The 143,050-nt window shown below is 50.9% G+C and overlaps 4 protein-coding genes across 4 annotated transcripts in view; 2 read left to right on the top strand and 2 right to left on the bottom strand.

Annotated features, from left to right (window-relative positions):
• Window positions 1-10,538: 10,538 nt before the first annotated feature.
• TSHZ1 (teashirt zinc finger homeobox 1) lies at window positions 10,539-75,340 on the bottom strand. The gene is made up of 2 exons (XM_049781746.1): window positions 75,031-75,340; window positions 10,539-15,219 (listed from the first exon to the last, which is right to left on the bottom strand). The coding sequence occupies exons 1-2, from the start codon at window positions 75,068-75,070 to the stop codon at window positions 11,954-11,956; spliced, it is 3,306 nt and encodes a 1,101-aa protein (XP_049637703.1). The 5' UTR covers window positions 75,071-75,340; the 3' UTR covers window positions 10,539-11,953.
• LOC126020201 (uncharacterized) lies at window positions 75,069-76,927 on the top strand. The gene is made up of 3 exons (XM_049781661.1): window positions 75,069-75,480; window positions 75,563-75,898; window positions 76,666-76,927. Exons 1-3 carry the CDS (start codon window positions 75,069-75,071, stop codon window positions 76,809-76,811), a joined length of 894 nt encoding a protein of 297 aa, XP_049637618.1. The 3' UTR covers window positions 76,812-76,927.
• Window positions 76,928-78,066: 1,139 nt separating this feature from the next.
• PTGR3 (prostaglandin reductase 3) lies at window positions 78,067-84,494 on the top strand. The gene is made up of 2 exons (XM_049781770.1): window positions 78,067-78,355; window positions 83,327-84,494. Exons 1-2 carry the CDS (start codon window positions 78,147-78,149, stop codon window positions 84,249-84,251), a joined length of 1,134 nt encoding a protein of 377 aa, XP_049637727.1. The 5' UTR covers window positions 78,067-78,146; the 3' UTR covers window positions 84,252-84,494.
• Window positions 84,495-129,833: 45,339 nt separating this feature from the next.
• The window catches only part of ZNF407 (zinc finger protein 407), a 333,884-nt gene continuing 320,667 nt past the window's right edge, over window positions 129,834-143,050 (bottom strand). Inside the window, exon 8 of the mRNA XM_049781793.1 lies at window positions 129,834-131,722. Coding sequence (XP_049637750.1) covers window positions 130,554-131,722 — 1,169 coding nt within the window. The 3' untranslated portion in view covers window positions 129,834-130,553. The remainder of the gene's footprint in view (window positions 131,723-143,050) is intronic.

Consider the following 143,050-nt stretch of genomic DNA (forward strand, 5'->3'; position numbering starts at 1 on the left):
AGACGATGCCATGCCAGACACGAACAAGCTGCCTTCAAAACCACATCCCAATGGGATACATGGCTCTGGGACATCAAGGGAACATCTCTAAGATGCTAAAAAATAAAATTGTGCCAAGTGGGACTTTACTCATCTTCCAACTCGTGGAACCCACAAGTTCTGTTGGCACAAATAAAGCATGAGGTCTGTGTGAGATTACCTCCTGTCTCTGGCTATACCTTCAAAACTTGAGGGGAAACCAGAGGTCCTCACCCCTCTTCTTTTGGACCAAATAGACAGTTTGGGTCTGGGGACAGGGTCAGGCTTTATCCCACCTACCCAGGACATTGGTGGTGGCAGGTACAGGATGAGGATTGTTTTAAGGGCAGCATTGGCATCCACACCCCAGGCCTTCCTGGATATGAGAAGCTGACACTCCAGACCTCTTAACACCCATATTTCAAATGAGTTAAAATTTGGTGGTAATGAGGGGAGGGGACCTTTGGGGCTCTGATACCTGAGAAAATTTGTGACGTTTCTGCAGGAGCAACACTTTCTCTCCTCCCAATCAAACATGCCAGTCAGCTCACCTGCCTCCCAGAGCTCCTGCCCACTTCTTGCAACCTCAAACATGGCTCTTGGATGGGCTGTTGCCTGGGCTCCTCTGAGTGAGAGAGTGAGTAGCTGACCATGAGACAGGTTTGTTTCGAGGTAGCCAGAGGACGTGGTATCACAGCAAGGTTCACAAACCTATACAGGTTCTGAAAATGGGTCCAAGCTGTTGTACTGCTGGGAGGAAAGTGAAGGGCAGGAAGTCACATTGTCAGCAGCCTCTGTTTCCTAACTCTGGAAAGCACTGACCAAAGGGCCTTGTCAGTCAAGATGCCCAGACCCCAGACTCACTCTTCCCATCCCACGTTTTTGTGCAAGAGGAAGATGCAACAGCTGATGTCTTGCCAATGGCAGCAAGTGTTCTACACATGGACTCAGGACTAATACTTCCACATGAACCACTGTTGGGTGCTCAGTGATAGGCTAAGGATGCAGGGCCTGAGGCTCAGTAACAGCAGGATCCTGCAGCACAAACACACGGGACTCAAACGCTTAACAATTTTAGGCAGAGAGGGTCTAACACACCACACTCAGTTGGTGCTCGGGATTTACTCCTGGCTCTGTGCTCAGGGATCATTCCTGGTGGTGCTTAGGGGTACCTATGCAGTATCAGGGACCAAGCAAGGCTCAGCCACATTCCACGCAAGTACCTTAAGCCCCACACGATCTTCCCTGCTCAGGACTTAATTGCTGGGCTGGGTCCTACACACAGGAGGACTCTGTGTGGCTGCCAGCAGAGCCTCTGCACACAGGGCTGAGTCTCTCTTGTGTCCCCCGCCATGGTGAAAGAGTCAGAGATCCCCATACCTGAGCAGAGGCTGCTTCACCAAAAGAAGATATGGCCCCCGGAGCCCCAGGGAGCACGTTTCTCCCTAGGCAGAGCAGTCATCAGATTTCAAGCTGCAAACTGCCTCTCAGTGATGCATCTGGATAGACGGAGGATGACGCGGTGCAAAATGATCTGATAGCATGAAAAATTGTTGTTAGGAGGTGTTGGCACTTGAAAAACAACACTTCTTGTGTTCCTGCTGCTTTCCACAGGCAGGTTCTGCTGGGTCCTGCTGGGGACAGGAGGCAGAGATGACCCGACAGCATCCAGCCCTGTGATGCTTTCCTCACCCCATGCCGTACAGAGAAGGCTGTGAGGGGCCTAGGGGTGGCACACACAGTTTCTAGGGTGACCAACGCTACATTGTCTACTCCAGTGTCAAGAGAAAGTGTGGCATTTAGGTGAGCACATAGCATCAGTACACATATGCACACTGTACACGCACACACACACACACACACACGCATGCACACAAAAGAACTCTTGAGTGTCTGCTTAGCCAGTCTGAGGATTCTGATACTGACGCACAAACTCTGGGTCAAGTTTACCCAAACCAGACTGTCACCACACCCCTTTCAGTGCCATAGCGAGTGAGCCTCCCCCATTTCTCTCCTAGAGGTGTGTGCAGTTGGGGTGGAGGCTGAGATGGTTTGAAGGCACGAGGGCTGGAGGAGACACAGTCTCAGGGGGCGAAGCGAGATCTGGGACACGAGCTCGTCCCTGCATCCCTGTCAACATTAAGACTTTCCGGTTATGACTGGGAGATCTTGGCTGGATCCATTAGGTCTTCTTCCTTTCACCTCCCTTACAGCTCTCACTTCTCAGCTCTTGAGTTCCCCACCTCTGGCTCCAATCAAGTCAATCAAGGCTGCCTTGTGGCACAGCCTGTCTTCGCCATCTGCTCTGGAGCCCCGCGCTTTTGGGGGAAAGCGCTCCTCCCTCACCTCGCAACGAGCGATGGAATCTCCTAAGTTGGGGATTTTGAGCAGGCTCATGGGAGAGAGCCTGTGTGTGTGTGCATGTGCGTGTTCATGTGCGCACGTGCGTGTGCTCACAGGAGAGGGGTGCGGGAGGAAGAGTGCCGGGAATTATCTCTGCATAAAGAATGGGAAGAGCAGATTTTCCGGAGCAGTTGAAGCCCATCTCCCGAACAATGCCGACAGCTCCTCATTCTCGACAACAATAGAGGGCACGTAGGTGTCAGCTCATTAGAATATCTGGGGCTCTTTTCTCTTCGCTCTGCATTAAGCCCCCATAATGTCAGTTGTCACTTATTAATGACAATTAACTAGTAATCAGCGGTGAAACTCTTCGAGGTGGTCTTTGCCTGACAGGTGAAGAAAGAACATCGCGTAGTGCCATGCAGTGACATGGAACCTTCAAAGGGAGTGCGGCATTTCCATAAATTATTTCAAAAAGAAAGTTCTTTTATACGTTCTTGCAAAAGCTTCAGGATCTTTAACCCTAGCAAGGCCACACTTGGGCGCTCCTCGGGATTTCTTTCTCCCCATACAGAAGCCACAAAGCAGCCATGATAGTCACATCCGGGACCTCCAGTCCCCAATCAACACCCATCCAGGACTCCAACATCCCTGCATCTTTCCTGCTTCCAACTATTTAGCATCGATTTTCTCCATCCATGGTGTATGCTTTGCCCAGGCACATCCATGAGGCACGGGTGTAGCTAGATCCAACCATGACGCATGGACCTAGCTATGTCCATTCATAATACATGACCTGAATTATGTCCATCTGCAATGCATGAGTTATATCCATCTGTGTTGCATGAGTTTTTCTATGTCCATCCCTGATGCATGAGCCTACCTATGTCCATCCAAGACAGAGGTCCTGAGTCATGCCCATCTATAATGCTTGAGCTTGTCTCTGTCCACCATGATGGATGCCCTGAGATATCAACTCATGTGGCTTATGGTATTTGTTACAAATTCATGATGCATGTCTCATACATGTCATGCTCCCCCACTGCTCTGTCAGTCTGATTCCATCTCCACAGTGTCCCCATACTTGCTCCTCAGGGAAATTTAGCCACATCCCTCTCCTTTCGAATACAATTAAACAGAAGACCACCATCTTTCAGACTCACAAGATGAATTCTGAAGCAACTCCCATAAACAGTGCTCCAGTATGTATCCTCTGGGGTATCCACTTCCTTGCTATTCTTCTGGCTGGCTGGTCCCCTCATTTCTATCCCCATAGACACAGCTGTTCCAGGCACAACTTCCTCTGGTTTCTTTAAAACATGGGCACTTGGTTCCCAGAGCCATTCCAAGGCACGGGAAGTTTCAAGAAAGAAGTTCTAGGAAAAATGAAGAAAGAAACTAAAAGTGACCCTTTGCTGAAGATGTTCATTTGTTTTTGAGTTGTTGAGGTCTAAGAAAGGTCTGATCTACTGCTATGAAGAGGCACGAAGGACCTGGCAATAGGGAAATGATGCAGCCCTATGAACTTCCTTCCTCCTGCACATGCCTAAGTGCAAGGCAATGTCCTGTGCAGAGTCAAGTTCACCCATGCTATGCCAGGCAGCTCTCCTACACCATTGCCAAAGCCTGGCACATGGGTGGAGTTGTCTCTCCAAGAAGTATCAGAAAAATACTAGGCCTTATGCTTCCAGGAGCATGTGATGCCAGGAGCTGATAGACCATTTAGGCTCATGTCAAAAAACAATCACCATAGAGAATTGATGATATCTTCACCAACTAAAAAAAAATATCATCTGGGGCCAGAGCAATAGCACAGTGAGAAGGGTTTTTGTCTTGTATGCAACCAATTCAGGTTCGATCCCTGGCATCCCATTGGGTTCTCTGAGTTCTTCAAGAGTGATTTCTGAAAGCAGAGCCAGGAATCACCCCCAAGCACCACTGGGCTTGACTTGAACTGAGTCTTCACCATCATATTTCTGCTTGAAAATGATTCTGATTTTCCTGCTATTAGTGTCCATGAATTGGTCACAGGAATGATGGCAATAGAAGGAGTCATGATCAGCCAACTCTGAGATCTGGTCATTTCTAGAACCTTCCACCATTACCTGGGGATCTGTCAAATGGCACTAACATTTGAGCTTATGTTCCCTGAATGCCCAGTACCCTTGATGCCCAGTTCATTCCCGGTGGTCCCCTGACTCTCAATGAAAGAATGGGGGACTGTGAGAGTTAGTGCTAGATTTTTCTCCCTTGGAAAATAAGCATAGTAGGAAGAAAATAAATTTTATTTAGGGCAGCACTGTCTCTTAAAAGTTAAACAAAACATAACAAAAACACTTGCTTTTGGTAAATGTATTGACTTTGAAAGAGTCAACATCTGAAATTTGCAAGAAACCCTATTAATTGATCAATTATTAATCAATATAAATTGGGTAGAATGAGGTGAACTCTATCAGAAAGCTGAGGCTTGAAATATGATTCAATATATAATTTAAACCTTCACAGGTCATAAAGGATTCAAAAGCTCCCACTTTTCTTCACTTTATTATTCCATAGCTCTTATTATACACCCCCATATTTTGTTATTCTGCAAAGAGAAAAGGAAATTCTTAGTTTCAGTCAGTTGGATAAAATTGGAAAGATTACTCTGAAAGCATGCATAAATGCATAAAAATTTACTTAAAGGAGAAAAATGTTTTAATCTGGGTACCGATGCAGGATTTGTCTCAATTCCAAATAAATCCAGGGGTTTGAGCACCTGGCTAGTGCCCCCCTTCTACAGATAGGGTTGTCATGATCATTTACATGGTTTGGAACATGTTGATCCTCAAGAAATTTCTCAAACCCTTTCCAGAGACTAGATGGGAGGGTCACACAACCTTCCTTTCACTTTAGGGTGGTGCCGAGGACGCCCTATCTTCCCAGCCCCTTCTCATTTCAACTCCAAGCAGTGCTTTCTCTCCCGCCAGAAATTACTTTTTCTGTTTCTTTACATATGAAAAAACAAGCAAACCAGAGAAGAACAAATATCTTATGATCTCACTGGGAGCAGAGTAACACAAACATCGAACCCTTAGAGAAAACGCTGGTTTATCTAAGCCTGATGCCAGGGCTAGGATAAAGGATAAAGGGCAGAGACTCAACTCCTGCATGTCTCACTAAAGAAAAACAAACCCAAGCACGAGATGTTCCTGCATACCCCTCACATGAAGATGGGGGCCTTGGGCTTTGGGAGGCTGTGGAAAGGCCCCAAGCTCCTACCAAAGATGGGATTGGAAGTGGGGTGGCTACTATAGAACTTACAAAAGTAAATGTGGGATCCCACTAGCAACCCCACTAGCAACCCCAGGGGACCTGCCCAGATGTTTCTGCAAAGGCCCTAAGAGCTCAGAGCAGGGCAGGTACTCATCAGCACAGGACAGCAGATGTGTTTGCTGCCCCAGATGGAATCCACCCCAGTGCACACTGACTGGACAAAGAAGCCAGGCAAGTCTGAGATAGATTCCTGACTATGGAAAAGGGGAAATGGTGTCTTTGGGACATAAAAGGCAGAACTTCAAGACATGATGGAAATTAAGTGAGTTAAGAAGTTAAGTGTCTCTCATGGAATAACTGAAGCAAATAATAAATGTCTCCCCAATCCAAAGAAACTCTTGATTCAGTGCAAGCCGGTGGATCCAGGAGGTGAAGATGAGAGCTGGAGGATCAGTTGAGGGTCTTCCAGGGATTGAGGGATGAGTATGAGGAACAAAAGAAACAGAGAGGAACAGAAACAAAAATCCGGCATTTCTCCAAACATCATAAACTCACACAGAATCAATGCAAAAAAAAAAAAAACAGCATAAAAATAAAGGGTTATGATACACTGTCTCTCTCTCTGTCTCTGTCTCTGTCTGTCTCTGTCTCTTTCTCTCTCTCTCTGTCTCTCTCTTTCTCTCTCTCTCTGTCTCTGTCTCTCTCTCTCTCTCTCTCTCTCTCTCTCTCTCTCTCTCTCTCTCTCTCTCTCTCTCTTCCCCTCTCCCTCCCTTTCTCCCTCCCTCCCAAACATCCCTTCAGGATTTAGAGCCTCAACCCCACATCCATATCCATTTCCAGCTTTGGAAAAGCCCTCAGTCGCAGACACCCCCAAAAAAGAAGAAAAAAAAATAAAGGGTTATCAGACTACAAGCACGTTCACAAATATAAATACAAAGTCAAGCTGTCCTTAAGCCAGGGGTCTCAAATTCGCGGCCCGTGGGCCGTTTGCAGCCCTCCGTACAATATTTTGTGGCCCGAGGCTGGCCTTCAAATATCACAGTATTCGCGATTATTCGCTTACCGAATAATTGAAATAAAAACCGCATTAAACATTCGCATACCCCAGCAGTTCCGTTTGGGGTATGCAAATGTTTAATGCGATTTTTTGAGATTTTTTCTTATTAATGCGTTTTTTTATTGCGAATATTCAGTAAGTGAAATCCCTTATGCGGCCCTGCCTCACCCCAACTTTGCCTCCTGCGGCCCCCAGCTAAATTGAGTTTGAGACCCCTGCCTTAAGCCATATCCTGCCAGGCAAATACTGATCCTGACAGTGTCGTATGAGTGGAGTCACTTACTCATTTCAGGACACACTGGGACCCTCCTGGATGACCCGTGACAAGACTTCCTGACATTGTAAGAAGATACACACAATTATCCTCTCACTGTGCTGTGTTCCCAGAATGAAAACAGCCAAAGCCCTGCAAAAGCATGTGGGCTGCCCCAACTCTCCTAACGGGCTACTAACAGGAGGACCCCACAAGGCCAGCACTGCCCAACACAGCAGCTCAGGGTCATCCGTGAGTTGCTGGTGAGGGAACCTACCATGAGCTGGTCTCAGGATGCACTGTTCCTCCCAAAGCTCAGGGCACTGGTATGGGCCAGTTTGGCACCATCAGAAAGCTGGTGCAGCCATTGTGCCCAGGCCAATAGCCCTTTCCATGGCCAGCTCTGTTCCAGCTCACCTCAGGGAGGCAGGACGAGGGGCACAGAGGTGGCCCCACTTCTCCTGTCCCGTATTTCCAGCTTTTCTGAATACTCCGTACTCAAGACACTTTAGTAGTAGAGGCCACAGAAGTGGCTAGTCACTGGTGGAGTGTCCCCGGTCACTGAGTAGAGTTGCAGTGAACTTGGGGTCCCTGGGAGGCACCACTGTCAGCTCCCGTTCTTGTGCATCTGGAAAATGTGGATTGGCCACAGGATTGACGTAAAATCGTGATCCATGTGGAAGCGCTCCCCTAAAAAGACCTAACTCATCTCTAAGTGAGGGTCAGAGTTCCCCACAGAGTGAGTGAAGAGGCTAGAACATAAACAAGTTCTTGGGTTGTTCACTGAACAACTGGGGCCCCTAGGACTTGAACTGATTTGATGATGGAGCAAAAAGTCAATTCAAGACTTTTTCTCCAGGGAAGAATCAGAAACGCCATTAAAAAATAGATGGATGGGGGCTGGAGAGATAGCATGAAGGTAGGGCATTTGCTTTGCATGTGGAAGGCCAGTGGTTCAAATCCCAGCATCCCATATGTTCCCCCAAGCCTGCCAGGAGCGATTTCTGAATGTAGAGCCAGGAGTAGCCCCTGAGCACTTCCAGGTGTGACCCCAAAAAAAACTAAATAAATAAATAAATGGATGGGTAGATTAATAGACAGGTAGATAGATAGACAGACAGATGATAGATAGATAGATAGATAGATAGATAGATAGATAGATAGATAGATAGATATGGATGTTCTTCTTTATGGGGTGAAAAGCAAAAAGGAAAGAATTAAAGGGGCCAGAGAGATAGATGAGTTGTAGAGCACTTGCCCTGCCTGTGAAGCCCTGGGTTTGATCCCTGCCACTGTCAAATCCAAAGTTGTTGTTTGAAATCCCAGGAGAACTTATGAGATGAGAGCACTGGAGTATTTTAGACACTGGTTTGTGTCACAAGCTGAGGAAAGGCAGAATGGCAGCGTCGGGCAAGAAAGCCAGTTGCTGAAAATGCTCTGAGCCCTGCAGAAATGGGAAAATGGACTTTTGCACTCAGATAATCATGTTTCTAGATGAAAACAACAGTGAATTTTGATTTATTTCCCTTTTGTGATCAAGTTTTGGGCCAATACTGTGTATGATTTTTATTATAAGAATGAAGTTCTATAGGGGCCTGAGTGGTGGTACAAGCAGTAAGGCGTCTGCCTTGTCCGCACTAGCCTAGGATGGACGGCAGTTTGATCCCTCGGCATCTCCAAGCCAGGAACGATTTCTAAGCACATAGTCAGGAGTAATACCTGAGCATCACTGGGTGTGGCCCAAAAACAAAAATGAAACAAACAAAAAAAGAAAAATGTTCTATAAAATCCACAAATGCCCTCCAGTTTTACTCATTGGCATCTTTTATGTTTACAATTCAATAATCAGCCTCTAATGGGCTCCCTTATCTTCGGAGGAATAAGAGTAAGGTGAGGAGCAAGAAGCAGAGCAGAAATGCCTGGGTTCTGAAAACTGAGTTTACAAAATACAGGGGTCATTAGGAGGGCAGATGGGCAGGATCAGGACCCCTGCCCAGGGCTCTGCCTGCTCAAAATAACAGGGCACCCCATTCAGCACTGAAAAACACTGTAAGGAAAGGACTGACAGGCAAAATTCCCCCACTCCTCCAGTACTTCCCTGAATCCCTGGAGTTACCTACTGCCCAGTAAATAAGTGACCTGAACATCCATATGGTCTCAAGTACCAGCACTCCAGCTCTTACCAAGGAGACAACAGCACAGTGAATTTGCAGCTTCATAACCCCACCTGATGTCCTCACCCCTCCATAGGAGTCACTGGACAGCTGGGGGCAGAAATAGATTCAGCAGGAGCCTTAACTTTCAGGCTAGAATGAGAACACAAGCAGTGAGAGGGTCTGCCTTGCATGTGGCTGAGCCCGATTAGATCCCTGGCATCCCATGTGGTCCCCCGAGTCCATCAGGAGTGATTCCTGAGTGCAGCCAGCCAAGTGTGGCCCAAAACACAAAACAAAAACAAAAAACAAAAACAAACAAACAAAAAAATACCAACCCTTCAACCTTCTCAGGACAGAACCTGAAGAGAGCAGAAGCGAAAAGGAGAAAAGAAATTATTTCTGCTCCTATCATGAAGCATCTTGGGGTTCAAAGAAACTGGGCCTGTCTCTAGGTCCCAGTATAGTCTGAGAGACAGCAAGCTCCTGGCAGAGGGTTCTGGGGGTATCTTTCAGGATGTTCTGGGGACCAGGGCAAAACTCCCGAAGTGAATCTGGGAAAGAACTGACTTAAAATCATATGGCTGAGTGGCCTGAGCAATAGCACAGCAGGAGGGCAGCCAACCCAGGTTCGATCCCCAGCATCCAAAAGTGTTCCCTGAGCCTGCCAGAAGTAATTTCTGAGCACAGAGCCAGGAGTAACCCCTGAGCACCTCTGTGTATGGCTCTCAAACCTAAAAAACAAAAACAAACAAAAACAAAAACAAAAAGCATATAGCTGGGGCCAGAGAGACAGGACATCAGCCAACCTGGGTTCAATCCCAGAACCCATATGGTCCCAGAGAACCAAGAGTGATTGCTGCCTGTGCACAGAGCCAGGAGTAAGCCCTGTCGTATATAACAAATATAATTATTTATATTATAAATAAATAAATATAATATTTATATTTATTATATATAATAATATATAACAGATAATATATTATTTATATAATATATAATGTTATATATTATATGTAACATATAATATATAAATTCCAACATATATAAAATAAATATAAATCTATAAATACATTTACTTTCCTAAGTGAATGAGTGCAGAACTCAGACCCAACCAATTCCAAGGAGCCTGGAGTCTCCACTACCTCCAGAAGACAGACCCTCTACTTTCACTGCCAAGTCCCACAAGCATCGAGGCTCACGGCAAGTACTACAAATGGGACTAGGCAGCCCCCCTGAGCTGTGAGGACTGGACTTGGTCATGTGTGGCATCGTGGACCTTGACATCCTAATTATCTTTTTAAGAAAAGCCAATGCTCGTCCTTTGAAGACAACCAGTCCGCAGACATGGCACGGGGCAAAGCTTCCAAACAGGATTTGTGTTGGCGGTGGCAGGAACATTTCCTTGGTGCCGAAGGACTGTCTCAAAGGCCAAACAATGACGACAAGACAATCGACGTAAATCAAGAACCGCGTGTGGGTTTATTCGACATTGGAGAAAACAGTGGATTTAATCGTGTGAACCCAAATGAACTGTACAATATTAATGATAGAACAGCAAAATGTATAAATTGATAGTGCAGGGCTTGTTTTGCTTCCACGGATTTCTTTCTTTCTTTCTTTTTTGTCTGCTATCCATGCATCGGGGCCGATGCCATGACCAGTGAGTTCTCTCTATTGAAGTCAAGCTGCAGGGACAAGATTTTATTCCAAAATTGTGGTTTTACAGTATATACACAGACATTGAATATAAAATGACAATATAAAAAGTTGAAAGAGAAAGCATCCAGCCAGAAGGTACAAAGAAAGTGAACTCGATTAAAAATGGTACAATACGGAACAGAGAGTTTTTAAGCTGATGCTGGCAATTCACAGGGAAGAAATCCAACATGTTGACCCCCCTTTTAATTTTTCATTTTTCAATGCAGCACGCTATAGAAAGTTCAGCTTGTACCAAAGCTTACATTTGTAAATAACTATAAACCGCAGTATTTTACAGGAAAAAAAAAAGAAAGAGCATTTTTTACACATTTTTAAATAATAGCTTGCATACATTTTTTTTTCTTTTCTCTTTTTTGCCAAAAAATGGCATTATTCAGCATCCAGAGGGTTTGGGCATAGTGGCAAGTGGGGTGTCTGTGGTGGTGGCTTGCTCGGGTTTGGTTTGGTTTCAAACATGTCATGTTGTGGCTTCCTAACCCCGTGAGTCTGAAGCATCTCTCAACAGCTGCACCCTCCCTCACAGACCAGTTCTGCAGATGAAAGCTCGTGTGTTAATTATTAAGTAAGTGGCGCGTCTGACACTGCTTTTGATCTGAATGAAATGCCTTTACGCCTTTTTGTTTCTGTTTTATTTTGTGTGTGTGTGGATGTGTGTGTATGAGTGTGTGTGTGTTTGTGTGTGTGTGTTGCTGTTGTTGTTTTTTCCCAAGTGAAAGGCACGGATACACGATTACAGTCCTCAAAGGGGTTAAATCTGACAAGACCAGGTTCTATGACCTTTATTGTCATGGCAACTTCGTAATTTTAGGATGTCTTTTGATCATGGTTATTTGTGTCTTTCTTTCCTGCTAAATAAATGTCTCTCTGAGCACTGTGCCCCACTCTTTGCTAGAAAAAGAGAGCTTAACATCAAGAACAGATGTTGAAAAGAAAGGTCAGACTGACTCACGGCAACAAAAAAAAAAAAAGAAAGAAAAAGAAAAAGAAAAGAAAAGAAAAAGAACATGCACAGATGAGACAAAGAGCATATAAATATAACTACAAAATATGTGTAAGAAAAACCGGGTCCAGACAGGCAGTTCAGGGGAGTCAGGGGGGGCTGATTTTGGAGGCTCAGGCCAGGCCTCGTGCAGGGGAAGGTGTGGTCCAGGGCTATTGTTTCTCCAGCTCCATCACATAGATCAGGTGGTCCTCGGGGGACTTGCCGTGGGTCTTGCTGAGATGAAGCTTCACCGCGTGTTTGCTGGCGAAGGTCCGGTTACAGAGTTTGCACTGGAACGTGGAGCCCAGCTCGTCCTCAGCGGCTGCCAGTGGGCCCAAGGCCTTAGAGGCCAGGACCTTGCTGGCATTCTGCTGTTCCTGCAGCTGGCTGAGTGGCAGCTTGGAGAGGTCCTTCAGGCTGAAGCCCAGGTGTGTCTCTAGGTGGTGAATGTACGTGGAAGCAGTTCTGAACTGAGAGGCACAATCGTTGCAAAAGAAAACGGGATGCCCAGTGTCCAGGTTCTTGAGAAATTTGGTACCCCCTGTCCTCCTCAGCTGGTACTTGACATTGGCCAGCCAGTGGCTGATGGTGGTCATGGAGAGCCCTGTGAACTTAGAGATGTGCACACGCTCCTGTGGGCCCAAGTCTGACAGGATGTACTTGCCCTCCGGCGTCTCCCGCAGGCTGGAGGCGAATTGGGCCTGCAGAATGAGAAGGTGCTGTGGGTTCCAGTTGGACTGGCGACCTTTCCTCTTGTGCACGGGCGACAGCTCGTCCAGTGCCTCCTCAAAGCTGCTGCCGTCGGCGTCCGACTTCTCGGACACTGTGGAAGGCGTGGAGGACTTGGGCGTGAGGCGGCCCGTGAGGTTCTTCACCATGTCTGAGATGTCCATGAGCGCGCTCTCCCGCAGTGGGGATCCCACAGCCTCGGCAGTGGTGCCGCCCACACCCAGGGCCCGGCTCTTGGACTTGGTTAGGTCGATGGGCTGGTCGCTGTTCTCGTAGTAGTAACGGTCAATAGCATCGGCCGGCCTGCCAGGAGCTGCAGGGTACACCGGCTTGTCCAACATGCTGTTGCTGATCTTGTACAGCATGGCTAGGGGGTCCAGTGAGGGGCTCACGGGCTTGGACACTTTGCCCAGGTGGCTGTTCATGATGGACTGCAGGGCACTCAGCGGGTTGATGAAGGATGGCTCGGGAGAGTGGTCGGTGATGATGCTCAGGTTGTTGCAGCCATTGGTGACTTTGGTTTTCAGGGGGTCAGTGCTGTTGGGCGGATGGCCTTCGCCAGCCGTGGCCTCCTTCCTGGTCTTGCCTACTGTGTCCCCCTCAGGGCCCTTCTTCTGTACCTTGTTTCCGCCTGTGTCCTCGGCCCGTGGACCCTCCTTGTTCTCTTTGGCCGCAGGTGACACCGTCTTGGCCGGGGAGCTCTTGTCCTTGTCAGCCGGCCGCTCTTCCTTCTTCCCGCTGCCCCTGCCCGTCACTTTCTCCACAAGCTCTTCCATGGCCGACACGTTGCTCTTGTGGGGCGGTGGGGTGAGGCTTCCCGGGGAATGCAGAAGTGCACTGTGCTCGGCAGCCAGTGGCTTGGTGCCTGTGTAGCTGGGCTGAACCTGGACGCTTTGCACAGGCCCAGTGGCGGGCAGTGGTTTCACAGCACCAGGCAGCTGGTAGGCAGCGTGGATGCTAGGGTAGCCGCCCCACGAGGGTGCACCATTCTGCGCCTTGCTGATAGCCGTGGACACCGTGTTCTCCAGGGACTTGAGGATGTCTACCCCACCCTTGGGGCTCTCATCCAGGTCCTCCTCCCGCAAATACTGGTACAGGGCTGTGGGCTCCATGGGCTCCGTCACCTCCTCACTCTCCTCCTTGATCTTTTTCTCCACCTCTACGGCCACTGTTGTCACCGCCACAGTCACTGCTGCTGCTGCTGTTGCTGGCACCTTCTCCTTCTCAGTCTCCTTCTTCTCGTCGGGCACCGGGCAGCCAGCAGGGGACTCGGGCTGCTTTTTGGAGTGGGAGGCAGGCAGGCGGGTGTGTGTGGTGGGCGGCAGAGGGATGGACTGGATCTTTTCCTCCACTACAGGGTCCAGCACCAGTTGCTTGCCCTTCTTGGAGGCGGATGTGGTGACCTTGAGGAAATGGCCGGTGACCATCATGTGGGCCGTAAGCTGCTGCAGGGTGTCGTGAGAGCTGCCACACTCCATGCACTTGAGGATTTGTGCTTTGCGCGCCTCGAACTGCCATGTATAACTGGCGCCATTCTGGTAGCCATAGCGGTTGTTGGGGGTCACGTAGGGGTTGGCGGCTTTTTGGTCCTTGGCTGCCTCACTCAGGGACGGCTCAGTGGCGGTGGTGGTGGAAGCAGCGCCCCCCGCAGGTTCCGGTGGGGAGCTGGGGGACGCCAGGTCCTGAAGGGCACGCTTCTTGGTGGAGGGGACCAGCTTAGTGATGGCCGGCACGGGCTCCTTCAGAGGCACTTTCTGGTAATGCTTGGTCTTGATCATGTGCACGCTTAGGTCCTGCAGGGACTCAAATGAGTGGCCACAGTACATGCACTTGAGCACTTTCTGGGCGTCCTCCTTGCCCTCCATCTCCATCAGCGAGCGCTTGCGGGGCTTAGACCAGCGCTTGGCCTTCTCGGACTCCTTGTCTCGGTTGTCATCGCGGTAGTGGCCCGTCTCATTCATGTGCACCGTCAGCTCCACCAGCGTGTCATAAGCAGCACTACAGTCCTTGCAGCGGAACTTGCTGGCACCGGTGAACACAGACCCGTAGAGCTTGTTGTTCTGGCGGTACAGCTGCACCGTGCTGAAGAGGCTTGGCTCGGGCAGCAGTCCATAGCTCGATGTTTGCTGCAGCGTCTTGGCCAGTGCTGCCTGGTGCCAGTCATAGCCAGAGCCACTGGTGCTTGTGCACGTGTTGGTGCTCGCAGTGGCTGTGGTGCTGGCGGCAGCAGGGCCTGGGGGGCAGGCAGGTGGCGTGGGGACGGTGGCCGGGGTGCTGTCCTTGGGGCCCGCATCACCGTTGCTGGTAGCCGAGGTGGACTTCTTCAGGTCCAGAGCCAGGCTAGACCAGCAGGACTCAGAGAACAAATTAGCGTACACGGCTTTAATCTGGGCCAGGCTGTCCTGGGGGTAGGCAGTGCCACTCTCAGGGGCCGCTGGCTCCTCCTTCTCCTCCCGGGGTGCAGAGCCCTTGAAAGGTGCCAGCTGCTCACTGCCCTCGCTGAAGGGAGAGCCAAAGGCTGCGTCCGCATTGGTGGCGGTGCTGAGCGGGGAGTCCTGGTAGCTTGGTGCCTCCGGGCCGTCAGCATCCTCAGCTGTGGTGCACGGACGCTCACTTTCGGCCGTGTCCAGAGATGCACCATCCTCATCTGCGGCCGCTGTGCTGTTCCCCTCCTCCGCGGCCTTCAGCTCTTCCTCGGGGACGTAAGCTGCAAGAGAGGGAGGGCGATGAGGAGAAGGAGGAGAGGACATATGGCAGCCCCCAAACCTTACTGCACCCCAACTGCACCCAGGTCCCTGCCCAGTGAGCTCACAGGCCCTGCCCAATGCACCCAAGGCCCCTTCTTTGTTTCTTTTTTTTGGAGGGAGGGTGTTTGGGCCCAACCCAGCAGCACTCAAGGGTCACTCCTGGCTCTGAGCTCAGGAATCACTCCTGACAGGCTCAGGGGACTCTAAGGGATGCCAAGGGTCAAACCCAGGTCTGCTACATGCAAAGTGGCATCGCTGTGCTATCACTCTAGCCCCAGCACATCCTCTTCTTAAAAGCAGGAGGTTCTACTATGGTACAGATGAGAGGGGAGGGTTTTAACAACTCCTACAGCCCCCCAAGCCCAAATATTGTGGCCACAGCCCAGCCCACCCCACGTCGGGGATGGTCTGAGAACAGTAACATGGATCCTATTGGCTGGTCCTCTCCAAGAAGGATATAGCCTAGAAATCAACCCCTGTCCCTTCCACCCCTCAGCACAGACTTCAGAGCTCCACAGCGCTGATCAGAGCCCAAGGGTGACCAGAGGAGGGTGTTTGGGTAAAGGCACTGGGTCCCCAGGAGGAGGGATGCAGGGACGCAGGAACCCTGAGGGAGTCTGCTTGGTGTCCAGGCCCAGATCATGAGGGATGGTCTCAGCAGATCAGAACAGGAAGCCAAGAAGCTGTGTAAGTTTGGGGGATGCTGAATGTGGGAACAGCTTTACTTTGGGGAGAGGGGGTGCAGGGGTGGACAGGGGCTAGGAGACCCCAGGAAGGACATACAGGTCAGCACAACCCCTTGTCCCATAAGCAGCCCTGCAGTGTGTACTCGGTCTTGTCTCTGTGCTGTGGGGTGTGGGCCACACCTCCTGGGGGGCCCTCGGGGATTGGGTGATTCTGCTGCCCTGGGGGTGTGGGCCACCCCTCCCAAGGGCATGCACAGAACTGAGGTGAATCCTGCCAATCACAGCCCCGAGACTGGGTCCTCAATACTGCACACAGAAGTGCTGCTCCTTTGCCAACTGCCCTGTCCTCATTGCTCTGGTTTCCCCTCCCAGAACTGTGCTCCATCAACATGGGGAGTTTGGGGTTAAGATACTTGCCAGAATGGCCCATTAAAATGCACCACTGTGGCATTCCAGGGGTGTCTCATTAAATAGAATCACTCATTATCACATTATCAGAGCCAGGTCCAGAGGGAACGGGCAAGAGCACCATGTTTCCAGCGGCTGTCAGCAAGGGGGGACTGTGGCCACCCCGCGGCTGAGCTGGGCAGAGAGCTACGGGCAAGCAGCCTCACCTAAACAGGCCACTCTCGCCAACGCAGCCCACGTGATGTCACTGCCCACCAACACAGCCCATGTGATGTCATCACGTGCCAGCATGGCGCACGTGTCCCATACTAGCACGCATAAATGTGAGCTCCAAGAACATGACCACATGTGTCCCATATAACACACAATCATATTCTGGTTCCATGAATACCACATGTGTCCCACAGAACATACATGTTCCAGCTCCATGAACATGAGCACACATGTCCCATTCCAGCATGCACATATTCCATTTCCATGAACACAGCACATGTGTCCCACACAAGTACAGATATTCCTGAAACACATTTCTAGTTCCATGAACACAACACACATGTCCCACACCAGCACACACAGATGTCTCACACACCACACATATGCTTCAACTTTGTGAACATGAGCATACATGTCCCAAACCAGGATATACAAGTGTTCCAGCTCCATACATGAGCACATATATTCCATACCAGCATACATGCATTTTACAACTCCATAAACACAGCACACACGTAGCACACACGAATGTCCCAGGTATATGACCATTAGCACACATATTCCATACCACACACATGTTCCAGATCCATAAACACAGCACACATGTCCCACATGTGGATGTTCCAGCTCTATGAATATGAGCGTACATGTCCCACACCAATACAGACAAGCATCCTACCTCTATGAATATGATCGCTTGTGTGTGTGGCCTCCCACAAGCCATGAGCACACATATGCACGCACCAGCTCCCGTGAGCATGAGTACAAACATGCACAGGCAGGCGGAGGAGTGTCACCATAGGCCCTGGGGCTCCCCTCCATATACCTGACAGGCAGCTCTGGCACAGAGGTGACAGCGCCCCACAAAGAGACATCAGGCAGGACTGTCGGAAGCCACAGCTCAGACAGACCTACAGGACAGCACTAGGCCCACTGGGGACTGCTGGAACACGGGATCCCTACACTGTGGCACACTTGCGTGTCCCCAGGAAAGGGTGTATGGAGGCTCAGCTAGACTCACAGCAGCCCCTTCATGTCCTATCAGGACACAGCTGAGTACCATGAGTACCATGGTACTATGAGAGGGGAGTGAACCCAACCTGGACCCAGGCTTTGTCCATCCAGCCCTGTGTGTCTTCCAGTCTTCAGATAAAAAAGATAGTGCAGGGATGGCCACAATACTCACTCTAGTGTCTCACCCTGTGTTGTTCCCCCCAGCATCTGTCTTCACCTGGGCCTCCTCCCAACCAGCATGTCAGAGCTGGTCCCCTGCTGGCAAGCAGGACCCTCTCTCTGACCAGGCTGCCCCCATCCCTGGCTCATGCACAAGTCCCACCACACTCTCCTGCACCCAAGCCCAAAAATCAGAGCCTGACTGGCTCTATCCCAGGGTCTCTTCCAACTGCTGGCTCCAGAACCACAGCCTTGAGCACAGTGCCACACTCAGGGCTCTCTCAGCCAAGTTCCCAGGAAACCCACATGCCTGACCTCCACCTCAAGTGCTCTTGAGGATCAGAACAGCAACCATTGCATGGACTCTACCCCCACCCAGCCCCACCTGTCACCTACTCACAAATCTCCCCACCACCACCACACTCTTACAGCACATGCAGGGGTATAGGGGAGCTCAGGTCGTAGGCCCCAGATACCTTCTAAATCCCCATGCTCCCTGCATAGCCTCTAAGTCACACAGACACCTGCCTGCCCGCTTGGCCCCTCCTTTCTCACACAGCGCCCCTCACACCACCCTTGGTCCCTGCAGGTCTTGTCTTTGGATGTGAGGAGGGCCCACTGCCAAGGGCGGGTCCCTAGGGAGAAGGAAAACCAGGGTTTCAAACTTGGGCAAACCTGGGTCTGCTCACATGGCCCAGGGACCCCTGCTGCTGTCTGAGGCGCTCCGGAGGGCCAAAGGGTGAGTAGCTCCCAGACAACACGGGGTGCTGGTTCCCAGAGGTACAGACAGTGGAATCAGAAGGAGACCAGGATCCTCAGAGTATGTCCACACAGACCTCCTGTGGCTCAGTAGTCCTGGGCTAAGAAGGAAAGATTGGGTGGGGTGTGAGGTGTGCTCCATTGTACCCTACAACCTTTTCCCCTAGGACACCTCTGTGGCACAATGTCACCCTGTCAAAGACAAATTTACCAGCCACTAGGTGCTGAAACCAGACCACAAGTAGCTCCAAGTTCATGGCGACTCTATCAACCAACCGATATTCACAAAAATGAGGGCGTCTGGACACCAGAAAGTCTCCATTGGTGATGTGGCCCCAGCATGGCCATGTGTGTGTCCATGTGTGTCCTGGGGGCAGGATCCACACTCGCCACTGCAAATGCACCAGTAATACGAGACCATGCACAAATCTTCTGCAGCACAGCTTTGGCTCCCACATGCTCCCCGCCCCCTTCAGAGACCACCAAGGGAGAGCGCTGGGACCCCACAGTGGCCCAGGACCCCCAGCAGAAGAAGCTGAGCAGCTCCAGGTACTCAGGAGTTCTGGAGAAAGACACATGGTGGTGGCAAATCAGACGGTACAAATGAGGTGGAATCTAGTTGGATCCTGAAACCCAACACGGCCCCCTGTCCTGATCACTGGGGCTCAGCAACTCAGACATCATTGGGGTGATCCCCAGAACCTCTTGAGACCCACACTGGTGCCCACTGCCCCTCTTCTTCAAGGAGCTGTGGGTGTGCAGAAGGCAGGTGGGCACTGCCCAACCTTCCAAACCACAGGGCAGCCTTGCAGGTCCCAATCTCTATCTCCATGGGTCCTCCTTCCCTCAGAACCAACCCTGCTGGATTAAACAGCCTTCACCCTTAACAATGATGGCTTCCTCTTTTACATGTCAAAGACTCATCTGGGAGGAAAGAATTTCTAGATAGGTTCTTTACCTTTGTCCCCTACCCAACCATGGGGGTGGTCGAAAGGACCTCAGACCCGTATTTCACCTCTCTCCAATCTAGTTTTGATTATTTTTGCAGTGCTCTATACCTCCCCATGAGGTTATGCCATGTGGATTTATTCACACAACCCTCAGGAGTGCAGAGACATGCTGGGGTCCTGGGAGAAATGGGGTGGCTGAGAAGCTGGGAAAGGGAAAATGAGGCTGGACATGAGCCTGTCCATACCCAGAACCAGGCAGGAGAAGCAGAGCTCAGCACATCCATACAGGGACAGATACAAGACCTGGGGCCACAGCTGTTTCCACAGGTGCAGAGGTGACCTTCAGAACTAGGGGGCTTTGGCCACACCCCTGTGCTGATCCCTCAGGATCCAGGCCGTTTCCTTGAGACAAAGGCAGCACAGTGGCTGCTCGGCCACTGGCTTACGATAAACACCAAACTTGGCTATTGTATTGCCACCTGGTGAAGTGAAACGATCGTACCAAATTACATGTTTATCTACAGCAAACTGGGTTTTGGGAAGGCCGATGTGTTCTCCAAAACAGATGGTCCTTCGATCAAAATACAGTTCTGCCCAGAATATATTTGCACCCCCAGAGGGGCCTTGGGTGCGTCTCAGAGATGCTTGGAGGCCGACCTGGCAGAAACTCTCGTACATTTATAATCGATCACTTATAAAGTGACTTTGTCCCAGATACGGGAAGCCCAAGCAGCTTTGATGGAAGTCAGAACCTACTGGGAAATTTTTTTAAATGCAGAAAAGGCAGAGATGAGGGGCGAGCGCATCATGGGCATCTGAAAAGAACAGGGAAGCTGAAACAGCAGGGTGTGAGTGCTGAGACATGTTCTGATTTCTGTCTGGGAAGGCCACATGCTGGACTGAAAGCCACTGATCTTCCAGGACAAGAGCAGACCCTCTTCCACTGCTTTGGCAAATGTTCCTACTTGGCACCAACTGCAGACTGACTGGTTTGTTGGGTTTAGAGCAGAGTTGCTGCTTTCCTTAAAACCCAACAGAAGCTATTTCAGAGAACAGCAGAGGGTCTCTGGTTTCTGCCTGATTCTAATTTTAATTAGAAAGCCACAGGTCACTTCCATAAATAGAAGCACTTGGTTCCCTCTCCCTGCCCCAGAATTTTATTTCAAGTGAAGAGAGAAATAAAAACCTTCAGTCTCTCTCTCTCTCTCTCTCTCTCTCTCTCTCTCTCTCTCCCCGCCAACCCCCCCCCCTCTCTCTCTCTCTCTCTCTCTCTCTCCCCGCCAACCCCCCCCCTCTCTCTCTCTCTCTCTCTCTCTCTCTCTCTCTCTCCCCGCCAACCCCCACAGTGAGCAGGCCTAAAGGGACGAATCTCATGCCAGAGTCTGTGGTGAGCCACTGAAAGGGTCTTTAGCAAGGGCACAAGGGAGCAAAAAGGACAGAGAGACCAAGGCCCTGCTCTGATTTTCTGCCCCATCTAGAAGAAAAGAAAGAAGAATGTGGAAGAAACCTGGCTGGTCAGAAAGGGCCTTCAGAAGCTGTGGGGATGGAGAGCCCAGAGCCACCCCAGATAGAGCCTATTCTTGGTTCCAGGCACAGGTGTACAAAGACCAAACAGCAGGGTCAGGCCATGTGGATCTCCAAACCCAGGGAGGCCCAAACATGCCCCCCACAGTGGCCCAATCTCAACACCTATGGATCTTGAGCTGACAGGGAAGATGCACTCAACAGAAGACAGTTTCAAAGGCAGATGGATGAATAGTAGGACACACAGATGCAGAGCTCCAAGGATGCCCGACACTCTGGGACAGTCAACCCACCCTGCACACTGTCCCCAAGACACTCCTTCAAGAATGTCACCCCATCCGCTGACTGTGCCACTGCACAGGACCTTGTGACACTCCTACACCAAATTCTGATGTTGATGGTGGATGGCAGCTGTGTCTGAGGGAAGGAGAAGAGGAAGAGCCTCGGACCCCAGAATCTCCAGAGAACAGATAAAGCCTGCTCTGACCCTCTCCCCTGGGGAGCTGCATGGCTGTCATGTGGGCCCTGGGTGGGATGTGAATTCCAGAGACCTGGCCTTTCTGGCACCCCCTGAAGGATAGGCAACGGGGGTGTCAGAATCAAGCACCATCCACAAGCCAGCTGATGCCTCTTTCTCTGCTCTGGTGCAGTGCCAAGCCTATTCTCTGGAAGGAAATGAACTTGCCTTCCTGGACGTGTGTCTATGATGGTGAAGACACACAGAAACCAGAAGGAGCACTGACTGTCTGCAATATTCATTCCTGCTGGTATGGTGTGGGGAAACAGGGATGCTGACCTCAGGATGCATGGAAATAGTTGGTTCCAGGCATACAAGGACAGACACCATGCCATGTACAGGGTCAATGGGAAAAAATGCAGCATGACATCCTTAATGTCCCTGTGACTCTGGAGTCACAAAACTGTCCATTGACCCTGTGCCCAAGGGAAGGGAGAAGTGTGAATGGCAGAGCTAGGCAGCTCTACCAAATTCTATGATGATCACTTAAGCCAAGCAGTAATTCTCCCTATGCCAAAAACGGAAACTGAAGCTCACAGTTTCTGTCATTTCTTGGGTATCACCTTGATTTAGCCTTCCTACACCCACAATGAGGGGGTCAGTTCAGGACCTCACAGGCAGGCGGCGGTGGTGGTGTGGCCAGATACAAAAACAAACAAAAAACAATGGAATAAAACAACCATTCTCCAAGGGGAACAAGATGCCCTGATCTGATGAGGAGACTGAACCTTTCATTTTTTTAAAACATAGTGTTTTTGTTTTTAATTTATTTTTTATTTTTGTTTATTTATATTTTTGGTTTATAGGCCACACCCAGTGACACTCAGGGGTTCCTCCTGGCTCTGCACTCAGAAATTGTTCCTGACAGGCTCAGGGGACAATATGGGATGCTGGGAATTGAACCTGGGTCTGCCGTAGGTCAGTTGCATACAAGGCAAATGCCCTGCCACTGTGCTATTGCTGCAGCCCCAAGACTCAACCTTTCTAAAATCTAAATCTGGAAGGAATCTTCTAACACCCTTTCCAGCACCTCTATGTGTCTATATATGTGGTGTGGACATGGGGCAGAGTCAAGGGTCCCTAACATTCCACCGGAAACCACAGGTCATTTGAAAAAAAATGTTTCCGACTTGGTGCTGGAGCTATAGCACAGTGGGGAGAGCATCTCTCTTACACATGGCCAACCCGGGTTTGATCCTCGGCATCTCAGAGGGTCCCCTGAGTCTGCGAGGAGTGATTTCTAAATGCAGAACCATGAGTAACCCCTAAGCACTACTTGGTGTGCCCCCCAAAAAATGTTTCTGACTTGAGTTGGACAGAAATTCTCCTTCTCCGATAGCAGCCCAGCATTTTTAAAAACATGCTTCTTCAAAGAGAATCGGGTCTAGTTCTAAGTTGCAGTCATTTTCAGAGTGGGGCAAAGGGACCATATTTGTTGCTAATGGGGAGACTAGCCCAATCATTCCCAGCACCCACCAAACTCACTGTCATTAGGGCCAGGGCCCCCAAAGCTCTGTCTCATTATAGCTGACAGGAAGTGTCCCTGTCCCTACCCCCCCCCCCTCAACACCTGCTTGGCTCCTCCTGGAAGCTTCCCAGAGAGGCTTTCCCTGACCTGCTGCTGAAGGTCAGAACTGGGCTTCTACCCACCCAACCCCAGAACCGTTCACAGGAGACATGCATGCACCCCTCAAAACAGACCTGGGCCAGAGCTATAGCATAGTGGTAAGTCATTTGCCTTGCACAGGCCAACCCGGGACGAACCCAGGTTTGATTCCTGGCATCCCCTAGGGTCCCCTGAGCCTGCCAGGAGCAACTTCTGAGCACAAAGTCAGGAGTAACCCCTAAGCACCACTGGGTGTGGGGTTGTACCCACATGGTTCTCACAGCCCAGACTTTGGGTGTGTGTCCCCAGTGGCTTTTAGCCCTTGGGCTTCTGGCTACAGGTCTTGCCCACTGTGCTTGGATCTCATGAAACAAATAGATGTAGGATGGATGTGGGCATGTAGGTGAGCAGCAGCATCACTGGCCATCCCCTTCCCTGGAACCCTTCCCAGAAGCAGAGGCCACCAGAGAGGGATCAGAAACTCCAAGATGCTCCCACATGGATGGCACAGATAATGGGGGAGTGGTCTCTGTCTCCAGGGGTGACTCACATGGGGGGCAGTGCTGAGAGAGGTACCCCTCCACTGGGTGAGGCCCTTCACCTGCTGCACCTGTTCTCCCCTAGTCATGCTATCTTCAGGAGGCATCTGGGTGGGCACTATGAGTATCTTCCATCCTGCCCCCAGGCCCCACCCGAGCGCAGATGCATGGGCCAGCCCCTGCCCAGCTCTGAAAGTAATCACCTGAAAATGCTCTATTTACTTCCTGCTGCAACATCAGAACAGAAGGATCTAGCCTGTTTCCACTACTTCCAAATGGCTTCTGTGGGTGAGGATGGATGCTGGAATCCCCCACCAGACACACTTCCCCCCACGCCCACGAAGTCCCAACAACACCAGCAGATCCTAGCAAAGAAGTCCCCAACAGGGAAGGGTGTAGACTCTGAAGGGCAGAAACGCCCAAGGAGCTGAGAAGTGGGTCAGGAAGGAGCTGTCACAGGCTATGTCCCCATGACAGCAGGAAGGCAGTCAGACAGGCGGGACTCAAAGGTGGCTGTCATTTTCCATAGAGCCACAGCCTTCACCTGGCAGGTGCCCTACTGCATGGAACCTGCTGCATCAGTGAGTGCCCAGGAATGGGTCCGCAGCTGTCCTAGTGCTGTTGGGGAGGGCAGGAGTAAAGCCAGCAAACAGATCTGGGATCTCATTTGCACAGGTTGGGGAGAGCAGGGCAGAGATGCAGGCCCAGCTGTGAGGATGGTAGATGCTTAAGTCCGGAGAATCTTCTCCCAGGCTGGGTTGCCCCTCAGAACCCCCTAAGGGTCTGGAAGCACCAGCTTCAGCCTCACTGAGAGCACACAGTACCTCTGGCTGCCCCTGGCAGAGCTTGGGCAAGTTTTCAAGGAAAAGATTCATTTACAGAGCCTAAGAAAGCTGAGCGGCCTGAGTCCAGCGCCCTGTCACAAACCTTCAAAAGCTAGAGGCATGGGCAGCCTGTGTGCTGCCCACCCATAACCACATTTGACAGGTTGGTCTCAGACCCACGGGAGCACCAGGGAGAGGACCCAGGAGCGGGGCTGGGGATCATTATCGAGGCAAGGCTAAGTGCCAGGGCTATGGAGGGGAGTAACTCTGGGGAATTGGGTAGGGTTATGGGGTGGTGTATGGGGGTCTGCTAAGTCAGTCTGAGTAAGAGTCCTGAGGAGGTGAGCAAGGTATCTGGAGATGGGCGGGGCTCTGGAAGAGGCAGGAGGAGCCCTAAAGTGGTGGGTGAGACTCTGGGTTATGTGGGCGGGGATCTGGTGGGTGGGACTCTGAAGGAGGTAAGTGGAGCCCTGAGGATGTGGGCAGGGTTCTGGAAGTGGGAGGAGCTTTGGAGGAGGTAGGTGGAGCCCAATGAGGTAGACAGGGTTCTGGATAGCGTGGGCGGGGCTCTGGATAGGGTGGGCGGGGCTCTGGATAGGGTGGGCGGGGCTCTGGAGGAGGTGGGCGACCAGGACTGACACACAGACTTTCTCCTGGTCCCCACAGGCATAGCATCAGAAGGAAAGGGGTATACCTGAGCCTGCCCTTGATACTAAGGCATCAACACATGAAGTGCAAGCTCCCTTGGGAATCAAAAGATACCTTGTAGGGCTGGAGTGACAGCACAGCGGGTAGGACATTTGCCTTGAATGCAGCCAACCCCGTTCAACCCCAACATCCCATATGATCCTCTGAGCCTATCAGGAGTGATTTCTGAGTGCACAACCAGGAATAACCCCTGAGGACTGCCGGATGTGGCCCAAGACCCCAAAAAAAGAAAAATCAAAAGCTAAGGAGATTGGGGGTGTGTGCCCTGATAGAAGGGACAGAAGCCACAGGACAGCAGGGCCATTGTGAGTGGGCACCGTCCTATCCACAGGCACTGGTGTTACAACACTCCTGGTGCCTAAGGCACTCTATGAAGCCTCTGGAATGTCTATCACACCCAATGGCATTTTTCAGAGAAAGAGGGGAAATGACCCTAAAATCTGTATGAAGCCCTTAAGAGGCATAGCTGGCCTTGAGCAAAAAGAACAAAGCCATATTTTAAAAGTAGAGTACAAAGGTATAACCATCAACATAGTATGTTATAGCTATGAAGGTGGGTGAGCAATGGCATGGAAGAGAGAAATGAGAGGAGTGATTCCTGAGCACAGAGCCAGGAGTAACTCCTGAGCTGGGTGTGACCCAAAAGCAAAAAACAAACAAACAAAAGACACCTGGGGCTAGTGGTCCTTCCCACCAAAGAGACCAGCCAATGCATTTCCCAGCTCCCACCATTCGGGTTATTCTAAAATATTACATGTTACTCTGAAAGAAAGAACTGACTGGGAGGGCCGGGAGACAACACAGCAGTGTGGGTGCAGGCAGGCTTAGCTCATGTCCAACACAGGTTCAAGCCCCATCACACTGGGGTCCCAGCAGCACGAGCCTGCCAGCACCATGGCCCAAATTCCTGAGTAGGCCCTTGCGCCTCATTGAGAAACAAGGAGAAACCCTAAACCTCCTTGAGAAACCCTAAACTCTCTCTCCTCTCTCTCTTTCTCTCTCTCTCTCTCTCTCTCTCTCTCTCTCTCTCTCGCTCTCACTTGTTTCTGGAAAAATATTTCCCAAACCCTAAACTCTCTCTCCTCTCTCTCTCTCTCTCTCTCTCTCTCTCTCTCTCTCTCTCTCTCTCTCTCCTCTCTCTCTCTCACTTGTTTCTGGGCAAATATTTCCCAAACCCTAAACTCTCTCTCCTCTCTCTCTCTCTTCTCTCTCTCTCTCACTTGTTTCTGGGCAAATATTTCCCAAACCCTAAACTCTCTCTTTTCTCTCTCTCTCTCTCTCTCTCTCTCTCTCTCTCTCTCTCTCTCTCTCTCTCTCTCTTTCTCTCTCTCTCTTTCTCTCTCTCTCATTCTCTCTCTCTCTTTTGTTTCTGGGCAAAATTTCCCACCCTAAACTCTCTCTCTCTCTCTCTCTCTCTCTCTCTCTCTCTCTCTCTCTCTCTCTCTCTCTCACTTGTGTCTGGGCAAATATTTCCCACCACCTGCAAACAGGGCCCCAATCAGCCTCATGATTCTGAGTAAACTCACTGAGGAATAAATAAGTGCTAAGATCGACCCAACTGTGGCTCACTGCCACCTCTCAGACTCTGCATTCACTCACTGCCAGAGCTTTACAGCATGAGGGTCAGTTTCTACATCCACCTAGGGACACCAAGGCCCAACCCTAGATCTACCCTCCCCTGGGGTGGCCCTCTCATGCTATCTCGGAGCTCACCCCCCATAGTGCATCTGCCTTCAGACCATGACATCTGTCTTCACCCCTAGAAGCTGAGGGCTGGCGGAGAGGCAGAGGCTCTAGATTGTGGGTGGCTCATCGTGGGTGGCTGCCAGTGTTAGCCACACCGAGCAGACTAGACACAGACAGAAGAGAACTGGGAGCCCAGGGGCAAGGGGAAAGGGGAGACATTGTTCCAATGGAATCAGAAGGCAAGTGTGGGAAGACAGAGGTTCTGGGAATGGACCCCTGAGACAGTGGACAAAACTTGGGAGTCCCTGGGTCACCCTGTTTAAAGGGCAAAAATGCTGAACTCCTGATTCTCTGGTTATCAGGACATAAATGAATGTGTACAATTGCACCCATCAACCTCCTGCCAGCCACATCAGCCCAGTCAGGGTCCCAGCAGAGTGGGCTCTGGTGAAGGGCCACAGTAGCCCTCCATGGAGAAACATCCAGAGTCTGTAATCTCTATTCCCAGGGGCCTGGGCTCAGCCATGCCAGCTGCTCTGGGGAGCATGGAACAAAGAGGAGTACCCTGCCCAGACTCAACAGCACTGAGTCCAAAGCAGCTGGATGAGATGCTGGGAGGGTGATGTCGCCTGGCTCCTCCCTGAGACAGAGGCTTCAGGTACATCCAAGCATCTGGGAAAGAGCCACAACTGCATCAGAGCAGAAACTACCCCGCTGTCTCATCATGCCTGGATTGAAAGCGTTTTCTGCTGGTGGAAAAGCCCTTTCACTCAAGCCCATCCATCCTCGCCCTGCATGGCACAACCACCAGTCAAATCGCTTCCTCCTCTATCCTGGTATATTCTAAAGTCCTGGGGACTGTGGGGGGAGGCCTTCTGGATCTGGACAGCAGCTGTTAAGCACCCTGAGATCACAGAGGGAAGGGAAAGGGACAGGATGGAGTGGGAGAGGGTCTCTGAGAAAGCCTGTCTCTGCAGATCCATCTTGCCCGAGCGGGGCCTCCAGTAAATCAGTAAGAATATCTGTCAGAGATATCCGGCTGCACCATTTGGCTGATGTCAAACCTAAATAAACCAGATCAGAAGCCCAGCAAGTGGCAGGCAGGAGAGAAATGAACGGGCACAGGCAGCCTTCTCCGCCTGGCTTGCTGGCTGATTTTGGGGGGATGGGTGGGGGCCGGGTGGCAATCACCGCGGTCATTTGCAGTACTAATGTCCAATTCAGACTCCTTTCATTCTCCTGATTTAGGCGGTCAGAGTGGTTTCACAGCCGACACGGGGAAGCTGTGCTGTTTAGCAGCCTGTTTAATGGGAAAGCGGGCAGTCTTATTTCTTCCCTAGATTTGGTTTGTCACCGAGTCTCTATTCCATGCCACTCAGCTTTGATGTCTTTGGACAGAACTGATCAAAAGATGTCATCTGACCTACACAGCATGGCAGAAACTTGGAGAAGTCTCATAAAGCGACACTCGGGCTGTAAATAAAATGACATTATTATTTCCTCTCTCCTATCATGTAGAAGAGCCAATTATGGTAATACACTGCATGTCAACGAAAATACTGCAATCTTTGGGAGCCGCGGCAGCCGGCAACAGGGCCCCACATGCTTCTTCCTGGGAAAATGTGCCCATTGGAAAATGAAGAGGAAGGAGGTGATCAATGTCAGGAAGACGGTTAATAAAACCCTGGACAGCCAGGAAAAGTGCAAGTCAGCAAACAATGGCCAAGTGCAGAATTCAAACTGTTAAGTTTCCAAATTATCTAATAATTTAATCTCCGGTGATTTATATTCCAGCCCCCAACAGGGCCACTATCATCGCCTACATTTCTCAGCATTTGACGGACAGAAAAGACAATTTATGGGACTAATAAACCCTGTTGTACCTACGACATCTTAAGGCAGCCAGTAGGCTGGGCAGGGGGGGATGCCCTTGTCCCTGGGATTCATCAGAATTCGGAGTCTGAGGTGCAGGTCTTAGGCATGTCATGCTGGGATCGATTAGAAATTTTCCATGTGGACAGGATTTTGCCATCAGTCTCCCATGGGTAGCACTGGGTAGTGGGAGAGTCATAAAAGCGAGTGCCTGTCTGGCTAGAGTTTCTCATGAGAAACTCAAAAGCCAGAGGCTCATCTCCAGGGTCCAGAGCAAAGAGCAAAGCTACATACAGGCTCACTCTTCCTCTCTCCAAGCCTGGAATTGGGCACCCGGGATCAGAGCCCTCATTGGTTATGCTCCAGCTATCCAGACCTGCTGGTATCCATCTCTGTCCTTCCCTGATGACAGGCACCCAAGACTCCCAGCAAGTATGCTCCTAGCCAGATCCCTACAGCATAGGTGTGTGAACTCACCCAGACCCCTGTGATCCCCAAGAGGCCTGGACAGGAGGCCACTGCCCACCTGCTTGAAACCTGACTCCCAGTACCTCCCAGAACAGAAGTTGGGGCCGAGGCACAAAATGAGGTTTCCTCCCTAGGAGAACACTAGAGTATTTCCACCATCGGGACAGGGATTCATTTTAAGCAAATAAATAAATAAATAAATACCCTGTAATTAGCAACCATGAAAATCAAGGGAATAAAGTCATTTTAGAGCCGTGAAAACTGGAACAGAAATGAAAACTTTTTTTTGGCTATGTCAGAAAAAATTTTAAATGCCCTAAATGTTGGGACTTCAAAAACAAAATGAATGATGACAGGTCACTTCTACAAAAACAAAAAGAGGCCGCTACACCTCTCCCTGCCATTCCGGCCCAGACATAACCCAGTGCAGATGGAAGGTAGGAGCCTCATCAGGATAACCACCACTCCTGCTCTATCTCATCCCCACAGCTCTACTCCCCCAGACCTGGGCCTGTTGTCCTCCAGATTTCCCAGGACAGAGCTGGCACCCCCTCCCGCCTCTAGGACTGGTGATGGAACAGGAGGAGCCAGCCTAAGCAAGCTCTGACATATACTATAAGACCCCAATCCCTGCTATGAGGCCACGCCCACCCTGTATAAGCCATATCTTACACTATAGAGGCCCCACCCACCCTCCTTCTATATAGGACCCATCTTCTCCTTTAAAGGCCTTTCCCACCTATATAGACTCACCCACTCTGTATAGGCCATGCCCACCCTATATAGGCCCTGCCTCATCCTGTATAGGCCCTGCCTCATCCTGTATAGACCCTGCCCATCCTGCATAGGCCCCACCTACTCTGTATAGACCACACCCACACTTCTTAAGCCCTGCCTTACCCTGTGTAGGCCCCACCTGCTCTATAGGCCCCGCCTCCTCCTTCCCACCCAACATAGCACCACCCACTGTGTATAGGCCCCACCCTTATAGGCCCCACCCCCACTCTGTATCATCTCAGGACCAGAAGCCATAGGCAGAGTTCATGTCCCTCTATCACTGCTTACTCCCCCTGCATGGTAAAGGCTCTGCGTTTCCCTGTTGGCACCAAGTCTCGGAGCCATGCAATATGGGGACTCAGGACTTGGGTCCCAGTAGTGTTTCCAGATCTCCTTCAGCTGCCAGCAAGACCCCGGTCTTCCAAAGACACTTTTCACCCCAGAAATGATTTCCTGAGCCCATCAGAAGAAACCTCCAACCCCCTTCAACTCCCTCACAATGCCCCAATATGCCACGAAGCACCTTGCTGGCTAGAAGGTGGATTTCTTGAACTTGGCAGGGGAGAAGATGGAACTGCCCGGTCAGACAGGCATTTCCAAACCTCTCCACCTTTCTAACTTTGGAAGGGCCTCACCCTTCATGGAGAGCAGATGAGGGAGTCACAGATGGATCCATTCGGTATTTTATCCCCTACCCCAATATTAAATTTTATGTGGGGAATCTAGGAGTTTAAAAGCTTCCCATTTTTCGTGTAATAAAAAAGAAATACAATATCCTGTTGCTATGCAGAATGACACTTGATGCAGGAAAGAAAACCATTCTCCTGAGCCGCTCTTTGAAATACGACCCACGACGTCATTTAATTTCTGAAAACCCTAAGGTCATGTAACACACTTTCTCTGTCATTTGTAAGTACATTAAGTCAGTGGCCATACGACAGGGGAATTATGATAATGGGCTGTGAAAATGGGTCAGGCCGGCACTGCAGGACAGGCTGCTGCCAACACCCCTCGGTGCAACGGAGCAAGGGAGCTACAGGCCAGGAGGCACCACAGATTTGTCTCTGCTTCCAGCTCACAAAAGCCCCCTAGGCCAAAGGGTCCTTTGCCATGAGATGCCTGAAGAAAGCACACAGGGAGAAGCCCAGGCCACAGCATTCCAGTCCTCATCAGCTTCACCAAGAAACACCCACTAAGGCCGGAGCTATAGCACAACGGGGGGTGGAGGCAGGTGCCTTGCGCGCTGTTGACCCAGGTTCGATCCCCGGCATCCCATAGAGGATGAGCCTGGCAGGAGTGATTCCTGAGCGCAGATCCAGGAGTAAGCCCTAAGCACCAAACCAAAAGAAAAATAAAGAAAAAAGAAACACCCACAGTGGTCCTGCCACTGTCTCTGATCTTGGCAAAAACTGCGGAAAGTCAGCCTTGTGGGGTACAGGGCCCCTTGGGGAGTGTTTGCACCTGGGCATCACGTGGCCAATGAGTCCATCACTAGCTCACTGTCCTTTGCACGTCAAAGCAAAGCAAAACAAAAGCACCAGACGTGATGTGACACCAGCCTGGATGTTCAGAAATGAAACTGGTCAAACACATCTGAGATCCAGCCTGATGAATTTCGGTGGTACGAGCTCTTCCCTACCCCTTCTTCCAGCGAAGTGGGCCGGCCTGGAACCTGAGCCTAATGAGTGCTCAGGAGAATCCTGCCCCAAACCCCTCCTGGCGCTTGCAGGCGCCTTGATCTGGAAGAACGGGCTAACTGCCTATGTCTCTGAGAATTTCCTCTTCAATGGCCCTTTCCCTTCCTTCCTCTTTGCTCCACGATGAAGGAAAAAAAATCTGTCAACATAATAGTCCCTGGGAGAACTCGAAGCAAGAGGCTGATGAACACAAAGGCACACACACACCAGCCGCACGCAGAAGCGTCCTGGGTGAAAGAGATCATTGCAGAGATAATTATTTTGATAGAAGCCAGCTGAAAGCTCCAGCGATAGATTTCACCGTTTCTGCGAAGGGTGAAACTCCCCGTTTCAGAGAGCTGCTAGCCGCCAACCTATTTACTGGGTGACATTTTTTGTTTTCGTTTCTTTTTGGAACATCGCCATAATGAAAACTGGGAATGCAGATAATTCGTGGGACCCTGGGGTGGGCACATCTTTCTGAGGCTCACTCTGAACACATGTGTGCAGCCCTGTCTGTCCGTCCAAAACTGTGATGTATAAATGTGTCCTCTCTGGGTGACATCACACCTTGCTAGAGACACGACAAGAAGCAGGAAGGAGAGCTGGAGTCGTCCCATGGACAAACCAGCTCAGAAACCTCGTGGGCTCCGGAGACAATGTGTTTCCACATGAATTCAACGTGCCCTGAGCCAGAATGCTTGCAGAGCTGAGAAACACCTCCGATTGCTGCTTCTTGCTAACACCCTGGCATAAATCAACACTTGTTTCTCCCTGTCTCCCTTACAGCCCCTCCCCTCCACACACAAACCCAGAAATCTTTCCTGCATCAAAAACTTGGTAAAAGGTCAATTCTGTTTAACTCAATACCACCGAAAATGGCATCGCTCTATCTGACATGAGCATGCAAATCAGCTCAGAAAAACAGTGATTTTCCTTCACCCTGAATAACAGTAAGTGTAGGACGGTTGATACAAGCCCCCACATAGAAAAATAAAATAAAATAAAACCAGTCAATATCTGTGGTTTAGTTGCCAAGATACAAACAAATAAACAAACAAAAAACACCCAGAGCAGTGGAAACAGCAGTATGGTTTCTGTAAAACTAGACAATTCCCTTCACTCATAAATCCCAATTCATATCCATCCACTCGCATTGGCAGCTGAAAATGCTGGTGTGTTCTTGCAAGAAAAAAAAAAGACTCAGGAAAATATTCAATACAGTGTTAGAAGAATGATTGATCATTGATTATTGATTGCTTTTGCTATCTAGGGCAAGACAAAAGAGTGGCTCTCTCAGAGATGAAGCAAGAAGGGAATGAAGCTTCTGGTGGTAGTGACAGCAAGGGGGACCACAACTTCTGTGGCTCTGCTGCACACAACAGGGCCAGAGGCCAAAGCCAAAAAGAAACAAAGATTGAATCTGCCTTGGGCAGGGTAGTGAGGGCAGTGTGATGGGCACAGCCATATTGGGAAAATTTTCAGAAACAAAGATGCCAGGGAAATAGTGCAAGAGTTGATGAACAAGCACAGTAGTGAGCAGGGAGGTGACCAGCTGCTTACAGAGGCACTGTGGTGCTGCATAAGACAATGGATGCCCATCCCAGAACTGGCACTACCCTTTGCTTGGTTCTTCCTTATGTAGTACAGGTTTCTGATGCAGCCCGGCCACATGAAGCGCTGATCCAGCCTGGACTGTGGCCCACACCTGAGCCCCACAGAGGAGAACCTCTTAGAGCCTGCAGAGCCTAAGAGCCAGACAAGAGCTGAGAAGCTTCCAGAAGGGGCTGGGGAAGCCATATGGACCTGCCTGGTCTCCCCCGCATGAGGATTGTAGATGCTTCAGTCCAACAGGCCCCATCTGAGATGCCAGGCATTTCAGAAACTGTGCTCTAGGCATGCTCAAGGCTTCAGGGGCCAGGAAGTTCCAGCCCAAAGGGACCCTGACCACCCCTTCGGACCAAGAGGCTCAGGCCGAAATTACTCCCTGGTATTGCTATAATGATCCCAGGGGTGGGGTGATCCCGGCTGAACTAGGAGTACTTCTTGCCACTTCCCTTAAAGAAAATGGAATTACAAGGCCAGAGCAAGAGTACAGCAAGGAGGGTGAGGCCTTGCAGGCAGCCAATTCAAGTTCGATCCCCTGAGCACAATCAGGAGTAAGCACTGAGCATGGCAGGGTGTGGGCCCAATGCTTCCTACATTCATCAGACCTTCCTTTACCCCTGGAGACCTCAAACTGCACACTGCAGGCACATGTGGCCTGCCGAAGACATTTATCCAGCCTACCAGGTGTTTTTGCCACCACTGCCTGTCCTGCTTAGCAGCTGACTCATCTGGGGCCCGCAGTGCTCATGTGTGGGATATGTACCTCACTCTCTGAATCCTTCCTCTGTCTCTCAGTTTTTCCTCTCAATCTCAGGCAGGGGTCAAACTACAGCCCAAGGGCCACTATTGTTCATAGTTATTTTTAGTAGCCCAGCCCTCCAATAATATGAGGGATAGTGAACTGGCCTGTTTAAAAAGTTTGAGGACCCCTGTATTTTATTCAGGCCTTCCTTCACCCCCTATTTTATCCAGGCCTTCTTCCCTCTTCCTTCATCCATGCTTCATTCATCAATGCCTTCATTCACTATTCACACCTTCCTTCACTCCCTCACTCATCCATGCCTTCCTTAAGTCCCTCCTTCATCCATGCCTTCCTTCATTTCCTCATTCATCCATGCCTTTCTTTGTTCATTATCTATGCTTTGCTTCACACCCTCATTTATCCCTTCACTCATTCTCCAAGACTTCCTTCGTTCCATCATTCATCCATGCCTTCCTTCATTCCTTCTGCCATCCATGCTCCTTCATTCTGCCATGCTTTCTTTCACTTCATCCACACCCTTGCTTATCCGTGCTATTCTTTATTCCTTCATTCAACCATGTTTCATTCATTCAAGATAGCCTTCTCTCCTTTATTCATTCTTCCTTCATGCCTTCCTTCAATCCCTCAATTCATCCATTCTGTCCTTCCTTCATTTCCTTATTAGCCCATGACTTCCCTCACTCATTCATCCATGCCTTCATCAATTCCCTCACTGATCAGTGCCATACACCACTCCTTCATTCCTTGCATCTTCTTTTATCATGCCTCACTTCATTCCTTCATTATGTCTTTCCTTCTTTGCTCACTCATTCATCTCTTCACTCCTTCATTCCTTGACTCCAACATTCACTCAGACCTTCAAGCATTCATTTATTCACTTATTCAATAATTCCTTCACTCCTCCACACACAGTCCTTTCAAGAATGACTGAATGGGGCCAGAGTGATAGCATGGTGGACAGGGTGTTTGCCTTGCATATGGCTGACCCAGGTTCTATCTCCAGCATCCCATATGGTCTCCCAAGTCTGCCAGGAGTCATTTCTATTTGTTTGGTTTTGTTTGGAAGCCATACCCGGTGGTGCTCAGGGGTTGCTCCTGGATCTATGCTCAGAAATCACTCCTGGCAGGCTCAGGGTACCATAAGAGATGTGGGGTATCAAACTCAGGTTGATCCTGGGTTGGCCGCATGCAAGGCAAATGCCCTACCCATTGTACTATTGCTCCAGCTCTGAGCAAGAGTGATTTCTGAGCACAGTGTCAGGAGTAACCCCTGAGCACCATCGGGTATGGCTCAAAAACCAAAGACAAAAAAATGAGTGAGCAACTAGACATTGGCAGAACCCTGAGTAGCCTGAATATCTAGGGCCCTGTGGAGTCTGGAACATAGACACACTAATCAAGTAGACAGCAATGTCACCCTTTGGAAAGAAAACTGAAAACAAACCCACACAAAAGCCCCATCCCTGGCTCCTGAGTGTGGCCCTGTAAGGCAATGAGATATTTCTGGAAAAGTCAGTCTCCTGGGGTGACCCACAACCCTGGCAAACTCAACCGCTGTGAGACAGATATACCTTGAAAAGTAAAAAAGCTTCAAAAGCAAAAATCATTTCTCTCTGGAAAAACAATCACCACATATTTTAAGTGAAAATATCAATCCTTCAGTGAATTTTAGCAAAATAAACCAAAGAGACAAGGTTTAGGACTCTTCATCCAGTACTCGTTTCCACACCTGCGAGTGACAGGACAGGTGGACTACACTGCCCAGGATTTCCCATCAACAGCCTTGGGGGGAGTGGGGGGGGGTTAAAGATCAGAAATTGCCTTTAACCTAAGGTTGCTAATTCTTTCTTCACTTGACTTTATTCCATAATGTAAGCATGCATTATTTTATCATTTAAGAACAAGTATGTAAAAGCTTGAAACACTAACAACACACCCTCAATCACCATTGCCATCATCACCAACAGCACCCTCTACAGTGACTACACATCATTAGCATCCTTATTACCAGGACCACCTCCATCATTATCACCATCAATATCCACACAATCAACGTTTTCATCATCAACTCTACTATTATCACTACTATCACCACCAGCACTAACACACTCCACATCATCATCACTACCTACCATCCCATGACTTCCACCATTATAATTACTGTCACCACTATCCAAGATTAACATCATCACATCACCTGAGCATCATCACTGATCACCACCATCATCACAAACAGCACCACCTTCACCTCAACTCCATCATTTATCATCCCCATCACCTTAGTATCCCCACTGTCACTACCACATCACCACTCTCACCACCGCCATCACCACTATCACCAAGACCATTATCACTATAATCGCCATCATCACCACTACTATTACTGTCATTCTCCTCACAACCAATACCACCATCACCATCAGAACCACCATCTAGCTGTGGCTGGCACAGTCATTTACCTGAAACCTGGTGAGAGGGAAATCCTGGATGTTTTCAGACCAAGCATTATAATTCACATGTGAGCCATCAAATCAATGCAGCAGCACTTTTTTCAATGAAAAAGTATATAATAGAAACTTCCAAAGTATCGCCTAGAGCAAAGCTAACTATGTTTATAACACACGGACACCCTAGATCAACAAGGAAAATATGACTCAAAACTACTGCAAGACAAAAAGCAAAACAAAAAACAAACAAAAACAAAAAACACGACCTGTCCTGAGAGAAAGAAGTTCTTATTTAGAGCCCTCAGAGTTATAGAAAATATAAACACCAATAATTTCACATAAATTTATCTCATTTAATTTTGGGAGCCCCAAGAAATCCTCAGGGTCTCTCCTAGTGAGACTAACACCTCAAGCCTGGCATTTCAAGACAAGATGCAGAGATGTTGGTGCCGTAGGGGCCCTGCAGTGCTGGAAACATTAGGTAGACCAGGCAGTGCTCAGGGGTCACCAAGCTATATATGGCAACTTTTGAGGGGACCATCTGGTGCTTGGGACCAAACCAGGGTCATGGAAAGCATACACCTTATCTCCTGCATCATCTATTTAAGCCCAAATGACATAGCCATCATAGAAGTACTCTACATGCACACTTAAAAAATCCACTTGAACACTAAAAGTATTACTTCTCTCCTGATCCAAGAGGCCCTGAGTGTAAAACTGGAGTCCCTGAATATCCAATCATGACTGCAAAGAGGTTATTTCTACACAAAACTGCCTGCCCTGGAGGGAAAAGATGGGCTGAGAGCACTTGACAGTGCTCATGCACCAGAAGCTCATCCCAATAAAATCATCCTGTGCTCCTGAAGACCCCACAGCAGACCTAAGAATACCCCATATCTATTTTAAATCTAAGAATGGAGAAATCTGAGAGGTCGGGGTCCCCCGCCTGCACACTTACCATGCCTACCCCCCTCACCAGATTGCCCATCTCACCACTACACAACTACAGAGTCACACGTGGGACCTAGCACTGAGCTTGTATGAGCTTATATTCCCACCCTCCATACAGCATGGCTACCATTGTGTGGTGGGCCACACATCCACCATACAACACCACCATCATTGCTCAACAGACCACAGATTCTCCACACAATATGGTTACTACTGCATGCCAGACCACACATCCACCACACAGCATTGCTCAACATACCACAGATTCTCCACACAACATGCTATCACTTTCTGGTAGACCACACATCTGCCACACACCACCATCATTGCTCAACACACCACAGATTCTCCACACATAGCTGCCACTGAGTCATGGACCAAACATCTACTACACACCACCACTATCACTGCTCAACAGACCACAGAGTCTCTACACAACAGGCTATCACTGAGTCATGGATCACATATTCGCCATACAACACCACCATCATTGTTCAACAGACCATGCATTCTCCACACAACATGGCTACCACTGTGTCACGGACCACCATTCACCGCACAAAACTACCATCATTGCTCAACAGACCACATAGTCTCTGCATAATATGTCTACCACTGCATCACAGACTACACATCTGTCACAAAACACTATCATCATTATTGACAGACAACAGATTCTCCACACAACAGGCTACTACTACATGATGGAACACACATCTGCCACACAACACCACCATGACACACCACAGATTCTCCACACATGACTACCACTAAGTCATGGACTACATATCCACCATACAACAGATCCACCATTGCTCAACACATCACAGATTCTCCACACAAAATAGCTACTATGAGTCACAGACCATACAACTGCCATACAACACCACGACCATATAGCTTAACAGACTACGGATTCTCCACACAACAGGCTATCACTGAGTCACAGGCCACACATTCACCATTCAACACCACCATCATTTGTTGAAAGACCACAGATTCTCCAAACAACATGGCTACCACTTTGTGACAGACACATCCACCACACATCACCGCCACCGCCACCACAATTGCACTGTAGACCACGGAATCTTCACACAACACTACATCCCTGCACAGTGGACAGCAGATGTTCTATCCCTGCAAAATGAATTGCAAGTCCTCCCCAGTAGCCCATCCCTGTATGACGAACCATGGCAGCAAAGGATAAGCCCAAGGACTCCAGATGAGCTGAGCTGAGAATCTGAGGCCCAGCAGGTAAGTGGAGGTCAGCAGTGTCATTCTCACTCATGAGGATTAAGGCTTGGCCAGAGATTCCCTTTAAGGCAAAAACCAGACAGAATCACCTACACAAGCAGTCTTGACCCTCTGACACAATATCTGAACAACTCCAGACCCATTTCTTTAAAGGGCACCACTTCTTACATTGGTAGTTAACTTGCTCAATATCCTCAGATAATCAATAACCCTGAGGAATATTTCATCATCAGAAACATCTGCTCTACCCCTGAACTCTTCTCTAGTACATGGTCTCAAAGATTCTCAAACTGTGTTTGGGGGCACGTGGCCAGAGCAGCAAAGAAGCCTCTCACTTAGAACAATCCAGCCACTTTCATGCACACAAAGGGTTTGAATGAATTTTCCAGTGAATTCCTTGGACTCAGAAGAAGCGACTCCCGGGTGAACCCAAGGGATTGTCAATAAAGCGAGTTCGACCGGGACTCTCCGTTGAAGATCAATGTGATCAAGTCCTCCATCTCCTCTTAAATAAAACAAGAAAGGCGCCTGGGCCCCACATGGGAATGCAGATAAAAGGGCTTCGTCTACTCTCAGCAAGAACCACACATAAACACACACTCATACACATTCGTGAGTGTTTTCAAAAGAATGCCATTTCCCTCCTAAGTCTGTCTCATAAAACATCTCACCTGAGAGTGCACCCGAGAAGAAAAAATCATCACTTCAAGCATTAAAAAAAAATTCTAGGGCCGGAGAGAAAGCATGGAGCTAAGGCGTTTACCTTGCATGCAGAAAGATGGTGGTTCGAATCCCGGCATCCCATATGGTCCCCTGTGCCTGCCAGGGGCGATATCTGAGCCTGGAGCCTGGAGTAACCTCTGAGCGCTGCTGGGTGTGACCCAAAAACCAAAAAAGAAAAAAAATTCTGCTGGAATGGCCACTGTGTTTTCATGGACCAGAGGCCTGTAGTATGGACAAGACTAGGAAATTTCTGTCTCTACTCACTGGCTTTGGAGAGACCTTGAGAGCCCACAGCACAGTCATGGGAGTGACTTCCAAGTTCCCAGAGAAACATCGCTCTTCTAGAAGAGATATTTTCCCCCCACTATTTTCTATTTCAGAGAAATTACTTGAAGGATGACCATTCAGGGATGTTCCCAGAGGGTTATGGTGAACTTTTCCATCACCATTCTGGCTTCCATGAGAATTATCAGTTTCCACACCAGTTTCAATGATCCTCTCATTCTCTCCATCTCATTGCATATTGCTTTCTGAATTTTAAAAGAGAAATCATGACTTAAGAGTATAGTGAGGAGAAGGAAAGAAACTGAGTAAAGAAAGAGAACGACAATGCGAAGTAACAGGGAATAAAGTCAAGGGGACCCAGGTACATTGGTGTGGTTAAGAATGGACAGAATTTGGGGCCGGGCGGTGGCGCTGGAGGTAAGGTGCCTGCCTTGCCTGCGCTAGCCTAGGACGGACCGCGGTTCGATCCCCCGGCGTCCCATATGGTCCCCCAAGAAGCCAGGAGCAACTTCTGAGAACATAGCCAGGAGTAACCCCTGAGCGTCACAGGGTGTGGCCCAAAAACCAAAAAAAAAAAAAAAAGAATGGACAGAATTAAAGCCAGAGAAATGGTACAATGGGGAAAGCATTTGCCTTGCACACATTGACCCAGGTTCGATCCCCAGCATCCCATATAGTTCCCAAACACTGCCAAGAATGACCCTTGAGAGCAGAACCAGGAGTAGCTCCTGAGCACTAACAGCTATAGCAAAAAACCAAAAATAATAAAAAGCATAGAACTAAATATCCAAGCCAGAGTCAACAACACTGCAATCATGAGACCCAAACTTAACAAGGTGCCTGTGATGCTGGCAGGCTGGGGTGGAGATGATGGCATGTGATGGACTCTGGGCATGTTGGTGAAGGGAGATTGATATTGGTGGTGGGATTGACCCCGAAACATTGTATGTCTGAAACCCATCTTGAATAACTTTGTCAATCATCATGGTTTAAATATTTTTTAAAATCAGCAACTTTGGGGCCAGAATGATAGCACAACAGGTAGGGCATTTGCCTTGCATGTGGCAGATCTGGATATGATTCCCAACATCCCAAGCCTACCAGGAATAATTTCTGAGCACAGGAGTAACCCCTGAGAGCGACTGAATATGGCTCCAAAACCAAAAAAAAAAAAATTAGAAAAAATCAGCAACTTTCCCATAAAGACAATGATAATCTACCTTCTCTGAAAATAAGGAAAGAGGAGAGAAGTAATACATGTGTGTATGCATGGATGCATGCCAAGTCATGCCTACTTGAACTTATGCCCATGCATGCCTACATACACATGCATGTGTACTAAATCACATGTGCACATCTATGGCTACACACAGATACACACATGCACATATACACACACACACACTCCTAGCATGTGGTTTGTAGACTGTGGGAGCAAGCTCAGATGATGAACAGGCCTAGGACCATCTGTCCAGACCAATTTCTGCTCTTCAATCCTGGAAATCAGCATTAGGCAGTGATCCCACCCAGAAATGGCTCCACAAGCATCTGAGAGCTCGGTCTCTGAGTAGGGCACAGCACGGAGAGCCACGCACGAACCCTTTTCTGGAAAAGGATCCTGTCCAGAAAACCTTCCCCCGACGGGGACCCACTGCTTACAGCTGTCTGGAAAATGGACTAAGAGCAAGTGCTGGGCAGGTCTCTCTGAAGGATCATCAACTCCATCTGAGGCTGACACTCAGCTATATCCAGGCACTCACAGGGGCTCTATTGGACCAACCTGGCCAATAACCCGATGGAAATAGCTCCCCAAATTCAACTCAGAATTAAGTTAATAATTCATCCTCATTCAGCCCCTTAATCTTTTTAATGAATAATTAGTAGTCCTTACTACCTCATTCTAGTTTTTCTCCTGGAGATAGGAAACCTTAACACTAGCCCAGAAGGACATACACCCCACAAGGCCTCTGCTTGGCCATGACCTGCAGCCAGCCTTCCATTGAGAGAGAATCCATTGGTTCTCTATGATGGAAAGTTGCTCCTTAGGAACCACAGCGGACAAATCATAGGGCGGCGGACAAATCATAGGGCCCTCTGTAGTGGCTGGTGAGTCCTTGAGTAAGAAGTGGCCATTGGTATAGTCTGAACCCCCAAATGATAGGGGCAAGGGAAGGGGCGAGTCAGCTTGAGGAAGAAGAGGCCATATTGTGCACTTGGTAGCTGCCTTCCGGAACATTCCCTGAAGCCCCTCCACAGGGCCCCACTCTTGGGGAGCTGGTATAGGCAGGCAGTCAGGGGGTCCCCAGAACTGTATGCATCTGAGTCATGGGGCCGGGGTCCCAGTCCTAGAGAGGGAAAACAGCTGAGATGGGGGAATAGGAAGGACAGAGAGAAACCCACGTGCCTGGGACCATCCACACTGTCATACCCTGATGACACAGAGGCTGAATCACGGGACAGGTATGCTCTGCTCCGGAAAGAAGATGAGGGGAAAGAAGATGAGGAGTGCAAGAAGTGCTCCCAAGCACTGAAACCAAGGTGACCTTGAGGGTGGCAGCCAAGGGCTGAGAACTTTCTGGTGCATTCTTCAGCCTCCCCAGGCAGCTCTGTGCTGCCCCATCCTGTCCTGCTGACCCTACTCTCTCCCTCCTCCCCTCTGTCTCTGCTCTTTCCCCTTCTGTCTCCTTTCTCTGCCTCCTCTCTCTCTCTTAATCTCTCTCCCTCCTATACCCACCTCTCTCTCCCCAATTCCAGTTTTTCATGCACCACAAACCTGGACCTGATAGCACGAGTGTTAGAAAAGGTGCAACAGAAAACTCCAAGATACTAGCAGGTATCTACCCTGACACACTGTCCGTGAAGGAATCTGAGTCCGAGGCTGGACGTTGGAGGTTTCCAGCATTTTCTCAGCTTTAGCGCTTTCCAGAAGCACAGAGATGGGACGGGTGGGGGTGGGGGGGGAACGACTAGCTTCCAGAGATGCAGGGCTGGGTTGATTGTTAAAATACAAAGATACTTTCTTGAACCATCTGGACCACCCCAGTCAGGAGCCTTCTGGCTCTGTCACCACACTCCTTCTTGGGACCTCAAAGCAGCAGGTAATATGGGGTACCCAAGAAGGACCCCCCCAAAAATATGGATAACAGTAACATTAGTCCAAGGTTCCCACTCCACCTTAGAGTGCCACTGTGACCATGTACTGGAATTTCCTTTGTGCATTAAAATCAGATAGAATCTCAGACAAAGAAAAATATGTCAAATGAGCCACATTCAGAGGTACTCAGGGCTGACTCTGGGCTCAGTGCTCAAGGCTCATACTCGGACTCTACTCAACGTTTATACCTGGCTTTGTGCTCAGGGCTCACTCCTGGTTCTGTGCTTGGGGCTGACCCTGGGATTTCTGGGAAACCACACATGGCGCCAGGGCTGAAGTGGTCAGCCAGGTGGCAAGGCCAATGCCTTCCACACTGCATCGTCTCTGTATCTGCCTCGTGAGGATGACCACAAGGAAGCAACCCCAGACCTGGACTCTGAGCAACTAGTACCCCTAGTCCAGGCAAGTCACAGGTCACAGGTCAAATGGGAAAGATGTGGTACAATGTTCAGGGGCCCTGGAAATTCCCCAAATCCCACACCCCTGACCATAAGTGAACCCCCTGGCCTGGACCCAAAATGTCAATTATCCTCGTGGGACCCCCTAAAGAGCTAAACTGGTGAAGTGAGAGTAAGTCTGAGAAGTAACAGCCACGACGGGAGGATGTGGGTTGGCTCTAGGGTAGGCAGGACCGAACCCGGCTGCAGCGAAGGTGCCCCAGCCCTGCCCCAGTGTCACCCACTTGATGTGCAGTGCCCAAGGGACAGCTGTACCTCCCAGGTTCTGTCTTAAAAGCACACATCTCACCCGGCCCTACCTCAGGCCTTGGTGAGATGCTCTGAATCTTCCAGCTGATAAGCTGCATCTTCCAATCAACGACAAACAACTGCAGTGAAGAAACCAGCCCAGCTGGTGAGACACCCTAGGTTTTGTTTCAAAGAGATTAAACAACCCTTTGGAGAATGGCAAAGGTGGGCTGGGGACAGCCAGGCAGCAGGTCACCAAGGGTCTGAGCCTAGGTAGGGAGTACTGCAGACCAGAGCGCTAGGAGGGGCCTGAGTGGGGCTTGGGGGGAGCCTAGGTCGGGCCTAACTAGGTCTGGGCGGGACCTGGAGGTGACCTGGGAGGGACCTAAGTGGGTTAATGGGTGTGGCCTAGCTCTGTATTGGGCGGGGCCTAGAAGGATCTATTCTAGGGCATGGCCTAGTTAGGTCTGGGGGTCCTGTAGAGGACCAGGTAGGCCTGGACATAGAGGAGGCTGGGTACAGCCTGGTAGGTCTGGGCAGGGCCTGGGCAGGGTTAGTTAGGTCTGGGCGGGACTTGGGGAGATCTGGGCGGGGTCTAGCTAGATCTGGGTGGGGCCTAGGCATGGTTTGGGTGGGGCCTAGAGGAGGCTGGGCAAGGCCTGGTAGGAATGGGTGGGGCCTGGAGGGATCTGGGGGGGGGGTTGAGCAGGGCCTAATTACTTTGGGGCGGGACCTACAGGAGGCTGGATGAGATCTAGTAGGTGTGGGCAGGGCCTGATGGATATGGCTCACTTAGGTTTGGATAGGGCCTAGCCATAGTTTGGAGGAGGCTGGGTGGGGTCTGGAAGGTATTGGCAGGGCCTGGAAGGGTTTAGAAAGGGCTTAGTTAGGTCTGGGCAGGTCCTGGGTGTATTTGGGCGAAGTCTGGATGAGGATGAACTGAAGGCTTGTGGGTTCTAGACAGGAATGGATAGGGAAGGGATGGCCAGGGGACTGAATGGGACTTGAACGGGGTGGCCAGGGGACTGGATGGGGCTGAGATGGGGGTGGATGGAGGCCTGTGGACGCCAGATGGGGTAGACCTGGGTGAACAGCGGCTGTTCTGTCTCTCTAGCCCAGATTACACACTGGCCCAGGGTGCCCAAGGGTTGCTCAACTGCAGTCAGGCAAGACTTGCACCATACTGCGGGGGTCCTTCGAACAAACAGGCTCCTGCAACCCTAGCACACGGGTTGATAAGGTCTAGGAACACCTGGAGTCAGGGACACAGACACTTCCAGACCATGCAGGTGCTGAATCCACTGGAACCAGGGGACAAGCATGTCCATAGCCATGATGGATGCCTTGGGGACCTTCCTGCATCTGGAAGGGGTAAAGTGTGTTCTCCCATTCCCGACACGGGTTCAGTGTCTGGGGGACTTGGTGGCCCCTGCTGCCGGGGAGGCTGCCTGGACCCAGGCACTGAATGTCATTGGGGGCAGGTGGATGGGGTTCAGGAGACTCACCAGCTGCCCTTGAGGGTGGGAGGCACAGCCAGGCTCAGGCCAGGACAGAGCATCCACCTGCAGCTGAATCTAGGTGCACTCTGACCACCACCAGCAGACCCAACCCCTCCTGACCCCTCCAAGACTGAAATGTCCAGGATCTCAGGGGTGGACGTGGAGAATAGCGTCCCAGATTGAGGATGCACAGGACAGTTGTGGGGCAGGAAAAACGAATGCTGGAAAGCTGGAAAGTCATGACAGGTGGCCTCCTGGACTCTGCCTGAAATAGGCAGGAGGAGACCCGATGGGCTCAGAGGGAGCCTTGCTCTGGGGATCCCTTGCCAGGGAGGAGAAAGGGATGGGTCAAGTAGGAGGGAGCACTGGGGAGATGCTCACCTGTTAGGTTACACCTTATTTTATCCAAAACAAAGATCATCCCTGGTTTCTTTGCATCTGTTTGTTTACAACTTGGTTTCAGTCAAAACAAAGACTGTCTTATATGTAAACCTGAGTGGGACTGGCTCAAGGTAGCCTGAGCTTTCTGTCCTTACACTGTCCTTACTACCCCACCAGGAGTGGTCTTTGTACTCAAGAAAATTGCAGGTCTGGCAGGTAGCTGGGTCGAGATACAAGGTAGAAAACCGTCAGACTACATTTATTTCACCCTCAGTCTGGTATGGATTATTTCATGTGCAACCCTGATTCAGACTCGTTCACCGGAATATGACACATGGAGCGATTTTACACTCACCTTGCAAACATCCAACCCTGGCTCAGTCTCCAGCTCTGCATAGGATCCCCTCAGTCCTGCCAACAGTGACCCCTGAACACAGAGCCAAGAAAAAACCCTGAGCACTGTCAATTGTGCCTCACCCCGAAAAATAATCAAAGGAAGAAAAGGAGGAGTGTCCACCTGGATAGCCAGATGTTAAGAAATTAAAACCTGGCCTCAAATCATTCGCAAATGTGAACTCAGAGTGGATAAAACACTTTAAGATCAAACTAGAGTCCACTAAAGACACTGAAGAAAGCACAGCGGAACTCTCCAGAAAATGGACCTCAGAGGCATCTTCAACCAGATGACCACAGAGGTGAAAGAACAGAAGCCAAAATAAATACCAAATTAAATTAATTGGGACACCACCAAGTTAAAAGTTAAAAGGCACATGTACAGAGAAAGAGACTCAAATGATAATCAACATTCTGTTGAAAGGGAGAAAGTACTTAGACATAATAAACACATCAGTTAAAGGGCTAATATTTAAGATATATGATGCCCTCACAAAGCTCTACAACAAAACCAATCAATGACTTTCTCAATCCCCAAAATAGGAAAAGGTGACAAACTGAAACTTCCCCCAATGAAGATATGGATTGTCAAGAGGCAAATGACAAGGCAGATGTCATCACTCAAGAGTAGGGGACACAAACCCAAGTAATTAGGAGACACATCTCACACCAGTCAGAAGGTCTAGGAATGGCCATTGTTGGCAGGTTGTGGTGAGAAGGGAGCCCTCACCCATCTTATCCACCACTGCTGGGAATAGCACCTTCCCAGGAAGGTCACTTCTAGAAACACAACATGGAGAGTTCTCAAAAAAAAAAAAAAGAATAGAACTTCCATAATATTCAGTATTCATGGCATCTACCCTCAAAATACAAAAACATGAACTAGAAAGATCTACGTGTACCAATGTTCACTTCCATGCTTGGTACAATAACCAAGAGACAGAGACACTCCAACCACAGATCAAAAAGTGTGATATATCTACACAATGGCATACTAGGCAACTCAAAAAAGAACAAAGTCATGTAAGTTACCTGGATGGAACTTGAAGATATCAAGCTGAATAAAGTCAGTCATAAGCGAGGAAGAGAAACACAATGATCTGCATATGTGAGACCTGAAGACTGTGTAACAAGAGGCAGCAAAGGGCCAAAGGCCATACAACCAGACATTTGAAGCACAGAACTCTGCTTGGAGGCTTGGAGGGGCACAAAGGAGGGGACCTGTGGTCCTCGGAGGAGAGAGGTGGGTACCCTGTTGAGGACTGTAATTTGGAATGAGGTACACAGGAACCATTATTAATAGTACCTAACACCACAGCAACTATCATCAATAATCATTAAAAAAAATTTAGAAGAAAAGGAGGTTGAGCAGGAAAACCTAAAGATTCTGAGCTTATTCACAGTTAAGGGAACAGGACATGGATGCAAGGAACACTCCAGCTGTGTCTGATGGATACCTCAGCATTCTGTAGAATAGTCCCAAATACCCAGTACCAACAGCCATTCTAGTATTCTGTAGACACCCCAACCAACCACTCCCAATGATGGTCCAACATTCTGTAGAGCTTCCCCAGCCAAATCATCCCCAAAGGATGCTCCAACATTCTATAGAATATTCTCAACCAATCATTCCCAAAGGATGTTCAGCATTCTGTAGAACACTCTGACCAAATCAGCCCCGTGGACACTCTCATATTCTGTAGAACCCCCCAACCAAGCCCAATGGACACCCTGGCATTCTATAGAACACTCCCAAACAACTGAACCCAGTGGACACCCTTATTCTGTAGAAGATGTCCATCAGCCCAGCCCATCAGCTTCCCACTGCATCTACAAACATGGTCTCTGGCAACCCTTCTTGTGCTTTGTTGAGTCATCTCATCTGGGAAGCTACCTCCTGGCCAAGGAGAGAAGGCTTTTGGGGTGGCATGGACTACACCCATCTGGTATGGAGATGATCATCATGGACACATGCACCCCCACTCAACACCATGTCCTCTTACCTGTGGGGTGGAGTGAAGCCTGGAGCAACATGCCCGGCCTGAGCCCTGCTCACTGTGAGAGACTGAGCCCCTCAAGTACCTCCCCTTCTTCCCCAGGCTCCACTGACATCACCTCCATAAGCACTTTCCTGCTTCCCTACTGAGGAAATGCACTCTGATCCCCTTCACATAGCCCATCTCAGGGCCTGGAAGGGATATAAAATCTTTGACCATCACCATTCTCCAGGAAATCAAGCAGGAAGTCAAACAAAATTAAACAGTGCTACCTAAAGGTTTCAGATTTAGTACAATATTTAATGAAAAAAATCATTGATGATCCGTGTTCCAACAAGCAAATCTGGGGTTCCTACACCCTGTGGTCTCTCTGTTTCTCTCCAGGTAGATAGCAGGGCCCGGCCTCATTCACTGAGGGGAGGGAGTAACTACAGGCAATGTCAGGGGTTCATTCTCCCGAAACAAGAGCTCAGGGGCAGCTGCCCTCTCTGCAAGGCGGGACCAGAATGGCAAGACAGACAGCAGGAGGTGGCCACAGGCTCAGGGATGGGAAGGGATCCCTTTGGCCTGAAGACAAGATGAGGTCTTGAGGAGCAGTCCCAATCTTGAAGATAGCAGCCCTCTGAGCTGGACCTGTGAGATAGGTATTTGTTTCTGGGGTGGGAAGGGGGAAGCCCGTGGGGACCTGAGGCATCCTTGTGAAATTATAGTGGGTCTTGGTGAGGTCTTGATGGGTCCTGGTGGGATCTTGGTGGGTCCAGGTGGGTCGTGTGGGTCCTGGGGGGTCCCTAGGGGAACCTAGTAGGTCCTGGTGAATCCTGATGGGTCCTGGTGGGATCTTAGTGGGTCTTGGTGAGTCTTAGTGGGTCCTGGTGGGTCCTGGGGGGAACCTGGTAGATCCTAATACATCCTGGTGGATTCCAATGGGTCCTGGTGGGATCTTGGAGGGTCATGGTAGGTCCTGGTGAGCCTGGTGGATACTGGAGGGGGTACTGGGAGAACCTAGTGGATCCTTGTGGGTCTTGGTATGTCCTGGTGAGATCCTGGGGGGTCCTGGTGGGATCCTGGTAGATCCTGGTGAGGTCCTGGTGGGATCCTGGTGGGTCCTGGTGGGATCCTGATGACTCTTGGTGGTCCTAATGGTCCTGTGGGGCCCATTAGGGCCCCCTTGCTAGAGCAGATGACCTGCCAGTGCCTGGAGCACCCAGAGTCAGTGGGGTCCCCGATAATTTTCTGTACCCCGCCATCCTCAGCAGCCTGGCCTCACACTCCATTATCGGAATGTTCTTTAGCCCACAGCAAAAAATACTGAAAAAATTCCACGGGGAAGACAGTTATTGTCTCTGTATGGTTGATGGCCCTACTGGACCATGGGGCGAGGAGAAGGGCCGCTCCAGTTGCGGAGCCACAAATCAGACCGTCAGTGAGGGCAGGGCTGTGCCCGAGGGACAGACACCTTCCCTGCAAACATGCACCAGCCCTGCTCCACACTCAGCCTCAGGGCCTCCACCCAGGATCATGGCAGCTCTCCAGCACCCCCATACCCTGCAGACATGCACCACCCTGGCTTCAACCTCCTGTTCCCTCGATCTCCTCCTTCCCTTGACCTCATCCCCAGCTCTCCATCCTCCCTCCTACTTCCTCTCCCTCCTCTGTCCCTTTCCCTCCTCCCTCCCTCTCTTCTGTCCTCCTTCCCCCTCATTCCTCCCCCTCTCCCTCTCCTCCCATCCTCTTTCTTCTTCCCTCTCCCTCCTCCCTTCCTTCCCTCCCTCTCCTTCCCCTCTTTCCCCCTTCCCTGGCCCCCAGGATTCACCTGACAACTGAGTGAGACCCTCCTAGCACTCAAGACCTCTGAACTAGCCCCCCAGAGCTGACCAGCCCAGCCGTAGCCAGGAGACCAGTCCCAAGATACCTACATACTCCGGGTACTTGTGGGCTCAGGGGCAGCTTTGTTCCTGGCAGCATCAAGGAGAGACCCAGCAGCCCGGACTGAGAATGGGGTCTGTGCTGTACCTCACAACACAACCTGTAAGAGAGGGCCCCTCGTAGGAGGTCACCATCCACAGCCAAAAAGTGTGGTTCCCTTAAGCTTCTAAAGCAAACCTGTGCCCAGTCCATCAAAGCGCACAGTTCCCAAAGTTCTGCACCTCCCAAAGCAAGGGCTGAAACAGGGCCCCTCCAGGCAAGCCGCCCACCCTATGGGAAAGACCCCAAGAGGAAAAGAGGGTATGTATATGTAAATGTGTGTGTCTGTGTGTGTCTGTGGGACAGAGTACATATGAATGGGTTTCTATGTGAGAGTGATCACTGTGTGTGATCGTGTATGTGTGTGTGTATGTGTGAGTGTAAATGTGTGAGACTGGTTTTGCATCTGTGCATGAGTTCTTGAGTGTGTGAGAATGTGAATATAAATGTGTGTGTTTTAATGTGTGTGTATGTTTGATGTATGTCTGTCAGAGAGGGTGTGGGGGGGGTGTAAGTGCATCTGTGTGTGACTATGTATAGCACTAGGGGCTATGTGGGGGTGTCCATGGGAGCCCAGAGCCTCTTTTCTAAGAAGACTCAGAAGTTCCTGACTCCGTCACCCCGTGTCTAGCCTTGGGTCAGCTTGGGCTAGCCCAGGAGACCCAAATCCTGCAGCCCCTGTTCCTGTAGGCCCTGCCAAGGAGAACTGCCTTCAGGCGAGAGGTCTCTCTCTGACAGTGCTCTGCTTTCAATAATGCCCTCCTTCCATTAGTGCTCCCCTGATAGTGCTCCACACCTGGCAGAGCTCCTCCCTTCCTGACAGTATTCTCTTCCCCACCAGTGCTCCCCTTCCCTCTCACCATTCTCCCCTCTTCATCCATGATCCCCTCCTGACAGTACTCCTGCCTTCATTAGTGTTCCCATCTTGTAGTGCTCCCTTCTGGAAGTGCTCCTTCCAGCAGAGCTCCCTGGGTGCTCCCTCCAGCAGCCAGGTGCCCGATCTGTGCAGGGGACAGAGAGGAGGTACAGGACTGGCTGCACCCCAGCTGCCTGCTCCCCCCAGTGGCCGTGCAGCAGTAGAACACGCACCAGCTCTGCCTTCCAAAGCTGTCCCAGGGGCCCCCTAACAGCCAGAACCCAGCACCCAGCCACCATAGCAGGGGGCATGAAGACAGATGGACAGACAGATGTGACATCCCCCCTCCTCCAAGAGTTCCCGTTCCCACCCTGACCCCCTACTGGACTGTCCCAGCCCTGCAGACTGAAACCATGGCCGCTGGCCAGCAAGATCCTCGATCCCTGTGCCCATCTTGGGGGGCGGGGGCTGCCAGGAAGAAGTGGGAGAGCTAAGATGCACCAAAGACAAGGAACATGAAGCTTCCCTGAAGGAGGGGATGGGTCCAGGAGCAAAGACAGAGTGGGGTAGCCACTGTCTAAACCACAGACAGGCCCAGGGCGGTCACTACAAGGTCGCCATCTCTTCCCAGTGCCTGGCAAAGCACAGCTTGGAGGGCCTAAGAGAGGCCCAGCAGGGGGAGGGTGAGGGCAGGAACCAGTGACGGTGGGGTGCTGGGCAGGTCTAGGGGACCCAGTCCTCCACAATCTCTAGTCCTTCTTCTCTGCCCACAGCACCCTGTCCCCAGGACACCTCCATCTCCCCATCTCCTCATGACATCTATCTGTACCTCCCCAAGTACCCCTGAATACCCACAGCATCCCCATTCCTTCATGCACCCACCTCACTTTGCACCCAAGTCCCAGACTGGGCCCCACACAGCCACTGTGCTTCTTGTCAATGTTATCGGGGATCTGAGTTGTGCACATGGCTGTGTTTGTGGGGTTCAGACCTCAGAAAGAGCCACAGCCACAGACCTCACCCCTCCCATCTCCGGCTCTCTCTGGGTCTTCCAGGCCGCTCTGCTCTCGGCACTTTGTCTCTTGCTCAAAATAAACAGCCCTTCAGATCAGCTTTAGACCCATCGCTTTATTATCCTTGGTTCCTAGAAAGGCCCCAAAACTCAAGTCCTAACCCGGCACTGAACATAGTGAAAAATACAACATCTGCCGTGTCCCTTACCCCTTCCCATGCCCAGCAGCCCCTGTGAGCACTACTGTCTCAATCACATGTCCCGACACCCCTGAGCACACTCGGGGTCAATGCCCTGGGATGCCAGCAGCCCAGCTGCTCTGTCTCCAGGGATCTAACATAGCTAATATGGTGATTCTGTGACCTAGACTTAAGATGGCACCTAGTTAAAGATTGTTGTACATTGTATGACTGTAACTCAATCATAAACTTTATCTGTGGGGGGAAAACAGTAATATGATCAACCTTGTAACCACGGTATTTAAATAAAAACATTTTTAAATGTTGGCGCCTGACAGAGCACATGGAGCACAAAATGCCAATGTTACATACAGCAACCTCATGGCACCAGCATTAAGTGGGCATTTCTCTGGCACCTGCATTATGGGGCCTTTCTCCAGCACTGTGGTCCCCATCAGCTGAGAATCTCTGCTAGATTCTGTGACCCCTATCAGCCACACCCTGACCTCCTACCCTGTGAAACCATCAGGGGGACCCATGTTAAGGAGTCGCTGAGAACCAGGACAGACCCCAGAAATATGCTAGCTGTGAGCTCTGCAGTCTGCAGAGGGGCAGCAACCAAAGGGTGCACCGGGTCCCTCTGCCCCTAAGCCCTGACTCTGGCCCTGAAATGCCAGCTTGGTTGGCTGAGGGCTGCCGGAGGGGTCCTTAAAACAAACACAAGCACAAAAACTGTCTACTCTGTGTGAGTGTGTGAGCGAGTGAGTGAAAGAGCGAGAGAAGATTTTTCTCTCATGGAATCACGGACAAGGCTGGCGCCCTCAGAAAGGGCCACTTTCTACTCACCCAACCCTTGGTACCTGCACCCACAGTCTGATGCTTCACAGGGGGCACCCATGCAGCCCAGGACAGGTCAGAGGTAAAGCATCCATCCCCACCTCCTCCCTCTGGCCTGAGCTAAGCCTTCGGTTGGCCATACCCGTGTAAAGTGCCCCTTACCCCAATACCCCTAAACTTTCTAATGGAATGTTAATCTCGCCTAGAAGGTCAGACCCACCCACACCTGGGAGAGGTCTTCAGTTTGGAATAAAGAATAAAAGGTGCTGGCTGGAGGGTGGGGGGAGAGGAGTGAAGCAAGGAAGCATGGAGAACAGCTAAAAGGGAATCAGAGAGAGAGCTCTTGGGAGAAAGAGATGAGTTAGGCAGACCTGGTGCAAAGTCTGCACATGGCGGATAGGGCCATGGAATAAACCGAGCTGTCTCTGATGAAACTTTAATTGACTGCTTGTGATTATTGTTCTGCAGTCATACTGTGTCTTCAGACCCATCAGCTGAAGAGCCTAGAGGCTCCATGCCGAGGAAGGCCTCACCCAACACTAAGACTTTAGACATTATATTTTATATTAAATCAACACCCCAGGACTGGGTCGTTATCAGGGGACACCCAGGTCATCATGGAGGTCACGGTGGGGGCCTAAGGAGATGCAGTTCTGGCCCCCAAGGTTTAGAGGCGCTGCAGAGACAGACTGATCCCAGATGAATCCGGTCCCCAGGGGCCTCGATCTCCAGACACTGCCCCCTGACCCATGCTGTAGACTCCAGAACTGCAGACTCCAGCACAGTCACCCTGGCAATGGCATGACACCACTGAGTAGACAGGGCTCCTCAAACCTGCCACTGCAGAGGGCCTCAGGACAGGTGGGGAGCAAGGATCGGGAGGATGGGGGACTGAGTGTCCATTTCTCAGACCCGGGACTAGCTGGGCAGACAGTTGCTACAGAATTTTACAGGGGCAAAGGCCAGCAAATGGGGGAGGAGAATTGAAAAACAGATGTTTTGTTTCTCATATTCAATCTGCATAATGCTTATTTCATTACTCCGTGAAATTTTTACATTTACTTCACATCAAGTTAACAGTGTAATGGCTTCAGGGAGCTGAAAGCTCTTGGTAGGCATGGCGGCTTGGTCCAGCCCTCCCAGACCTCCCTCCTTTTCCTCCCAGCCACGCACTCACCACTGAGGCACAGCTGGGTGCTGTCGTAAACGTGGTCTTCACCCCAGCATGCCCAATAACCACTTCCTTTCTTAGACTAGAAAGGTCACCTTAGCACTGGGGAAAGCACTACAGCCAGGAAAAGGGGGCAGGTTGGCCCAAATGAGCATCCCTTTCCTGCCCTGACCTGTCCAAAAAGTGCCAGGCTCCGGTTTGTGCAAAGTATGGCATGTGGTGACCTCACAGCCACCAACACCTTGGGGATCATACGGCTGCTCAAACTCTCGGGGTTTGTAAAGCCCCCAATATCTCAGCGATTATACAAACAGAACATCTCAGGGGACGATAGAGCCCCTAAAATCTGGAGGATCACAGAGCCCCAACATATCAAAGATCATACAGCCCCCCCAACTTATCAGAGATCAAACAGCCTGTCAGTATTTCAGAAATCATAGAACTCTCCCCCAATATATCAGGATTATACAGTCCCCAACATCTCAGGGATCACAGAGGCACAAACATCTCAAGGATCAGAGGCCCCCAATACCTCAAAAATCATAGCACCCCAACATCTCAGTGATTATAGAGCTCCCAACATCTCAGGAATCATAGTCCCGAATATCTCAGAGAACATAAATCCCCCAACATTTCAGAATATACAGCCCCCCAACAAGTAAGGGATCATATAACCCCCAACATCTCTGGGATCATAGTCCCCAACATCTGGTATGATACAGATCCCAATAACTCAGGGATCATACAGCCCCAACATCTTAGGATTGTACAGACTACAATTTTTCAGAGATCATAGAGCCCCCAGAATCTCAGGGATCATAGATCCACCAACTTCTAGGACTTTTACAAATATTAATACCTCAAGGATCATAGAACCCCCAACATTTCAGAGTTCATATAGCCCCCGATATCTTGAGAACATAGAGTCCCCAATCTCTCAGGGATGTTACATGCCCCCAATGTCTCACAGATCATATAGCCCCAACTTCTCAAGAATCATCCATCCCCCAAATCTCAAAAATCATAAAGCCCCAACATCTCAGGGATCATAGAACCCCAACATCTGAGATTATACAGACATCAATACCTCAGCAATCATAGAGCCCCCAAACATATCAAGAATATAGAGTCCCCAGTATCTCAAGAACATAGTGCTTCCAACATTTCGAGAACATAGAGTCCCCAACATCTCAAGAACATAGACACCTAACATCTCAGGGATGATACATGCACCCAATGTCTCACAAATCATATACTCCAACATCACAGGAGTCATCCATCCCCCAAATCTCAGGGGTCATAGAGCCCGCTGACATTTTGGTAATCTTAAAGCCTCCAACATTTCAGTGGCTACAGCCAGGCAGTGTAGCTGACCTAGTGTTCAAAGCAGATAATAGTATATGAGCTCAAAATAGAAAACATGAGACCAACCTGGGATCCCACAGGGATGGAGCAGTCAGGGTCACAGAGGGGACATGGCAGAGTGCAGGTGGTCTCAAGACATGGTGGGACACAGCATGTTGGAAGGGTCATCTTGGGCCTCATGAATTCACATTACTCTGCTGCTCAAGTCTCCTGTACTTCCAAGGTCTCCTCATAGGTCCCAAGGTAGAAAAGGTGGTCACGCACTCAGAGTTGAGAGCCCCTAAGAAAGTGTGCAGGGCTGGTAGAGCCATCCCCTGCAGGTAGCTCAAACATGAACCCCAGCACTACCCATGTGGCCCAACCACTGTCAAAATCAAGGTTCCCCTGGTATCTACCACCCGTATCAGAGTTCACCTAAAATCCATCATCATCATATCTCCCCTGAGATCCACTCCCAGTACTAGAGGTCACTTGGGTCCACCACTGGATCAGAGCTCACCTGGGACCCATTACCAGAACCTACCCTGGGATCCATCATCAAGGCCAGAGCTCCCCTGGGATCCACTCCCATAATCAGAGCTCACTTGGATCCACCACTGGATCAGAGCTCACCTGGGAACTACCACCAGGTTCAGAGCTCATCTGGGACCCATTACTAGGATCAGAGCTCCCATGGGATCCACCACCAGGATCAGAGATCACCTGGGATCTATTATCAGGATCAGAGTTCACCTGGTATCCATCATCATGATCATAACTCACCTGGGATCCATCATCAGGATCAGAGCTCACCTGGGATCCACCACCAGGATTAAAGCTCTCCCAGGATCCATCATCGGGATCAGAGCTCTCCTGGGATCCATCCATCAGAGCTCATCTGGAAACTATCACCATGATCAGAGCCCACCTAGGATCCACCACCAGGTTCAGAACTCACTCTCCTAGGAACCATCACCAAGATCAGAGCTCACGTGGGATCCATCATCATGATCACAACTCACCTGACACCTACTGCCAGGATCAGAGCTCTCCTGAAACTCACCACCAGGTCACAGTGCACCTGAGATTCACCACCCAGTTGCCCCACCCCACGAAGCCCACTGGAGTGTCTGATCTTTCTGTCTTGTTCCTCTGAGTATACCATGAGGGCTGCAGAGACTAGATAAAGATGAGGCACAAGCCTTGCTCGTGGCTGGCCCAACCTGATCCCCAAGACTGCATATGGTCTCCCAAGGCTCCCCAGAAGTGATTCTGAGTTCAGCCAGGAGTAAGCCCCCAAGTAATGTCAGTAGCCAAAGTAGTTTAATGTGACCAAAACACCTAAAAATCTAGGGCAGGGCCCCTCTGCACGGCATTTTCCTAAACTCTAGGAAGATCTACGAGGTCCACTGTGCACCAAAGTGGGAGCTGGCCACCTAGGCAGTGAAAAATAGCCCAGCACCCCTATGCAGAGAGGCAGCAATGAGGAAAGAGCTGCAGGGAAGAACTTCAAGGGCACCAACCCAGAGGCCCAGATCTCAGAACCCCAGAACCCAGAGCACCAGAAACCCAGAGCCCCAGAACCACAGAATCCAAAGGCCTAGGATGCCAGAATCCCCAGACCACAGAATCCCAGAACCCAGAGTCCCAGAACCCCCTAGAATCCCAGAACTCCAGAATCACCAGAACTCTCAGAATTCCTAGAACCCCAGAACACAGAGCCCCAGGACCCAGTTCCCCAGAATCTCCAGAACTCCAGAATCCCCAGAACCCCATAAACCTAATAATCCAGAAGCCCAGAACCATAGAACCTCAGAGCCCCAGAATCCTAGATCTTCAGAACTCCAGAAGCCCAGAGCCCCAGAACCTAGAACTGCAAGACTCCAGAATCCCAGAACACCAGAGCCTCAGAACTCTAGAACACCAGGATCCCAGAGCCCCAGGCTCCCCAGAACTCCAAAGCCCCAGAACCCAAGAAGCCCCAGCCTGGCAGGTCATGGTGGCCTCACGAACACCCCACACACATGTCCTGCCCACTCCTGGTCCTGGTGCCACCACACGACGCCCCATGGCAACGCCTAGGCCTCAGAACGAGGCAGCACTGACCCCTTGCCTCACCCGTTGGGCCACCCTGTGAGCCTGAAGGCAAGGGAGGGACCTGGGTGAAGTGTGTGGGGGTCATGGCGAGTCAAGTGGGAGCAGCTGCGGTCAAAGATGGGATGCAGGTACCTGGTACCTTACTGACCCAACACAGACCCCATACTACCCCCATGAGATCTGGGACATGGCCTGGCTGGACACGGCCTAGATGGAGACGGTGACTCTCAGGTCTGGTGGCAGAGAAGTCTGGGGCCCGCTGGGGTAATAGCACAAGTGTCAGTGGGGAGTCTTGGGGTAGGGGGACCCCTGAGGACTGCAGCTCCTGAGTTCAGATGCCTGAATTCCCCTCTCATCAATACAGCTGCTTACTTGGTCAATCCAACCCAGTGTCTTCATGCAAGTGGGGCGTATGGGGCATGTGTGTCCCCTTCAGGGCGGCCCGGCACAGACGCACATGAATGTTCGTGCCCACTGAGGTGGTGACTGACAACTTTTCGGCGTGATGCAAAGCAAACAGCTGCGGGTGTGATCGCCTAGCAACTAAACGATGACGGATGACCCTTAAGATGAATAACCGCCATAAATCAGCTCGTTCCAACGCGCCCAGAAAAATGCAAAAACAACGGTTTTCATCACGTTGGCCGCGCTCGGGAACACGCGCGCGGTGTGGCGGCCACCTCCTGGGGCTTGCCGTGAGGACAGCGGGGCTCCCTCACTCTGTTCCTGCTCCCCTGACTTGACTCCAGAGTGCCGGGGGTCCCCCAAAAGGAGTGTCCCGGGGATGGTGGGAAACTCGACCTCTGAGCCTCACCCATGACCCAGGAACTGGAGCCATGGACTATAGGGGTCACTGGGGACCTGTATAAGCCCCAGTTAAATGGCCTCCCAAGGTACAGGGCCTGGTTTGATCAGCTCCACCTTCCCGACCAAACTCCCGGGTGCTGAAGGGGCTGCTCGCTGCAGGCAAGGCTGGGACCAGCAGCAGCAGAAACCAGCGAGGGCCAGCCCTGAGCTCCTGGGATCTCCGACGTGGCCCTTCCAGACTGAACTCTCAGACTCCATTTCCTTGCTGTTTCAAGGGGCCCCAGAGCACTCTTGCCCAGAGCAGCTGGGCAGGCCCTGGTCTCTGCCCCCTGGTGTGCCCCACACACAGCAGGGGGTAGGGAATCCTATCCCTGTGCTCCCAGAGTTGGCCTCTATGGGGAACATATAGAGCAGAGAGGAGGGTCCGATGGACCCCATGAACTGGCTCCGACACCATTCCCTTCAGACCACGGCCTTCTGGCAAAAAGGAAGGACTGTGTGGTGGTAGAGGGACATGATTCTCAGGGCCTGGAGATGCGAGAAAGCAGGGCAGGGGAACCAGCATGGGCACCCTAAAGAGGTGTAGCAGGCACCGGGCAGAATCAGCCCCCAAAATTTCACATCCTCCCAGCCTGGATCTGCTGGCAGCCAATCCCTATGCCCCATCACGGGACCCAGAAGAAATCAAGTCACATGGGGCATGAAGAACACAGGAGATTGGGGCTAGAGTAATAGCACAGTGGGGAGGAAGTTTGCCTTGCACAAGACCAGCCCAGGTTTGATCCCTAGCATCCCATAGGATCCCCCAAGGGATTCCTGAGTACAGAGCCAGGAGTAAGCCCAGTGTGTCCCAAACAATAACACCAACAATGAAAAAGAATGTGACAGGTGACTGGCAGGACCCTGGGGCAACCCACCCCGCCCAGAGGAAGTGGGTCTGGCTTCTGGGTAAGGATGCTTTGTGCAGACCCTCAGCCCAGCCCTCAGACACACACAGCCAGCCCAGGGGTCCTGGAAGAGCGTCAGCCTGTGTCAGGGGTCAGGACTCTAGGTCTCAGCTCCCCCAGATCCCAGACTACCTAATGCCTGTCCCCAGAGCCTGGAGACCAATGTTCAGCCTGGGGATAAGTGCAGCTTTCTGCCATTGAGCCCCCAAGCACCTGCTGCCCTGGAGCTGACAGGCAGAGAAGGACCAAAAGTATCATCAAATGAGGCTGCACTCATCATTATCTAGGAGGGGCCAGACCAGGGCTTCCTGATCTGCCTGAAGTAGGAGGCCAGTACCACTTGGAGGGAACCTCCATGTGCACCCAATAGTCCCAGGAAAAAAGGGATTTGGGCAGCATCCATCTTCTAGGTAGGTCATCTGCTTCTGGCAGGGAGAGGTCTGCACCACAGGGCCCCAGGGACTTGTGGGGGCGCTGTCCCTTCCAAGTCAAGAGCCCGTTTCCAGTGGGGAAGCAGAAGCAGATGAGCCCCCATGAGGGGAACTCTGGAAAAATGCCTCCATCCGTTAAAGATCACGGGCCCATCCCCTGCACCCCTCCCCAGCAGGGTCTCAAGTTCCAGCCTTGTACAACCCAAGTCTAAATAATATTCACCATGACAAATGGCACCATAACTCCGATATCCACAATCAATCTTTGCTTTAAAGATACATCCATCTTCCATAATGTTGCCGGGATCCTGCAGAACGCAGGACGTGACTGTTTTCCGACCTCGCGAGTGATGGCTGTCAGCTCACATCTGGCCGCACGAATAAATGAGCCTGATGCAGACGAATGAAAGGCCCGGCTTGCCTAGGAAGCAGCCAGTCCGCGCGGGGGCTAATTTATAGGACTTCTTTCTGGAAAGTTCCTGGCTGAGGCAACAGACTGCTCAGCTATCTCTTAAAATGGTCTCTGAAGCCATAAATCACCCCAAGCACAGGGCCCTGGGGAGGGCAGAGCTGAGGGGTGGGCCGGACACCCAGAACCTTCCCCAAGTAGAAGCTCCAATGTCTTCCCAGAGGGGGGAGGTGGGGGGGAGAGGGAGTGGTCTTCAGGCTGAAAGGTTTTCTATTTTAACCCCCTATACGTCTCTGATTATTTCTTCCACTTTGAGGTTGTTTTCTGGGACATGCAGATAAAACAAATAAATAATAAGAAATTCCTCTCTTTCTCCTCCTCAAAAAATATAAAATAAATATATGCAGAGCTGGACCGATATCACAGTGGGTAGAGCATTTGCCTTCCATAGGCGACCTGGGTTTGATCCCTGGCATCCCATAGGTCCCCCAAGCCTGACAGGAATGATTCCTGAGCACAGAGCCAGGAGTAAACCATGAGCGCTGCCAGGTGTAGCCCAAGAAACAAACAAATAATGATAATAATAAGAACAACCTTAGGTGACTGAGGAAGGCTGCAATGGTTTGAACACAGGAGTCCGGCACACCTGGTCTCCCCCTATGTTCCCTGGCCATAAAAGCTGAGCAGTGCACCAGGAGCAGCTCCCAAGCACCCCTAGGTATGGCCCCAAAGTCAAAGAAGAAGAAAGACCCTGAGGCATAACGGTGACACTGTGAGTCCACCAGAAGCCCCCAGATGGGGCAGGAGCAGTGCATAGTTTCAGGGCAAAGGCTGGGCCAGCTCAGGCAAGAGAGGGAAACATGAATGGTGGGAAGGGGCGGGCCTGGGGCCGAGTTCCACAGAGGGTTAACTGTGCGAGTGACTTACAGGAAGACCAAGAGACAGAAAGGGCCCCAGCTTTCCTGGCAAGGCGCTAGCGAGGGTAGGAGGCAACAGTGGAATGAACTCTCCCAGGCTTTGTGGCCGCCTTTCCCAAGGCCCAGCCGGGCCCTTTGATAAATGACACGTGTCATTCTGTCCCCCGCTGACAGTGCAGCTGGGAGGGCCCTTGATGAATGGGCCCCTTGAAAAGAAAATCTACTTTGGGCACCCAGTGACTCTCTGGCCCGCACTTGGAATTTTTGTTGTTGTTTATTTCTACAGAAGTGAAAGATAGACTCAAGGTTTGAAAACAACCACAAGGAGAAAGAAGGAAGGAAGGAAGGAAGGAAGGAAGGAAGGAAGGAAGGAAGGAAGGAAGGAAGGAAGGGAGGGAGGGAGGGAGGGAGGGAGGGAGGGAGGAGGGAGGGAGGGAGGGAGGGAGGGAGGGAGGGAGGGAGGGTTGAGTAAGTTGAAAGAAAGAAGGAAGGAAAGGAAGGAAGGAAGGGAAGGAAGGAAGGAAGGAAGGCGAAGGAAGGAAGGAAGAAGAAAGGAAAGGAAAGAAAGAAGAAAGAAAGAAAGAAAGAAAGAAAGAAAGAAAGAGAAAGAAAGAAAGAAAGAAAGAAGAAAGAAAGAAAGAAAGAAGAAAGAAAGAAAGGAAAGAATAAAAGAAAGAAAGAAAAAGAAAGAAAGAAAGAAAGAAAGAAAGAAAGGAGTTGAGAAAGAAAATAAGAAAAAAGAAATAGTTGAGAAAGTTGAGAAAGAAAGAAAATGGAGTTGAGAAAGAAAAATTAGAGAAAGGGAAAGAAAGAAAAAGAGAAAAAATGAAGGAAGGAAGGAAGGAAGGAAGGAAGGAAGGAAGGAAGGAAGGAAGGAAGGAAGGAAGGAAGGAAGGAAGGAAGGAAGGAAGGAAGAAGGAAGGAAGGAAGGAAGTTGAGATACAGACTGAACAACAGCTTATGCTTCCCATAAATTAACTCTGTAATGTCAAATCACGCATCTGATCAGTAAAAGCTACATTAATCAATTATCAATCACACTCGAACTTGTAACCGAGACCCATGACTTCGATCCAGAGCTAAGTAGACAGGCCTGTGAGGCACCTTCCGAAAAAAATGAGATGCATCGAGGAAAGCACTCATGAGGGCCAGTGGCGGGAAGGTGTGGAAGGTTCCAGAATAGCACTCAAAGAGTGCCAGTTCCTGGGAGACAGACAAGGAGAGGGGGCACCCAACTGCAAGCTTCTACCTTTCCTCACTAGGACACCACAGGTCCCAGACAGGAGGATACTCTGAGTGTCTCCACATGCCACGGGCCTGGGCCTTCAAGAGCATCTGCTCCTGGCACTCGTGGCCTAGAGTGTAAAGCCAGATCCTGGGGACAATGCTGACTTCCAAACCCAACAGGGTTATCCTGGAAATCACATGTTTCGGCAAGACAGAACTGACAGCCGGTGACACTCCAGAGACGGGGACCAGCCACCCCTCCAAAACATGCTTCTCTAAGAGACCAGGGTGGATCTAAGGGCAGGAATGGAGAACACTGCTGGGACGTGCCACCATTACACACAGCACCCCTTGAGCCCTCAGCTTCTCCCGCTCACTGAGGGTGACTGGGCAGAAAGGCCCAGAAGTTGATTTCCGGTTTTATAAGTTAAAAGAAAAAAAAAAATCACCTGGATTCCTCCCAATCTAAATTGTGGCGTTTTTTAGTTTCGTTGTGGTCCAGGGACAGCTGTTATTTTGCCGACAGCTGCCGGCTTCTGCTGTGGGTGCTACTAGGTGGTCCCGGTCCTCCTGGTGCCTCTCAGGACCGGAACCTTCCCTGGACAGAGAAGGACACGGATCTGGGGATGTGAACATTAAAAAATATAATCTCAGCGGCCCAAAGCGGCCCCTCAAGTTTCCACCTGAGCACCTGGATTCCCCCAGGTTTCAAGTCCTCCCTGACTGAACAGGAGGAAAATCTGAGAGGAAAACACACGAGCTGGCGTTTAAACCTCTCCCTTCCTCCTCCTGCTGAAATATAATTTTTCTTGAGCCCATAAAAAATTCAGATAGTGTGCGGAATGTTTATATATGACCAAGGTCCCTCTTTAAAAGGTTTATACTTTTACTTTACGACCTGTCCTTGATTTGACACTTCCGCTCATCAGAAAGGGATTTATAAAATAATCCTGAAGGTGAGCAACCCACTCGCCAGACTTCACGACCAGAAACCCAAGAAGAGAGAGAAATCCCGCTAAGCTCTCTGCAGTCGGCAGTGGACATCAAAGCTAATAATTAAAGTGGACAGACGTCATAAAACATAAATTTATGTCTCTCTTAATAATGCACAAGCACCGCAGTGTGTAAAACATCGATTAGGTTGAAAGAACATGAAAACGTTCCAGCAAGAAAAAAAAAATCTGTTTTTGTTTTTGGGGGGTATTTTCCATTCCTGAAAAAAAAAAAAAAAGTAAGGCTCTCTTGCTCTCTCCCTCTTGCTCTCTCTCTCTCTCTCTCTTTCTTTCTTTCTTTTTTTTTTTTTACAAGTTTCAACCGAAGTCTTTCAAAACCTTTGCCATCTGTGGGTACATGAACTATGAATGACCCCAAATGATTTGCACTCTGCTGAGAATCCCTTAGAATGCTCTGGAAAAAGTATCATTAACAATGAACGATTACTATCACTCGAAGCTGACCTCAGCCAGCCCCAGTCTCTGCCTGGGTAATAAGCTCCCCTTTATTAGTACCAACACTCCATAAAAGGGGCGTGTGTAGTCACAGGGTACTGGCCTTCCGATACCCACTCCTGCGGGGGAAGATTGATTAGAACTCATTTCAGTCCAGCTTCCCAGCACAGACAAGCCTGCTGCAAGCCCAGGGAGGGAAAAGGGGCCAGGGAAGAGGGGTGGGGCTTTTTCCCCTTTTATAAGGAGTTTGCATTTAAAAAAAAAAAAAGACACCCTTCTCCCGGCCTCCCTGTCCCTCGCCTCCAAGGGCACCATATGTGCTTGCAGTTCCAGGGCCTGGGGAAAAAAATACAGGCCTGCAAGGACCACAGCACAGCACAGTCCTGAAGGGTTACCTCGTCCTCCAAGCCAAGGGCGACCTGGCCTCTCGGTTCCCTTCTCTGCCACCCACCCAAGACCTCGGAACCAGCCTGGCACACCAGCACAAAGATGTGATTCTTCTCCTTTCAAAGGGTGCATGTGTTAAGCACCACCGCGAGCACAGGGCTCATCCCTGCCGGCATCCGCACAAGCCTATCTCCAGCCTGCTATTACACCACTAAATTATTTTTAAGAAGCAATTGCTATAGAAACAGGCCGAGGAGTCTTCATCCATGCCACCCCGCATCTCCAGAAGCCGGCAGTGCCTCTTGCTCTAGCCAGACCACCCAGGACTGCGGTGACCCCCGCTGCCCCTGCACCCCAGACATCCCAAAGGAGGGCCTCCCTCCCATGCAGCACCCTAGCCCGGCCAGGGGAACAAGCCCCAAGAGGGGCAGGTGCTACCTCCCCAGCGGCCGTGAGAAGGCCCCCCCAGGCAGCCGTCTCCTTTCCAAATCTGTCTATAAACAAAATTAGCTCACGGGGTGATTAATTTGCAGTAACCCTCAGGGAACTCGCCAGTGTCCCCCGAGTCTAATGCCTTCAGCCAACTACTCCCAGAAATTTAGCCAAACACCACAACAAACTCCTGTTTTCAGAAAATTGCTGGGGTGCCTGGGGATTCGGTTACCATGCACATGGTGCCTACTGGATTCAAATTTGTTTCCATTAAAAATAATAATGAGGAGGAGGATGATGATGGTAAGGAGGTTGGGGTGGGGGCCCGGTGCTGAGCTCCGGGTTTACAGGTGAAACTACCATACCAGCACCTACTTGGCTGGTTGCAAGGGGACGAGGGACCCACCTGTCCTCACTCAAACCCAGGCCAGAAAACCAGCTCATCCTCCCCCCAAAAAACTGTTTGTAGGACTCAGCTAAGAAAGAGGTGTGCGGGGATGATGCTGGACCCTGTGTAACCCACATCTCCCAAAGAGACTGGCATGAAGCAGGCCTCCAGGTCAGGCCTGACACAGCCTATTGCAGTGGGCACTTTCTCGACCCTGACTCTCCCTGAGTCCTGATGTCTGATCCTACTTTGGCGACCCAACAGCACCTCCGGCGCCAGGTGACATGGGGAAGAAAACTTTGGCGGGGGGGACTTAGACTAAACCACCTCCCAGGATGCTCTGAGCCTTGGACACAAGCGCAGTTAAAATCTCCTCCAGCCAGTATTAACACAGCCCCCCAAAGGCTCCCTCCATGCCTGGTGGGAGAGCACCTTGGCCATGAGAAAGGCCCTCCCAGCCAATCCCCAGAGCACAGGCCCATCCCAACACCTCCGCTGATTTAGAAGTCACATAGTCCACTGTCTCTGCACTCTCCCATCCACCTGCCCTTTCAGGATGGTGTTTTAATACCACCGAGCCCACATGCATTTGTTGAGCTATTACATGTGCACACACACACACAAACACGCACACACGCACACGCTCCAGTTCAGGGGCAATTTAAAGAAGGTTCTGCATTGCATAGAAATACACAGGGATGGTTTATGGTCACATCATTTGTCCATATTTGGCTTTTCTCCACACCAATACCTTCCCAGATAACCATAAAGCTTAGCAGGGGTGGGGGATAAATAAATAAACAAACAAACAAACCAGACATGCTTTACTGTTATTTGCACACAGCTAAGACCTGAAGCAGTGCGTTTCTTACCAAGTATTACAGTTTACTGCATTAATAATAGTCGGTCCCTCCGCTAGGACACGGCCTGCACACACAATAAATATCTATTGCTAAGCCACCATCGGGGATGCCTGTACTGTCCAGTGAGGCTGGGAGGGCACCACGGTGCCAGGCCAGGCCTGTGGGGTGGGGGAGGAGGAGGAGGAGGAGGAAGGCTTCCTCCCTGGAAAAGTGCCCCGTTGATCCGTCCCTGCCTCTCCTGGCTATGAATCTTGCAGCTGGCTTTTAAAAATAGTCAAATGTAATAAATACAGGTTTCTGAAAAGTTCACATTCCTAAGTCAGAATGTACACTGACCTTCACTGTGGATTGGATTTATTTCATCAGCTGGTCCTGCTGAAGAGGCACTTTACTTTTTACAAAAAACTGAGGGGAATTTTTTTTTAACAACCAACTGGTCTGAATGTCTCTTCAGTTCAGGCCTGACGTCCCTCTCCTTCTCCACCTGGCGACCAGCTTGAGAGTCGAATTGTCTAAGCAGGTGAGGACTTGACCTATATTTCTCCATATGCTAATTTTTCTCCAGCAAAGAGCCTGCAGGAAAGGTCCTTCCCAATGCTGCAGCCAGCAGAGGCTGCCCCTAGCCCAGCCCTGGCACTGCCCAGAAGCAGCGTACTTATGGGCAAAGCTGTCCACAGGACAGGGGTGGGGTACAGGCGGGCACTCTGGCTAGCAGGCATGGGAGCAACTGGACAGGCCAGGGCCATTTCCCCACCACAAAGGAGGAAATCCTGATTTCTGTCTGACTGAGATCATAGAAATAGGGGAAAGCTCTCAAACCATGTCACTGATTCTAGTGGACTTTTTTGTTTCCCTCTTTACAAAAAGAGAAATTCTTGGTCAGGTTGAGGCTGAATTTCAGAAAGATACAATGGGCCTGGGGGGAAAAAAACTGTCTCATTTTTTAAAAATATTAAAAATTTTTTAAATCTCTATCTGCTTCCTGCTGCAGCGGGGAGGTAAGTGAACAAAGGCCTAAAGAGGAGAAGGAAGAGGAGGAGGAGAGGCCAGCGGAGGCTGCGGCTTTTAGGCCTTCCCAGGATGGAGGAAGCCTAGGAACATCCCAGCTGTGAGGCCCTGACTGCTCAGCAGGTTTCAAGCCAAACAATGGGAACCTGGCAGGACTGAGGGACAGAACAGAAACCCAGTGGGGAATTTTCCAACCAGAAAGTGTAAGCAGGTACCTCGGAGAAGCAAGGCCTGCCCCGAGTGGGTATTTCCAGGAATGCCCCCTGGACAGGCCAGAGCCATGAAAAATGCTAAGTGGGCACCTCCTGTTCTGCTCCTTCTCAGAAAGCAGCTTGTTGAGTTTGCCCAAGTTCGAGCCTTTTCTGAACCTTTGATTTCTCTAGTGATGTGAGACTGTGGGAAGGGGAGACAGGGCTGTTCTACCCACGGCCGATGTGGAAACTACGGGCGCAAAGGGAAGTCTCATTTCTTTATCCCCCAAAGCCCTGAAATTTGAAATCTCCATGCAAGTTGCATGAACATAACATAACCCCAAATCTGGTACCCCCAAGCCCCTGCAACAACCATGTCTAGGCCTCCGGGCATCTGGGCTCCTCTGCCGCTCACCACCACCAGCCCACTGGCATAGAAACACCATCACAGGCAGCACAGGCTCACCCACGCCCGATACACACAGGCCAGCACCCCCATTTCTGTCATGATCAGAAAAGAGCTAGGAAGAAGAAAACCAGATCAAATACCACTGCAATGCCAGAGCACTGGCACCCCGACAGACGTCAACCTTACTTCTTGGCTCTGTCTGTCCTCCCCGAAAGAAAACCTGCAAGAAAGAGTTCCAGCATTTTCCTTTTATTTATTTTTTTTAAATCCAAGGCTAGGTGGAAATGCCCAAGACCGCAAAGGGACACCCAGAATTGTTTTTCTACAAGCAGAGGCCTGTGCTACTTCCAGCTTAACCTTTTCTTCCCCCCACGACAGTGATGGTGGAGTCGAATGGCTCAAGGACAAATGGTCGTGCCAGGCCATCTCCCACGCGGCGAGTGTTATCGCTGCGGCAAACTGTTATCCCAAAAATTATATTCATTGCTTTTTTAAAACGTTATCAACTTCATAAATAAATACCTTCCCCAGGCAAAAAAATAAAAAAAAAAAAATGGAGCGGCGCTTTACTGGGTTGGTTTAGGGCAGCCCTGAGCTGACCCGGGTGATAAAGATGGAGCCGATTGTACCTGCTCTCACTCGGCCAGCCAGGGAGCCCGGTGCCTGAGCCACATGGAGCCTCCTGACTGCTGTCTCCTGTCACCCCAACCCTGCAGACACAGGCCTCATGTCAGGAGCCCCCCACATACCCCTCAACAGCCGGCAGCCTTCTGCTCACCCTTCCCTGCACACCAAGGCCTGGCTCACTGTCAAACTCCTTCAACCTAATCTCAACAAAAGGGGTTCCCAAATAAATACCCCCCCAACCCTTCTTGGCAAATATATCCCATCTTGGAGTTCTTGGCTCTTTAATATTCTGCACCACGATTGAGTTTTAACTGTGATCGTCACTAATCCTGTCTCCAAAAAATTTTAAAAATAAATACCAATATCTGCAGGGCCAGCCATGAGCCCTCTGGCATCAGATGTGGGAGGGCCTGGGGGGCTCCCAGGACACCCCCCAGAGAGTCCTGAAAATGTCTTGATTCCCGGGCTGGGCACACAAGGGGCTGGTGTGGGCAGCTGGCCTCCTGGCCTGGCTCATCCCTGGGGGCTGTTCGGCAAGACGCAGCCCCTAGCTAGAGACATGGTCTCCAGGGGACGGGGGGTGGCATCTGGGACAGGGACAGGCAACCCGTGCAGCCCCCCTCCTCACCCGTCCAGGTGCGGTTCCTGCCCTTGGCTAAGTGGGTCTTGTCTTGTTAACGACCTACAATGATGAACGTGTTTTCAACCAGAGGCTCGTGGAAGATTGTTCTAGAGCGGGCCTCTGTGGGAGCATATATCCACCCTGAGCCGGGCATAGGCACATTTAATCAGCAGCTAATAACTGGACGGGAGGAGCCGCTCCCCGCCATAAATCAATGTGCAAAATTGCTAATACACTAGTTATCGATTAGCGCACCAACACTCATTTTGAGGCTATAGCTAAGAACTAACAAAGTGACAAGGGTAAAGTGTTATTTCTTTCACACGCAGACAGCTGGGCTGGAAAAACGACTCCAGCCGGCAGTAATTCTTAATTGACACCTGTCACGGTTATGGCGGCAGTCACAGCTGCCGCAGAGAAAGTGTCCCTGGTCCTGTTCATCTGTCAGCTTTAATACCCTTCCTATGCACACATTTTTTTTCCCTGGCTCTAATCTACCTAAATTGTCCTGGCTTTTGTCTGAACCCCGAGTTCTGGGAGCAGTTAATCCCGCCCCAATATCTGCCCAGTTTGCCATTCAACATTCAACCAGCTCGCACTTCTAAGACACACAGGTAGGCGAGTTTGATTACAAAAATGGAGGGGGGGATCAAAGGAAGAAAGGAGGAAGGGAGGAAATCAGAATACCACCTAACACACACACACACACACACACACACACACACACACGAGCGTGCACACTGCAAACACTAAAAACAAATCCACTGGCTCACATGCCTCTTGAAATTTTCAATGCATGCCTGAATGCTCCTGTTCTGGTCTTTCTTTCACAACAATCGCCCAAGTGACGTCTTCCTCAGGAGAGAGAAATGTCACTATTCCTTACTGACCAGGCCCAGGTTCTTTGTGCCACCATCAGTGGGACAGGCAAGGCCTTTCCACACACTCACATGTGCAGTGTCCTGCACCCTGAAACACAGGGACAGACCGATGCAAGTTTTGGTCCACATCAACAAGAGATGGAAGCCAACACGGTGAACACACACACGCCTCTTGCGGGGAAGAGCTGGGACTATCCTTAAAGGCTGAGCACAGCGTCATGGGCAGCCAGGTTTCGATGCCTTCTAAATACCCAGATTCCTTCCCTCTTTCTGGATAGCAGAAAATAAGGAGGAGAAGGAGGAAGAGATGAACTAAATCTCTCTCTCTGGCTTTCTTCAGTCTCTAAAATAAAAGCCAGACAAAGGGAAAAACAAACAAAAATCTTGGGAGTGAGGCAGGGCGAAGAGACAAAGTCGTTTTGAAGAAAGAAAATTGCCCACAGCCCCAGGCTCCTTCCTCAAGAAAATGCCCATTCAAGTGGCCTTGGCACAGGTGAGTGCCCACAGCCCAGAGCATTCCGGAGACACAGAGTGTAGGAGCCTCAGCAGCACATGAGACCATGGAAGCTAGCACTAGGGCCAGCAGGAGTGATGCCCACCAGGGCCTGCATTCTGCCCACCTGCCCGCCCGCCTGACGGGGCCCTTGGCAGGGCAGACATTGAGAGCAGAAGGAAAGGCCTGGTCTCCACTGGGCCTAGGGCGTTGGCCTGCAGTGGAGCAAACTCTCAGAGACTGAGGCAGTCGTAGGGGTCAGCCCAATGAACCCTGCTTTCCTAGAGCATGCCTGGTGTACCCAATCCTGGCTCTGAGGGAGGCCTGAGCCTACCATCCAGTGGGTTATGTCCCCAGATGCCTATGTGGGCACCCACCAACTGGATTCAGTGAGCAGGTACCAGAGAAAACTTCTGGATCTAACTCGAGGGCCCTGTTAGAACTCACAGGCTGTGGACTCCAAACCACCACTGAGAGTCCGCTGTCTAGGGCTGGTGGCCACGCTGGCACCATGACCCATTTTGTGAACACAAAATCCCAATTCCACCCCAATTTGATCCCCTTTCCATGTAAGTGGAACAGCGCCCCCCAATCCTTCCACGTAGTAAACATCCCCAGAACCCCCACAGGAAATCCAGACCCGTCATTTTTTTTTTTTTTTTTTTTTTTTGGTTTTTTGGGCCACACCCGGTAACGCTCAGGGGTTACTCCTGGCTATGCGCTCAGAAGTCGCTCCTGGCTTGGGGGACCATATGGGACGCCGGGGGATCGAACCGCGGTCCGTCTCCTAGGCTAGCGCAGGTAAGGCAGGCACCTTACCTCCAGCGCCACCGCCCGGCCCCAGACCCGTCATTTTTTAAAGAGTAATTTTGAAGTATACTACACAACTAGATGTTTTTTAAATACATTATCATAATATTAACATAATAAGCAATGAAAGAAAATTATCCATTGTTTGCTAACAGTTATGCTAAAGAGATGCAGCTAGCAGGGAGGAAGACATGCCTACAATTAAAAAAAAAGATATTTCGTCTTCATTCAAAACTGTCGCTATTTTCATCACCCTGGCGAATAAATAATAATTAACAAAATGAAACTTAAATATTCAGAAGGCACAAGCAGGTGGGGTTGACAGCTCTTGAGGAATGAATGAGTGAATCAAAGAATGAATGAATGAAAGAATGAATGAATGGAGCTGACCACTCAGTCCCAGAACATGCGCTCAGTTACTCACACTCACTCATACTCACATATGCTCATAGTCACGCTCAGACCCACACTCACACACACATTCCCACTCATACACTCACTCCTGTTCACACACTCCTCCCTGTACACAACACTTACACTCTCATTCTTACACTCACACTCAAACATACACACACTTTCATATTTACGCTCACAGGCACTCATCCTTTCACACTCACCTTTTCACACTTTCACTCATATGAGACACCAACAAAAGCAGGCCTGGAGCTGGGCTAGGCCTCCTAGTCCCCATGGATGTCCCAGCATGTGCTGGGACAGCAGTGGGGATACACTGAGTGTGGACACCCAAGCTGTCCACAGGAGCAGCGGCCTGCAGGCTCTGTCCTGAGTGGGTGGAGGCCCCGCTCCTTGCCTGTCGCAAGCAGGTGCCATTTTAGCTTCTAGCACTTTCCCTGACCTGCCACCATGCACTGACTGATGCCATCAGACCACAGAGGTCTGCGACCGGCGCTTGCCTAGTGGGCCCTTGGATCTCCCTTCACCATGGGTAGGTGGGGGATGTCCCAGCCTTCCCGCCCAGCCAGAGCACAACAAGGGTCCACCTTGCCACCGAGAAGGTATATCTGGGATGGCAGGAAGGGCGCAGGAAGAACATGTCAGCGCCACATGAAGACCCAGCAGTGAGCACCCAGAGATGCCACCCGGCCCTGCCAGCGCAGCTCTGCCCAAACTTTTCCTCCCACTTCCAGCCGCCTGCCTACCTCACAGGAAGTCCAGCAATTGGGGGTTGGAGAATTGCAAAAACAGAAATAGCAAACAGCTGAGTGGCTGCTTTTCCGTCTGGGCTTTCCTGCACAGTTCAAAGGCAGGATTACGGAGGTCATTAAGCACCACTGTCTCTGACATGATTAGTCAGGTAGCAAAGTCCATTTGTCACCTGCACCAGCAAATTGAGTTAATACTGCACTACAGGCGATGGGGACTGTATAATATCAACGTGATTACATCAAGCGGGCTGCAAACCTGACAGCTCACTGAATTTGTCGGCATTAATCGTTACGCCTGTCACAAATCCATCAGGGTTACAGATAATTAGGGGCCTGTTAATGAAGCTGGCTAAACAACCTTACCTTTTTTTGATAATTAAGAAGCCGCTTCATTACGAAGACCCATTTCCTCTGAGCAGGCGCTCTGGATTTTTTTTTTTCCATCGGAGGAGGTTTCATTTAGATCATTTTTCCCTTCCTCTCTCATCACTATGAAGTATTGCTATTTTACATCTGTCAGCCACCAACTTCCTGGCTACCAAACAATCAATTATTTGACACGAAGATATTCTCAAGGAAAACTCATCAGTTACGGATGGAGCCGGGAGAAGCTTGTCGGAAAGGAAGGCACTGGGGGAGATGGTTTGGGGCTGGCCCACTGGTGGGATTACCCCGGGCCTTCTCCATAGCCCAATGCAGGCCACCCAGGGCTCAGGGACTCAAGGAGAGTCCCTCCCTTGCAATTGCACCCCTGGGTGGCAGACCCGTCTCCGAGAGTCACCTCACCTCCACAGATCCAGCCGGCGCCCGAGCCAACATAAACAGCAATGAGATGAAGGAGGTGTGAGTTAGTCTGGTCCATGGAAGCAATTCCAGGCAAATTGAACAGTCTTTTTTTTTTAATTATTATTATTATTTGGTAAGAATCCACCTTCATTTTTTTTCCTGGGGGGCATGCAGGAACAACACCTAAACAATGGCTCATTTAATGAGCCCAGAGTCCCACAGGCTTAAAATCCAAGAGGAAATAATAAACCCTGTAATTAAACTTCCCCAGAACCTCTGAGTATGGAATCTATTTTTGAAATCGCACTTCAAAACACAGGACACTTGGCCCATGGACTGTCTCCATTTCCTCTCCACTAAAATATATTTTGGCTCTGAGTTTTAGGGTTTTTTTCCCCTCTCGAGTTCCTGTACAGCAGATGACTCCTCATAGCCATCACTTTGCAGCATTTTGATTAAGTATGCCAAATGTCGTGTAGAGGGAAGAATGGAAACACCAGGCCTGCCAACTTTTGATTGACCATTAAAGCCCATGATATATGTGCCTGTCAAAAGGCAGACAATTAAATCAATATTGGAAAAAAGTCGGCTTGACGGCTTGTTTTTATGTAAGAGCTGCCAGGATGGATTACCATGCACCATCATGCCCTTGTCAACTTTCAAACCTTCCTTTTATTATTTAAAAAAAAAAAGTGGTATTTAAAGTTGCAGTACCTCGTTCCCTCGACATTTTGTTTGTCCTCAGAAATATCCTCTGCGACTTTTCCCCCCACAGGCTCTGCAGTGTGCACGAGGAGGCCTGCAAACAACTTTTTATCGGGCCCTCCTTCCCCAAAAATTACAAAGAAAAGCCTCGGGGTTTCAAAGGAAAAGACATCCTCTTCTTTCTCTCTCTCTCTCTCTCTCTCTCTCTCTCTCTCTCTCTCTCTCTCTCTCTCTCTCTCTCTCTCTCTCTCTCTGTCTCTCTCTCTCTCTCTCTCATGTAAACACGGTGTCATCTTAGCTGAGCATCTTTCTTCTGGGCTCCACGTGGCCTACACCCCGCTCTCCCACTTCCAGAGCTCTCCTCAAAGTTCTTCCCCAAACCAACCTTCTATCTCCAAGGAGGCTGGCTGGGCCTGGTGTCCACCCGGCCTTTCTCTGGGTTGGTCAGCAGATAGAGAAAGAAACCCAGGAACTCATTATAGGGGCTCCTTCACACATGTCCACATCCCTGCCTAAAATGGTGAGGGGCCCTTGAGGTGAGACCACATCGAGGACCCCTGCACAAAAATGCACCTCTGTGCCCCAAGCACGTTGCTCCCCTCTTGAAAAGCAAGGTGGAAGAAAGGCGTGAATTATTAAGAGTGTATTCTGTACTGCCACAAGCCAAGAGGGACGGTTCTAACCCAACACAAAATACACCTTCTTCAAAGAGATGTCTCCCCCAAAAGCTTCTATGTGGGGATTGGGGGTGGTGATGGCCTCTGCTGTCCAGCTGTAAATAATGTGCACACTGGTTGACCCAGTGGCCTGGGAAGCCACAGACACACACATACAGAAGCCACTGGGCCTTTCTCATGCCTGCCTTCAGGCCAGAGTTCCAGGCTAAATAAGTCAGGAGGTGTGCTGGGAAACTTGGGAAGAGGAATGAAAATGAAGAAGAGGGGGGAAGCGCATGGTGTGTGTGTGTGTGTGTGTGTGTGTGTGTGTGTGTGTGTGTGTGTGTGTGTGTGTGTGTGTGTGTGTGTGGAGGGGTAAAGTTGCCCTGATAGTGGCTGTGAAGTGTCAGGCGCATGTGTGTTTCCATGGTGAGTGATTTATTGATGTTTATCAGGAATGAATAGATCAAAGGCTGCAGATGACGGCCGATCAATCACACATCAAATCAAGGATGGCAATCCTCTAATAAAACCGAAAACCAGGAAAACCAGCTCGGGCCAGGCCCTCCTCCAGAGAAAAAGAACTTTCTTTCTTTCTTTTTTTTTTTTTTTTTTTATCCTCCCGTGCAATCAGATTTCCGCACTAAACGCTGCTGCCTTGGCTCCCTGGATCAAAAGGCATCTCAGAGGTAATAAAATAAAATAAAATATAAAAGAAAAGAAAAGCGGGAAGGGGTGTCTGTGCGTGCGTGTGTTGGAGGGGGACTGCGGGGAGCAGAAGCAGCTTGCCCCCAACACCCAAAGCAGCTCCTTCGCAGAGATCTCGCTCCAAGCACATTCCTGGCGTCCCCGACTGCTGACCTTCTAGCCAAGTGTCAGGTTCACAGGCCTCGGGACTTTGGCAGCGGCCGCTGGCTGGCCCGCCCGCCTGCAGCACCCGGGGCCTCCCCCACCCCAGGCCGGCCTCCAGGGCCCTTCGGGGCGCTCGGGCCGGCCTGAGCGCCGCCGTCGCCAAGTTTCTCCGCCACTGCACGCGCCGCCGCCACAGAGCCGGGCCCAGGTGGGGCGCGGTGCAGAGGGGCAGCGCAGCGGCGGGGCTCGGGCCTCGGGGGTCCCCGGTGCCTTCCCCGCCCTACCCGTCCCACCCGGCCCGACCCCGCACCGCGTTACCTGCCGAGCGCCGGGGGGCCTGCTGCTTCCTCCTCGGCATGCTGCTCGGGCCGCCGCCGCCCCGGGACTTGGCGGGGCGCGGGCGCAACTCCGCGGCGCGCCCAACTTCGGCCTCGGGCTCGGGGCTCGGGGCTCCGGGCTCCGGGCGCGCCGCGGAGCGGAGTTGCGGGGTTGTCCGCTCGCATGGACGGCGGCTGCCCGGGGGGCGCCGCTGCTCACGACGCGTCCCGGCCGCGGGGCTGCTGCGGGCCGAGCGCGCGGGGCCTGGGCGCCGAGCCCCGAAGAGTCATCCCCGGCGCGGGCCGCGGGCGCAGCGGCGGGCGCAGGCAGGAACGGCCCGCGGCCCGCGCCCCATGTCGCCGCCGCCGCCTCCGGACGCTCCTTCCCCGGGAGGCCAGCCGCTGAGCCGACCCCGCCGAGCCGGCCGAGCCGAGCCGAGCGTCTCCGCGCGCAACTTTCTCTCTCTCTCTCTCTCTCTCTCTCTCGGGTCTCCGGCGCTCGCTCGCTCGCTCGCTCTCTCGCTCGCGGCGAGGGCTGGCTTCAGTGCGCGGGGCGCAGCTCGCTCATTGTGCGCCGGCCGGCCTGGCCGGGCGAGGCAGGCGGTGCTTTTCCTCCCGCACTTGGTCTAGGAGGAAGAAAAGCAAACAAGACAGAGCGGTGAAGCCCCCGCACGCGCGCCCGCCGCGCCCGGGTGGGCGATGCGATGCGATACGATACGATGCCACCGGGCGCCGAGGCACCTTTTCCCCCAACAGGCCGATCCAACAGTGTCACCCCAACCGGGGCGCCGCCGGCTGCCCCGCGCTCCCCCGGGGGGCTCGGCCGCCGCACTCGCCGCTGCTTCCCATGCGAGAGGAGGCTAGAGCCGGTAGCGCATGGATGGGGTGGGAGATCTCGGGGGGTGGGGGGGTGGCTGGGCTGGAGAGAGGTGGGGGGAGAGAGAGAGACACACACACACACAGCGAGAGAGAGGGAGGGAGGGGGAAGGGAGGAGGGAGGGAGGCCCGGCTGGATCTTCCAACACAGGGGGAAAAAAAATTTTTTTTTGGAAAAATAGACACACATACACACACCCCAAAAAAGAAAAGCGCAGCTTCCCCCTGCGCCCCTCCTCCCTCCCCCCCCCAAAAAAGGCAACAACAAGAAGCCCGGAGAGTTGTGTGTATGTGTGTGTTGCGGAGAGGCGAGGAGCAGGGCTGGACATTCGCAGGGCGCGCGAGAGGAACGTGGACGGGCCCCCCCAACTCCTGGGAGAGCGAGATGCGCGCTGCCCTCGCCGCTTTTCGGTGGAATAGAACGCACGTTCGCTCGCTCTGCTCCCAGCCAGACAGCCTCAACTGATAGACAGACACATCGAGCCGCGCTCCCGGCGCCCGACTTACTCCTCCTCTCGCCAACGTCACCCTGACAATTACAAATAGGTCTCACACAAACCATACCTGTCAATCTTTTTAATTGCTTTGTTCTCTCTCTCTCTCTCTCTCTCTCTCTCTCTCTCTCTCTCTCTCTCTCTCTCTCTCTCTCTCTCTCTCTCTCTCTCTCTCTCCTCTCTCCTCTCTCCTCTCTTCTCTCTCTCTCTTCTCTCTTTCTCTGTCCCGCTCTCTCCCTCCTCTCCCTTTTCTTTTTTTCCTGGAGCTAAACAATATGACAAGAAGAAAAGAAATCTCAATACAGCAGAACCTATAAAAGATGGCACGTTGCAGAGAGACACAACCAAAAGTGACTCTTGGCGACTGGAAATTCTCCGGGGCTGCGAGGGTCTTGGGCATTCCAAGTTCTGAAGACACTAGTTCCTGAGGGTCCTTAAACCTGAGCCTAAAAACCTAGGAATCGCTACAGCTTGCTTCCATCCCACGCAGGTGTACACACACACACACACACACACACACACACACACACACACACACATACACACACACAGAGGCACAAACTACCCACCGAGGGTGAAGATGAAGGATGCGCTACAGTGGCATCAAAATACCTGTGTCACTCTTGCCATCTTGGTTCAGGGAGGTGGGGGGGGGGACCATGTGGTTGGCATGGGAGGGAGGGGCCCAGAGGGGCTCCCACATTTGGGTAATGCTGGGCTAAGTGGGAAACAAGAGGGTTTGTGACGGCCCTGAATGACTGAAATGTGTCTCGGTGGAAGAGGCACCGAGGTCAGCCCAGGCGAGAAGGTGCCAAAATCCCAGGGCCAGGCCAGGAAGAGCAAAGCAGTCTGATCCCTTGCTAGGAGGCAGCAGGCACCTTGGCGTTGCCCAACTTTCCCGAGCGAGCGAGTGAGTGAGCGAGGTAACCAGACCAGGTCCTCCCCAAACCCACCCACCCACCCCAGGACGTCCCTGCCACGTCTCTGGTTTCTGCGGGGATTCCCCCCCTCCCCAGGTCGTTCCCAAGGAATCGGGCTCCGGGTTGGCGGTACGAAGCGCCTTCCCGGGTCGGAGAAGCGCCTGATCGGGAGCATCCTGGGGGTCGGCAGGGGGGTCGGGCCGCGAAACGCACAGGCCGAGACCCATTTCCAGGAGATGGCTTGAGTTCCTGCAACTTGGCGCGGGCCGGGCGCGCTGCGCGCTCGGGGGCCCCGGGGGTCCCCACTGTCCGTCCACCCTCGCTCGGGCCAGCCGGGCCGCGCTCGGGGTTGATTCGTCCCACCTTGCAAGGAAGTGAACGAAGCGCTTCGCACGGGAAGGAAGGGGAGGCGCCTGTGCCGGCCGCCCGCCCGCCCGCCCGGCGACGCGCAGCTCCGCTCCGCTCCGCTCCAAGGACGCGACGAGGCGGCCGGCGGCTCCGGGCGGGCCGCGCGCGGCTCTCGGCGGCCGGACGCGCGGGCCCCTCGCCCGCCCGCCTGCACGCCCACCTCGCCGGCCTGCGCGGCGCGGCGCGTCCGGGGCGGAGACGGAGCGGGTATCCGGCGCCGGGAGGAAGCGGGAGGGCGGAGAGGCTCTGTGGCCAGTGCGCGCCGCGCCGAGCGGACTCTAACCCAAACACAAAGACTCCCAGAAGCGGGGCGCGGGGCCCGGCGGTGGGGTGGGGCGGGGTGGGGAGCCCCGGGGCGGAGGCGCGACCCCGCAACGCCCGCATCCAAAAGGCCCGGGCCGGGAGCCGAGCGCGGGGCCATGCGGCGGCTGGCGCGCGCCTGGACTCGGGCCATCGTGGACCTGTCGTACGCGCGCCACTTTCTGGACTTCCAGGGCTCCGCCATCCCCCGCGCCATGCAGAAGCTGCAGGTGACTCGGCGGAGCCCGGACTTCCGCGAGGCCGTCACCCTACGGAGCCACTGTCCGGTGCCGCTCCCCGGGGACGGGGACCTCCTCGTCCGGAACCGGTGAGCAAGCGAACCTCGGCGCGCTCGCCCCAAACCCCCCAGTCCTGGGCCGTGGGGGATAGTGGGGGGAACCTCCTCGCACCACCGAACGTCTCATCCCCCCCGCACCCGGGCGATTTGAATTTGGGGGTTCTCCTCCCCTGTCTACCCCCCCCCCCAGCCCTCCCTCCTCCGCGCCCGAAATAAAACCGACGGGACCTCGAAGGGGCGCACCCGCGCGGCTCTGCCTTCACCGCATCTGGGGACTGCGGGGACCCCCAGCCCTCCCCCGCGCCTTGCAGCAAGGAGGTCCGGCCCGCCCGACTCTCTCTGTCTGTCCCTGTCCCTGCAGACTGGCAGCCGCCTGGCCCGAAGGACCCTGTCCCGGGTCTCTGGGGAGGGTGCTGCGCCTGGCAGGCTCTACTCAGGCCCTTGGACTCCTCTACCCCCCTCAGGGCAAGGGGAGGCGCGTGCAGGTGACCCCGCGCAGACTAGGGTGGAGGTGGGAACAGCTGGGCAGCCTGGGGTGACAGTGACGCTCAGGGTTGCCCGACGGTCCTGGCCACCCCCAGGAGCCCCCTTCATGTTTCCCGGGTCACCCCTCTCCGGCGCCTGGCCACCCACAGAGGAGACGGGGCCTCTTGCCCAAGCCCTCAGTGTTCGGTGTTCGGGGGTCCTGGAAGAAAGTGTCCTGGCTTAAAGGCTCCTTCAAAGCGGGACTCCGAGGCATGCCTGGTCCCTAGGAAGCAGTGAGGACCGTGTTTGAGACGGGATGATGGGAGGGACGAGGGTCCTGTTTCTGGCGGTAACTGTATCCTAAGTGGTGCCCTTGAATGTGCTGCTGACCTGCCCCAGCCTTCCCTGGACACCTTAGGGCCCGTGAACTGGGTGAGACAGTTGGAATAGCCAGTAGTCTGGCCCTGCCGATTCCAGCAGAACCTGTTCCAGGGTGGGATGAGGAGGAGGTGGAAGATTGGGACGAACTTTGAAAAGTTTGCCCTGGTGGTGGTGGAAGCAAAGGGGAGAGACTGTAACCTCCTGCCAGGTGCAGGCACAGGGCCGGGTCCAGTGCCCAGCATTGCAGACCCTGCCGAGCTCCCCAGGCACCACCGCAGGGGCTTGCTTGGTTGGAGTTGAGAAGCGCCTGGAAACCTCCAGACCCAAGTGGGCACAGGGAGGACTAAGACGGGAGCTTTGCTTTTCTGGTTTTCTCTTGGCTCGAGGCACACTGTGGAGACGCCAGGCAAAGACAGGCAGGGCTGGCAGAGGCCTGGGAGAAGGGACCGGGAAACCAGGGCAAGGTTCAGGCCAGCCCTGGGGTGTGTAGAGGAAAAGGAAGGGAGCCCGACATCTCCTAAACAGAGAGTCTACCCCCCAGGGAGCACCTTTCTCTTCCCTCGCTCCTCCCCTCTCCTGCCTGGGCTGCTGTCACCGGATCCCCCTGGATCCCCCAGATACCAGCAGTCAGAGCCCCTCACTTTGGGAAGCTTTCAGATCCCAGCCTCTTTCCTCCAGCCCTGCCTAGGTTAGGTTCCCTTTAGTAAATAAACATCACAGATGCACCTTGTGGCCTCTACCCTCTCCTGGAAATCGGAGGGGGAGGCAGTTTTCTGCAGAGGGAGGTGGAGAAAGGGGAGCGGCAGAACCTTTATCTCTTGCTGAAAAGTCTGCTGCCAGACCCAGATGGGCATTCTCCTTGGGAACCACATTAGTGGGGGTGGTCTTCGAACGAATTTTTTTTTTCCCTTTTAAGAATCCCGCCTTTATCATTCACTCCAGGTTGGTACTTTTCCGTCCAAGACCAGCTCTTCCAAAATAGTGTAAACTGCATGAAATTTTCATAGCTTTTTGATTGTGCGTCTCACAATAAAACCTCCTTTTTTGCGAAGGTGCTGGGTGATTTCCCTCACTCTCCCTTCTCTGAAGCAGAAAGCAGAGCAGCCCAGCCTCCCTCTTGGCTCACCCTGGTTGGGGAGTCAGCTGTGGCTGTGTGAGAACTTTCCTGGGCCCCTTCTCACAGCTGCCCCTTCCTCTCTCTGTGTGGTGGATAACTGGGCCACCCCAGTGCCCGAGTCCTCAGAGAGGAAAGGGAGACAGACCCTCGGTTTTTGAAGATGGTGACACATTATTTTATTTCCAAATATTTCTAACGATTTTCTGCCTGGGCATAAGGTAACAGAGCTAAGAGTTGGGCCGACTGGTAGGGGATGGGGGCAGGGAGGTGACGCTGAAGGAAGGTTTGGTTTGTCCTGGGGAGTGAACAGTTTCTGCTGACGCTGCACCCAGCTTCCTCTCCTCTCCAAACCTTTTCTTTTTTCCTTCTCTTCCTTTCCCTTCCCTTCTCTCCCCTTTCTTTTCTCCTTCTCTTTCCTTCCCCTTTCTTTTTATTCCTTTCCTTCCCTTTCCTTTTCTTTCTTCCTTTTTTTTGTTCAATTTTAAGAACGACCTTGTTTTGTGTCCCAGCATAGCAGGGACAGAGTTTGCTTTTCTTGTTTTTCTGTGGCTCTTATTGTTCAAGAGTTTTGGGTGCTTTGCCGCCGCCGGTTGGAGAGAGGCAGGTCCCTTTCTCTTCAAGTTCCTGCTAAGCGCCCGGAGGGGACCCGCACTTTTCAAAGTGCAAAGGCTGCGGGATGCTTGTTGGGGAGGCCCTGGCCGCCTGGGCTCTCTGGCGCTCCGGGGACCGAGTCCTAGGAGCGGGAGCCCGTGGCAAAGCCGTCCCTGCACCCCAGAAAGTACCAGCTTTTAGTTTAGGAAAGGGGGTGCGTGCCCTCCCTCGCCCTCCTGGCTGCCTTGAACTTGGTCCCCCGGCAAAGGAGCCCCCGGCTCCCGCGCCTCTTACCAGGCCCAGTTAAGGCCGGTGGAGGCGCATCGGGCGGACCCTCAGCCCTGACTGGGGGCGCCGGGAAAGGCGGAGCCCGCAGCGGCCCGGCCTGGAGACTCCAGTGGGATGTCGAGGACCACAGGGGCGCTTGAGAGGCGGCCGGGGGCTGCTGAAAGTGGGACGTGGAGCGGGCGATGTGCGCCCGCGCTCCCCCGGTGCTAGGCCTACCCAGGCCCGAACCCCCTGCCCGGATTCTCGCCAAACCCTGGGTCGGTGCATTGGACTTGGCAGCAGGATCCCGTCGCATTTCAGGGCAACGGGACCGGAGCAGACCTGGTGAGCAGGCCGGGCCTTCCACCACCCTCGTCTGCGTTCCGCGGGGTGCACGGGCCTTTGGCACCACAGTGCCCCGGTGCTGATTTGGGGTCACAGGGCTCCCCTGCAGCCGCCCCTGGCCTGCCTCATGCATGGCCTGGGGCCTCCCTGGTCTACCCTCCCCGCTCTCTGCTCTCTCCTGGCCCAGCAAGGGCTGCTTCTCTGGCTCCCTCTCCAAATGCCAGGACACGGATGCTCTGTTCCGAGTGGGGTGGAGGGAGGACACCAGGGGCCAGACACCACCGGGGGGGGGGGGGCTGCAGTCGACCATGGAGGTGGGGGAGCAGGAGGTGCCCATGTGAGGGTTTACTCTGAGCCTAAACCAGGGAGCCCTGAGATTGAGGTTGAGGGGGTCTGGTGGCTCCCATCTCAGGGTCAGCTTCCCTCACAGTGTAGCCTGTCTACAGGCCCCAGCACAAGGCCTGGACAGGCATGGGGGGAGGCACCCCCTGCCTGGCAGATTGGGGGAGACCACTGTCTTATTCAGCCTTCAGGGATGGAGACACCCACAGAAATCACTCAGGCACTTTGCAGTGGCACTGCCATCAAGGGCGCTGACTGGGCCCCTGTGGCTGTGCACATATGGGCCTGGGCTGAAGGACACTGTTTGCTGTACCCTGAGCATGCAGAGTGGCCAGCTCAACCTCCAGGGAAGGTCCCTGGAGGACCATGGCACCTCCTCAGATTGGTACCAGCCACCCAATTCAGGGCCTCTCCACTTGATTATTCCCTTAAAGTCAGTTCTCTAGGGCAACCCACTCCCCAGCTTCTCTCCTGTCTTGGCACACAGACCCCCATCTCCAGGGCCGTGGCAGGTGAGAATGACGCGGTCATGGCCTCCCTGCCCTGTGCTGGCCACCTCCCCTCAGTCTGAGCAGACCAATGGCGGTGGCAGCGGCAGCAGTCCTTGGGCACTTATGTATATTTTGTGATGAGGGATCCCAAATGAAAAAAGCTGGTACCAAATACTGGCCTCGCAATTAACTCGACTCTGGATACCAACATGGACGGCCTCAGCTGGTTTTCATCAAGTTGTGTCTCTGCTTCTTGTTGGGGGGAAAATTCAGTGACGACTTGGTTCCCTTTTCATCTGCCAAGGCCTGGGGAATGTTCTGCCGGGCCATAAAACTCGCTCTCCCCTTACGAGACCATTTTTGTTCAATTAATCAAGATGCATATTTGCACACTGGTCACCGTGACTTCACCAAGGGGACTGGCTGCGAGTCTCAGTGGTGGGAAACCAGCAGCGACCCTGCTCAGGACATTCATCTCGACTATTATCATTGTCATTACTATTATTATCTGAAGTGTTAAATTGGTGCCAGAATCAATACCAGTCGACTCTTGGAATATATTTTATCCCACTGATGTTTTTGAACATCTTCATTAAGAGGCCAATTAATTCTCAACTCATGACTCCAGCAAAGTGTGTGTTGGGGGAAGGGGGGCTGCAGGAGGGGGGCGGGATCCCGGCTGCTTTTGTTGGTTGTTGTTGATTTCTCCTTTGGAAAGAAGAGGAGAAAATAACGTGGTATTTCAGGTCCTGGGAAAAAGCTTCCCAAACTCGGGAAAGTGAAAAACAGACTGAAACTTAGATTGCATATTATCAGAGCATAATAGTTTGTTTTTTTACAACTGCATATCCAGGACTAATTTTTCTACTGTAGTCTGTCTGAGGTGTCTGGCTACTTGAATCTTGGGACACGGGGAACTGGGGGGAACGGGGGGGCTTGGTCTCAAGGGGAGGGGTAAGGTTCTGAAAGATCAAACCTCTTTCTGTCTTTGTTTCCGTCTAGATTTGTTGGAGTGAACGCCTCTGACATCAACTATTCTGCCGGCCGCTATGACCCTTCTGTCCAGCCTCCCTTTGACATAGGTTTTGAAGGCCTGGGTGAGGTGGTGGCTCTGGGCCTCTCAGCCAGTGCCAGTTTTGCAGTTGGCCAGTCAGTGGCCTACCTGAGCCCGGGGGCCTTTGCAGAGTACACGGTGGTGCCTGCCAGTACTGCCATCCCAGTGCCCGACGTGAGGCCTGAGTTTCTCACCCTGCTGGTGAGTGGTGCCACAGCCTACATCAGCCTGCAGGAGCTGGGGCAGCTGGCTGAAGGCCAGACAGTCCTAGTGACCGCGGCTGCAGGTGGCACTGGCCAGTTTGCCGTGCAGCTCGCCAAGAGGGCCAAGTGCCATGTCATCGGGACCTGCTCTTCGAAGGACAAATGTGCCTTCTTGAAAACTCTGGGCTGTGACCGGCCCATCAACCACCGGGCCGAAACAGTCGGCGATGTGCTGAAGCGCGAGTACCCGGCTGGTGTGGATGTGGTCTATGAGTCCGTGGGTGGGGCCATGTTCGATGTAGCCGTGGACGCCTTGGCACCCCGGGGGCGACTGCTGGTGATCGGCTTCATCTCTGGCTACCAGAGCCCCTTGGGCTTGGCCCCCGTGAACGCGGGTGCCTTACCAGCCAAGCTGCTGCGGAAGTCAGCCGGCGTGCAGGGCTTCTTCTTGAACCACTACCTGTCCCGCCACCGGGAGGCCGTGGACCACTTGCTCCAGCTGTGTACCCAGGGGAACCTGGTCTGCCAGGTGGACCTGGGAGACAAGGACCCGGAGGGCAGATTCAGGGGTCTGGAGTCTGTCTTCCGGGCCGTCGATTATATGTACAAGGGGAAAAACACGGGGAAAATTGTAGTGGAATTACCTCCCTGTGTCAGTAGCAAGCTATAAAATCCAACAGTGACATCAATCAAAACAGCCCGAAAGCAAGCACGGGTGCCTTGAAATTCCTCAAATGAATGTCTTTTTAGTTGGTAACGGTTGCACTATGTCTTAAAGTGAAAGGAAAGGAGTTGTTGAGTAGGTTTTCCCCTTTTTCCTTTCTTCCCTTTTCTTCCCTGGTGTGTTCCGCTTTCTTGGCAAAAAAAAAAAAAAAAGTTTCAAATAAAACTCTTCCTGCTGGCTACGAGGTAAGACCTTTCCATCCAGTTCCTTAGACACGAGCAGGCTCACTCCAGAGTTTATTGTTCCAGGGAACCAGATGAATTCCTGATGCAAGAATTGATGGAAGCAGCATGACCTTCCCTTGATGAGATTTTAAAATGGGGCTTAAAAATAGTTCCGGAAGTTTTTGCCTTAGGAGAGTTTGTCCTCCTGTGAGATAGAATGGCCGCTGGGCTCTGAATTTAGGCACTTTTCTTGGGAGACCTCAACCAAAGCCAACAAGCCCTGATACCAATAGGCATTTATTTATTTATTTATTTATTTATTTATTTATTTATTTATTTATTTGGAGGGTTCTCCCCCACCAAAACTTTGATTGGAGAAATGTGTTTCATGAACACAACCAAACCTTGTTTTAACGAAGTCTCACTTTCTGGGTGCGTTCTGTAAGGGAATCAGAGAATCGCCCCTTGAAAGAGGCATTTGCGGGAGGGCCAGAAATCAACAGTGGGGATGAGGGGAGGAGCACTGGAAAGGGGGAAAACCCACAGCATAGGGATCCTGGGTGCACTCCATACCCTGTGCAGAAACAGGCAGAGATGGGCTTCCTTTATTCTGCCCCCCCCAACTTATAGGAGGTAAGATCAACTGTCCCTAGGTCACCCCAGAGAAGTGATGCTGACCCCTTCTCTGAACACCCCCAAGCCTCCAGGGCCTGCTTCCAAGTCTGAGGGAAGCCCAAATGGCTCTATAGAGAGGAATACTAGGGAACTTGGGGACCCCCCCTTTCATCTCTGTCACTTTGTCAGAGAAGGGTCCAGCAAGAGCCTGGGCTTCTGTTTGACAAGGCTTCCTCCTCCTCAGTGCCCAGCATGGCTGTCCGCTTGTATGCCCAACAATGTACCATTTATATGGTAAATGACACAGCTGAACGTGACAGATGCATGGAAGGGACATGTCGCAGACATAACTGCCAAGTTATGGGTCATGCAAATGTCACCCCTGTGCTAAAGACAAATCGAACCTGGGGTCACCGCTGCCAGGGTGCTGTGAGTGATGAAGAAAGGCAGTGGCCCGGCACACGCCTCCTGGTATCCTCCTGACCTGGACAGGCCACCAGACAGGCTTCGGGGCCCCAGAATCCATCCATCCCTTTGGGCCCTGCATATACTCAACAGTGTCCACTCGCACCCAGAAGGGAACGGGCTTGATGGGGACTGCAGTGAGGTGTTGCTCACCATACACTGCTGGCAGGCATGTGAGAACTCACCTTCCTGCACCCCTTCCCAGCTGCGTGGCCGTCACCCACACAGCAAGCGGCCACTTCTGCTCTCCAGCACGTAGTTTCTTCCGTTTTAACGTGGGTAATAAAGATGAAAGCACAGCCTTTTAGCTGATGGACCCCTGAAGCGGCAGAACTGAAATTTATGAGGTTGGGGAAGGATCTACCATGCTCAGCTGTGTTCCTCAAAAAACTTTTTTTTTTTTTTCAAAAAAAGTTTAGACATCCAGGTTTCAAATGAAACAAGCCGCAGTCCTCAAACACACAGCAACTTCCCCCCAACAATGGGCCTACACACTGTTCTCATTTCTTACAAAACAAGCATGAACGATTCCACTCATTCTGATAATGCTAAAAAGATGTGTAGAGTTTGAAGGGTTTTGTTTTGGGTTTTTTTTTCCACCTCATTCCTCTGAAAAATGATTTGTAACTGGAGAGGCAGAGTTCAGCGTTGTTTCTACAGGGGTCATATGAGGTGTGTATGTGTGTGCTTACATTGTCCACATCCCTGAATCATACTACACTCTACACTACACTCGCAGAGGATCATCATCTCAGGAGATAGTCACAGGCATTGTTTGAGGGGCCTGAAATACGGGGCCTATCTGGGCTGTGGGTGCTGTGTTAATAGGTCAGCCCTCTGCTCTCTGAATGGGGGTGTCAAAAATCAGGGCAATCCCCCTCCCTCTTCCTCACTACTGATATCTAAAATATCAAATGCCACTATCAGACTTTGTGTCCCAATGACAGGACTGTGGTTGGAAGGGTTCCTACCGAGGTCCATTATAGCATATTAATAATAATAATAATAATATAGAAATACAGTAGCAGGTAAAGTTGTTGTACATGCACCTGACATGGGTTTGATCCCTGGCTTTGCTTATGGTCCCCCAGTTAGACCAAGAGCAATCCCTGAGCACAGACTCGGGAGTCCTCCCTGAGTCCTGCCAGGAACACAGGACACATCAGAACACACGGACTCACTTGCCAAAAAGGACGTAAGTTTTTCGGACAGCGGCTACTGGAGGAGGATGCTTGGCAGACCGCTCAGCCCCGCGTGGTCATTAGCAGCCCATCCAGTATTTATCTGATGAAGGCCGGTGACAAGGAGCTGGTGCTTATTAAAGCAGAGCTGCTGCGTTATGTGCTTAAGGAACATTCCGGCTAATGAGGAAGTGCCATCCTGGCACCACGCGCCCCTGCTTTCTGTTCTCGCCAGGAGTGGCTGAAAACCTGACAAATGATAGCATTTAAGATCCAGGCCCGCCCGAGAAACTGGCCTTTGGTTTCCTGTTTCTGGCTTTTATTTGGTAGCATTTATTAGGGCCACATTTCTAATGCTTTAACCCTTTTTTGGTGGTGCGCTTGGATTTGCTGAGTCCAGACTTGTTTCCCCAGGGGACCGGGAGGCCCAGATCGAGAACTTCTTGTCACAGTGCTCAGCCCACTGCAGTCTGCTGGGTACTTCGCTGACTGGTTCCTCTGCACACACACTCAGGAGCTGGATGTAGTCAGAGGCCAAGGCATGAATCCCAGTGACCTCAGCTTCACACTTGAGAGCCCAAAGGGGACATGACCCCACGGGATGGTCCCTCCATGCCCTGCCCTGCACCACGGAGGCCATGAGAACTTGGAACACTGATGGGAGAAATCCTTAGTATTAATCTCTAAACTCAATTCTATTTTGTTTTTTTCTTTTGGCAAGTGAGTTTCTGGGATGGATTTTCTGATCCTGGCCCCCAAATCAAATACGCAGGTTCATTTTTCAGAATGTCAAGTCCTGCATGATCCCGGCTTTGGTGTGTCTCCAAAACGCCCCCAAGTTTACTTGCTTTAGCAGACTTTTCACCTTTGAGCTCCCAAAGAAGGAAGCCGACTGGCAAGAGCTTTTTTTCCTATGACTAGGAGCACAGTTGGTCCTTTTCCCATCCCTGCCCCCAACTCTCAAAAACAACTATCAACAATGATTTCAAGTTTCTCAAGAGAAGAATCTAGAAAAGAGAAGAGGAAAAAAAAAAAAAGAAAAGAGAACATCTCAGAATGTTGAAGCTTGTTCCTGGTTTCTGTGACACCACAGTGACATCCTTCCTGGTTCCTGCCACCTTGGCTCTGAGGGCTCAGCCTTGCCTAGATGCAGTTCTGGGCTCCAGCACGGGCATGCCCTGGGGTGTCCTGGGGGCTGGTGTTGGGGACTATGACTGCAACCCAAGATTTCCTCGAGCATCTGCTGGTAACCCTGAGGCTCTCTCATGGACCCAGCCTGTCGTGGCTTCCTGAGCTGTGGGCTCAGTGGATTTGGGGGACAGTTTAGAGGAAGTCTGTCTGGGTCTCAGATGCACTGGGAGCCAGGAACAAAGGTCAAGTCCACAATCCTCTGCTCAAATGAGGTGTTCCAGGAAAGTTATAGCTCAGCACCACCCTGTCCTGTGCACCCTGTGGTGATCATTGTGCACGTGGATGGTTGAGAGGAGGGAGTCAGGACTCAAGAAGCACCCCAGACCTGCCACCCTGGGGTGCCTGTGGAAATGGAGATTTGTGGAGTGCCCTAACCCAATCTGTCACATGGAGGGAGGTTTTGCAGACCATTCAGAATGGTCCTTTTAGAAGCTCAAACCAAGGTTCAGAATGGTCCTTTTAGAAGCTCAAACCAAGGAAGGAAGGAAGGAAGGAAGGAAGGAAGGAAGGAAGGAAGGAAGGAAGGAAGGAAGGAAGGAAGGAAGGAAGGAAGGAAGGAAGGAAGGAAGGAAGGAGGGAGGGAGGGAGGGAGGGAGGGAGGGAGGGAGGGAGGGAGGGAGGGAGGGAAGGAAGGAAAGAGGGACAGAGGGAGGGAGGGAAAGAAGGAAGGAAAAAAGAAAGGAGGGAAGGAAGGAAAGAGGGAGGGAAAGAAGGAAGGAGGGAGGGAAGGGAGGGAAGGAAGAAAGGAAGGAATCACTCCTGGCAAGCTCGAGGAAATGCTGGGGATTGAACTGCGTCTGCCACATGGGAGGCACACACCCTCTCTGCTCTGCTATCACTCTGGCCCTGATCTCAAGGGTTTTGGCTCCATTTTTCTTGCAAACAAGCACTCACATCTGGCACATCCAGGTGTCCGAGACAGGCCCCTGTCCTGTTCCAGATAATGGGGTCTTGGGGCTGAGAAACAGGATGCCCAGCATTGAGCCCCTCTCCAGCTCCTGCAGGAAGGGCTGCTCTAATCAGCCCATGCACTTAGCTGAGCCCTGGGCCTTCCTGCAGCTGGAAGTTGGGGACATGCCTGCTGGATCAGCCACACAACATTCGGGACCAGATTGTACTAATTGCAGGAAGGTTGCCCACTGATCTTCCTCAACTGAGGCTGTTTCCTGAAAATGGTAGCACCCAGGAGCCTCTTTGCCATGGGGGGAGGGGGGCACAGGGTCAGGGGTGCTCAGGGATACCAGGCCCAACCAGGCTGAGAGAATCCAGGTCACAGCGTCTGGCTGAGTCTTGTCTTACAAGTTGCAGCTTATCAATTTATCAATCTCCCCTGAGATTTCTCAGCACCCCAAATACTACTGAGGGGTGACTGATGAAGACAAGAGTATCCTGGGACCACAAACTTGGCCGCTGCTGCTAATTTTATTTGGGGACTTTCTAGTGGCCATGGGGACTGTCTAACCTGTTCACGGCAAGCTCTGTGGTTCTTAAAGGCTGTAAGCAGTAAGGATCATTACTTACTGACTGTTCTGGGCACCAACTGTCAGGGCCAGTCAAAGCCCTAATAAGAGAAGGTTAGGAGCAGGGTTTAATTGAAGGAGAGGCCAAACAGGGAGGCCAGGGGCCTTATATTCAACCTCCTAGGCTAAGAGAGGGCCATGGGTGGGACCAGGGCAAGGAGTCAGTCAGGGAGAGGACAGAGAAAGGGAAACAGTAGCAGAGGCAGCAAAAGGCAGCAAGAGCCGAGAGTCAGGCAAACAGATTCTCCAGCTATTCTGCAGCCATCATCCAGCAGGAGTAATCTGGCAGGGAAGGCGGCCCCTAGCACTTCAGCCGAGGGCCAACTGTCCTACATAGGCAGTTACAAGGGGTGGTGTCTAGTAACTTACATCTTTTTTTTTTTTTTTTTTTTTTGGTTTTTGGGTCACACCTGGCAGCGCTCAGGGGTTACTCCTAGCTCTATGCTTCAAAATTGCTCCTGGCAGGCTCAGGGGACCATATGGGATGCCAGGATTCGAACCACCCACCTTCTGCAAGTAAGGCAAACGCCTTACCTCCATGCTATTTAACTTACATCTTTACCCTTAAAGGGACAGTAGCTTTTACGGCTGACCAAGGGCCATAAGCGTCTCTATTTCCTTATAAGCAGCCCCCACATGTCTAAGACCTGCCCAGGAGAGCTGATCATGTGCCAACACTGCCCCTGGTGGCCTTCCAGAAGGACCTCAAGGACCTGGTCTTCCTGCCCTCAAGGTGGCCGCTATCTGGTCTCCAGCTCCTGGCTCCAGCACAGATTCCCAGATTGCCCAGTGCAAATCCAACCTCATGCAGAATTTCACTCTGTGACACATGCAGGTCCCTTAACATACAGGGGACCCCGGAGCTCTGACCCAAGAGCACCACCAGGTCCTGGGGATGAGCAGAGAGGTCAGCAGATTTGTGTAAGGTCAGGGGTGACTGAGCAACCCTCTGTGGATGCCTCTAGGCCCCCCAACCTCCCAGAAAAGCTCATGAGTTTGGTGTAGAAGGAAGCAAGAAAAGAAGCACTGTCATCAGAGAGGAACCACCACTACCAGATAGGGTGTTCTGCCTGGGGTGTTGGGGCATCCTCAGAGGTATAGGTGAAATCACAGCTGGGTAAGGGGAGGTCACATCAAGAAAAGATCAGAGTCCATCTGTACCACTAGGAATTGGGCAAGGGGGCCTGGGGAGACAAGCTATGGTCCTGCAAGAAAGGGGTTCTGTCCTTTGGGGAAGGCATGGTGTACCTCAGATGAAACAAAAAATGGGAGTCACTACTCCCCACGACCACCCTGAGTCTCTGCTGTTCCTGTCAGTGGTCAGCACTGCCCCCCAGGCCCTGCTAATGGGAATTTCTTCCCCTAATGGGGATTTGGTGGACCCAGTCCCCTCTACCCTTCTGCAGAAGGTACCAACAAGAGCTCTTTTTCTTCCCACTCAGCGACTGAGCTCAGATATCCCCACTCAATGGGTCCTCATGATCTTACCTATAAAGGAGAAACATTTTCTGCTCATTAAACACACACACACACACACACACAGAGCATGGTCATCATACACAACCCTCTTCACAAACAAACAACCATACACGCACTTTCGGGCCACACAACTTTCCCATGTTTTATTTGCTGCTCAGACAAACGATGGCACTGATAAGAAAATAGTGTCACTTAAAAATTAGGTGGTTCCCAATCAGCAGATGACAGTAATTGCTGTGATGTCCTCTTTGATTTAGATATAGCAATATCAATGTAATTGCCACTGGGAAAAAATTATAATGGCTGTTAATGATAACGAACACATAAATGGCAATGAACAGGAACATGCATTTCATATCACACCCCACCCCGTGCAGTGAGCAGAGGAACTCCTGGGATCAGTAATCAGGAGCCTCTTCCTGGAGACCAGCCCCGTGGCCCCTGTAAATGAGGGGGGTTGTGACTGCAGCCTGCAGCCTCCTCACCCTCCACTCCCCCATGCTAAGGTGAGAGCCCACCCCTGCCCAGAGACAATGACCTGGATCTGGCCTCTGCTCTATGCAGGGCTGGGAAAGGCCAGGAAAGACCTCCTTGGAGATTCTTAGCTCCCCTGTGCTGTGGCTCTCACTGTCCCCCACCCAGATATATGCTGCCAAACCAGGTCTTGAGTGTCTCCTATGACCCAGAAGCCTCGTTCTGGCCTGGCGTGTCAGCTTCTGAGTGTGCCAAACATGGTGACTCTCGCCCACCCCTGAGGCTCAGCACATTGTGTGTGAGAAGCAGGGCGATACATGCCTGGTGATCCTTGTCTAGGCTATGAAGTGTTCGGCCTGAGCACTGGGGTCTAAGTCACGTCTGACCTCCACAGATGGCCCCCAGGGAAGCCGTGTGATATCCGCTCCCCAGTGTGCATCACTCCTCATTCTACAGGGCTAGTGCAAAGCACGACTCTGGTGGGACACCCAGTGGGGTCAGTTGAAGAAGGGGAAGGAGGCCATTTGGCTCAGAGGAACAGGTGACCACCCCTACACACACACACACACACACACACACACACACACATACACACGGACACACACACGGACACACAGTGGCTTCCACATTATGGAGAGTGTGAGAGCAGGGCTGCCCCTAAGAGCCATGGGTGAAACAACAGGAAGGGGCTCTGCTCATGTGAGTGGGAGAGAGTAGAGCAGTGACTCGGTTTCCCTCTAGCTGATGAGCATCTCACTCATTTCACTCAGCTTTCACAACCTCTGAAAACTGTTAATACAGACCAGGGGCTGTTCATACTCGACCCCTTTTACACTAGTTGTTCTGTGCTGAAAGACTGAGTAACTTGCCAGGAGTCACACAGGAAGGGATGAAGCAAAGCTTCTGGGTGGCCAGTAGCCCTATGGGGTGCAGCTCTAGTCTGCAGAGCACTTGTATATGGGACTAGTAAACTGGTGGTTGGGATTGTTAGTGAACCCAAGTTCTGCTGCTCACCCTGTAAAGACCAAGTAAGTGCTCAGAGTCAAGAGTTCTGTGAGGGCAAGAGCAATAGCACAGCAGTGAGGACACTGGTCTACACACTGTCAACCTGGGTTTGATCCCCGGCATACCAGATGGTCCCCTAAGCCCACCAGGAGTGACTCTGACACATCAGCCCTGAGTACTGCCTAGTATGGCCCCCAAACAACCCAAGACCAAGTTATATGAGGTGAAAAACAACATGAAAAGATGAACTCCCCAATATCTTATGCTCAGATCAGGGCTAGGGGTCTACATGGGCCAGTTGGGAAACAGGTCAAGGGTGTTAGGCTGAGCAGGGCATTTGGTCTCAGGCCATCCGGGCTGGAGCTGCTGGTTAATGGACCCTCAGGAGGGAAGATTCCCATGGCTAGACTGTCCTCAGATTCTGTGTGATGCCCTTGAGGAATCCATGAGGAGGATTCTCTATCTTGACTCTCCTCATGGTGGGACAACCTGGAGTGTTCTCCTAGGGACATTGCTGTTTTCTTTATCACCTGCCCTGTTTCAGCATCCAACACACAGAGCCTGAGAAGGTCTCTTCAACTGGATGGACCGAGAAAAACACAGGAGAAAGAGAAATTCTAAGGTGTCTCTGTCAGAAGCCAGGTGGGTTTCTGGAGAAGGAGCTCACCTGCCACTCGTGTTCAGAACTAGTTGCCTCAGTGACTAACCAGGCCCAACCTAAGAGACTATCATGGTGCAGCCTTGGCTGAGATGAAAGATGAAGGATTTTCCAGAGCACGGGGTATTGCTGAAACTATAGCTGAAGGCAATGAAAGGGTCCCTAATGCAAGGATCCCCAGTGCAAGGGTCCTCAAGGGAAAGGATGAGTCAAATCTATTTCGAATAATTCAAATACAGGCCTGACTCTGCAACACGGCCAACATGACAAAACATAAAAAAGCTGAAATGTCCCTTCAGTTCATGGGTTCAACAGATTAGATGTAGCTTAAGAGAGAGTTGGTGAACTGGAATATTGATAAAAGAAAATTTCCAGAATACCTCCCAGGATAGCAAAGGGAGAGGCGATAAAATAGGAAAAAGAGCTTTAGTGTCAAGGAGGACAGGGTGTGAAGGTAACAGCCTTTGCCGAGGAGGATCTGACAGCAGGGCCTATAGAAGGGGACAGGGATGGTATCACTTACCTCGGGCGCCACCTGACCCTCTGTGTGGCAAAAATCTCATTAAACAGGTAAATTAAATATTTAATTGGCTATTAATTTGCACAAATATATTTTACATTGTTAAGTGAAAAAGTTCTTTTTTCTTCAGATCAACAGTCAACTTCAAGATCCTGTATATAGCATTAAGATAAGAAACAATGTATGCAGTGTTATATTTGATTTAAATGTCATGATGGTTTTGTGGCTCCCAGGGTTTTTTTTCCTTCAGAAACGAATCCAAGTGGCTCTTTATATCTTAAAGGTTGCAGACTCCTGCCCCAGAGGCAGGAGTCACCCATAGAGCTTCGACCCAGATGGGATTCTAGTGGGAATCATAGGTGCATCTTGTCTTCCATGTGCTGAGAAACTAAACCAAACGGAGCCCAGTGACAGAGTCTTTCAAGAATGGGATCAAAACAAAAACATTTTGTAATGAAAACCAAGGAGACGTTTGCCACCATTAGGTTGCAGATTCTTGAGAAATTCATTTTTAAAGAAAAATCTTTTTAGAAAGAATCATTACATATGGGCATTTGACACATGGGAAAGAATTAAAAGTAATAAAAATTGGAAGCATTTAGTTGCGATGTTGCATGAATATTGAATCTTTGAATTTCTTCCCCTGCAAGCACGATGTCTCAGAAAGGTATGGGACACCCTGCTCTGAAACTTCTCCTGAATGGTCTCAGCCACCACCTTCATCATAATGATATGGAAAGGCACCTATAATGTGCTTCTGAGGATAAGGAATGAGTTGATTCTCTTTATGAAAGGTGATTTTGCCCTAGGAAGTCCCACAAACATGCATTGGCAAATCCTTAACCTGGATAAGGATTCATAACCAGTTATGTTCCTGCTGGCCTTGGGTCATAACATTTTCACGATAGATACATGTAACCTGAATCTGTGTGAGTTTTAGTTTGTTAACATCGAGCCCGCCAGCCAGAAGCACCAGATTTGGCACTGGAAGGAAAATTCATTGACCTTCCCACCTCTTTTTAATACAAGCCATGGCTCAGCCAGCCTTGGAGGACTGGACTGGGCTGTTCTTTGCATGAACATCACTCTGAAAAGCAGGACAGCAACAGAATACAGAACCGAGAACAGTGTGGCCTGGGGGTGAGCCTAAATGTGCACCTAGAAAGTGTTTACTGCAGGAGTTAAGTCAAGAAGCTTGGAGTCCAGCACACATCAAACATCCTGGCTAATCACGCATCCATGAGTGATGCAAGAGTACCGCTTAGAAGCATCTCAAAGCAGAAGTGTGAAGGCAGGTTGCAAATAGGGAATCTGCAGGTAACAAGGCTCAGCTGTACACAAATAGCCCCTGAAAAGATGCCAGTATATTCAGCTCTTGTTTCCTTTGGATTCTGTGGAAATTCAACCCAGGCAAGAGTCCCAGGAAGGCTTTGAGGGAAAGACCCACCCATATGTCACTGGCCCATCCTTTCAATCCATAGATATTTGTTTTCAGTTTTTGGGTCACACCTAACAATGCTCAGGGGTTACTCATGGCTCTGTGCTCAGGAGTCATTCTTGATGGTGCCTTAGAGGAAGACCCTATGGGATACAGGGACTCAAACTCAGGTTGGCTGCATACAAGGCAAACACTGTGCTATCACTCCAGCCCTCATTCCATAACTCTTACTGATCATTAATTTGCTCTGCTGTGCGTAGAGAACAGAGAATTGGAGTTGCCCCCAACCAGGCACCAAGAGAGCAGATGGTCCTAGGCACAAGCTATTTCTGCTGCTAAAGGGCCACTGCAAACACCCATCAGTTCAGATGTTCAAATATGTTTACCATGTACTCTGCCTTGTTTTAAGCACTTTTCAGACCAAAGCACATGGAGAGATTGGCCCAGTAGGATGGGAAAGCCTGAATAACCTTCTTTATGTAGCCCTAAAAACTGAAGAAGGGTGAGGGCAATCACAGATGTGGTTGAAGGAGAGAGGGAGCACTAGCCACTGGCCACATAGGCTGGCACCAGTGCGGCTGCTGTTAACAAACTGTGACCAAAGCCAGGCAACCAAGGGTGCAGCCAGATGGCGCCCTGGTCTGGGCCCTTCCCTAGAGCAGTGGTCAGCTCTGTCCATCTTACTCCTAGACTGGAATGTGGAAGCTCAGGGCCTCTGGCGGCAGCAAAGGAGTGCCTTTCCATATGGTGTGTCCGAGTCTGACCAAGCTCCTCCCCTGTCCACGCAGCCACGCCCATGCTGATGAGGGAGGAGATGTGGTTTCTCCTGTGTCCACGCAGGAGCATTTGTTCTGATGAGGGCAGAAGAAGGGCACTGAGTCTCCCTGGAGACAGACATAAAAGGCCTCTGCAAAAGCCATCAATGCCATATGCTCTTTCACCAATGTTCCTCCCACTGTTATCCGAGGGAACCTCATGCAGCACCTCCTTCTATTGGGTTTGTGGCAGCACTGTCCCCAGGGGCTACGCCCCTTGCTACCCTCAGCTGACCATACCTCCCACAAGGCAGAGGGTGAGGGGCACCTGGCAGGCTGGGACAGCCACCTCCGCTAATTAATCACAATGGACTAATAGGAGTGACAAGGACCAGGTGACATTCTCCCAGACCCTGATCGCCATGAGTCTGCATATTTGCTTAATCCGCACAGTAATTTATTTTCTGGAAGGCCAAGTTTCCCCAGGAATGTCCCAAAATGTAGTCAAGGTTAACGGTGCTGGGAGCATATTCAATATTTATGATTCTTTTTTTATTATTTGTATTACTAGGACTTTTTGGGGACTCCAAAAGGCACATTAATCAAACAAAGTGACAAAATGAGCACTTGACAATTTGGTCAAGGGCTGAATGTCATTATAATTATAAATCTGGATATTTGTGTATAAATATATGTGACTGTGTTTATAGATGTGTGTATGTACATATGTGGAAATTATATGTGGGGGTGTGTGTATGTGGGTGTATATATGTGAGTATGTGTATATGTGGATGTATGTAAGTGTGGGTGTCTGTGGTGTGTGTGTAAGGAAGCACACACCCTGTGCACAGGTAGGCAAGGACCAGGATGGAGAAGCCAAGTCAATTTCATCACCAGGACCTGGTTCCTCTTCTGAAGCATCACCCTCTTTCCTCCCATCTTCTGGCCCTCTCTACAATTAACTATATCCCCTGAGTTGACTTCTGGAGGGCCGAGGGGGATGCAAGCATCTTGGCGAGCGGACAGCGTGCTCAGAGCTGACAGTTGGGAAATACAAGAATCAGGATGATCTGCTTAAGAATTCATCACGGGCTCCCAAAACCTCACAGAGATGCCGAGCCGTACAAAGAGGAGGAGGTGAGGAAAAGGCATCATTTCCTCCTGCCTCGGAACAATAAATGAAGGAGATGATTTGTTTTGCCTCCAGCTTATTGGCATATAGGCAGCATTATATTATAACTTCATAAGCATAAATTTTTTGAATAAATTTCAGAAGAATAACTGAGTTAAGAATGCAAGGAAAGTATCAGAAAAACTTAAGTGTGCCAGCAGGGGAGGGTGATAGTGGATGGCAGAGAACCCCTTGTTGGGGTGCCCAGCTGGGATTCCCAGAGTCCCAAGGACTCCCTGGAGTACAGTCACATGTCTGGGGGTCCACAAGGCCCCCCCCTATTTCCTGCCCTGTCCCATTCCCTCCCTCTCCTGTCCTTTCTGTCTCCTCTCTTGTGTGTTCTGAGGAATGGGAGTCGTAATTCCCCATAAATTAATTTTGGTGAAACCGCAGGCTGGGGGCATGTTATAATCATTGTTATCTGTTTATTTATGGTTATGGTAACCGTTATTTTGTGGGCTGTGTTGCGTACAGGAGCTCTTGTCCTCCCTTCTCCTCGTGTTTCCTAGCAACGACTCAGGAAGCTCCTTCCTGAACAACTTTCCTAACATCCTGCCCCCTGTGGGGACCAGCCCTGGGTACCACTCACCTGCCTGATATATCCAAGGCAGAGACTGGCTGCACTGACACTCAGGGCTGCCTGGCAGAGCTGGATTTCTTGTTCGCTGCCTCTGTCCCTCCTCCCTTCCCTCACCTCTCTCTCCTCCCTTCTTTTCCTCCTCCTCCCTCCTTTTTTCTAAGGCACCTCTGGATCCCACAGTGGCCGCCAGGGTCCCACCAGAGCCCTCTGGAGCTAGGGAAACCTGGGGAGAGGAGGCCCAGATTTGGGATGTCAGAGAGACACCCTGATGCCACATGCCTGTATCACTGTGGGAGGGCTGCCCAGTGTCATCCTAGTGCCCAGGGCAGCCAGGCTGGCAGTGGAGCCTTCCAGAGGGCAAGGCCAGTGTAACTGCTCCTCTGGGTCTTGGAGAGCACCTGCCACCTGCTGGGGTGGGCAGGAGTATGTGATGCATGGGGTGCCTTGGTAGAGCACCTGTTGTCCTGGGCATGGGGACCACTGCCATCAGGGGACAGGAGGGCTCAGGGCCCTCTTCTGGGCTGCTTTCCTCCCCTCACCAGAGCCATCACCCCACAGTACAATACAGTTCCCTCTTGTATCCCCTTCCCCAGTTGGGTGCCACATGAAAAACTGTCCCAAGAAACCAGAAGGTCACAAAGTATAAGACCCCAATCAGAGAGCTCTTAGGTCTCAGACTCGTTGGCCAGAGGGGATCTGGGAGAAACTGTCCCTGAAGGCTGCATGCATGTTAGAGGGTGGAGTCCTGATGGTGTTCATCAAACATGCAACTGCTCACACAGTCCCTGAATGGTCCCAGCTTCTGACCAGAGAGCGAGCAGGTGTGTGTGTGTGGGGGGGCTGACTGAGGGCCACACCACACAGTCCTCGATACTGTTCAGCCCAGGAACCGGACTCCTCTTTGACCAGAGCCTCAGATGCTCCAGCCTCTAACCCCCTCTTGGAGCCAAAGCCAGTGCATAGCAGGGAGGGGAGGGTGCTTGCCTGGCGGGTCCCCAACCCAGGCTCTATCCTGGCACCACAGATGGTCCCTGAGCCACCATGAGTGATCCTCGAGCATTGCAGGGTGTGGCCAGCCAGCCCCTCCTGGGTTGATTCACAACCTTGAATTATCTCCGGGTGTAGATGGAAGTCTGCACCTTCAGGGCCATCGAGCAAGTGTGTTTTTCTGTCCCACCATTGCTGGGATGGTGAGGGGAGCTGGTGTAAGCTGTGCAGAGCTGGGGGTCTGACTGTGGTGTGAGGCCACACAAGACTAACTGTGGTCAGAGGTGGGAAACCAGAGGTTAGCCCCGGACCCTGTGGACAGGCTAGGACTCTTTCCTTTCAGCCCATGCTCAGGAAAGCAAACGGGTCAGACAGGGAGCACCAGCCATGATGAGGAGCCATGGCCTCACCCACTCCCGAGAGGCAGAACCTGAGGAGTCCTTCCTGGCACACAACCTGGGCCTAGGGTAGGGTGCTCCTTGCAGTCTGGGTGAATCCCCAGGTCACACCATCCTTCCTGAGGCTGTCCTTCTCCTGGAGTGCTCCCTGTAGTCTGGGTGAGTCCCCAGCTCAACCCTATCCTCCCTGCAGCTGTCTCCTGTTCTCCTGCCAGCAACAACTGCATCTTTGCTCACATCAACTCAGAGCCATGGCTGACACACAGAACCCCTGCCCGGTCCCTCCGCCCAGCCCTTCTCTGCTTACAGTGGCTGCTGGGTTGGTTACACTCAGGCCACAGGCTCCATCACCACATGTGGGACTCACAGCCCACGGGGGTGGGGGGACGGGGACAGTTTGCAGCAGCCATGCTAGCAGCCACTCCGGGTGCTCCTGGGAATGCTCCCTGGGGCTCAAGGCTTGGGGGACACTGTCCCCTTTCTCAGCACAGACAGGAAGCGCCCCCTGCCGCATCCATGCACTGTCTCCATCTCCAAGGAGTCCCCAAAGGGTTGGGCCAGCGGCCAGGAGGGTGACCGGATCAGCTGAGTGGCCCAGCAGGTGCCTGTGGATTAATTAGCAGTTTCTCCCCTTCAAGCAGCTGATAATCAAATCATATTAGCCACGGCAGCTCTGCCGGGAACCGGCCTCCACGGCAGGGTTTGACGCTCATCTCAGACCTGGACAATCCTACACTGGCGCCGGGAAAGCCACTCGCAGGAGGGCAACTGGCAAGGTCAAGGCATTCGGCCAAGGTCACGCAGGCGGCCTGCTCAGAGCTGAGACTTAGGAGCCCACAGCTGTCAGGCTCGGGGCAGATGCAGCTGGAGCTGCTCATGGGCTCTTGCTCCCTCACCTACTTTCTGCCCACCTGAGGGGCAAGAACCAGATTGAGCTGCCCCCCTCCTTAGAGCCTCTGTGGGTCCCCATGCAGGAAAGCAAGGTGCGGGAGAGGCACTGTGTGAGTGCTGGATGGATGCTGAGCAGGTGCTTTTTGGGCGCTGATTGGGAGCTGTGTGGGTGCTGGCACCCGGACATCGCAGCACACACGAATGCTGACCTGAGCTCCTCTGTGCCTGCCTCTGCCATCCTTGCAGCCCATGGATGGGTGCTTTGCTTTGCATCTCCACCCACCCCCTCCTCACCTGGGGGAGCTCACCTGGGCCTTGGGATGAGTTGGTCTGAAGCTCCAGACCCCTGTCCCAAGCTCCTGGCCCATGGTCATAGGGACGCCTGCCCAGCACAGCAGAGTGACCTGTTGGCCGTGATCTGACACCATGGAAAATGCTGGAGAAACACGGTCGCCAGAACTGAGTCTCACTGTCATGCATGTCCCCTGACGCAGTGGCACAGAGATATGCTTCTCACAAGCCTTGCAGGACCCAGTTTCTGTGGATATTTGGTCCATAGAGGTTGTGGAGAAGGATTTCTGGCGGGAGCACTAAGTAGGGAGCACTAAGCCAAGGGATCCACGAGCAGGGTTGAGCGCCAGGCTGACCAGGGCAAGGCACCCCCTTCCATCAATGGCCTTGGTCAATGGATGGGAGAGGCGACCGAGCGTGTGTCTGCCCAACTTTGTAGTGGGGTCTCTTAGCACGTATGTGCACACACACATGGACACACGTATGCTCTCACACAGATACACATAAACCCAAATGCCCGTATATATGTGTACATGCCATGTACATACTATCCATGTACATGTGTGCATATACAGCACACATATGCCCTGTACGTGTGAATACATGAAGCACAGATATGCACACATGCATTCAAGACAGTGCTTCCTTGGAAGCCACAATTCGTGGCCCTGCAAGGTAATAAAGGTTGGTGTGGATGTGCCACTTCTGCTCACTTCAAGGAGGGTGAGCAGCTGTGGGGCCGAGGGATGGAGTGTCTGACCAGGAATGGAGTTTGAGGAAGCTTGTCGCCTGCCGCCTCCCTCTCTCCCTCCCTCCCTCCCTTCTTTTTCCTTCCTTCCTTCCTTCCTTCCTTCCTTCCTTCCTTCCTTCCTTCCTTCCTTCCTTCCTTCCTTCCTTCCTTCCTTCCTTCCTTCCTTCCTTCCTTCCTCCCTCCCTCCTTCCCTCCCTCCCTCCCTTCCTCCCTCCCTCTCTCCCTCCCTCCCTTCTTTCCTTCCTTCCTTCCTACCCTCCCACTCCCTCCCTTTAAAAAATCTCAGGCTGAGATTAAAATCCACTTGCTTTTTGTACCCTAGTGCATATGACAGTCCAGCAGATCACCCCATTATGCAAGCCCCAGTTCCCAGTGGTCCAGCATTTCTGTCCCTGATGCTTGTTTCCCTCCACTGGGGAGTCTTTCCCGAGCTGCAGCCTGGACCACCCACTGGGAAGGCTACAGACCCCAGCTCCTGGGCCCATGGGGGCACCAGGGCTCTGGCACTGGCAACTTCTTCACCTGTGACTTCCCAGAAACAAACATCCTCTCCTACCTTCCTCCGGAACCTTCCACCGCTCCTTAGCACGATGGAAAACGGAGACTCTGAAGCCCAGAGGAAGTGGTGAAATGAATGCTGGTTGCCGTAGCCCCTTCCCAGAGCCCCTTCCCCTCTCTGCCAACAGTACCCCTGTTTGTGTGAGACCAGCTGGGAGCGCACACGGTGTGCCCAGCCCTGGCCCCCTGGTGAGCTGCAGAAGTGTCACCCTTGGCCCAGTCAGCTAGGCAGGGACAATGATCTGTCAGTCCCCGTAAACTGGACCTGTATCACCTTGACCCCGTTCCCTCACTGGTGCCCCTGCCCTGCTGCCACCCCCACAGCTGCAGTCAAGCCTCTGCCCTGCAGGACAGCGAGTCTCAGAGGCGGGGTCCCCCTCGGAACAGCACCTGGCCCCCCACCTCCAGCCTGCAGTTAAAGGGAGAAAGAAAAAGCTTCCTTGTTTTGAAGACTGGAGCTTGGAGGGCTGAATGACTTACTGAATTCAGAAAAAAAATCTCTCTTTTAATGGCCCCCGTTTCTTTGTGGAGCACTTTTTATTCCGGTAATGCTTTCTCGCGCGGTGAATTGTTGACTCTTTATGCTTTAGATTTATTAGACATGTGTCAAGTTGTCAACCTCCCACCGTTCACGTTTGTGTCCACCTTGCAAACAGCAGGGAAAAATACTTTTTTTTCCCCCACGAACGTTCCTTTCTTGGCAGTTCTGAAACAAATTTTTGAACAGTTGCTGTTCCTATTGATAGCAATAGTTTGATGTTTAAAAAAAAAGAAAGAAAGAAAGAAAGAAAAAAACGGGTTTTATTTTCCCCTAAATTTCTGACATGTTCTGTCATATCACGTCATATCATACCCTGATTCATCCAAAACAAAACGGAGAGGAGGGCCAGGGCGCACACACGGATCAGGCTCCCGCCCGCCCGCCCATCTGTTCCTCTCAGGTCCTTTTGTTCTCGCTCCAACGCCGTCTTGCTTCTTCGAAGACGCCACTGAGCCTGTGGGGTGAGGCGCTTAGGGTCACGGGTGGGTGAGAGCTTCCAGCATCAGGGACCCCTGTCACCTCTCTCTTCTGCTGCTCCTGGAATTCACATTCAGTCCAGGGATCAAACATGACTGTGATGACTAGAAAAACAAAAGGCAAAACAGACTCAGAGGAGCACTCAGTGCCTCGGGCCAATGTCACCTCAAATGGCTGAAATTCTAGGAAAAAAGCCAAGAGCAGAAGGAAGGTTTTGTCCTAGGCCTGGGTGAGAGCACTGTGCTGTGAGAGCCGTGAGTGTGACCTGTGAGGGAAACAGCTGCTAAGAGCAGGCTCATTTCAGGGCATCCAGGGTGCTCTTCACACCCAAGCTCTGGCCTTCAGCTTCTGGCTCTGCAAGACAGACTTGGGTTCCTTCCCACCCAGTGTTCTGACTTGTGCTTGGCTTCCACAAGGCCAGGGACTCCCAGCTCAGGGAAACAGAGCTCCCTGACTCCTGGAGAGCTGCTACTCAAACTGCAGGGACCAGGTGTTTCCTGGTGCCAAACCAAGTCACACTCAAACTGCAAGGACCAAGTGTTCCCCGGTCCCTACTCTGGTGACACCTGCAGAGACCACCAGGTCCAGGGGGCTTCCTGTCCTCAACTGAGTCACCTGGCCCAGGTCTTTCCTCCATTTTCTAGGGAAAGGAAGAAGATACCTGTAGGACTGTGAGTGGCCTTGGTTGTCACCCTTTGGCCCTCGGACCCTCCTGTTCTCTCAACCTCTCATCTCTGTGCTTGCCTGGACAGAATTGATCTGTCATAGCTTGTCGGGCAGAGCCACCTCCATTCCAGTAGGTTTCTTTTTGCTCCCGGAAGGGGACCCCAAGGCTGTGGCAGCTCCCCAGCATGACTGAACGGAGCAGAATGAGGCTGGCAGGTTCCAGGGCTCAGGCTATCTGGCCCTTAGAACCAGCCTGTCCTCCACAGAGCGTCTTTCCAGCTGGTCCAGCCTGCCCCTTTGGGCCCAGATCCCTCCACCCCATCACTGTCCAAAATCCCACATGGATGCCTTGGACATGCGGTGGGGCCTTCAGAGAGGCCTTGGGACCTGATGACATTTTGGGGACACCCTGTCAGCTGCCGCAGCTAGGAGCGTGGGTGTGTAGGGTAAGAGCTAAGTATGAGAACAGTACAGAGCTGTGGTAGTTGTAGCAACTGAGGAACAACAGAACAGCAGGAGGAGGAGAAGGAGGAGGAGCAGGTAGAGAAGGAAGAGAATGACAGAAATAGTGGTAATAGTAGCAGCAACAATAGTAGCAGCAGCAGGAGTAGGAGCCTCAGAGCAGAGCTGGAGCAGTGGGAGCACCATTGAAGCAGTGGGAGCACTGTTGTAGTAACAGAAAGTACTACTGTAGCAGCCGGAGCAGAGCAGAATAGTGACAGCACTGTCCGTAGTAGTGGGAGCACTGTTGTATCAGCAGGAGTACTGTTATAGCAGCAATTACAGTAATATGAGCCCAGGTGACTATGATGCCCGCAGCAGGCACAGAAGCACCACAGCCACCAGGGTCCCACAGCCCCTCCTGGACTTAGGAGCCTCCCAGGGGGAGCTTGCCAGGCTCCAGCAGGACTTTCAGGCCATACCTGGGGAATTGGAATGGCTTCTAAATATCTAATGGAGCATTTCAGGGAGTGGGAGCACTTCAGTGAGATCCTCACTGCAGCACCCCCGATGCCCCTGCTGCTGAGTAGACCCGGAGCCACCTGGGTGCCTGTCAGACTGGCACCCACCCCCATTCTCCTTCTCCAGCTGCTTCACATTTGCCTGGTCATGCTCTGGCAGCACTGCCCCTTTGGAGTAGCCAGACTCCAAGTCTTGCAGCCCTGGGTAGAAGCTTTTCCCACCAGATTCCACAGGGACCCCAAGAGCTGCTGCCCGTGATGGGAGGGGGCAGAAGTTTGGCCTTGGGGGAGCACCAAAAACATCTCTCTGTACCCACAGAAAGCTCCAGAATGCCTGACAAGCACATGGGGAAGACCCTCGAAGAGACAACAGGGCAACATGCAGCCTCACCCAGAGCAGACAAGCTAGGCTCATAGTCGATTCTGTTCCCTAAAAGCCACATGGAACGCCAATTCCCCAAGGACCTGGTCTCAGCCCAAAGACAGGGGCTCAGGGGGGACTTGCAGACTTCAGTTTCACTGGTGGGAAAGCCTTGGAGTAGGCAGGTCATGGCCCTTCCTGGGATCACTGGAGACAGGCGAATTGATAGAATAAGTGACGATGAATACGGTAAATTCATATATTGTCTGTATACATATAGACAGCCATGAGCGAGAGAGCCAAGACATCACAGAAAAAGATGCCAAAGGGGAGAAGACAGGAAAGATACAAAGCCAAGAGGGAAGTTGACAGATGATGAAATGAGGAGAGGCCCAGATGAGAGAGGCAGCTCGTGTGAGAGCTATTTCCTTGAAGGGCATCAGGAGCCTTCTCTGGGGACCAGAACTTAGGCTACCAAGAAAGGGGGCATGTTTTATTTTGATAATTATTTTGGTTTTGGAACCAGTTTGGGTGTTGCTCAGGGGTTACTCCTGGCTCTGTGCTTAGGAATTCTGCTTGGCAGTATTCAGGGACCAGATATGATACGGGGAATCCATTTGAGATTGACCACATGCAAGGCCAACACCCTCCCCCACCCTTCCTCAAAGCATAATCTAGGAACAACACTTTCTTTGAGGGCAATGACGGATTCTTGAGAGAAGGCAGCAAAGTCCACACATCCAAGTCAAGCATGGGATGAAGAGATGGAGAAAGAGCACCTGGGGATTCTGGGTTTTGCCTAGGGGGCTGCCATGAAGGTCCAGAATTCAGACTCAGCACAATGACTCAGTAATGACTCAGTATGATGACTTAGCATGATGACCCAAGAAAGCTTGGGTCAGCACAACATATTTGCACTGGAAACATGCCAAGTGTTTGATCTGTACAGGACAAGGAATTTATAAGGTAAGGAGAAGTCAGTAGGTGCAGACCAAAGTATTTTCCAGCAAAACTCATGCAGGATGTCAGCGGCAGCCTGAGACTGTTAATTCACCTGAGACTTTGGGAAGTGATACTTTTGGAGCATAGCTGGAGAAGGGGACATAAAAACTGTGTTTGATCAAGGAACAGCCTGGTCTTTTTTGGGTGATGGGGCTGGGACTGGGAGGTAAGACTATAAAGCATAGATCTGACTGGAACATGAAGTGGAGACATTGTTTTAAATACTACATGCTGCATTAGATACAAAAGAGAGAGCAGGCCAAGAAACAAATGACCTGGCCTAATTATTAGGATTTTCAGACGTGAACTTTGACATAACCGTGATTAATGTGATCAAGAGAGTGGAGGACAATAAGAATTTCACCAGTTGGAATCCATACCATGGAATTAAATAAAAACCTGGAATTAAAAAGTGGAAAGAATGAAGAAATCAATTGATGGCCTTAACAGAGGATTGGATCTGGCAAGAGAAGATTAGTAAATGATAAATGATTTGTAAAAGATGAATCGAAAACAACTTGGCTGAATCGTGAAGAGCAAATATAGTGAAAATTATTCACGAGAGGAAAAGACATGTAGCAGTGTGGCAAATGGAAGGTTTTCATGAGCAGAATTTTAGAATGGGAGGGGCTACAATGTGAGAATAGTATCAATGAGTTAATATCTGTGAAGTCATATCTATGTGGTTATGTCTCTGAGGTAAAATAGCTCTAAAGAAAAATCTGGAGGTAATACTGGTGAAATATCTGTGATAATATTTTATTGATGAGTTCATCTTTATGAGTTCTATCTATAAGAACTATGAGGTCATACCCATGAGGTAATATACCATAAGATCATATCTGTGAGATGATACCTATGAGATCCTATCTGTGAGGTCATATGACCATGATCTCATATCTATGAGGTGATACTTATGAGGTCATATCTGAAAATCATGTCTATGAGGTAATATCATGAAGTCTTATCTTTGAGCTCATACTGTGAAATAATACCTGTGAGGTCATATCTATGAGGCAATATATATTATTAGATCATATATGTGAGGTCATGCCTGTAAGATTATATTTATTAGGCAATATCATGAGATTATATCTTTGAGGTAGTACTTAGTGAGGTCATATCTATGAGAGCATGCCTATGAGGTAATATCATGAAGTCATGTCTGTGTGGTAATACTTAATGAGGTCATATCTATGAGATCATGTCTATGAGGTAATATTATGAAGTATCTTTGAGCTCATGCTGTGAGAAAATACCTGTGAGGTGATATCTTCAAGGATAACAGTCAACAGTCTCTGAGTTATCATGGAACCTATCTTCTCAATGTCATGTAAGTTTCAAGCTATATGTATAAGATTCCAGGAGACCCAGGACCACCTGAGACTACAGGGCCATGGCCAGCACAGTCTGCTAAACTCCTGAGATATATAATTCAGTACAGTCAAGTTAAAACAGTGCCCATGGGGCCCGGAGAGATAGCATAGCGGTGTTTGCCTTGCAAGCAGCCGATCCAGGACCAAAGGTGGTTGGTTCAAATCCCGGTGTCCCATATGGCCCCCCATGCCTGCCAGGAGCTATTTCTGAGCAGACAGCCAGGAGTAACCCCTGAGCACCGCCGGGTGTGACCCCCCCAAAACAAACAAACAAACAAACAAACAAACAAAAAAATAACAGTGCCTGTGTTTAAGACCCAACCCCAAACCCCAATGTCCCTTTTCCCCTTTTGTTTCTGGAGTATTTCTTGACAAGACTCAGGCTATGCTCAGGGATCACCAGGCCACACCTGGCAGTGCTGGAAATCCATGCAGTGTTGTGGGATCTGGGGTATTGCTCATGCCAGGTGGGCACTCTACCACTCAACAGACCTCCCAGACCCACTGATAACTTTTCCACAGAAATGCAGAAACTGGAAGACTATGAATGCATGAACATCTTAAAGTGCTGGGAAAGCCAACCTAAAATTCTAAATACAGCCAAACTAAATGCTGAGAACAAAACTTTTAAAATCTTCCAAAAATTTTCAATGAGAACAAAGAACATGTATCCAGGGTAGAAATGACTTAAAAATTGAAAAGATCTATCTAGGCAGGAAGAAACAATTGTCCAGAGAGAAAAGAGAAAAATCTGGACACATGTGCTCAATATACACATATTTACACACTGGACACACCAGTACTGACAGGTGTGGTCAGGTGCATCACCTGTGGGCTCCAGTCTCAGGAATACAAATCCAAGAGAGAAAGTGAAGCTGAAAGTTCAAAGGCCTTAGCATGGCCTGACAAGGGGCAAATGGACTAGTTAATATTATTCAAAGATAACGCTAAGGTGATTATAGAAAAGGGATAGTAAACGAATACATTACTGACAAGCAAGAAAGAAAAAAGAGGGAATTGTCAAAATAATCTGGAATTTGAAAATATTTTGAAGTAAAATAAAATTAAAACGTGTGGCATTGATTTAAATAAAAATGTGTAGTTTTCTGAACAACTGCATCAGTGCTAATAGGAAGAGGTAGTCCTATGTGTATTGAGTAACAGAATAAGTATGAAAAATTTATGGAATAAAAGTCCATCTCAAAAAGTCACAGAAAGAGCAAAAATATCAAACCCAGCTGAAGTGAAAAAGTGGTTTGCATGAGGGAGACCCTAGATTTGATCCTCTGCACCTAAAAAATTTAAGAAAAAAATAATAGGGCCCAGAGAGATAGCACAGCGGCGTTTGCCTTGCAAGCAGCCGGTCCAGGGCCACAGGTGGTTGGTTCGAATCCCGGTGTCCCATCTGGTCCCCCGTGCCTGCCTGGAGCTATTTCTGAGCAGACAGCCAGGAGTAACCCCTGAGCACCACTGGGTGTGACCCAAAAACCAAATAATAATAATAATAATAATAATAATAATAATAATAATAATAATAATAATAATAATAAAGGAATGAAGCAAGAAAGGTTGAATGGAAGGAGAAAATGTTAAGGGCAAAATCAGTGAGTGCAATTAAACTTATAATATGAAAATAAGTCTAGTGGGCCCGGAGAGATAACACAGCGGTGTTTGCCTTGCAAGCAGCCAATCCAGGACCAAAGGTGGTTGGTTCGAATTCCGGTGTCCCATATGGTCCCCCGTGCCTGCCAGGAGCTATTTCTGAGCAGACAGCCAGGAGTAAGCCCTGAGCACTGCCGGGTGTGACCCAAAAACCAAAAAAAAAAAAAAAGAAAGAAAAGAAAAATAAGTCTAGTTATTTTAGAATTAAAGGAGTTGATCAGCTTGTGATTGTGCTGGGAAAAATACAAATGAACACATGATCAATTTCAATCATGAAAAAGAGGCATCAGCATTTATTCAAATTCTATAGATACTAAAGGATAAAAGAATAAAATGATCTTAATGCAACACACCCTGAAGTTTTAGACAAAATCGACAAATTCTTACAAGGATGTTATTTGTTGAAAATCAAAGGAGAAATAAAAGTGGAATAATCTTATGTGTATTTAAAAATGGGATTATTATAGTCACAAGCATAGAGATGAATCATCAAGAATAACAATGCCGGGGGCTGGAGAGATAGCATGGAGGTAAAGCGTTTGCCTTTCATGCAAGAGGTCATCGGTTCGAATCCCAGCATCCCATATGGTCCCCTGTGCCTGCCAGGAGCAATTTCTGAGCATGGAGCCAGGAGTAACCCCTGAGCACTGCCGGGTGTGACCCAAAAACCACAAAAAAAAAAAAAAAAAGAATAACAATGCCAACATCTTGACAAATGTTTCCAAATCCATTAAACAACTTAGCCTTATATTGTGTGTGTTAACATTTTTTATTTAAAATCTTCCCTTAAAGAAATGTCCAGGCCTAGAAGGACATAAAAACACCAAACTGGAAGAGATTAAGAGAATGAACATGAAGACAAAATAGCATGTTGTAAAGAGAGGGCAGCATTTCCTGGTTCATTTTATAAAGATAGAATCATCTCAATGTCAAATAGATAAATTACTTTTGTGAATTATTTGGGGGGGGGGTTGAGCTACAACCAGCAGTGTTTAGGGGTTAATCCTGGTTCTGTATTCAGAAATCTCACCTGCAGGCTGGGGACCATTTGGGATGCTGGGGATGGAATCTGGGTCTGTCCTGGATTGGCCACAAACAAGACTAAAAGCCCTACTAATGTGCTATCACTCCAGCCTCTTTTTGTTTTAATTTTTAAATAAATCCCTCATAAACATAAAGGAAAAAGTCTTAAAAATCAAAATCAACAAAGCAAATCCTGGCAAATGAGGAGACCATATTTCAGGACCATAAGGATCTTTAAACATTAAAATAAGCCAGTGGGGTTTTTATACCACATTAATAAAGGAGAAAAGAGTTATTTTAATAAAAAGGAAGCTTAGAAGGCATTGGACAAAACTCTAGAAATCACAATAATGCTCTTAGCAAACAAGGTAGCATTCTTCATCAAATTGAATAGATGAAATTTTTCTTCAAAAAAAAAATCCACTACTGCTAGATTGACAAAGTCATATTCCTATACCTCTACTCACAGAAGGTCCTTGGCAGAGACAACAAAATTGGAAACACACATGCCAGGTATGAGAAGAAAAGGTCCAGGCCCTCGGCTTCAGAACATATCTCAAAACACACCTCAGAAAAATCTCAGAACTCACCTCAGAATATATCTCAGAATACATATTAGAACATATTTCAAAATGCCCCTCAGAACACCCCTCAGGACATACCTTAGACCATACCTCAGAACACATATAGAGCAGATCTAAGAACTTACCTCAGAACACACCTAAGAATGCACCTCAGAATGCATGTGCACATGAAGAAAATGTCTGTAGAAAACGTATATGAGTTTCTAGAAAAATCAAATGACTCTACAGATAAACTATTTTTTCAAATTTAATTTACTCTATTCAAACAGCATGTATCACCATAGTTGACTCAGTTGATTATAAGACATTTGTTCCCTATTAAGTTGGAATAAAATTATTTAAAAAAGAATAGAGGAAAAAAAGAAGAAACAAAAAATGAAAGTAGAGCAACAAGAAAATTATTATATCTCATGAAGTCATTGTCAGAGGTTTAGTAAGCTCTTGTTGCTAGTTGACCAATCTGTCACTTCATTTGTTCTGAACATTAGTTGGGTTTAAAAACACATTGGTATCTAAATTGGTGTGTTCCTACGGGGATGACAGTATTAAAAAATTACGGAGTTGTCATGTGATCACATATGAGACCAGGAATTCTAAGCACTATTGCTGATACTGCAACTTTTGGGGGGGTGTTTTCAGCTGTCAGGTCTTTCAGAAATATGAGAAGTTGGAGGGGGCACACTTCCCATACTCACTCAAAAAAAAAAAGTCCTGGTGATAACAGCTCCAATTTTAGTAGACCTGGAGTTTTGGTCACTTTGGTATGTCTGCAGAGAGCTGTAGAGCAGTGGTGAGGCAGGGCCATTGGTGAAGCAGTGATTTGGATGGTGGGTGATACAGGCATGACTTTGACACAGCAGGGACTTTGCCCACTCTTTCCTCCAGAGATTACCAGAGTAATTATCAGAGTACCTATGACTTTTCACAGTTTGGTTTACATCTCTTTTGAGGACAGAGTGAGACTACGGAGCTGGCCAGGTGCAGATATGGTAACTCTACACATAAACTTTTAAAATACAAAAAGAACATAGCAAGACCAGTGCATTTGAGATAAATATATAAAAGACAATGATACATATATTCTATGTGTGGTTTTGTATATCTGTCTACCTATGCAGCAACAAATAGAAAATAAATATTTTAAAGATAGCTCATATAATGAAATGTCAAATATCCAGGCATAAATCTAATAAGAGGTGCAGAGAACTCAAAATGAAAAACAATACAACTGGAAGAAGAAGAAACATAAGAAAATGCCCTAGTCAGCTGCTGACTAGACAGTGTGAGAAGAAAAGTGCAGGGGGCTGGTGAAAATGGGAGGGAGGGAGAGCACCCAGCAAAGATGAGACAAGCTGGAGGAGGTGAGAGAACTGGTGGGGCAGGAGACAGGGGGTCAGTCAGACCAGGCTGTGGTCACCAATGATCAGTGCCAACGTGAGGCCCTGCCTTCGGTAAATGAAGCTGGAACTCCCCAAGAGTTGTGGAGAAAAGTGACCTCTGAACCTCATGAGTACCTGGATATTAAATCAGATGTGTTTTACAGGTTTGCAATAAGATGCACCCCCTTGCCCCAGTATACTCTCCCCAGACACACTTCATCCTGGGGGTCAGTATGCGTAAGCAGACATTTCATAAACAGAACACGAGCACCCACCATGATACACTCCTAGCAAAGCACAACACCTGCAGTTTCAGAGTGTTTGGTCATAGGAAGGCACTGTAGAACAAAAGAAAAATTTTGCTGGAATGGAAGATATAGAACCAGCAGTGCCCCCAAACTAAGGGAAGTTGAGTTTTTTCGTGGTGGCCAAAGTCCTTCTCGAAAAATCTTCGAGTGACTAGGAGGGTATAAGAGGGTGGACCATTTGAGTCATCTGGGAAAAAATAAATAAAAAGCACAGTGTCATGAACAGAAACAAGCAACAACAAACAATAAAACTCCCACAGAACCAAGTATGAGAGAGAGCCAGAAACACCTGGATTTTTCATCATGGCTGGGAGAGAAGAACCAGGAGAGTCATGCTGGAGAAATTTATTTATAAACAGGGGCCCTGGCTGCAAGCCAAGCAGGTACTAGGTTTAGTCAGAGATGGACAGAAACACTCATGTGGCTCCACTGTAAGAGCCTCAAACTGGACATGACCCAAATGCCCATCATCTGTCAAATGAACAAATAAAGTCTGGACATTCTGTCAGCAGAATATCGCCAGGGCCGGTACAGGCCAAACAAACATCCGGCGTCTCTCTGTGGAGCTGGAGAGGGAGGGTGTGCCTGGGGCCCATGAAGTCCAGGCAGCAAGGGGTCTCCAAAGTGTCCCTACCTGGGGTGAGATGATGGGCACTTCTGGGTATTGCTGGTGCCAGAGGAGGATAAAGAGGATGCCAGAACATGGGATATGGGTGTGTCTTGATATAATGTCTGAACAAGTCTGAGGGCCAGCCGGAAAGGTGCAGAGAGGATTTAGGGCACTTGACTTGCACACACCCAGCCTGTTTCCATCTCCAGCACCAAACTATGTCAGAAGTGATTCCTGACAAGAGCAAATTGAGGTATAGCCCCTGAGCACTGCTGGGACTGGCTCCTGAAGCAATGCAAGTCTGCTGGGCTATTCTTCAAGCATGCACTAAAATGTCTCTAAGAAGGTCAAACCTAGAACATTGGACCAAAATACCAGTGATGATGTGAAGAGGCAGAAGTACCATGTGGTGCCATGGGAGTATCCATGACTTACTGGCAGGTCACTTGGCCCAATGGATGGCAGAACGTATTTGGCACTAAAAGGGACATGCTCGGGGGCAAGGGGAGACAAGGAGGAGCCTGAAAAGCACAGCACCCCCCCAGATGAGACTAGAACCTGCTAGAAAACTACAAAGGCAGTGACAAGAGGATGGCAGCAGTAGAGATGGGACTGGTGGGGAGAGCACAGGCTGGAGGCACTTGCATGCCTCTCCATAGAGAACCTTTCTATCGTACAAGTGCAGAGACAGAGCGACCTAGTTTTAGCACCAGCGGCTCAGTCTTGTGGGGGAAGAAACTAGGGTGGGCTCAGGGACCTGTAAGGGACCCTCCTTGATCTCCCTAAATATTAGCCGAGAGCTGCTCTAGAGCAGAAAGTGGATCTCTCAAAGACTTTAGTGCAAGGAAATGGAAACAAAGTCCTTTTGCAGGAAGGCAGGTGACTCTGGCCTGTGTCAGATGACAAAGTGCTCTATGAACATCTGATTTGCCTCCAAACTCTAAACCTAGAGGCTGCCATGTTAGAATGGCTTAGATCTTTCCAGAAGGTCAGGTGGGCCCTGTCAAATGACACTGTCAGGTGGGCCCTCTCAGGAAGACCCTGTCAGCTGGACCTTGCTGGTCCTGTGGCTAACAGGGATCCCTTGGCAGGCTTGTCAGGAGAACTTAAAGGAGCCCCAGCTGTTGAAACAACTCACTGAGTGGTTTCAAGTAATCTTCCTTTCTTCTGCCTCCAGGGCCAGTGTCTCAGTGTGCTGGTAGGGGCCTGTGGGGCCCACTCTGGCCTTTTCCAGCCTCCGGTAGGGGCTCCCTGCATCTGGAGAGCTACACCCCCAGCCCCACTCTCTCCAGCTCTGCTCTCTCCCCAACACACACCTACAGGAGTGTGGGGTCATCTCCTATCTCTAGGATTCTCTCACCTCAATCTCAAGATCCTGAACCATCAGTCCTGGTGTCTGCGCTAAGGTGACAAGTCCCAGCCAGGGGACACAAGCTCTGTGGGTTGCTGGTGTCAGGGCAGGTTCCTGCAGGGGCCCCTCCACCTCCCCAGACCATCACCCCCTTCCTCAGAGGTGAGGGCTCTGCTGGGATTCAGAGTACCCTGCCTGACCTGCATGTCAACAGCACCCCCCAAGCCGCAGCAGGGCTAGTGGTGTAATGATGTGGGGGACAGAGTCCACAAAGCGACCTGTACCCTGTGATAGTGACCTTGGCAGGGAATCATGGGGCTGGCAAAAGGCCCAGGTGGGTCCTATCCCAGGGGGAGGGGTGTCCCCCTTGGGTTGCTCCTCTCTGCTGGGCGGGCATGCCTGCAGGGTCAGGAGCAGTGTAACACCTGTGGCTAGGCACTCTGGTGTGAAAACCAGGTTTATGAGGTGTTAATGGCCTGTGAGGGGAAAAAAACAATAGCAGCATCCAGGGAGTGAGTTCATGGAAGGACCAATCAGAAAGCACAATGTGAAAGCGCTCTAGTCAGTGGTTATGGAAAGACCAATGAGAAGACAAGATGCGTAGTGGGCTCCAGTCAGTAGCCATGGAAAGACCAATCAGAAAGACCAATCAGAAAGCACGATGGGGGGGGGAATCAAGTCAGTGGTCATGGAAGGACCAATCAGAAAGTTGGAGGACCCAACCAACCACGTGGGCCTGTGCACAGACCGAGTAGGGCAGATGTGCTGGGGTGCAGGACTTCTGTTTTGGAGGCTCCTGCCACCTTCCTCCCGTTGGGACTCCCAGCTGTGACAGTCTCTCCTGGGCACCAGCCACAGCTCATCGTGGGTGTCCTGTGCCCAGAGCTTGCTGGCCACATACACTGCAGATGCGGATTTTCGGGGATCCCACATCCAGCCCCCTGACCAGGTCGTTGGTGAGGTCATCACTGAGGCCACTGGGAAGCAGCTGGAGCCCCGGGTATGATCCAACCCCGCTGAGCTGTAATAACAGGATACTAGCATGTGGCATCCATGTACCTGCATCCTGGAGATATCCCAGCTGCATCCCTAATCTGATCAGGCTGCAGCTGCCCTTCCCGGCCCTGCTGGATACCACCTGTATTCCCAGCACCCCAAACTCTTGCCTGGATCCCTAATGTGGGAACGCTCAGGACTTGGGAAAACCCCAAATCCCCACTGTCCATTTTTCATCTCAGTGACCCCCAGACTTTGCAGAAAGGCTGCTTCTGGGGGCAAAGACTTTGTAAATACTCTCAAAATTCCCCTTCCCGCTACATCAGTCTCTTTTCAGTTCATTATAGTGTTATTAGTCAGTCTTCATAAAAGTGCCATGAATCTTTATTAAAAATGGAAGTTCACATCATTTTATGTTCCCATAAAAATGGGTGGTGGGAACACTGATTAATTTCTTCCCATACAGTGAACTTTACAGCAAATTGGACGCTGTGATTCAATTCCTATTTCGACAGATTTTTTTTTTGTTGGTAGAAAATTGATATCATTCATATGTAATCATATTGCCTTTGCAAGAGATACTTAAGGAATAATATCCTGAGGTAATGATCGCGGGGCTTAATTATTAATCCTGCATGCCTCGAATCCAGCTCGACTAGACTCAGAAAATATTTCTCCCAGCCATGTTCAGCCGCCTGGACCGGTGTGTGCAGATTCGCATCTTAAACTGTATCTTCCTGGGACTGGAGAGATAGCATGGAGCAGGGGTCCGCAGCCCGTTTGCGGCCCTCCATACAACATTTTGTGGCCCGAGGCCGGCCTTCAAATATCGCAGTATTCGCGATTATTCGCTTATCAAATAATCGCAATAAAAATCGCATTAGTAAGAAAAAAAATCGTATTAAACATTCACATACTCCGAGCAGTTCTGTTCGGGGTATGCAAATGTTTAATGCGACTTTTTGTGATTTTTTTTCTTACTAATGCGAGTTTTTATTGCGAATATTCGGTAAGCGAATTCCCTTATGCGGCCCTGCCTCACCCTGACTTTGCCTCCTGAGGCCCCCAGGTAAATTGAGTTTGAGACCCCTGGCATGGAGGTAGAGTGTTTGCCTTGCATGCAGAAGGATGGTGGTTCGAATCCCGGCATCCCAAGCCTGCCAGGAAATATATCTGACACAGAGCCAGGAGTAACCCCTGAGCGCTGCCGGCTGACCCAAAAAAACAAAAATAAACAAACAAACAAACAAACACCATGTGTCTTCTTGAACAAAGCAAGTGGCATTTGGTGAGTGATCATTGGTTCCCACTCAGGACTTAAAGCCACATCAGAGAGAGAGATGGGAAGGTGAGTTTCAAGTAAAGGCTCCCTACCAGGATCTCAGAGTGACTTGGGGTGACAAGGTGCCCCCCACTCTGAGAAAACATCCTGTGTGCTTCTCTATATATGAGAAGTACAAAGCTGCCAGGCTTTGTTGCCTGCCAGGCCTTACTGCCCAGGACACGGGAAGAGGGGCCCCAGGATGAGCCAGGTATGGGCTGGTCTTTGTGGCCTCAGTAGCTCCATTCATTTGGGAGGAGGATGCCAGCCTCAAACCCCATATGCAGTTTGATGTGTTTGGGTGGGGGAGGCAGAGCTCCATGTCTGACTGTGAATCAGCTCCAAGGAACTACCAGTCTCCCAGAGTGTTCCCTCTGCTTTGTGTTTCGAGGTTCTCCACTCTGGAAGCAGAATCGAACTCATCACGCCAGAACAGCTGCTGCATTGCACTGTAGCTCACAGGCAGATTTATAGATTCAATTTTCCTGTAAAACCCAGCATTTTCCTCCTGACTGCTTGTGGCTCCACACATGTTGGCAGGGAGTGGGGGGGGTGCTCCCCTGGAGCTGCCATGGAGGCATCCAATTGCCTGTCTGCCACAGGGCACCCCATTTGAGAGAGGAGACCAGACACGTCTGTAAAGGGAACCAGCCCGTTGGGAAGAGACAGGAAGACAGGCTGGAGTCGTGGGGACAGTGCTCTACCTCATCTCAGGGAAGGGACCCAGGGGAGCACTGAGCAGCAGCCCTCTGAGCCCCACAGCATTGCCACCCTCGAGTCCTCACACTCACCCCTGATCCACTTGGCTAAACATCATCAGGACTGAGGGGCGAGAGCAATAGAACATCGGGGAGGGCGTTTGCCTTGCACGCAGCTGGCCCAGGTTTGATTCCTGACATCCCATATGGTTCTTTGAGTCCCACCAGGAGTGATTTATGAGCACAGAGCCAGGAGTAAGTCTTGAGTCCTGTCAAGCCCTCTGGCAAAAATAAATAAATAAAAATAGAATCCACAGGAGGGGAATCTGTGGGCTTGGAACACCCATGGGTGGTCCCCAAATGAATTGATGAAATTAAGATGGGAAAATTGGAGATTCTTGGAGGGTGTGAATACAAGTGACAGAAATGGAGTGGGGAGGACCCATGGCAGAAGAGCTGGACGGGCAAAGGGCACAGCCAGTGGGATGCGGAGGCTCTTATACCTTGTTGGCTGTGTACATGCAGTGTTTGTTCAAAACAGAGACAAGAGATAGACAGGCAAGACTGGCCTTGCGCAGGGGCACGGGGCCTGCAGGAGGGCAGCCAGCAGGGTGGACTCTCAGTGCCCAGAAAGAACTAAGAGGCCCCTGCAGATGGCTGGGAAAAGAGCTTGAGGGCCAGAGCAGTAAGACAGCTAGAAGGGTGTTTGCCTTGCACATGGCTGACCCAGGTTCCATTCCCGCATCCCATAGGGTCCCCCGAGCCCCCTAGGAATAACCTTTGAACACCGCTGAGTGTGGCCCTGAAACCGAATAAAAATAGCAACACAAACCAAAACCAAAGGCTGGTGGGTTGTAATAGATGACACCCCCACACCAGTAAAGTTGAGGTGGAGTGTAACTGGCCCCTTCTGGGTGCAGCCCTGGATCACCAGTCTAGGCACACATGGTGGTTCTCAGAACTCTCTGAAGAACCCCAGGCTCAGGCTTCATTCCAGGGCACAAGTCCCCAAGCAAACAGCCGTGTGGGGGCCTGGAGGACAGGGCCACTCTGGGTGCCTGGAACCAGGGGCACACAGCCCACAGCCAAGACTAGTGGACAAGCAATGCCACGTCCAGTCCACTGGGGGCTGCGCTGGGCCTTTGTCATTGTTTTCTAAAGAGGACAAAGCCGGCCGACATGGACACACACAAGTTGATTCACTGCCGGAAACTGTGCCTGACCACGGCCAGGTAGCTTGGGGAAAAGAAGCCTAAAATGTAGTCCTTTACAAAATGGTGTTCCTCCTTGTTCAGAACCCAGGGCTCCACATTCACTCCTCGTCTTATGGACCTGAGTTAAATCCTTAACTTTCCTTAAGGCTCCTCTTCACCATCCCTTGTCATGACCTTAGCACAAGCATATGTGTGCCTGAATAAAGCTGATGAAGAAATTAATTATGCAAGGAACTACTAAGAGCATCATAAAAATAACCATCAATGGCCTAGTCAGGGCTGTTATCAGGGAGGTTGAGTGAAACTCTGTTCATTCCAGGAGGTAGAATCTTTCTACTGAGGCTTATTCAGTGCAGAGGGACTGCCTGCCTCCTCACTGACTGATACTGGGCCAGTGGTCCTGGCCCCGGGGTGCAGGGAAGGTTCCCAGACTCTGACCCTCTCACCCTATGCCGAGAGCCACCCAGGCCATGAGAACAAGGACTGGCTTTAGGGAACTAACTCTCGAGACTTCTGCGTATCTCACACTGGCTCTCCTAACCCCATCTATACCTGGAATCTGGGTTACTTGGATGGGGGCACCCCACAGGTGGGTGTTGTGCAGTCCAGGGGCCTCACTGGGGTCACTAAGTCCAGCTCCCAGAGTGTAGGGCTAGGAGTTGGGGTGGCTTTGTCCCGCTAAGGGATGCTGAGGGCTTCTGGGGTGGGTCTTATCTTCCATTCTAGGGAGAGAGAAGACACCCCTGACCCTCAGAGCAAAAGCAGGACCTCAGCAACTCAGGTTAGGGGGGCTGAACCCCTCCCACAATCCTGTACCCTGGCCATGCCTGTGATGCAGGCCCGGGTAAGACACCTGTGCCAAGACCTGCAGAGCCCTCTGGCCCATAAAGAAGCTGCTGCCTGGGGGCCGGAGTGATAGCATAGTAGCAGGGCATTTGCCTTGTACACTACCAACCCAATCTAAACCTGGGTTTGATCCTCGGCATCCCATAGGGTCCCCCAAACTTGCCAGGAGCAATTTCTGAGTGCAGAGTCAGGAGTAACCCAAGTACCTCCAGGTGTGGCTCAAAAACTAGAAAAAAAAATCTGCTGCCTGTACCATGTGCACAGCCAGTACCTCCCAGATAGCCACTAGGGCGCCCCACCCTACATGCTTCTTCTTGGCCCCCACATCTGGCCCAGCAGGGACAATAGCAGTACCCCGGGACAGGGTCCTTCCAGGTTATACCATTGCCCCAACCCTGCCCCCTGCAGTGGGTTTGAACACAGTATGGTGCCCGAAAGCCAACAAGCCCCATAGCTAGACTGAGTTGGGGTGTTCATGCCATGCTGCCCCTACAACCCTGGTGGGCGGGGGGGGGGGGGAGTGTCTCCAGGTGACAGCCCATGTACAACAGGACTGTGAGGCTGGAATGGGGGGGGGTGGCTATCCTGAAGGTCACATGTGTCCTAAAGGATGGGAGTACAGAGATATCTGGAGTAAGAATGTGGGTGCAGCTCCACAGTGCTCCTAAGCCAGGCTCCATCTAGCATGTTGGCACCAAGAGTAGAAGTGGCCTGAGAGTGGGGGGCAGAGTCAGGACGGAGGGCCAGTCTCCCTGGGAAACCGCCTTCTGCAGCCTCGGGACGGTGAAGGCCAGGAAGTGAAGCTTCGGGTTTGGCACCTACTCCAGAACCTTCTTGATGAAAAAAAGGTTGTCTTCATTAAGGGCATTAATATTCATGCGGCATGGTAATTTTGACACGGAAAAGGTCTCCGTAACCTTTTCTTGTGTGAGAATTTTTTACTTCTCAAGGAAATTACAGTCCAGCTATGACTTAATTAATGCTGCTTCTCGGGCGGCCTGAGCGGAGCTGTCAGTTAGGGCAGGCGGGCTCTGCTGGCTCTGTCAGCCGGTGGGGGCGGGGGCAGCGCCGGAAGAGGGGTGCCCTGGCTGTGAGTGGGGTGCAGTGGCCCGGTCCCTGCTGTGGCCTGTTGGTGCCACATCTCGTTAGATGGAAGTCACATGTGAGTCAAGGCCTATCTCTCACCCAGCCGTTTATTCCGTCTCCTCTGCTTGGCTCCAGGTTTGGGAGAGGGGCAGAGCGGGTGCCCCAAGCTGGGCTGGGGAGCACCGTGAAATTGAGCCCCAGGAAGGAAATGAGCTGCCTTGCTGTGAGAGCAACTGGCACCAGAGGAGCCTGTGGGAGAAGCCTGGTACCCCTGGTACCCCACACCTCACACTTCCCCATGGTGCTGTGGCACATGAGCAGAGAGAGGGTCCTCCTGACCTTCCTTTGACCATCTCCAGAATAATGACCCCTGACCAAACCCCATAAAAGCCTCCCATAACTATCCCTCTTAACCAACCTCCTTAACCACCCCGCCCCTCCCCAAACCCCCCAGCCACCCTGAAGTGTTGAGACTGTGTTGCACCCCGAGGTCCATTTCCTGCCCCGTAGCCCTTGGCCTGGTGCTGTCTGGCTCCTTTTGCTGCCCTGCTTCTCTGGGCCCACAGAGCCCATGGGCTGCCTGGGGTGGGGGGCAGGAGAGGTGAAGTCCAGCTTGGGATGGGCAACAGGTAAGGTCCAGTTGCAGAGAATACCCCAGGGTCCCCTTCATCTCCTCCCTTACTGCAAGGGCTGGTTGCTGGCCTCTGGGGCCCACCCAGGGATGCCAAAATGTAGGGATCCACAACTTAGCTCAAGCAATCAGAGAGGGAGGGACAGAAATATCATTGCCTTTATTTATGCACACTGCCTGAAGTCTGTCTGGGGGGTTGAGGGAGGGGGAGAGGAGAGAGAAGAGAGAGGAAAGAGAGAGGAGGAGAGAGGAGAGGAGAGACAGACAGAGACAGAGAGAGAGATATGAAGCAGGCAGCATCTCACTGATGCTATATCTCTGGACCCTTGAGGGCCAGCAGGCTCTGCTCTGTTCTTCTCCCTGGGTCCCCCAATAACTGTAAGACTCTCTTTTTTATATTTCAGTGTCAATTATCAGTTGCAGTGTGCAACTGCCAGTCCAACTGCCATTACAGAGGGGGCGTCATCACACCTAAAGGTACATTGACTAATTCCCCTAAATACATCAACCCCTTACGAGGACAGGGCAGGGCTACCTCTGGTCTGTCTCATCTACCGAGCCTAGAGGGACGCAGAGAAGCTGGGGGATTCAGTTTCTGTGGCCAGGGGGCTGCGCAAGGTGGGTGGGCTTGCTGGACAGCACAGGGCTTAGAGCTCAGGGGAGGTAGACCTGGGGTCTAATTTCCACCTCCCAGGAGTGAGCCTCAGAGCACCCACTGGGTCACCCACACTCCTAGGAACAAGGTCAGCACAGTGGGTCAGACATGGCTCCCAGAACTGACGTGTCTGGGGTGACCTCGAGGCTGAAGTCTGACACTGAGAAGCTCAGAAGGTTCTCATGGGCAGCCCAGCCAGAGTCCTGGGTCCAAATGCCTGTGGGAAGGGGCATCTTTCCTGAACAGACCAGAAACCTGTGGCCTCTAGTGACCAGCCAGTCGTCTTGATGTATTTCTTTTTTTTTTTTTGGGGGGGGGTCACACCCAGCAGTGCTCAGGGGTTACTCCTAGCTCTATGCTCAGAAATCGCTCCTGGCAAGCTCAGGGAACCATATGAGATGCCGGGATTCAAACCACCATCCTTCTGCATGCAAGGCAAACGCCTTTCCTCCATGTTATCTCTCCGGCCGGCCCCATCTTGATGTATTTCTAACCAGCACCTCCAAATGCCCCAACCTCCAACAAAGATGCAGTCACAGGCCAGGGCCAGGGCCACCTCCAGGTGGGGTGATGGGTGTGGGAGGGGCCCTGCCTGGAGTTTCTGTTGCTTCTGGGGTCTCAGAACAAGAGGGGTGACCTGCAGGGTCCCCACAGCACTGCAGGCCCCATGCAGGGTGGCCTCGCACACAGTGAGCAGCTCCTCGGACACAGGCGACCTTTTCAATAAATCATTCATTCCTGTAAAGGTTGCGGTGTCACTGGGCCGGAGGCTCCGGTGTTCAAATAACTGTTTACGGGATGTCAGGAACATTGGACATGAAATAACGTTACTGACTGGGAAGAAGTTATTGAAGCTCAGGAACTGATTTTTTCTGCGTGTTGTGGTGAGGTTTATTGGTTAGAAAGGGTTAGAAAGAGTGCGTGGCCGCGAAGCGAAGCGGATGCTCTTGTGGGACCTCTAGGAGACAGTTTATTTTGGGTTTGCTTCCCAGGCCTCTGAGGAGAGCTTCAAGAATTCAGGAAAGACAGAGCAGCACAGGAAAGAGTTCCCTTCCAGGTCCTCAGGGTCCTCAGAAGAAGCACAGCAGGGCAGAGTCTCCACAGGTAGAGCTATCAGCACTCTGCCTGGCAACCCCCACAGCCAGCCAGTTCTTACTTGCTCACTGGGCAGCTTCAGAATGCAGTTTTTTTTGGGTTCACTTCCCAGGCCTCTGAGGAGAGCTTCAAGAATTCAGGAAAGACAGAGAAGCACAGGAAAGAGTTCCCTTCAGGTCCTCAGAAGGAGCTCAGAAACTGAAGCCTCTGGACACGTGTGTGTGTGTGTGTGTGTGTGTGTGTGTGTGTGTGTGTGTGTGTGTGTCCTTCTGTCTCCATGGTTCTCTCCCCTGAAGGCTCTCAGGGGCTTCCTTTAGATGGAGCTGCCTGAGGTCTCCTGCTCCCCGATCCTGGACAGAATCTCACAGATCTCTCGGCAAGGGGCTGCAGGCATCTGTGCCTCAAGTCTTTGTGTTTTCTCTGGCCACACCCAGTGGTGTGCAGGGCTTTCTCTTTGCTCTGTACTTAGGAATCACTCCTGTTGGGACTGGGGGGGGGGCATGTGGGGGTGGGGATAGACTAGGGTCAGGTGTTTGCAAGGCAAGACACACACGCACACAGAGTCTCAGTGTGGAACTCATATGGAGAAAGTTTGAGGCATTTGCAGACTGTGGAGTGACTGTTGGTAAACTCCCACAGAGGTCAGTGGGAAGCACAGGCAATGCCTATGATCACCCACTGCCCTCACCTGCTTGCTCTGCTCCAACCCATGCTACTTGGCACACAATGGGCCTGTGCCATACTCCAAGATCCACAGTCTCTGGACATGCACATGATACAGGTGCCAGTGCTAGAGCCCTCAGGAGACCCTCTGAGACCAGAGACAGACCTGGACTCTGTCCACAAACTGGGTGCACATCACTGAGACTAGCCTGGAGGGAAACTGGCAGCCAAGCATAGAGATACTTGTAATGCTGACCTGTATACAGCTCCTGCAGCAGGAATCCCTACTAGCCACAGTGCTGGCCACCTGCACTGTCCCCATTGGCAACAAAGACACAGGCCCATGGATCTAACCCACCTGAGAGGGTCTCATGATCATTGATGGTGTCAGTGGAAGTGCCACTGCCCACCTACCACCACAGAGGGGGGGGGAGGAGAGAGAGAGAGAGAGAGAGAGAGAGAGAGAGAGAGAGAGAGAGAGAGAGAGAGAGATAGAGATGCAGGAATTCTGAATGTAAAGGGCAACCAATAGATGGTTGAGTTTGTCCAGGGAAACTCCATGCTCAGGATCAACTGGGAATCAGAAAGCAAAGAATTCAAAGAACAAGCAAGACACAAGGCACAAGGTCTGGGAGCAATGGGGTGTGTGTGGGGGAGTATGGAAGAGACAGGTGAGTAGACTCCCACCACACTAGGGAGTTGACATACACAGTGCATATTCTGTTCCATCAGTGGATAGACTTGAAGCAACTGGATAGATACAAAGGCAACAGACTTGAGTGGGAAAGATGTCTCTGGTCTGCAAAACTGAGCGTTAATTCAGTACATCAGCCAGAAGCAGGTTACACTTTTTTTAGAATAGTAGAAGGGACATAAAAAAAAATCAAAAGGTTCCCATGCAAGACTTCTGTATCAAAAAGCTCAAGGTATGTTTGAGAGAAGAAATTATGGATGCAGACAAAAAGGCATACCATGTTCATGGATTGGTCGACTTATTAAGGAGGAAAACTTCCCCCAAAGAAATATCAAGAATGAATACAAAACACAACCAGTTGTGTGTTATTTTATTTTTTCATCCTTTTGTTAAAATTAACAAATCTCAAAATTCATCTCTGCATGTAGATAGAGCCAAGACTAACCAGGACAAACTTGTAGGATCGAATCAGACAAATTCCCCAAAGCAAAGGAAGAGATCAAAGGCAATAAATTCAAGTACCATTTGATTTTGTCCTCAGCAAACACAGGTCATAGAACTGAAGTGGTCCAGTGTGCTGTTCTCTTCTCAACTATTAGCCTCTTTTGTGTAGGTGTGTTTTGTTTGGGGGCCACATCAGACAATGTGCAGGATTTATTCCTGGTGGTGCTTGGGGGAACATAAGGGATGTCAAGGATAGAACCCAGGTTGGGTGCATGCAAGGCAAGCACCCTTCCTGCTATGCTATTTGTCTAGCCCTGTTAGCATGTCTTATGTCAGGTACCACAAACCATCTCCAAGTCTTTATTTCACATTCCTCTTGAATGAGGATCCTCTTGTTATGTATAAGAATCTTGGTTGACCTTTTTTATTTTAAACCACTGATCACCACTCCCAAGCAGCACCTCTGGCTTTCATTGCTTCTCCCTAGAACATAATGTCCTCCAGGACCTGAGTTGCTTTTCTCTCGCAGTTTTCACGAATTTCTCTCTGAATACTTAGACTGTGAGATCTGCATCTGGTGCAATTCTCTTTACCTCTTTTCTGTTTGCTGTAGTTCATTTCTATTCTTTTGTTTGTTTTTTGGGTCACACCTGGCAGTGCTCAGGGGTTACTCCTGGCTCTACACTCAGAAATCACTCCTGGAAGGCTCAGGGGACCATATGGGATGCCGGGATTTGAACCACATCCTTCTGCATGCAAGGCAAATGACCTACCTCCATGCTATCTCTCCGGCCCCAGTTCGTTGCTATTCTTGACACTGCACACCAGGACTTGAGCTCTGGTCAAGTTCTGGTGCCCAGCTCTGAGGCTTCTCTGTTTTCTTCTTTTGCTGTTCTTCAGATCAGAGTCCCCATGACTCTTCTTCAGGATCTCAGAACCTTTCTTCTGCCAGCTCAAATGAACCATAAATTGTTGAAGTTTCATTTCTACAGTGCTTTATTATTTTATAGTTTTATGCAGTTGTTTTACTTTACTCATTGATATCTTTTTCTTCAAGATATGAGGATTGGTAAACTGGGGCTGGAGAGATAGCATGGAGATAGTGTGTTTGCCTCGCATCAGAAGGTTGGTGATTCGAATCATGGCATCCCATATGGTCCCCCGAGCCTGCCAGGAGCGATTTCTGAGCCTAGAGCCAGGAGTAACCCCTGAGCGCTGCCGGGTGTGACCTAAAAACCATATATATATATATATATATATATATATACTATATATATATATATATATATATATATATATATATATATATATATATATATAAATATAATCTGAGGGTTGATAATGGGACATTGAATGCCTGGAACAGCAACTTTGTAAATCACATGTTTAGAGAACATTCTTTTTTTTTTTAATAGACAATATAATCACAAGCTTCTCTCCCCTCCCCCTGTATCCCTGTATTTACAAGTCAAATGCCCAGAAGAAAATATAGATCACCATGCTATAGGGCCTGTGGCAGAGAAAGTTACCACACTCAGCAATAGCTGAGTAGAAGAAAGAATAGAAGCAGTGGAAATAAGTCTGAATTGAAATCTGGAAGTGACAACCAATATTAATAGAAATCCAGAGAAAGAATGGAGAGAAAGGTGGCAAATCAGAAAGCTAACTTAGCAATATAAGTCCACATGTATAAATACACACGTGCTCTTTTCTTCTTTCAGCTAATTGAAAAGATATAAGATCATCTACAGCAATAACAATAAAATACATTTTCAGGCTAGCAACATGTATAAAAATAATAACACAAAGGGTAGAACTGAAAGTACCTAGGAGGAAAAAGCACATTTCTTATCTCCCCAATATTCAGATAAATTAAAATGTGTTTATAAACCCTAGAGAAGACTTCAAAAATAAGTTTAATACAGACATAAAATCATTAATGGGATTATTATGTCATACTAGGAAAAATTTTTGTTCAATGAGAAAAGTCTTAAAGACGAAATGAGCCAGGCTAGAGACATAGGACTGTGGGGGAAGGCATTTGTCTTGCATGCAGCCAAACTGGGTTCAATCTTTGGCACCAAGCCCTGCCAGGAGTGACCCCTGAGCACAGAGCCAGGAGTAAACCCTGAGCACTGCTAGGTGTGCCCCTCCCCTAATAAAATGAAAAGCAAAACGGAAGATCCAGAGGAAACATTGAGGATCAATGAATTTAACCATCCATGAAAAAGCCAAAAGCATACAAGAGGATTAGCCATGTGCTGGACTCCAAGAAAGGAAGGGGGCGGCTGCATGACCCCCTGTCCACTCAGTAGCCACTACCGAGCGTGGGCACTGGTGCTACTCAGACAGGAATGGCCCTGAGACAAAAAAGGTGATGGAGCAGGGACACCATCTAGGGCATGAGGGACAATCTGTAGCTCTTGTCCTACATGATGGAGAAAGACAAGGCTCAGCTCAGAAAGGCACTGTCACCCTCCCTACACTAAATGCTAATATTACCTGATAGTCAGATCAGCCTACTTCTGGGAGGGGTCTATGGAAGGTAACAAAGGGGTTGCCTCAGGGGTGTAAGGAAGATTCGGAGGGATTCAGCTGGAAGCAGCAGGAAGAAATAGCATGGGGAGATGACAGAGTTGGGTGCAGAAAAGCTGTTTAGCTTAGAAGCCACACATGGTGGCTAGGACCTTGTAATAAAACCTTGTCTCCTGACTTCTACTGATTGCTTGTGGATCATTTCCTCGACACTACTCTGAACCTGCAGACCTGCTGGCTGGAAGGGGATGCAGGTACTCCTGGCCGGGTCTAGAAAGGGTCCACCGTCATCCACCACCATCAAGGACTTATATTAAATTAATTCAACAGGCACCAGCAGTGCCTCGGTTTCCCTGGAAAGCGCTGGAGACTAAAACACTGTCTCAGACACGACCCTGTGGAGAGAAAACAGAGTGAGTGCATGGAAAACAAGCTGCAGCAAATATATTACCTCGGCACAGCAGTTTGCTGGACTTCAGAACCGTGCAGGCACAAACATGACAGGATGCAAGAAAGAGAAAAGAGACGTCTAGTGGGTATAGACAGGGGTAAACAATTGAAAATGAAAATATAGTTTGGGCCACACACACACACACACACACACACACACACACACACACACACACACCACTACCCACACACCTATACACACACTGGAGCTCATGGTCTCACTCAAGTCCACTCAGTCATTGGGGGAACTGGGTGAATTTCTACTATGTACCCCAGAATCCTGGACATGAAGGACACCCATCCACAGCTGGCCCATCTGCTTGGACATCCCTGCTTCATGGTAGGCCAATGATTCGGCAATTTCCTGCCAGGCACTTACCTTAGGCTCACTCTGGTGAAGGGCAGGCACACCCAACAGGTCAGCACATGCCATCTTCCACTGCCAGTCTCCTGAGCTCTTGTGAGAATAAAAGACACTTGGGTGACTTTTGGGGTCCCCTTCATCACAGTGCTGGGGCCCAGGGTTCTGCAGGAGGCCTCAGCAGTAACTTGTTCGGCTCGTTCCGGAGCTGATGTCCTCCCTCGAGTCTGTCCAGTGAGGCAGGCTGGGCCCTGAGCTTGTCAGGGGGTCCTGGTACCCATAGTCTCTGGGCGTGCTGGTCCTTAGCTTCTCCCTGAGGGATGTTGGCTCCGATTTTCCCTCTGCCTGGAGCCATGGAGCACACAGGTCCCACATGTGGATAACAATTCCCTTTTGGGCCCGCAGTGCAGCTGAGGGGGGACATCCAGGAGCCTGCCAGCTCCATCAATGTCTTACAGGCATATCTATGCATACGTGTGCATATGCATGTGAGCATACATGTGCATGCATGTGTGTGTTTGTGAGCACATGTGTGCACTGACTCCATAAAACCCCAGTGGCCTAGTTATCCTCATCCTGTCTGTGCTCATTCTGGATTCCGTCTCCTACACTGACAGCTGTTTTTAAGTCCGATTGCTGTGTACTCTACTATCCCAACTGCCACCCTCCACCCAGGCTCCTATGGCCACTATGTTGGATATGTTCAGTGTCCCAGACCCTTTTGAAATCCTCTGGGGCTAGCCCTCGTTCCCATCCTGCCAGTCTCTACCCCTGCCATCTGGAAAGAGAGCAGTGAGTGAGCAGAATTGCCCCATGGGTGTGACTAGGTGTCCCTGGAGGGTTCCCCGAAGCATCTCTTGACTCGGGGTGGGGGGGGCTGACTTCTCCTGCAGAACTCTCCCGGACTGGTATATGGACAGTGGGGCCCCCCACTCAGTGTCTACCCGTCAGGTCACCCGGATGCTCTGGTCTGGGTAGGTGCTGAGGGTCCCGCTGCTGTCCCTTCCAGGAGGCTGGTGAATGCCCCTGGCATAGGCAGAAACATTCTTCTTGCTTTGCTTCCTGCTTCTTGAAAGTTGAAGCTGCTGTTCTTGGGAACCCCATTCCTAAGTTGTGTACTTAGTAGTCCCTGAGACACTAGCCATCCCCGCAGCCGTGCCTCCTTACCCGTGGTATCTGCTCTGCTGCTGTCGGTCATGTGTTGGGGATGCTGACCTGGCCAGGAGCTTTGGGAGGAGGCCCTGCTTCTGCTTATGGTTTGTAAGGCACTCCTCCCCAATACCCTATGTTAATCTCACCTGGATGGTCAGACCCACCTAGTTTGAAATAAAGAATATAAGGTGTTGCTTGAGGTAAAAAAGGGAGAGAGAAAGTAAGGAAGCCTGGAGAGCAGCTGAAAGGGAGACAGAGGCAGAGAGAGCCAGAGAAGGAGCAGAGAAGTGGCTGCTTGGAAAAGGCTTAGCATAGAAGCCATGTGAGGAAATACACATGGCTTTTAGGGCCATGAAATAAAGCTGGCTGACTCCTGGAACTTTAACTGACTGCTTGTGAATTTCTTTCTTTCTTTCTTTTTTTTTTTTGGTTTTTGGGTCACACCCAGCAGTGCTCAGGGGTTACTCCTGGCAGGTTCGGGGACCATATGGGATGCCGGGATCCGAACCACTATCCTTCTGCGTCTAAGGCAAACGCCTTACCGCTGTGCTATCTCTCCAGGTCTATGCTTGTGAATTTCTATGCTGTTATCCTGCGCCTTCAGACCCGCTGGCCGAACGGGCTACAGGCCATGAGGAGGCCTCACTCCAAGACACGTGGACATTAGACTTTACATATTAAATTAAAACAACAACTGTCCATGAAGGACTAGATGCCAGATGAGGTGCCTTTACGGAGTCAGCTCCCATCAGAGGTGGGATATCAGCTGTGTTGGTCAGACATGGCAGGGCCTGGGGTTCTCGGAGGTCGTCCTGAGCCATACACTGTGTGGGAGGAGTTGTGGGGGGTGTGGCTTACAGAAGGCCTCTTTCAGGCGCCTATTGGGGGTTCCCTGTCTGTGAGCCCGAGTTCTTCTGGCAGCACCTGAAGCCCCACTGCACTGTCACGTTTTTTTTTTTTTGATTTTTGGGTCATACCCGGCAGTATTCAGGGGTTATTCCAGGCTCTACACTCAGAAATTGCTCCTGGCAGACTTGGGGGACCATATGGGGTGCCGGTATTCGAACCACCATCCTTCGGCATTTAAGGCCCTACCACTGTGCTATCTCTCCAACCCCTGCACTGTCACTTTTAATAGCAAAGCAGAGACCCCATGGGAAGGGAAGGATACACCTCTCCAAGGCAGGTGTTCCCAAGCCCTGTGGTTCTTGGCTATCCATTGGACAGTTTCTTGAAGTGAAAAAAAAAACAAAACAATATCACCATTGCCTTTTAATTATAGAATTTTATTTCAAAGGAAAAAAAAAAACCAAGAGAAATAACATTTGCATCAGGGACAATTATCTTACAATTCTGGAAAGTAGGTGGCAGAAGAACTACACTGCTGGGCCCTGAGACACCCGTGTTTGCTAAGTCCCCAAGGTTGCGGGCTGGGTGCAGCTCAAAGTCCACCCCACAGATATATCGGCCCCCAGACCCTGTGGGAGGAGAAATAGGGCCAGAGCAGCGGGGCTAGACGGCATGTGCTGGAGCACCGTGGACAACAAGGGACTCAGAAACCAACCCACAGCCCGGGGCTTGGGACCCTGTGGTTCCCCCAAACTGAACTGCTCGAATCAAGCGGACTCTGATAAAAGAGCTGTGAGCTTAGACTTGCCACCAAGTACAGAGCTGGGGCTGAGAAAACAGATACAGGGTCCAGGCTCCACCCAAGCACATGGAGATAGGACCTTCTGCACAAACCATCTCCCTGGGGCATGCACAAACATGTCCCCACCCAGGGCACCCTCTGAATCAGACCTGAAAAATATCTCTGGGGTCCAGATGCTCCCTCGGTTTTACCTGGGCACAATGACTAGTGGAAGAAAAACCTGTAACAGGAAACTGGGAGGGCGAGGCGAATCCTGCCGGCGACCTTGGCTGTGCCCCGCTGGTCCGAGCAGTCCTGGCCACCCAGGCCGGGTGGGAGTGTGGGCGTGTCCGGGAGGCCCTGTCATGGGAGACACAAGGGGCTCAGGCCTCCTGCAGGCCGCTGCCGTCCCTCTGGCTCTGGATGACGGTGGCGGCTGGGGCGCCATCCTGCGTGTAGATGACCATGCTGGTGAGCTGCTCGGTGCCCGCAGGGACCCCAGCCGGCAGGAGCTCCTGTGACTCGGCTGCCTCCAGCAGCGTGTGTGCGAACACGCCAGGGTCCTGTGACCCGGAGGGCAGCTCAGTGACGATGTAGTGTGTGGGGCCGTCGGGAAAGGTGCCTGCTGCGCCCTGTACCATGGCCTGCACCAGCTCGTCGGTGACAATGATCTGGTGGTACTCGCTGTCGGCTGCATGCCCGTGCGCGTGTGGGGCCCCTGGGGTCTCGTGCAGGAGCAGGTGAGGTCCATCGCGTGCCACCATCTGCACGCCACCCTCAGGGTCTACAATGAGCTGTGTGACGCCCTCTTTGCCCGCGTCCCCACACACGGCCAGCTGCAAGACCCCCTGCACCACCTTCTTGAGTGCTGCCTGCGCACGCTCCTGCGCAGGCCGCACCAGCTCGGGGCCCGGCTCGCTGGCCTCAGGCAGCTCCGAGGCTGTGGGCAGCGGTGCGTCGGGCGCGGGCAGCTGCAGCAGTACCTCCTTGGCGCCTGCGCGGCCCTTGTCGTCGGTGCCACCCAGCTCAGAGACGGCGCACAGTAGTGCGTCCAGGGCCGAAGCCGGGTCAGGTGGCGCCAGGTCCCCTAGTGCAGGCAGGCTTGCCTGTGGGACTACGGCACCGCCAACGGGACTCAGGGACACGTCCCCTGCAGGTGCCTCGGCTGAGCCGCCCACCACCAGCACCTGCGGCCCCGATGCGCTGCCTGCCTGGCCGCTGGCGATGACCTGTCCATCCTCAGTGATGTGCACCACCCGTGCCACCTGACCTGCCAGCGCCAGTGTCTGCAGCGTGGCAGCCGCCGTGTCCTCGGCCGACGCATCCAGGGCAAACTCGCCGTCATAGCCCTGGATGATGATGAGTTGCTGGACCTCATCGGCTGCAGCTGCTCGCCGCCCACTTCGAGCCGGACGCTCCTTGCCCACTGCTGCCGCCGCTACTGCCACCGCCGCCTCTTCGGCCAGTGTGGCTGCTGTGAAGGGACTGTCCGTCTCTACGAAGGTGGCACCCTGGCCCTTGAGGCGACATTCATAGGATTTGGAGACGATGCCTGCAGGAGAGAGACAGAATCAGAAACTGGTCAGTGCAGGAGGAAAAAGAGATGGCCCTGGCCCATGACCCCTCTCTGGTTTAGTCTCACACTGTCCCAAACCCCCTTGTTCCTCCCCATGGAGAGTGGGGACGGGGGGGGGGGGCACCTGGCACAGGCCTGTTCCTCTCCCTCAGGTGACCCAGGATGCTGCTCCTCCTCTGCCCTCAGGCCTGATGGAGCCAGAGTTTGGCTCCATCCCTGAGCAGGAGCATCCCTGAGCCCAGTGACCCCCTCCAGCCTGCAGAGCGGGGTGGCCCGGCGGTCCTCTTGCCCCTCAGGCCCAGGCAAGGGAATGAATGAGGCTCTTGGAACCATCCTCTGCGCCACAGTGACTTGAATCCCGAGGTGGGAGACACTGCATCCTGAGAGTTTCCAGCAGTGGAAACTTTGCACACAAATAATTGCCAGAACTGCCCAAGGGGCCCTCACACCCTGACACATGGTTCAGAAGCCGAGCAGAGGCCCATTTTTGGTCCAATGGCTTCATAACTCAAAGCACTGTCAGCAAAGGCTAGAACGGAACAGCCTTGACCCAACAGACAAGGATCTCGTACGGAAGTCACTTCTGTTTTTGGGTGGCACAAATCAGTGTGGGGTCTGGGTGCTATTTACCAGGACCTGGGCCCCTTCCATCCTTCCTTCCTGGGAGTGGGCAGCTCAGAGGGATGAAATGAAGCTCTGGGATCTTTCCAGCCAACAATGCTTGATGGGTGGGTTCCAATGGGTACTGCCCAAAATCTGCCCTGCCCTGATCTCACACATGCAGGCACCTGGCTCAGAGGAACAGTTGCTTTTCTAGAAGGTTTTCCTGCAGTTCCCACAGCTAAGATTCGCTCTGTCCTTCTGTGATGGAGGACATGAGGTGTGTGGACCAAATGGCTTTAGCTGGGCTCACTGTTCCCCAAGGCCTTCTCAGCGGGCCTGAAAACCCCAAACTTGGTCCTGCAGGACTCGGGGTTCAGCTCTGAAGACTTGGCCCTGTACCCCAGCTGTCATCTTTGGAACCCCGGAGGTTGGTCTCTGCTGTGGGACCAGAGCTCCGTGGCTGTTCTCCCTCCCCCCCACGATCCACGTCTTGTTCTTGTGTTAAGCGTACATTTAATTAAAATGTACAGAGTTGGTGCCGCAGATGCGAATGAAACAAATAAAGCAAGGGCCCCCTCTTTGGAAGGCACACGTTGTGAATGAAAAATGTCATTATGGACTAAAAAAATTTTTGCAGTAAACAGGGCCCACAGAGAGAAGTTTCGCCTGTAATGACATCCATAAAATACACAAATGGCACTTTTAGTACCATCCTGAATATGGCATTTTCTGTGCTCTACACACAATCTAAATGGTTTGATCATAGAGCATAATACTCCATTGGGTTTATAGAACAATCAATGTTCCATAAAATGATGTATTTATCCAATAGCAGGGCTCAGTGGCTACTGGCGTATGACATTGCAGGACACAAGCCTGGACTCCGTGCAGCACATGCCGGCTGTAAAACTTCTCTCCATGCACTTCAACAACTTCATCTCATCTGCCTCAAGTAATTTGTTGTCATCTTGGCTTGGGATCCAAAAAAAAAGAAAAGAAAAAAAGAAAAAAGAAAACCTTACAATAAAAATTCATAGAATCTTCAGGAGAATGAACGCCAGTGACAATTGGAAGGTCACACTGTCTCCACGAAGGGTCAGAGGTTGGCAGCAGTTAAGAGCGAGAGTAGATTTCATGCATCGTGTAGCACATCAAGATGGCATTACCCAGAAGTGGAAGTTTGGCCCAGGCTGTGCCTTCCACTCCTGTGGTGCTACAGGCAACTGGGATGCTTGGCTGTCGGCATGGCTCTGCACGGCTGGGCCAGGCAGTGCACTGTGACCATGTGAGGCCCTAGAAGGTACCCTGAAGGAAAACTGTTCCAGACCAGCTCACCCCCCCCCCCCCCCCGAGCCAGGTTCAGCTCAGAAATACTCAGAGCAGGAGTCGGGGTGGTGGCGCAGGCGGTAAGGTGTCTGCCTTGCCAGTGTTAGCCTAGGACAGACTGTGGTTCAATCCCTCAGCATCCCATATGGTCTCCCAAACCAGGCGTGATTTTTGAGTGCATAGCCAGAAATAACTCCTGAGCGTCACCAGGTGAGGCCCAAAAGACCAAAAAAAAAAAAAAAAAAAAAAAAAGAAAAAGAAAAAGAAAAAAGAAATACTCAGAGCACAGTGCTCAGGACTTCTACTTCTGTACGAGATCAAACCCTTTGATAGGTCGGGCTGGTGGATGACAGATGGCCAGACTTGAACATCACAAAGGTGTTTCCCCAGGGAAAGCAAGAATGGGAACATGGAAAGGAAATAGAACTCTGGGATATTTCAGAGTCAGGAATAATTTGTTTTGTTTTGTTTTGTTTTCAGTTTTGGACCACACCTGATGATGCTCAGGACTTGCTGACCTCAGGGATCAGTGGTGGGGTAGGGGTGGGGCCATAATGGGGTTTCAGGGATGGAACCCGGGTCAGCCATGTGCAAGGCAAGTGCCCTGCCCATTGAACCACCACACTGGCCCCATGCATGGTGTCTACAGCAGACCACAACCAAGCTTGGTGATTCATGGGAAAGGGAGGGACCCTGGCAACCCTGCTGAAGCCCAGCAATGCCCCAGCCAATGCTGTACTAACGTTTCTGGCTTTTAGGAGCCTTGAGTCTGGGACTCAGACCTCTGACTCTCCCAGACCTTTGGGTCTGGCAGAGTCCCACAGGTTTTCTGAGTGACAGCTGGTCCTGGGGCTGTCTCATGTGCTGAGTTCCACTGAGTGCGTCTGGGGGGAATGTATATGTATGTGTATGGGGGACATTCCCCATTTACCCCTGTGAATATTTGGGCTGGCCACCCAACTGTCTACGTTGTCTTGACCTCTGGAACAGATACCTGCAGCTGCCTCTTCCCGGGGTCAGGGGACTTGTTGAGGAACAGGGCCTAAGCAGAGGTGGCAGTTGTGTGCCCTGTCTCAAGAATAGTCAGTACCCTGGGCAGCCACCAAGGGACTAGGGACTAGTGGAACAGGGCCACTCAGCAGAGACCAGTGAGCAGCCAGGTCTCAGGGCCGTCCAGGTTTGGTAAGACGCTTGATAGGCCCAATGAGGTGCGAGGAAGGGCTGAGTGGGCCACTCTTGAGTCAGGAAGGGTGAAGGGGCCCTGCGCCCACATCCTCTCTTCTGTAGGAGTGGCTCCCTCCTCCCCTGATGACAGTGGCTAGCATTCAGGCATTTTTGCTCTGTCTCCAGTTTCTGCTATTGGATGGCAGGGAAAAGCCGTGGCAGGAAGAGGTGATGGACATGGGTACACTTAGGCGTCTGCAGGTCTGGGAACATGTGAAATCACCCTATGCCGTACATCCAACCTCTGAAGCAGGGTAGCCATGGAAGAATTAATAAACCAAGCCAATCAGGAGAGAATCATGAAGTCGGCTGGCTTCTTGCCTTGTGGTCCCACTCCACACCAAGCCAAACCAAAACTTCTTTTATTCTCCCAATACAAATTCAATGGGAAGAGGGAAAGGTTGGGAGACAAAAGTACCAATCCCGGTAGACTTTTACAAGAAAGGGCTTGTGGATAGAAAGAGGAAGTTGAGGAACACCTTTGTTTTGGGTCAAAGTGGGTGTGAACTAACAGAACAGTCCTGCTCAGCGGGTCCTGAGGACTCCTTGCAACTTTCATTAATAGCAGCCTGTTGGTGAGCAGTTGGGGGCTCCAGAGGACCAAACTGAGGAAAGGAGGGGAATAGGAGGGGTAGGGAGTCAAGAGGGAAGGCCGCAGGGGTGCCACAAAGCCTCCAAGACACTAAGAGGATGTGTGTGAACCTGCAGGTATGTATGATGGAAGATATGTATGTGTAAACCTGTGTATATATATGTGATGGTGAGTATGTCTGTGTGAACTTGTGTGTCATAATGTATATATCTGTGTGTGTGAGCCTGTGCATGTGATGGTGTGTATGTGGACCTGTAAGATGGTGTGTGTGTGTGAGAGAGAGAGAGAGAGAGAGAGAGTGAGAGAGAGAGAGAGAGAGTGAGAGAGAGAGAGAGAGAGAGAGAGAGAGAGAGAGAGAGAGAGAGAGAGAGAGAGAGAGAGAGAGAGAGAGAGAGAGAGAGAGAGAAGAGGTGGGTTCTGGTACTGCACAGTCAGGGTAACTGCTTCCTTTATGATTCTGGGGAGTCAATCCTGACTGGAGACCTTCCTTCAGGGTCAAGAGGGCCCAGAGAGGCACCACATTCGCTTGTCCCTCCTGGGTGCCCATGCCATAGCCCGAATTCCACATGAGCCCACAAGTCCTGGCAGCAATTCTGTGAACTGTCTGGCTGCCTCTCAGGCCTCTCTAACACGCTCACTTGCCTCTGGTTCCCACAGACATGAAAAGGAGACTCCAGTTCTCCAGGGCCATTAGGAGGGAAAACTACTCACATACTCCATAGTTCGTCCCCGAGAAGAAAATTGATCAATCTTGCGTCTCAAGAATAATGACTGACCATGAGAGAAAAATTTTCTTTGCAAATCAGTTCTGCAAACAGTGAGCACTTTCTCACAGCAAATGGAACCACAGTAGGGACTCTCTCGCCCCCAGGCTGAAGCCCCCAAAGTCACAAACCCCATTTGGCCCAGGCATGGTCCTGCCTACTTGCCGAACATGGCTCTTTCCCAAACCCTCTCTAACCAGCCCATTTCTGGGCCTGACTTGCAGTTTCTCTCACACGCAGACTCAGGGTCTGCATGTCCAGTTTTCCTGGAAGACAACAAGGAGCAGGACATGTGGGGACATGATGCGGAGGGCACTGGAGCACTGAGGAGGTAGCACAGAAGGATCAGACAGAGTCTGTCAACAGCAAAGGGAGAGCATGGTGGGGCTGGGCGAAACCCACTGAGTCTCGAAGCCTACATGAAGGTCAGAATTGGTCCAAGTTTGTGCCTGCTGAGTTAGGAGCAGCCATGGTTCTGCAGGCCTCGACCTTCCCAGGAGCCCCTCAGGCTGGCTGGTGGTAGGGTATAGGGGTGGTGGTCTCGGTGCGTGGGGTATGGGAACTGGGTTCCCAGGAGCCCTCAAACATGATGGGACACCCAGCATATGGGGAAGTGGGGATACCCATCCAGTCCCAGGGACCTGAGACCCAATGCCAAGACCATCCCAGGACAATCCGGCACACATATGAGCACAGATATGAGGTTCTCAAAGCAGATCTGATCCTCCAGCCACTTGCCCTAGTTTACATCTGATCTGCAGTTTGGTGAACCAGTAAAATGACTTAAGATTCTGGAACTGAGTTTCTGCCTCCTGAGAGGGAAGATTGGGATGTTGGGGTGACGTATGAGGGGGCTGGGAATCATGGGAACATGGGTTACCCATCCTCTGGCAGACAGCAGACAGCTTGTGGGAAAAGTGCAAGAACAAAGGCCAGGATGAGGATGGTGAGCTGGAGCTTTGTTCTACACTGGCACAGACAGCTGTCAGGGTCTGCATGAGAACTGTAGCCAGAGGTGCTGGTGCAGGGCTCAGGCAGGAAAGGGAGCATTAGACCCCCAATCTGGGCAGGGACATGTGTGTCAGGGAAGATAAGGGTGGGTGTGACCCGTGTTACAGGCATGCTTGTGTCACCACGATGCCCTCACTGTCAGACAGCTCTGCTTGGTACCAGCAGCCTCTGCCTCACATCATGATGAACCCAGGAAGGCACTGCCTGCTGAAATTGTCCAAGTACAGTGCTAACAGGAAGAGTGTCTGCTGGAAGGAGACACAGGTGCAGCCTGGGTCAACCCCAGACCTGAGAGGCAGGAACATAGTTCTCGCAATCAGAAATAAGGGAAGGCATTTCAGACAATGACCTCATGATAAGTGATTTTTGTTTTGTTTTGTTTGAAGGCTACACCTGGCAATGCTCAGGGGCTACTCCTGGCTCTGTGCCAATGGTTCTTAATGGTTTCCAAGGGATTCTATGGGATGCCAGGAATCAAAGCTGGTTCAGTCATGTGCAAGGCAAGCACTTCTTCACTGTGTTATCTCTCCAGTCCCTGTGATGGCTTTTTAAGAAAAAACCAAAAAACCACAGGGCCGGAACGATGGCATTTGCCTTGTATGCAGCTGACCCAAAACAGACTATGGTTCAATCCTCCACTGTCCCTTATGGTCCCCTAACCCAGGAATGATTTCTGAGTGAATAGGTAGGAGTAACCCCTGAGCATCACCAAGTATGGCTCAAAAATCAAAAAAAAAAAAAAAGCCAAATTTTACGTGGTTTATTTATGCGATTTAAATTTTAAAAACTTGTATACTTGAGTATAAGCTGATACTTCTAATTTGACTCTAAAAACTGAGAAAACTTAGTGACCTGAGTATAAGCCAAGGTGGAAAATCAGCAGCCATTGGTAAATTTCAAAAATAAAAATATATACCCCCAAAATTACAATAATTGAGGAATCAGTAGGTTAAATGTTTTTCATTATTTATTGCTAAAGAAAAACCATAAACTAGCAACAATAACTTTAAAACTTTAAATAAAGTGGGGCCAGAGAGATAGCATGGAGGTAAGGCATGCAGAAGGACGATGGTTCGAATTCCGGCATCCCATATGGTCCCCCGAGTCTGCCAGGGGCAATTTCTGAGCGTAGAGCCAGGAGTAACCCCTGAGTGCTGCTGGGTGTGACCCAAAAACCAACCAACCAACCAAAAAAACAAACAAAAAAACCTTTAAATAAAGTTCAGAAAACTGTAGCTTAACAGGTAATCAAGCTAAATTACAAAGGTTAAAATCCTTCTAAACTAGATTCCTCCTCCTCCTCATCTGTATGTCCAAAAAGAGCTTCAGCTGTAACTGATGTGAGGGTATCAGCATAGATATTGTCATCATCACCGAGTTTGCAGATATCATCACTGCTGTCTATCTCATACAAAGCGCAGAATATTGTGGGTTAAATAGTTCAGTGGCATACATACAGTTCAGTTCAGCCATCTACCTCTTGAGCCCAGCCGTAACCTGTGGACTGAGATGAAGCACCGCCCCCTCCAGCAGACGGCAAACGACCACTGGAGACTACATGCATTTGATTCGAATCAAATAACCTGTATGAACTAAGTATAAACTGAGTTTGGGTTTTTCTACACTAATTTTGTGCCGGAAAAACTTGGCTTATACTTGAGTATATACGGTATTTAGAATTTCTTTGCAATCAATCAATATATGAACTTCTGAAGTTAATTGCAAAATGTGCCAATGAAATTCTCACCATTGCTACTGACTCCAGGTCACATGGCCCAGTTCCCAGGCCCCAGGACTCTAGGTGGGCATTGCGCCCAGTGAGTTCTCAGCCACTCAAGACTTGCTAGAGAGTAATAAGCAGCTGCACTGGCCAGGGACATGTCTGCGGAAGGAGACGGGCTGTTGGCCACCTCATGGTGGGCACCTGCTCACTTGCAAACTGCACCTCAGAAGGGGACATCCATCTCGGAAATGATCCCTTGGGACTGGTGAAGGAACACATGAGGACACTGTTCCGCTCTGCAGTGGTGCCAGGGCATGCCCTAGCCCCATGGTGGGATGGTCTCACACCTTAGCACCTCTCTGCGGATTCCTCCTCCAGAACTTTCCTTCCTTGTCCAGAAATCTGGGCCACTTAGTGCTTGCATGTACCCCAAAGACATATAACCTGCCAGTTTCATCCGCCAGCAGCAGTGACTGAGGGCACTCCAAACTCTCGGGTGGCACCGAGGATGGGGTGGTCAGGGTTGAGCCTCTGGGACCATCTCAGAGGAGCCATAAGCTGGTGCTGACGAAGGAAGATGGCAGAACCCAGGGAGTTTTTGACATCTGGTTGGAAACTGTCTGGTGGGTTTGAGAATAGTGTTAGGAGCACTTACATTTGGCCCTGCTTCCACTGCAGGTGGCCCACAGGCCCTACCAGCACCCAGCAGGTTGCTTAGTTCCTGCTCAGAAACAGTGAGTGGGGGGGGGGGGCTCGACAAAAGAGGAGGCAGTGGGGTGTCCCAGAGCCTCTCCAGGCTCCTCCCTCTACCCTCAGACCAATGTCCTGCTTGAAGCTGAGCTGACACCCGCCTGGCCAGGTAGGTCCCAGAGCAGATCTGCAGGGGTGCAGGGGATTGAAAGCGACACTACCACCATTGCAGCTTGGTGATCACTGGGAGACGGAGGTGCAACTTATGGTTCCTCCGCTGGCACCTTGGCCCAGGAGCCAAGGATCATCTGGAGAGCACGGGGCAGTGCTAGGTGAGTAAGTGGAGCTCTTGGATCTCCATGGCCCTCAAATCCTGGCATTACAGGTCCCCAAGTGAGCTGTGCAGGGGGCCACCAGCTGCTGGCCCCCAACTACATGTAAGAAACCAGACCCGGGGCCGGGCGGTGGCGCTGGAGCTAAGGTGCCTGCCTTGCCTGCGCACGGACCGCGGTTCGATCCCCCGGCGTCCCATATGGTCCCCCAAGAAGCCAGGAGCAACTTCTGAGCGCATAGCCAGGAGTAACCCCTGAGCGTCACAGGGTGTGGCCCAAAAACCAAAAAAAAAAAAAAAAAAAAAAAAAAGAAACCAGACCCCTGCCGATAGCTGTCATCTGTTTCCATTCCTTTCTTCTATGTTTGGGCCACCCCCAGTGAGCTCAAGGCTCACTCCTGGTGGGGCTTAGGGGATCGAACGTGGTGTTGGGCTGAAGCCCAGGAAGTCCAGTGTCTTCCCTGCCGTCCAATTGCTGTTTGCTTTAAGAAGCAAAACAGCCAGGTCCAACCAGAGCCCAGAGGGAAAGAGGCCGGTTTCTAATCCTACTACCAGTTCCTGAGTGTCCGATCTCTAATCGTGTTTCCATCCCGCTCTACACGCACTGGGCACCAGTGCTCCCAGAATCCAGGGTCCATGAGTCAGTGTGACCCCCATAGCTCCCTGACAACCAGGGACACAGAGACCCAGGCTGGCAGGGGACAGATGCTGTGTCCAGGACACAAAAGACCCACAATGGCGGGTGACCAATCCCACTGAGACATGGGAGCCCCAACCCACCCGCCTGGTGCCCCCTCACGCCTGCTCGGGGCACAGTTAAACTGTTTCCTGCTCCTCTACCTGGGCTGGCAAACAACAGATGTGGTTTATGAGAATAACGGGAGACTTAACCAAAATATTTCCCAGGGGGAAAATGCACAATTGAGCTGTTCTTGATGCCGCTGAAGATTCTGAAACTGTAACCTGTATCAACTCCAATTACCATCAGATGCCTGCGATCCATTGTCAGGAGAGACACACTCCAGAATGGAGTCAAGGGAGGAAAAAGAATCAAAAAGAAAAAAAAGATGTCTGTGTGAGAGAGAGAGAGAGAGGAGAGAGAGAGGAGAGAGAGAGAGGAGAGAGAGAGGAGAGAGAGAGAGAGAGAGAGAGAGAGAGAGAGAGAGAGACTGGCAAGGGAGGAAAAAGAATCAAAAAGTAAAAAAAGATGTGTGTGTGTGTGTGTGTGTGTGCAAGAGAGAGATAGTGTTGCGAAAGAGAGAGAGAGAAAGAGAGAGAGACTGGCATGCCAGTTGGAAATCAAGTACCGGCTAAGGCACAAAAGTGAAAACTTTCAACTACTCAGAAGGTATTAACTTAAAAACAACAACAACAACAACAAAAACAACAACCACTTAAAACAAATAATTTGACAGCTGCAATCCAGGGTAACACCTCTCTGAATTACAGAAACAGCGTGGATATGACTTTTTTCCCCCCAACATTAGGGCCTGAGGCAGACCCGGACCCGTGTGAATCTCTCCTCCGCCGTTAGCGGTTAAGAGTCCCCTCTTGCTGTCACATCACCCCGAGTATCTTCATCACGCACACATCACCAGAAGAGATGAGAGGCAGCCTAGGTTCCAATCGGCCTCCTCTGAAGCCCCCCTCGCGCTAATTATGGCGCTAATGATGGATTTTTAATAACTAACCAAAGTAAGCAGTCTGTGGGAGGTGCGAGCGTTAACCCTGAGACTGAGAAAATACTAGTTACTGGATCATCCGCCGAAAGTGACACAGGACTGAAAGAAGTAGAAGCGGGAGATTTCTGGAAGAGACAAGCCCCTTCAATAATTAGGGCTCCCAACAGCAGCAGAGAAACGCCGATTTCTTAATGGCAAGTGCATTTAAACGGTTATCTAAAGATCTGAAGGTAAGCCTGCTTAATTCGCTGCTGCTTCTTTTGTTATTAGGAAAACATAATTGTTCCAAATAATTAGCACCAGAGTACATCACAAGCTGACAACAAAATTATAGAAATCTTCATATTCTGCTCCCTCTAGCTGGCTATTAGGAGCAGTTTCTGATCATAACCCATTAGTTGAAGTGCCGTGAGTTCTTCATTGCCACCCAATAACCCCTGAGATGTGCCCAAGTTAACAGCCGCTATTTGTGCGGGGTTTGTGTGACAGGAGCAGAGTGCGAGGTCTTCCAGCTGCCACACACACACACACACACACACACACACACACACGCCAGCATGCATGGGCAGATTCTCAGACAACACATGCACACAAGGCGGTATGTATGGGCCGATTCTCTCTCTCACAACCACACAAGGCAGCATGCATGGGTGGATTCTTGGGCACAGACATGCACACACATGGCAGTATGTATGAGCAGATTCTCAAATACACACATGCAAATACACAGACGCATGGCATGAATGGGCGGATTCTCGGAAACTCACATGCACAGGGACACATACATGCACACCCAGGACGGGATATTTGAGCAGATTCTTGGACACACACACAAATGGCAGCATGTTTAGGTGATTCTCAGACATACATGCACACACACATGCCAGCATGTATGGGCAGATTCCTGGGCTGAGGTGAGACAAGAACTGAGTCTTGGGCGGCAAACCCTTTCCTCCCTTCAACCTCCCCCTCTGAAAACTTTCTGGTAGCTCAGGGCCCCCCAGGTCCTCCCAGAGATGCCGCTGGTGAGTGCCATGACTGCACTGACCCGAGAGACGGAATATCTGAGAGTCCTTATTGTCTGCTGGGGACCATGTCTGGGGCACCCCGGCTTGGCACTGGGACTCAGCATCGAGCTCAGGAGTCAATGCTCGTTGGTTGCCAGCAGGGAAGGTCCTAGCCAGTTTCCTGGGGGGCAGGGGAGCAGCAAAGAGCGAAGGTGCCTGGTGGGCTCAAGGGTAGGAGCCCCATGCCTGCCAGAAACCACGGTGGCACCTCCCCATGTCAACCCTCTGCACCCCACGGTGCCCTGGGCAGTGATAGAGCCCTTGGCCGAGCAGCTCTGAGGTGGCCAGTGA

Source organism: Suncus etruscus, chromosome 10, assembly GCF_024139225.1.
Source record: "Suncus etruscus isolate mSunEtr1 chromosome 10, mSunEtr1.pri.cur, whole genome shotgun sequence".
Taxonomy (NCBI): domain Eukaryota; kingdom Metazoa; phylum Chordata; class Mammalia; order Eulipotyphla; family Soricidae; genus Suncus; species Suncus etruscus.

Excerpts from the sequence above, each read along its gene's own strand:
- LOC126020201 (XM_049781661.1), top strand. The coding sequence starts at position 75,069 with ATGCTGCTCGGGCCGCCGCCGCCCCGGGACTTGGCGGGGCGCGGGCGC. Across the intron at positions 75,481-75,562 it reads CGAGCCGAGCGTCTCCGCGC|GGCTGGCTTCAGTGCGCGGG; the intron begins GCAACTTTCTCT and ends GCTCGCGGCGAG. Across the intron at positions 75,899-76,665 it reads GCGAGAGGAGGCTAGAGCCG|CTAAACAATATGACAAGAAG; the intron begins GTAGCGCATGGA and ends TTTTTCCTGGAG.
- TSHZ1 (XM_049781746.1), bottom strand. The coding sequence starts at position 75,070 with ATGCCGAGGAGGAAGCAGCAGGCCCCCCGGCGCTCGGCAG. Across the intron at positions 15,220-75,030 it reads GGCCCCCCGGCGCTCGGCAG|CTTACGTCCCCGAGGAAGAG; the intron begins GTAACGCGGTGC and ends CCTCTCTTGCAG.
- PTGR3 (XM_049781770.1), top strand. The coding sequence starts at position 78,147 with ATGCGGCGGCTGGCGCGCGCCTGGACTCGGGCCATCGTGGACCTGTCG. Across the intron at positions 78,356-83,326 it reads GACCTCCTCGTCCGGAACCG|ATTTGTTGGAGTGAACGCCT; the intron begins GTGAGCAAGCGA and ends GTTTCCGTCTAG.